The following is a 112,799-nucleotide window of genomic DNA, read 5'->3' on the forward strand; positions in this document are numbered from 1 at the left end:
TACATTGTCGGGTCTAGGTTTAACAGGACGACGAAGCAGGTCTATGTTTTGTACCTATATTGTCGGGTCTAGGTTTTGTGCCTACATTGTCGGGTCTAGGTTTNTATGTTGGTTACATTATATGCAGCTTGAGAAGTGGTTACCGTTGTGGGAAGGGAAAGCGGAAGAGCGTCAAAGATGTTTTTGCTGTGGGGGCGTGTTTGTTACGATAGTTCTCCTGTGTCTTGTTGTTAAAACCATGTGTTTGCATCTCATACATATTAATGCAGCATGTATTGTACTTATTTCCGTATAATAACATAAAAATACCTCACGGTTGGTATTGTTGAGAATACATCTCTAACAAATATAACCAGAATTCATTAAAAGGAATGGTCCCGGAACTGCCATGATCTGGCCCCCAGTGACAGTTATATGTACCATTTAAGAATAATGTCCCGGAGAACACATGAAACATTCACCGCTTCTGATTAATGATCACGATTGCCGGAAGTGACGTGTCAAGGTGTACCCGGATGTTGAAGCAGTAGCAGAAAAGTGACTACAACTACACGTATATAAATGTGGTGTAACCTGATAACATACCTCGCTCTATCCTAGCCATTTCTCAAGTTAGTAATGACGTTTGATTACAGAGAAAGAAAAAACATCTGATGACGAGCTACTATGTAGGAAATAAGACGTACTTTAGTCGAAACTTCCTGTAGGTCTATGAGATAGTTAGATGTTTGCTCCAGTTTTGTCTTAAAGTATTAGTAGATTCTACATGAGCACTACTACCTACTACTTATGACGAAACTGCTTAATATGGTAATAATTGGCAAACACAGCTGTTCAGTATGTGTACCAGGAACACAAATGCATGACAGGAAAGCAGTTCACGTCGTTTATTACCAACACACGTCTTAGATATTACAAATTGATATGCGTTCCCTGGCAAAGAATGATCACGCCAAAGTCCCACTAAGTAATGTTAAACTTTCACAAGTTACGTTTTTGTTGGTCCTCTGAATTCCTTAAACCCGCATTTTATTGCCTGTTGATCTGATATGTTTAAATGGCACGTAATGATCAGAACTCTTTATATTTACATTTTCTGTAATGAACATTGCGATTCCAAACAATTACTGAACTTGTACATGTAACATTTCTACGGTGTCATAGAAACGTTATGTATTATTTTATATTGATCAGTTAAGGCGTATGTCACTTCATCATAAAACGGCATTTATTACGATATCATGTTGAATTGTTTTTCCCTAATAGCTGGACTTTCTTATAGCCTTGTGTAACAACAGTACTGTACACGTACGTTTTGTATTTTGGCTGAAGTTTGTATCTTCTGACTTGTATCAGAATAACAGTGCACCGGTTTTTTCTATCATAACTAATATCCCGGCATGGGAGTAGCCCCATGCATAATTTCTGGTTGCTTTCCGCTTTACTTATTGTTTGGAGCAGTAGGCCGCGATCAAAAAAAACCTTTTTAAATATTTCATGAATCAAATATCTGGCCTACTTTTTAATGGAACAATACACCTATCCTTTACGTCAAGATGGGTATTTAAGTGGTAAAAACATCTAAAATTACCAATTAAGCCCCGCTAACGTGCACGTGCCTATGTCGAAAACGCCTTTGCCTAAGGTAAGTACATGTAGTTCTCTATACTCTGCCACCGCAATCCTTGCCAGGTACATGTACACTGTAACAATAGCAGTTAGTCTGTCTTAGACGTTATACATCCAAACCCGTTCATCGGTTTTTGACCAGACTCAGTGATCGGGAATCTATTGCGCCATATATACTCCCGACTGTTTATTATTGGTTTTCGATTTGTACATAACCGCAATTATGTATGGGTATAGATCTGATAGAATCTGTGTACCACAGGGTACAAATCGCCTACCTCGGGGTAATGTCTACGTAATTACGATACGGCTCACACCTGGATACGTCATCTGCCACACCTGTAATTGACCAAATATATTAAAAGTATTTTTTCTAGGTTAGTATTGTTATCAATAACCATTGAAAACCCATTACACCTGGAATGTGTAAACGTTTTCTCTGTTAAAGCTCTTATATCAAGACTCAAGCACTTATATTTTTTTAGAAATAACTTAAAGATCATAATTGAATCATAAGTTCGATCACTTCAAACAATTTTTTTTAAAAGGTTAAACTCAGACCGATCCTATATGTATTAAGGTGTGTGTGTGTACGTTACCTTTTTGCCCTGTTTACATTCTGACAGATCGCCTGCACATGTGCCACGTTTCAATAAAACAAAACTTTAAGTATGTTTTATTCTCCGATACGATTATCGCTGTTAACTCCGCCTATAGAAGGTGATGCCTTATGAATACATGTAATTTTGTCCATTCCATCTGACTCTTGCTGACTCTTTATCAAGAGACTCAGATAATAACATATATGTATAGATGCATGCTTTTATACACGCTGAAGTCAAAACACGTTTTTCTCAAAGATGCAAGTAAGAACGTTCCCGCCGATGCATTAGTAATGAACTAGCGAAAAACGCCGTATACACTTTACCAAAGTTTCATCTCCAAGTGAAAAAAAAGGAATTAAAGCCGGTAGGAATATAATTGTAACTGTCGATAACAATTATCAGTGTCACTTCGTCATCACAGAAATGTCACGGCATTCATTTTTCTATGAGTGCAGATCCGCATTGTTTATCAAACGAAAGCGCCTACCGAAGAGACCCAAGATTCTTACTGTCTACAAAAGAGGGTGCATGTCCGCTCTTTACGCAGTCTAGACCAAAAAGGACGAGATGCATGCTGTATACCAGAGATTCCAGACTCAAAGTGTTTACGAATCGTATACTAAAGATAGTCCTGATCTATTCAGAAAAGGAGAAACCTGGAAAAGCATTATTTTATACATTTTACGAAAAATTGATATACGGAATATTCTTTAATACTTCTACAAAAATATCCATTGGCAAAACTGATATGAAAGACAAATAGACCAACACTCCAATTCATCACTAGTGATCTCCGCAATATTCTTGTGTGTTTCCTGCTGCCTTACCTTAATCACCAAATCACGGTGTCTACTTATGATGAGGCAACTCGAGAGCCACTTTAAAGTGCCATCACACTAAAATGTCATAACGGGAACAGGGTAGCAGTCACTCTATCTGGTAGCAGTAGGTGTCCATGGAGACATCGCTGAACAGGTACAGCAGATACACGATGTAGGAGAGATAAGGAAATGAGAGGTCCAAATCGTTAAGATGAAGACACCGATCAGCTAAGCAGAGGATACAGAAGAAAACTATCCAAATCCGCATGGACCAAATATGTGTCACCTCGTGCGAGTATGCGGTGGGATGCAGCTGGTCTAATCTCTCCAAGAACCTGCATGGTAGAGACGGCGTCTAACGTCAATGTCCCATTCAGCAAAGAATGAAACGATGATAAAGGGTTTGATCGTAAGAGTACACGGCAAGAAAGTTACTTTTTACTGGTAATACGGAGGAGATCGTCATTGAAACCTTGCCATTTGGTGTATGTCTACAATTGTGAAAAAACTTCAGGAAATCGTTTCGCTGTGATATATTTAATTAAGTTTACTATACATATAAAATAAGTCAATGCTGTTCAAAATAACTGAAAGTCACGCTTAAGTTTTACACTATTGCGTTTAGCTGGTGCTTGGGAAGCTTATTCAATCTCTGTGCATATATGAGGTGTATATGTGTATTAAATTAAATTTAAAATCACATGTTCCATTTGGAAAGTTTTATCTTAAGACAAAAATCTTGAATTTCACACTTTGTCGGATTGGTTCGATAATAACACTTTGAAATGGTCATTAGCGTTTACTTCTGTCTTACCTCCACAGTGTATGGAACGATAAAGCATCATCTCGGATATTTTAAGTTGACATTCTCTTTCATATGCCAAGATAATTTAAATTCCTTCACTTCGCTCTATTTCAATTTTCACATATTTAGTGACTAAATGCCAATACTATCCACCTGAACATGTCTTTATTATCAGCTGTTCATGATATCACGCTCAGTGGCCTGCGACGAGGATAGTGGAAATATATCTAGCCTCTCTATGTTTTCTCATAGCGTCTGAAGGACGACATTTAAGGCCATGTACCGTGACTTTTAGGATGGGTTATCAGGAATTTGACCGGGTTTCAAATACAAAGAGAGAGCACCATAGTGTACCAGAACCATCGTTCGAACTGAAAATCGATAAGACTGGGACAAAATATGAACAAATGTATTATTAAAACAGAGACACTTGCAAGAATACAATGATAATAAGAGACAAATACTTCCGTAACGAAAAGCGTCATCTGCTTCATCGACTAAACTTGTTGGCGTGGAATCCATGTAAAGGTTCGTCATCATAACGAGACCTGGGGTAGTGAAACAAATGACTGCTGTAGCCAAAACCTGTAAGTCATATGCATTCTCCATTTGCCCTGTTATTCCAAATATAGTTTTTTCTCTGACAAATTAAGACATTCTTTTGAGCTTAAGTACACTATGTGTAATCAGTAGACACAATGGTCATAAAGTGCATCTAAAGTTTATGTTACAGTTTAAATACTGATTTTGTTAGTTGTTAGCTCGAAACAAAACTGTTTTTGCGTGATGTTTTCCCCCTCATAACTTGACATTACATATACACACAGCACAAGATAGTTTAACAAGACGACGAACCAGATCTATGTTTTGTATCTAGATTGTCAGGTTTATGTTTTGTATCTAGATTGTCAGGTTTATGTTTTGTGCCTAGATTGTCGGGTCTATGTTTTGTGCCTATAGATAGTCGGGTCTATGTTTTGTGCCTAGATTGTCGGGACTATGTTTTGTGCCTTGATTGTCGGGTCTATATTTTGTGCCTAGATTGTCGGGTCTAGGTTTAACAGGACGACGAAGCAGATCTATGTTTTGTACCTAGATTGTCGGGTCTATGTTTTGTACCTAGATTGTCGGGTCTATTTTTTGTACCTAGATTGTCGGGTCTAGGTTTAACAGGACGACGAAGCTGGTCTATGTTTTATTCCTATATTGTCGGGTCTAGGTTTAACAGGACGGCGGAGCAGATCTATGTTTTGTGCCTAGATTGTCGGGTCTTGGTTTTGTACCTAGATTGTCGGATCTAGGTTTAATAGAACGACGAAGCAGATCTATGTTTTGTGCTTAAACTGTCGGGTCTAGGTTTAACAGGACGACGAAACAGATCTATGTTTTGTACCTAGATTTTCGGGTCTAAGTTCAACAGGACGACGAAACAGATCTATGTTTTGTGCCTAGATTGTCGGGTCTAGGTTTAACAGGACGACGAAACAAATCTATGTCTTTTACCTAGATTTTCGGGTCTAGGTTTTGTACCTACATTGTCGGGTCTAGGTTTAACAGGACGACGAAGCAGGTCTATATTTTATTCCTACATTGTCGGGTCTAGGTTTTGTGCCTACATTGTCGGGTCTAGGTTTTGTACCTACATTGTCGGGTCTAGGTTTAACAGGACGTCGACACAGATCTATGTTTTGTACCTAGATTGTCGGGTCTAGGTTTTGTACATAGATTGTCAGGTCTAGGTTAAACAGGAAGACGAAGCAGATCTATGTTTTGTGCCTAGATTGTCGGTTCTAGGTTTTGTACCTAGATTGTCGGGTCTAGGTTTTGTGCCTAGATTGTCGGGTCTAGGTTTTGTACCTAGATTGTCGGGTCTAGGTTTAACAGGACGACGACACAGATCTTTGTTTTATTCCTAGATTGTCGGGTCTAGGTTTAATAGGACGGCGGAGCAGACCTATGTTTTGTACCTAGATTGTCGGGTCTAGGTTTTGTACCTACATTGTCGGGTCTCAGTTTAACAGAAAGACGAAACAGATCTATGCTTTGTACTTAGATTTTCGGGTCAAGGTTTAACAGGACGGCGGAGCAGACCTATGTTTTGTACCTAGATTGTCGGGTCTAGGTATTATACCTAGATTGTCGGGTCTAGGTTTTGTACCTAAATTGTCGGGTCTAGGTTTAACAGGGCGACGAAGCAGATCTATGTTTTATTTCTAGCTTGTCGGGTCTAGGTTAAACAGGACGACGAAGCAGACCTATGTTTTGTACCTAGATTGTCGGGTCTAGGTTTTGTACCTACATTGTCGGGTCTCGGTTTAACAGTACGACGAAACAGATCTAGGTTTTGTACCTAGATTGTCGGGTCTAGGTTTTGTACCTACATTGTCGGGTCTCGGTTTAACAGGACGACGAAACAGATCTATGTTCTAACTCTCGTCAGTTAATTTTCAAAAGTTACAGAAAGACACTCGCTTTTGAGTGTCTTTCTGTAACTTTTGAAAATTAACTAACTCGAGTGAAATAAATACCATATTCAACAACCACTCGTTCTGTACCTCTATATAGCGATTATTGAACCTATGATTGCCATCAACCCTCGTTAGAGTGACTACCGATTTAAAGTTTGTTATCAGAACACTGTAATGAACGATACTGATCTGAAGTATGCCATCCATCCACCGTTTCAGCAACTTCTGATCCGAGGCCTCGGCGGTTTCAATTATTAAGAAAGTGTGAGTGATATTTCACTTTTAAAGATAAAGACCCCATTTTCAGTCCCCACCGTACGCGTTCATCCCTCCCACTCCCTCCACCTTCCCTCCTTCGAATAACACATAGCGCGGACTAGCTTGATTTCGGATTTCTTCACTTACATTCTTATTGACTTTCTATGTTTGTATAAACAAAGTCAATAGTCCAGCCAATTCTTTGCTGACCGCTGGTCAGGTTGACTAGGAACGTAATCCTTCTTCGGAAGTTCGAGTGTCCGTTTGAATGACCCCTGTATGACATGGTCAGCCTAATCCGTGCTCCGTACCATGGTAATCTGGCCGATTAGCTTTCTTTGTACCTCCTTCAACAGTGGACAGACTTAATGCGATCCAGCATTGTAAATCAAAGTTTACATATGTTTGTACGTACTAAACCATTTCCCTTTCTATCTTACACCCCGAGGTCAACAAGGAAAGCGATATCAAATGTAATCATAAAGGGACTTTATGTTTTATCTAGATTTGTCAGAGAGAATGATAACATGGAAAACGATGTATCAAACAATGCATGTTGCGCGTGCATCACTTAGAGTGTCAGCTGTTTCTCCATCACCAAAGAGGTGTGACGTATGTGCATCTGATAAAACGTGGAAATTTTACACGTGCTGGATATATCATATCAATCATTTGCACGCTTTGGCGCCGTATCGTCACTTGACCGTCGAACTATTTGGGAGAATGGCCTTATCGGTCCCTGTCAGTAAGGCCGGTGGGAGAACAGCCTCGCGCACGCCTGTAGATAAATGTTGGTCCTCTATCGGAAAATTGTTTCATTGTTAATCGATATTAAATCTGCTGTAGATTTATGGTTAATCTGTGCTCCTCTATGCCCCCAACACATGTTTATACTGAGGATACTTATATTGCTTTCTTCAGTAAAATTACCCCCAGTGCTGACCGGTTGACCTTAACAAGTCCCAAATGGCCTTCCGGGGTGAGAAGGGGACGTGTTAGAACATTTAATTAACTCGTATATGGTTTTAATCTTAACAGGCAAATGAATTGCAAAAGCGATATGCTACTTCGTTTAAAAGTTAATTTAAAACAGATTACAACCGATTTCTGTACGGAACATATGTAGAGCGCGCCAACAGTCAACTCTGTCAGTGTATGAATAGACAGTAACGGAAACTGATATAATTGACTTACAAGTCCAAATAAACTGATCGATTTAATTTAATGATAGATACTGTTCATGGCATCAGATGACGAACTAGTTACATAAAAAACTATCAACCGGAACCGGAAGTCCTTTATACAATGTATCACAACAAACATCATGAACAATAGGCTACGTCAGTGATGTTTGTTTGGGGTTTTATGCTACAGCTCAGGAAGATGTGTCCACAAATGAGAGAGCCAAACTTCAAAGTGTCATCTCACTGACATGTCATCACACGCTTACATGACATTTCATCCGGTCACTGAAATATCTTAACTGTTACATGACACTCAAACAGGTCACTGACATGTCATAACACTGTCACGTGACACTCAAACAGGTCATTGACATGTCATAATTGTTACATGACACTCCACTTGGTCACTGACATGTCATAACACTGTCACGTGACACTCAAACAGGTCATTGACATGTCATAACATTGCTACATGACACTCCACTCGGTCACTGACATGTCATAACACTGTCACATGACACTCAAACAGGTCACTGACATGTCGTAACATTGTTCAATGACACTCCACTCGGTCACTGACATGTCATAACTCTGTCACATGACACTCAAACCGGTCATTGACATGTCATAACTCTGTCACATGACACTCAAACCGGTCACTAACATGTTATAACTCTGTCACATGACACTCAAACCGGTCATTGACATGTAATAATTGTTACATGACATTCCACTTGGTCACTGACATGTCATAACTCTGTCACATGACACTCAAACCGGTCATTGACATGTCATAACTCTGTCACATGACACTCAAACCGGTCATTGACATGTCATAACTCTGTCACATGACATTCAAACCGGTCATTGACATGTCATAACACTGTCACTTGACACGCAAACCGGTCACTAACATGTCATAACACTTACATGACACTCCACCAGGTCACATTGTATTGATAACGAGCTAACCTTGCCTAATCGCCACTCATTTAAACGTTGATTGTCAAACAGATATCAGTTAGTAAAATGTATAAATGTTAAGGACTATGGTTTGTCTCGATTTGGGGAAAGAACACATAACCGTTCTCACTTTGACGAGTTCAACTCTTATTTAGACCAATCGAGAGTTTTTTTTTCAAATAAGGCTTTAGAAAATCAAAATGCAATAAGAAAGTTGAGAATTAAGAAAAAAAAAGTGTTTTAATGGCTTCAGCAGATATATTTCGATTGTATTTGTTTACTCTAGTAGAGGTCACAAAAGTATCTCCATTTCTGCAGGGGATCCCATATTAGTCGGCTCAAACTAATCATGTAGTGGGTTGCAACAGGTATAATATATTATTAATTCCGGATCTGCAGGGGTGACAAGAGTAATGCAAAGATGTTGTATAGACCACTAGAAATACAGTAGCAGGACAAATATTATATTTGTAATTTACACAGCAAACATGTCAGTTATTGCCACGCCGAGGTACTAACATGACGACAGTAGACTTAAATGTGGTATAATTTGAACACTGTTCGTACGTTTGTACAGCTGGATATCAATCAGAGAGCTGGATTGTTTATAAAAGCTTTTGCAATCTTTCCCAAATAAAATCTTAAGGCAGGCTAGCCAAACTAAAATTGACAAAACATGCGTACGCGTACATTGTACGTGTATTTAATTAAGGACGTTTCAAGATATCACATTTATATTTTGAAATTTTATCAGATAACAAAGATATCATATTTCCTTGACACACATTATACGACATCTTTGATCTTGATATGAGTTTACATTTGTGCTAAATTTGTGTATTTTATGTTCATTTCAAGGACCGATAATGTAAACCAAATTGAAAGAAAACTGGGTCCCGAATTAGATTTCTTGAAAAAAAAAATGTGGTTGCATGTACATTATGTACCTAACTACACTGTCTGGTAACAATAACAATCTGCTACGTATATTATCCGGACTTGACCAGTAATTCCTCGGGAGGTCGTTTACCCCGCCACCTAGGGTCAATCCGGATTCATTTGCCAATATGTCTATATAATTTATTGGTTTATGGTGTTAGTCTCATTTGTTGAAATTGACAAAAGATACGATTTATTTGTAGGAAAGATAAATATAATCTAACAATTTTATTTTCCCATTTCACTAATTGTGTGTATTTTGAAGAATGACAAAAGAGACATATTTACTGATGTGAAAGTAAAGTAAAATAAATTGTTTACATATTGATTTTTATTACAGAAAGTACGTCTTAAGGAGACGGATTAAATATTACAATCAAAGAGAGTCTAGCCGCCCCAGCTTTAAACTGCTGACAGGGAAAGCCGCGCCCCACAGGGAACATAAATACACACCTTCCATTAAATACCAAAGCATTATCATTTTGTCAACACTCAAAACGGTGATCAATCATTTCTATTTTCATTATTCATTAACTAACTTGTATGTATATTATTGTAACAGGCAAACGTGGACTTTGTAACGTATTGGGTGTATCTTCCTTTAGAAAGGAGAAAATGTACAGAAACGAAATACGACAAATACCTGAGAAACAAATGGTACATGTACTGGTTCTGTGTCTATACATTGGTCGGAATCACTACTGTATTAACCTGTACTGGTTCTGTGTCTATACATTGGCCGGAATCACTAGTGTATTAACATGTACTGGTTCTGTGTCTATACATTGGCCAGAATCACTACTGTATTAACATGTACTGGTTCTGTGTCTATACATTGGCCGGAATCACTACTGTATTAACATGTACGTAGTCTGTTGTGTGTTCTCGCTATTCTATACCGAGTTCTAATTGGCCAGTTATGTAAAGTAACTAGTGTGTAAAGGTGTACTATATATATAGTAAGTATGTTTTGTGTACTATCATATGTTCTTACCTGCTGGTCAATAGTTTGTACAGTGAAAGGCACGTGAATTCGTTCCTTGTTTTAGTGTTACAGTTCGTTCTGTAAAAATGCTTTATCTATCGGTTATATTGTTCTGTCTTTTTATATCCTCGGACTAACCGCAGAAATTATTTTAGGTTGTATGATTACTTGACCATAAATGATATAGATTCGCCACAGTAGAATGGTTTTGGTCAGATTCTTGTTCAATTCAAATTTTGTACACATGGTCTTAATTTACCCTTTTTAGTATCGTAGCAAGCATATGACTTCCAGTATACTGTTGTTCGTGTGCTTAACTCGGTTAGTACAGAGGCTGGGAGAATCGCCCAGCAATACTCATGTGAGGTGTTATTGAAATCCGACCGGTAGTTTCCGAGATTAGCGACAGACAAAAAGTGTGGAGACAATATTAGTTATCTTTGGGTTCGGCTCAGGGTCTATACAAACCAAACGAGGTTCATGAGCCCGTAGACCCCTCCTAACCCAGAGATAACGAATTTGTCACTCTGACAATCTTTTATAGCTGTTTTTCTGCCAATTTTGAAGTCATTTTGTGAGTTTGACTTAAACAGGTTGGACACAACCGCGCATATATGGATTATGTTGAAAGAATTACACCAATTTTTGCTCCATGTGTTAAAAGAACTTCGTGTGGGTTTTTTCACTTTAACATCTCAGTAATAAAATTGTTACTCAAATGGGTAGCTGTTACCCAAATGCAGGATTATTACCCATATGCGCCGTTGTAGCCAACCTGTTAAACTTGACAGCTACACTCAAAATAGCCCCTACCGGACACCTTTTGGCTTTTCGGCAACATTTCGGACAATAGTCACAATACACAACTATCTTTGTAATAAGCACCCTAGCGGTCCCTCATTGCCTTTTTGTTGAAGTTGCTGTCGTTTTAGATTGCTTGTGGGGTATTTCATCCTGTCTATGATTGGCAAACATTTTGTTTGAGTTATCTCCCCCTCGCACGTGCTTTTATAGACCCCAGCAGAGCGGGGTCTATAGAAATATAGACCCTGCCAAGAAATCCAATCAGAAAGAGTGTTACAAATTAGAAGGGTGACAGATACTAATGATAATAATAAAGCCTACTAGATTTTTAATTGCGAGCAATAGGAGACGTCCACCCTGACACCTTCATCCTCACTACAGGTGTTCCCTAATACACAGGTGAAGGTTAATTGGTATCCAAGCAGTAGTTTTTTTAGAAACGTGTCGGATAAAGTTTGGCGGACGGGAATGAAAATACTTCGTAATAGGACTTCGCAATTTTGAGGACGTAAACTCCCTTAAAACAAATAATATCAGTATCTATACCCGAAGCAACAAAGAGATTTGTAACCGAATTTCGAGAGAACGAGGTAGAATTTCTGATCAGTTAGGCTGTTTTGTCCTCTGTCTGATTATTGTATGTAGACATTGAGTGGTAATATATTCATTAGATATAAAGTAGGTCAGGTGTTGTAGAGTTCATTAAATTGATTTCACTCCAATACACCCCGGTCCTTGTCAAGTGGTGAGTAAATAGTCGACATGGCTAATACAATATTGATGACCTGTTTTCCTGACGCCGAGCACTTTGTTGACAGGAGCCTGACGAACCTTGACACCTAGAATATAGATTCTGTTTCACGACCTGTTTTACTCAAATAGTTATTTATTACATTTGTACTATTGAGATATCAGCTTGATATCTTCAACACTGTCATAGACATCAAAAGTGATTCTTTCACAGTGTGCGAAAATCTCTTTTGGTATTGACCAATCAGAATGGCACTTCTATTCACTTCATTGAAAGCTGCAGATTTTCTGTCCACAATGATGAGTACAACAAGGGATGACCTTGTATAGGTGACCCATCTCTTTTGTATGGTGCTGATTGGTTGTTAGAAATACTATAAGTTATTTGAAAGTAAATGTTTTTGATACTTTGTGGTTTGACAGAACTTACCGATATTTTCACGAGTCGTAAAATATATATGCTATTCAATCGGAAACCAATAAATACCCTCTACTTATAACCTATCACCACAATAAACATGGAACTGGACGGTATATTGTACAAGATGTAAAACTAATAGAAGTGTATCCTTTATTGTACTCGCCAATTTATAATGTATAATGGCTTAGGTCGTCCTGTAACGGGGACAGTTGTGATCTGGAGAAACACGGGAAGTTAGGTCAATAGAGTAAAACTACAAGATTTCTGTTCTTCACTTTTGTATCCTACAGCATGGGGTTACTGGTCGCATCATTACCTACCTTGAAAGGAAGGTGACGACATTATTGTGAGATCGTTACGTCTTTCCTTCCCTCAGTAGAAACATATTGGCCTGTTATCAGAGTTTGTAGTTTATTTTGAGATCGTAACCTCTTTACTTTCTTCAGTATAAACATATTGGCCTGTTATCAGAGTTTGTAGTTTATTTTGCGATCGTTACCTCTTTCCTTTCTTCAGTAGAAACATATTGGCCTGTTATCATAGTTTGTAGTTTATTTTGCGATCGTTACCTCTTTCCTTTCTACAGTATAAACATATTGACTTGTTATCAGAGTTTGTAGTTTATTTTGGGATCGTTGCCTCTTTCCTTTCTTCAGTAGAAACATATTGGCCTGTTATCAGAGTTTGTAGTTTATTTTGAGATCGTTACCTCTGTCCTTTCTTCAGTAGAAAACATATCGGCCTGTTATCAGAGTTTGTAGTTTATTTTGGGATCGCTACCTGTTTCCTTTCCACAGTAGAAACATATTGGCCTGTTATCAGAGTTTGTAGTTTAGTTTTAGATCGTTACCTCTGTCCTTTCTTCAGTAGAAACATATTGGCCTGTTATCAGAGTTTGAAGTTTATTTTCAGATCGTTACCTCTTTCCTTTCCACAGTAGAAAACATATTGGCCTGTTATCAGAGTTTGTAGTTTATTTTGGCATCGTTACCTCTTTTCTTTCCTCAGTAGAAACATATTGGCCTGTTATCAGAGTTTGTAGTTTAGTTTGAGATCGTTACCTCTTTCCTTTCTACAGTAGAAACATATTGGCCTGTTATCAGAGTTTGTAGTTTATTTTGGGATCGTTACCTCTTTTCTTTCCTCATTAGAAACATATTAGCCTGTTATCAGAGTTTGTTGTTTATTTTGCGATCGTTACCTCTTTCCTTTCTACAGTAGAAGCATATTGGCCTGTTATCAGCGTTTGTAGTTTAGTTTGTGCTCGTTACCTCTGTCCTTTCCTCAGTAGAATCATATTGGCCTGTTATCAGAGATTGTAGTTTATTTTGAAATCGTTACCTCTTTCATTTCTACAGTAGAAACATATCGGCCTGTTATCAGAGCTTGTAGTTTAGTTTGAGATCGTTACCTCTGTCCTTTCTTCAGTAGAAAACATATTGGCCTTTTATCAGAGTTTGTAGTTTATTTTGCGATCGTTACCTCTTTCCTTTCCTCAGTAGAAACATATTGGCCTGTTATCAGAGTTTGTGGTTTATTTTTGGATCGTTGCCTCTTTCTTTTCTTCAGTAGAAACATATTAGCCTTTTATCAGAGTTTGTAGTTTATTTTGAGATCATTGCCTCTTTTTTTTCCTCATTAGAAACATATTAGCCTGTTATCACAGTTTGTAGTTTATTTTGAGATCATTACCTCTTTCTTTTCCTCAGTAGAAACATATTAGCCTGTTATCAGAGTTTGTAGTTTATTTCGTTGGCTGACGGGCTACTCTAGCCTGCGATCAGAGGTTGTAGTTTATTTCGTTGGCTGACGGGCTACTTTAGCCTGTTATCAGAGTTTGTAGTTTATTTTGAGATCATTACCTCTTTCTTTTCCTCAGTAGAAACATATTAGACTGTTATCAGAGTTTGTAGTTTATTTTGAGATCATTGCCTCTTTTTTTTTCCTCAGTAGAAACATATTAGCCTGTTATCTCAGTTTGTAGTTTATTTTGAGATCATTACCTCTTTCTTTTCCTCAGTAGAAACATATTAGCCGGTTATCAGAGTTTGTAGTTTATTTCGTTGGCTGACGGGCTGCTCTATTCTGCTATCAGAGTTTGTAGTTTATTTCGTTGGCTGACCGGCTACTCTAGCCTGCTATCACAGTTTGTAGTTTATTTCGTTGGCTGACGGGCTACTCTAGCCTGCTATCAGAGTTTGTAGTTTATTTCGCTGGCTGACGAGCTACTCTAGCCTGTTGTAATTGCCGTGACTTTCTGGATAGATATGTTGAGCAATACTTAACTGTCTTATTTGAGAGGTTTATATCTACGTCGATGCAAAAGGTACGATTGTCATCACAGGCGGATTTCCACTAAGAATTTAGTGTCTACCATGGTCAACGCCTTACTCACTTTCTATTGTTGGAGACTGACGTTCTAGGATTTGACGGGAGACATTATCACAAGTGTAAAATATGATGAAAGAGACTCTTCCGGACAGTCCACATTGTTTATTAAAAATCTATGTGAGAAATGATCGTGTCAACATTTCGACAATGAAGATGATTATGTTGTACCTTACAAGATTGCCATAAATATAGTGTTATGGTAAGAGTTCATTTTGGTAAGATTGTTTTTATTAACTCCAGTTATTTAGCTAGTACTTTATATGTAAAGAGAAAGGGAAGACAAATGTATATTTGGCTGACTTTAACGTCAAAGATAAGCCTCACAAAAATGGTAATCATTGATTCTGTAGTAACATCAAAGTGGAATGTCATGTGGCACACTAAGCAGTATTAAATCTCTGAGAAGTCACCTGACGCAATGTAAAGTGTCATGTCGCGTAAAAGTCACGTGACAGACAGTATAGTGTTATCCCACTGAAATGTCACCTCACCGACTGCGTTATGTTTTAACGGCGATTGTTTCTTATTTTCGTTATAAATTTTCACCTCAACCACTTTCAAAAATTATCTTACGACGGTTTGATGGAGACAATCTCTGGTCCGTTAAGGTGTTTTCACGCTAAAAGTCACAAATTATGTGCATGACATGTTCTCTTGCATGTTTCTTGCATGACATGTTTTCTAGTTACACAAATTACACACACACACACAAACACCATTGAAAACACGGCATTATCGGTCACACATCACACATTGTCGAACACTGTATTACAACCTTCCTCCGGTACGCTTTGGTTAATCTTAAACCTCTCCCTAATGCGGTACAGCAACTTTGGTATTCTCCTAAGCTTTAGCCTTTGTTTTGGGTTGATGCTTTGTGTTTTTGATTGGCCTCTTCTTGTTAGTGATACTCGTCTTTGTTTCGAGATGATGTTGTTTTTTATTGGTTTCCTATTGTTGATGAAGACGACCTTTATTTTGAATTGATGTCCTATTTTGTTTGATTAATTCTTTGTTCTCCTCGTTTTTAACTTGAGTATTAAAGTTTAATCTGTGACTATAGTGTAAGGTGTATTTTGAACGATGCTACGTTTGACAATATGATAATTGAGCCTGATATAAACGTGATGTCTCCCACACATTTATCTTTATGTTGTGGTCGTTTCCTTTTTTCTACGGTCCTCTCTCCTTGACAAAATTTGAAAACTTTAATGTATGATTGCAACTTAAATTTTATTACTAGAATGTCAATTTTCATTTTAGAAATTCAATAAGATTTTTTAAGGAGTGTCTAGCTGCAAATTTATACGTGGGTTGGTTCAGACTTGTAACAAAACCGTGTATTTATTTACATTTTACATACAGCAAGAAATGAATGGGTAAAATATATTACAACGAACTAGTTCTCAGGGGTCTCTGGGGGTGTTTACCCACTCAATCCAAGTCCTCAAACCAACCCACCCAGTCAGTGTACCGACCTATCTCTCGTCTGTACGGAAACTCTAATCTTCATAAACTGCGAAAAAAGACTTGTGAAGTAATCGTTAAAATAACGTGCTTTTCTTAGTTCTAAGTATACGGCGTTCGATAAGACTAAATTAAAATCTATGTGGGAAAGGTATATTTAAGTAAGAGTTTGATATCGCGTGGAAAAGCTAACAAGTCTGTCCGGGCCAACAAGGTCACTTGTTTTCTCGTGCACAATGGCCCGATTACACTGTATATATAGGTAGTGTCATCTGAGCTTCACCAGGATATGTTCATTCAACTTTTTTTTTTATATAAATCTGGGAGCCTATAGATCGTAGCGGCATTGTCAGGGCCTTTTTACTGATAGTGAATGGAGGAGTAAGCCGCTGCTCCCGAGTGTACCGCTATAGATGTAGTGTATTGAAGGTGTTAGCCATTCATAAATACAGTACAGGTAGAATGTAAATACCCAAGCTACATACACCTTGTTTCCCGTCTCTAATCTTTACTTCAACAAATCCCCTTTTCTCATATACGCCAGGTATAATGTTCTATTTCGTAAGTATTGTCCCTGGAACTCGTATTAACCGCACATGAAAGTTTAATGTGAATGGACATCGGATACCAAAAGGACAGTTATAATAAACATTTTCCTTTTTTTGATTAAGGAGATACCCGACCGTGTGTGTGTACATAATAAGAATAGGTGTATGTGAAATATAAAACAGTAAATCTTGCGAAGGAAATCCGTGATTATAACAGTTGTGAAATCATTCAAGCGTGCACTAGACTATGATTGACAACAAGCTCCTTTCATAACACGGACTCGCGTTGATGGTTTTACTGTGAAAAAGGGGCAGTCGTATTCGTTACGGTGCGGAGCGGAAGGCGGTACGTACAGCACGGGGTTGATCGCTGTATGTAGCGTACTTACTATGTAACCCAGTATAGTATAGCTATCCGCGGGACGAGCACGCAGTATATATATATACGCTGTACAGTTAATACTTGATGGTGGAACATCTGGTGTGAGACAGTTTTTTTTTTACCCTACTAGCTAACATCAGCATTATAGAAAGGATGTGTCATTGTTCTCTGTTTTAGTCTTCTGGCTTCCGCTTATTACTGGTGATTGGAAGAGGAGTATTTACATCTGTCACCCTACACGTGCTTTATAATGCCTGATACAGAGGCTTAGCTTTAGATAACACTGATGCAGAAAGTGTAATATATATATATAGTGTGGAAAAGGTTAAGAAGCCAAAAAACACTTTAATATAACGTTAACTGTTTAATGAGAAATTACATTATTGGTGTGAAGTAGAATATTAAATATGATTAACATGCCGACTTTGGAAAAATGTGTTGCAATTTGCATGTTGGCGTCCGTGTTGTGCGTTCTTTTCGTGGATGGATATAACACGTATCCCCGGAGGTCTGGACTAGCCAGTATTTGGGGGACTTGCCCCACCCAATGTCGCTGTATGGCACTCAACAGCCGCGGGACCCGGGGAGTTATTGAAGACTGGAGTTCGGCACGTCTCGATGGACGCACTCTCGGGGACGAGCCCAACCCTTTGGGCCGGAGCATGGTGTGCCAGGGGTTAAGGCGGCTCCCTAAACCTATTCCCCACGGTAAGGATTTAGTTTCATTATCAGCAATCTAATTGTTTGGACACAGTATCGCACTTTGACACTGGGCTTATGATTAAAGTCAAAGTGACATATTAAAATATATGTTGTAATTAAATGGAGGCGAGCCTTCAGAAATTACCAATTGATTTGTTGAGCCATTAATTAAAACAGATATTACATTTTACACAAACGCGAGAAAATACTGAGGCACATCTGCTAGACCTGCACGAATTATCCGAAATACAGATCCCGCGATTGTGGACGTGGATTAATTACAGTCGATGGACGCTTTGTCGCAATATGCCAATAAGTCACTTGCGGAATTGGCATACAGCAGATTGTCGTCAGTTCTATGTTAATTAAAAGATTTACCGCGTAATCAAATAGTTTTCCCTATGGTATTGAGACTGATGTCGCTATCGAAGGCCGCTTCTACGGATTAAACCTTTCAATCATATCTGTTCCCGTTACATGAATGATCCTTGGAACGTCGTAGGCTACATAAGTAAATATTGGACTATGTGAATGAAAAGTTGAAACAGAGGTGTGTTACAGAATTGACGAGTGAATACCCTAGTAGAGATAGCCCGTGAGGGTTATCGGTGTAGATTTGTTAAGTTTAAATTTAGACCGTCGGCGATTCCTCCATCACTACAGCGTTCGGACACTTATATATCATAGAACAAGGCCCAGTTATGTAACGTCACTTCACATAAGAGCATTTAACTTTTAATGAATTTCGATAAATTTAATTACTACTCCGAGTTGTTTGTTCACTGTTGGCTCTGGTTGACGGTAGAGTTTAATATCGCACGCCCGTATATGGCGACGGAGGATTCCACTTGTTTGCTGGCTGTCAAGTCATCGTACGGTTTTCTTCTTAGTGTGTTAGTCTGAAGATAATTCACATCAGTGACATCATACTGATCTTTGTGATAATTAGCGCGGGCCCCTTATAACTGTCATTACGCAAATCCTTTCATACATTATAGTTAATAGTAGTCAAGTACATGTAAGTCTACGACAGCGTGTAATACCGAGGTCACTAGAAGTAACGTTTGAACCAGGTGCTTAGAAATATTACTTGGCCCGCTGCAAATAGTTATACAAAGTTAATGACAGAATTCGCGTTAGTTTGGTTGTCACAGATAAATGTATAAAATCGAGACTCCAGACACCTGACAGTTATTACAAATGAAAAAACCTTGACATAGAAAAAACCCTTGACAGAATATCTGAAGGCTGTTTCCCCAACTCTTACACGCCGCACTGACGAACAGATACAAATGTCAAGGTAGAAACCTCCCGAGCTTTGTAGAGTCACACGAGTTGTGCTGATGAAACAAAACCGAGCGCGTTATTTTTTGTATCTAATTCATTTACAGTTACATAGATATTGCAGGAAATCGTGTACGTGTCCCCTTAGGTGTCACTGTGTCCAATTACACGTCAACCCAACACTTTGACTTTTCTATTGGCCCTAAAAACAATACAAGTTAAACGATTTGAACTCGGTTTGTAAATTTATATATTTTACATTTCAAGAAAAGTAAAACTACATGTTTTTGATTTCTGTTAAGAAATATATTAACGTAACACAAGAAAAGAAAACTATATAATTTCTGTTAGTAAATGTAGTACAGAAAACCAGTTCAGCTGTTTGTGATCTCGGTTTGTAATAAATTTACAAACAAGTTTAACGGTTTGATGCTGGTATTTACGATGTAGTAAGAACAGCTTGTTCTACCCATTCTAGTCTATCGGCGGGACAACCTACTTAATGGCCTGACTTTGTCAAATGTTGCGTGATGCTCCGTACATTACAATAAGAAGAAAGCTCTAAACATTTTATTGGATGTTGGACGCGGACTTGCCATGGAAATGAGAGTACCTTTACGCGAGAATTCGGAACGCTGTGTATGTTAGGTACGCTCAACTTTCTATGTCAATTACTGCGTCGTAAAAGGAGGTACGAACGTATAGTGTTTAGTTTATGGGGTTTGTCCGACAACCGTGATGGTCCAATGTACGTGCCCTATGGGCTCTGGAATCTCACTTTTAATGTTACAGTATAAGTCGTAAATCGGGTTTTGATATAATTCAAGGCTTTCTGATGCTTCAGAGTTTTATTTGTTCAGATGGTAGATCGAGTATCTTAGCGTTTGAGTGTTAACACTTCATGTCCACTAACGAGCTGTGGTATTACTCAGCGTCCTCCAGTTTGTGAATTTAGATTTCTGAGAAATAATGTTTGAGGCAAACAGTCGTTTAAGTAAAAACAAAACAAAAAAAGAGGGGGGCGGTTATACGCATGGTTGCAACCAATATTATTTATAGATGTCTTGACTGCATAATTGCTGTAATTTGCCCGAGGACCCGGATGTTACTGCCGACTAGGTTTACGTTTCCTATAAGGATGAGTAACAAAAAGGACTCGGGGTACGACCAAGCTAAATTAGATTCGGATATTCCCGTTTGACTTTGTGTCCTTGGTTTTTCTGGGGATGGTACATCTCTACTCGTTCGATATGTCTCTACATTTTCTGTCCCCAGTCAGCGGCGAGCAGCTATTGTACCGGCTCCTCGCGTCTAGTGCCAGATTGTCATGTCAGATCTTATCGCTCTCAGCGCGATTATCTCCACTTACAGCAGTCGGTCTACAACTCGTCATAATGGTCAGGGTAAATTAAGCTTCCTTATCATCGGCCATGTTTATGTAAATTAAAGGTGTCCGGCCGACTGGTGGTCAGCAGATCTTCTGTGACTATAAACGCCCAATACCAACAACGAGATAGACATTAATGCTGTGTGACCGACGTCAGCGTTCAGTAAACATTGCTCTCCAAGTCCTTCAGCATATCTGGTGGTTTGAAAATATTTCCCCGAGAGCTTCAAGCTCTCAGACACCCCACCCCAATGCTTCTCAGGGACGCAAGCCTTACAGAAAGCGCAGGGTTACATCCTGATAAACTCTAATCCAACGTGTACAAAAAACCAAAATCAAACTGATATCAGTTTCTGCTTAATTATAAAAACTTCGCCTCGCTCTATATATGTTGTATTTATCATTAATGTACAGCGCTGAGGTGTATAGGTTGTAAAACGTTACAAATGTCCTAGAAATTATTTTAATCTAAAACATTTAAACAAATCTCTGGGATCACTGTTGCTAACCAATACTAAGTGTCCAGACGGTAGCTTAGGTACGGACTGATGAGACCTGGTGATGCAGTATTGTTTAAGTTTCCGGAGTAACGAGATATGTTCGTATAAGGTTCCCGATATAGCGTCTAAAATCCGAATTAACGAGAATGACTCAATTTATGTTTAGTATTAATAGGGCGGCGAGATGAAGAAATATCGATGTTCATTATTCGAAGTCGAGCTGGTGACAGAAATGCAATGGGGTTACGTCATTAATCAATTTAGATCACTCAGACGACAACTAATCATTTGATATATATGTATTAATCATCACATATCAAAAAGTAAAAACACAAACAAACAAGCGAACATTTACCGACACGATGTATACGCAGTTCGAATGCGATTAGGTATAAGTGTATGCACGCGGAGATGTGAAATTCAAATCACGACGTGGGAGAGAAAGTCATCTCGACTTTCATTTTCTGGTGTTTGTTGTTTACACCTCCCGCCAAGACCTCACTAACTCTACGGTACAAAAGTCTCCCAGTGTTTCGTGCCCCGAGGGTAAACCACATGTACTTCACGTACAATGTACCCCACGGTCTCCCTGCTCTCTCCCAGTGCTCCGTGCCCCGAGGGTCGGGTTGACGGTAAGATGTGCTGACAAATAATGTCTCAATCACGTTTGGAGACACTAAACACAATTATAGTATTAGAGAGCAACAACCAGTACAGGTATAACACGGTATTGTGTGGCGGAAACTGCGGGGGTCGGGGTACTAATGTATGGACTCCCCATTACGTGATTAACAGGTAACACAAAATGTCCCATCGTATTGTAAAGTAGCGGGATAAGTTTATTATACTGATGGAAAACCAGGCCCGAGTATCCTTTGACCCTATCATCAGGCCGATATATTTCGACAAATCACCTATATATACATGTGTATACTCTTACACTGTAGTTCTATTACTGATCCGTTGATTGAGTCAGGGGATATTTTGTTGGTAAGACCTGCAATACAATATAAGGTATTAGTGATACTCTAAATAAGCTAAATAATTGTATTACTTTTTTTCCTAATCAGCTGTCGTATTAATACACAAACACCCGATATATGTATCACATGTTTCACCACAATGACGTGCTGTTAGACATAAATCTTCATTGAATCGCATTCTAAAAACGTTATACACCTACCTGTACATGATCTAAGTTTAACAGCGTGATGGCTAGAGGAGACCGACGGAAGGTAAAGCACCCTCCCTCTACTCGCCCAGCACGAGGTCACACAGGGTCAAACACTCGCTACCGTTCAAAGGGATGAAGTAGGGATTTAGGGTTACTATTGGGTCAAGTATGTCCTTCAAACGCCTAATCTTGTATATGGGTTGACAGAGATTGTCTGATGTATGTGCGGCGCAGCGGTCTAAAGGCTACACATTGTTCGGATTATACTTTTTCAGATTTTAGATGATGGTTGTGATGTGGCAGGGGTCGTAACCTCACAAAACGTCACTGTTTTTTAACAGTATTTTATTCAATAATTAATCATAACTTTGATATACAGACACAATCTCAGAAGGATGGAAACAATGCTATAGCTTTCATGAATTCTCTCACTTCACCGTTAAGATTTAAGAAAGTTGCGGAGGAGATGGGGCTGGGTCTGACCGCACAAAACATCATTGTAAACTTAGTTTGTGGTGTGAGGTACAGACAGGGGTCATAACCGCAAAAAACACAGGTGCTGATGAGGTGCAGTAACCACACATTTACATAGTGTTGTGTGTCATGAATGTGACAGGAAAATCGTGCATACACTTATCACAACGCTTTACTACAGGGACAAGCTGTACAGTATCAAACACTTATCACAACTTACTACAGGGTCAAGTTGTACAGTATCAGATTGTGTATTATATCGGTGTCACATCACGTCAACAATGATTGAATTAGTTATTGATTACCTATCAGGTATTCAATCACTAATGTATAGTGTGTATAGTCCCATGAAATGGAGATACGTTCAAATGTAGACTAAAGCAGGTTGATGCTTATACTGCACTACACCTGTCGTAGAATTAATTAACAGGTAATGATATATACATGTAATACACTGTTTATTGTAAATATACCTCGGGTTCCTGTGACGTCACCGAGGAGCTTCAAAGTTCATGAGTATATTGAATGTAATAATTAAAGTAACATTAATCAAATGACAATTAGCCGACAATTAATGTCAGTACTAGATTATATATCTATAATACATGTACCATCAGTAAGACTAGTTGTATCGCCCATTGCCCCTTCATTCGAGTTCCGGAACGTCTTTCAAGTGGAACCGCACACACTTAAGAGTTTTTTTCTTCTTGGTGAAATTGATATTCATGTGGCAAACGTTTAGGGAGATAATTCAGGTGTAACTGGTACGCATTTAGCGTCACTTTAGTCTGATATCTCCCCACCCCAGTGACAGATATAGCGTGTACGTAAATATGTAAACTGGAATCCTAATTAAATTATTCAATCAAAGACCAATTCACGATTAACAAGTATGAAGCGGAAACGCCTGGTAGCGACTAATAAACAATCCGAGTGAAAAGTGGTAAACAGACTAAAGTGAATCCGAAACACTTTAACCCGAGTGATACCGGTGTTTATCTGGCGGGGAGAGGTGGGAAGTCTTGTACTACTGAGATAAAATAAATCTAATTAAAGTAAAACATTATGCAATCAATCAAAATGGTTGAGGTTATCTTTTTTAGGGATTTTACTGATGAATGAAACAAAAAACTTAAATGATTGGTTAAGGGTATGATCCGGAAACGAGGTTACACAGACGACTCCCTCACTTACACACTGCAGTAAATCTGGATACAAGGGTAGATAACCGGCTGCCACACTTACACACTGCAGTAAATCCGGATATCAGGGTAGATACACGTGGACGCTGTGACGTGACTATAGTAGTCAATCAGATACACGTGAACGCTCTGACGTGACTATAGTAGTCAATCAGATACACATGAACGCTGTGACGTGACTATAGTAGTCAATCAGATACACGTGGACGCTGTGACGTGACTATAGTAGTCAATCAGATACACGTGAACGTTGTGACGTGACTTTAGTAGTTAATCAGATACACGTGGACGCTGTGACGTGACTATAGTAGTCAATCAGATACACGTGAACGTGGCCCTTGGTTGGATGCACCATCCATGGACACTGTCCTCAACTGTCTTTCTGTAACATCAGCTGTTCGTAGTTAGGACGTAAAGCCGAAAGCATTTCGAAGTTAATCAATGGCATTGCTTCATTATTTCAATACTCCCAATTTTTGGGTGTAGCGTCGTAGAGGTGTTAATGAAACGCGGAACGGAAAACTGAACTGTTTTGCCAATGCAAACAAAAATCATGTCTTTACATTTTTGCAGGCGTAATAGAATCACATTCCACTCCGATAAATCCTGTTTTTTTCCGTATTTACATTTGTAAATAAAATACAGGCAAGTATGAAACTAACTATAGCATACCTTTTTACGGTCCATTCTGAAGGAAAGTATTAGTGGGTGCTAATTAAAATCTATTTTCATTGATTACCTTAAATTTTTAAGGGAATTATGCTTATTCATAATACAAAATGTATTGTCCCATATTCCGGTCCGTATTGTATGTCGTTCCGTTTTCCGTCCTGCGTTTCAGTAAAACACCTGTTTCATAAACAGAAAACTTACGCACGCGGAATTCTGTACCTCGCCTTTGCATCTCCTATACATAATTCAATACGGGAAATCTTATTTCGTGTCGTGTTCTGTTATCCGAGAATCTGAGGCTGACCCCGAAAATGTTAAGTTGAGGGGTTAAGGGAGTTAAAGTAGTGCTTCTAAGGGTGAAAAGAAGGTGAGGAGTAGGGACCATATAATCGCATATAATTCTCTGTATTGATATCCTTAACAAGACTGCTGTCATCTAATTACTCCAAACGGAGTTGTATCTCGTATCAACGTCACGCAAACGTCTGACAACATGTACCTATAACGCGTTATTGAAGTGTAATGTGACTTTGACGTTCGTGAGTTTTGTGACGGATATGATTAGCAAATGTAATATAACTTTTCTCAGGTGTGAATGTATTGAAAAGAGAATATCTTACTTTCATAATCTTTTGGCTTCAGTCTGGTGTACGAGATATTTTTCTCTAACGTTCGCCCTAGAGCTTACAAACTTACACATGTTTTAGTACAAATACACAAAAGTGTGTTCTTGTACATGTAACATGATATTAAAACGTTTTTGCGATCGTAAAATACAAATAATAATTGCACGAAAACAGGACTATTTATTTAAATTTTCCCATAGGATAGCATTTCCGAATTTAAGAATATTTTCTTTAATTTTCTACTTTGATAAAGACATAATTGGAGTTAAGAGGTAAATAGAGAAACTGTGCTCAGATATACACAAATAAATTCACACGAAGATCATACAAATAACATTCACTGTCACACGAAAACATATAAAAAAAAATCACCAAATTTCTGAAAATATTCTGGCTTATTGTTTTCTTCTTTTGTTTTTATCTTTTTATTTTGAGTACAACTGTATTGTTCTCTTGCCATTTATTCATGATTGACACATTTCATTTGATAAAGATCTATGTTCACCTAAACACTTGTAACTCTATACAACCCTAAACACCGGGGTCAGTTTCTGTAGGTACCGAATCATTGCAAATCGGCTGGTACCGCTTCACACAATAACAATATATATTTAATAATTATTTTATTTCAATCTGATAAATGACATTAGTTTTCTATTGAATGGCGTCAAGGTGCTGGGTTGGGGATTGGCCGCGCTGGAGTTTAACAAATCATTGTTTATGCTTTGTTTTGTTGATCAGATAAAATGTTTGGTGTCGTAAATTAGTCAGAATTATGTCATCGTGATAAGTGGGGGTCCTTCGTTAACCTGTACAGACACTGGTAACTTCCTCTGAAAGATGGATATTTGTAGAGATATTCCGAACTGCAGTGGGGACCAGGTTACTTCCCCTGAAAAGATGTACATGTATAGAGATATTCCGAACTGTTGTGAGGACCAGAGATTCAGAACCCCTTCTTTCCTCATCCTATCTGATCTGGCTTCTTTTCTAAAGTGGCAATATCAGATAAAAATCGATTTCTATTGACAGTCGTGAGAAGTCGGTCAGCATTGTAACCGGCCATTCAAAACCCATATGTAAATATTGTTAGTCGAATGTTATGGTTCAATATTTGATTAAGTTAAATAAGAAAAACATCATTATTTCGATATAAAAGGCTGTTCCGATAACAAAGCCGTTGTCTAAATCCATTTCAATGTTTGCTTCATGCAGAAAGAAATACAGTTGACATTTCAGTCAAATCTTACCGAACGCCAAGGGGTTTTGTCAGTCACACAACGCACATGTGAACCAGATATATACGGTCTCAGCTACCCTGCACATTTATTTTATTGTAGCTTTAATATGCCGCCCTGTACAGTTATTTACTTGTGGCTTTAATCTGCCGCCCTGTACATTTACTTGTGGCTCTAATCTGCCGCCCTGTACATTTTTTTACTTGTAGCTTTAATATGCCGCCATGTACATTCACTTGTGGCTTTAATATGCCGCCCTGTAATTAACTTTTGGCTTTAATCTGCCAACCTGTACATTTGCTTGTGGCTTTAATCTGCCGCCCTGTACATTTACTTGTGGCTTTAATCTGTCGACCTGTACATTTACTTGTAGCTCTTATCTGCCGCCCTGTACATCTACATGTGGCTTTAATCGGCCGCCCTGTACATTTACTTGTGGCTCTAGTCTGCCGCCCTGTACATTTTTTTACTTGCAGCTTTAATATGCCGCCATGTACATTCCCTTGTGGCTTTAATATGCCGCCCTGTAATTAGCTTTTGGCTTTAATCTGCCAACCTGTACATTTGCTTGTGGTTTTAATCTGCCGCCCTGTACATTTACCAGTGGCTTTAATCTGTCGACCTGTACATTTACTTGTAGCTCTTATCTGCCGCCCTGTACATCTACATGTGGCTTTAATCGGCCGCCCTGTACAATTACTTGTGGCTTTAATCTGTCGACCTATACCTGTGGCTTTAATCTGCCGCCCGGTACTTTTGCTTTTGGCTTTAATCTGCCGCCCTGTACATTTCCCTGTGGCTTTAATCTGTCGACCTGTACATTTAGTTGTGGCTTTAATCTGTCGACCTGTACTTGTGGCTTTAATCTGCCGACCTGTAGATGTGGCTTTAATCTGCCGCCCTGTAGATTTACTTGTGGCTTTAATCTGTCGCCCTGTACATTTACTTGTGGCTTTCATCTCCCGCCCTGTACATTTACTTGTTGCTCTAATCTGCCGCCCTGTACATTTACCAGTGGCTTTAATCTGTCGACCTGTACCTGTGGCTGTAATCTGCCGCCCTGTACATTTACTTGTTGCTCTAATCTGCCGCCCTGTACATTTACCTGTGGCTTTAATCTGCCGCCCGGTATTGTTGTTTGAATAATCTGCCACATACGTGTGGTTTATACTCGCTATTCTTTGCTTGTGGCCTCAGTCTGACACTTTGTGCTTGTTGCTCTTATCCGTCACCTTGGACGTGTGTTTTGACCTGTCGCCCTCGAATCAATATTGTATTGTATACATAACTACAGTACTATTTAAGAAAAAGGTTTTGGAATTTTGTTGCAATATTGTAAATGAGAATTATGTTGAATTATCAAATATATATCTTGTTTTATTTTCATTCATGCATGTAACAAATTGGACGACCCCCTTTACAGTCAAAGTTCGCTTACATACAATTTCTTCCTGCCAGGTCTACCCGAGAACGTTCGACATACATTACCTATAAAGGGGTAATCGTGAACGGAAGTCGGTATACAATCTATCAATCAATAATTGTCCTCGACTGAAAACCTTCAGACATTTGTTTGTAGAGGGACACTGATCTATCAATGAACGGCTCCGAAAACCTATGTATGTTTGTACACCGGCATGGCCGACTTACCCCGGTATTGCCAATACAGCACTTCTTCATGACTGGATCCCAGTTTGTAGATTAGAGTATAACCCTGTAAGTGTAAGGTAAGATTTAAATGTCTCTTTCATGAAAAGGATTTGAAGGCAAATATACTGGCCCTTATATAATAAATTTCGGCCAAGGCCGTTGATATTTGATACAAGTACCAATGTTCACTGACATCTCCATTCACATTCAATAACATGTCTATATAATTTTATAGGCGTAGGTTGGCCTCGTTCCCCGATCTAAAAATCCCCGCTTCCGTTAGGTTACCTCAGTAGGTCTACTACATACATGTACAGTTGTAGTTGGTGCACATCTGTCGTGTACAGAAACATTGTTGCAAAATGTTTACTGCTTTGACCAACCACTGACAACCTGTCCTCGGGTAACCAATTATAAGGTAATTGTAACTGTTTGACTCAGTCACGTTAATATTTCAATTTTATTCCGCAAATTAAAATATCATGTAATTTGTTTACTTTCAATACGTAAAACACCTTTTTACGTAAAAAGTCACGTCAGTGAGTTCACCTGTGATGCGTTGATCGGTTGTTACAAATAGAAAAGACTTCCGGTTAAGTGTACCAGTCCGTCAATAAATGTCGATTCCGACAAATCACCTTAGGTTTTGTTTCGTTTTTTTTTTTGAGAAAACATAAACGTAGACAGCTTTTAGTAGGCAAGAGTGGAAACAGTTTTTTTTGGTTGGATATATGAGCCGCGAGTGCATTTTACGTTAGCCCTCGGCCGTTATCTCGGCGCGCTAGGATATTGTGTGGCCTGGACGTGCGTGCATTTCTTATATAGAAACTGAATCTGGCGCGATATCAGTTGTAGAGATATGAGTATCAATCAGACACTTCATAAAGATAGAGCATTGGAGTAAAGTAGCAACGTCTTACCGCCAGTGGACCAGGCAGTGGGGTATAGAAACAACGTCTTACCGCCAGTGGACCAGGCAGTTAGGGTATAGTAGCAACGTCTTACCGCCAGTGGACCAGGCACAGGGGTATAGTAGCAACGTCTTACAGCCAGTGGACCAGGCAGTGGGGTAAAGTAGCAACGTCTTACAGCCAGTGTACCAGGCAGTGGGGTTAAGTAGCAACGTCTTACAGCCAGTGTACCAGGCAGTGGGGTAAAGTAGCAACGTCTTACAGCCAGTGGACCAGGCAGTGGGGTAAAGTAGCAACGTCTTACAGCCAGTGGACCAGGCAGGGGGGGAAAGTAGCAACGTCTTACCGCCAGTGGACCAGGCAGTGGGGTATAGTAACAACGTCTTACAGCCAGTGTACCAGGCAGTGGGGTAAAGTAGCAACGTCTTACAGCCAGTGTACCAGGCAGTGGGGAAAAGGAGCAACGTCTTACAGCCAGTGTACCAGGCAGTGGGGGATAGTAGCAACGTCTTACAGCCAGTGTACCAGGCAGTGGAGTATAGTAGCAACGTCTTACATCCAGTGTACCAGGCAGTGGAGTATAGTAGCAACGTCTTACCGCCAGTGGACCAGGCACAGGGGTATAGTAGCAACGTCTTACAGCCAGTGGACAAGGCAGTGGGGTATATTAGCAACGTCTTACCGCCAGTGGACCAGGCAGTGGGGTATAGTAACAACGTCTTACAGCCAGTGTACCAGGCAGTGGGGTATAGCAGCAACGTCTTACAGCCAGTGAACCAGGCAGTGGGGTATATTAGCAACGTCTTACCGCCAGTGGACCAGGCAGTGGGGTATAGAAGCAACGTCTTACCGCCAGTGGACCAGGCAGTGGGGTATAGAAGCAACGTCTTACCGCCAGTGGACCAGGCAGTGGGGTATAGAAGCAACGTCTTACCGCCAGTGGACCAGGCAGTGGGGTATAGAAGCAACGTCTTACCGCCAGTGGACCAGGCAGTGGGGTATAGTAACAACGTCTTACAGCCAGTGTACCAGGCAGTGGGGAAAAGGAGCAACGTCTTACAGCCAGTGTACCAGGCAGTGGGGGATAGCAGCAACGTCTTACCGCCAGTGGACCAGGCAGTGGGGTATAGAAGCAACGTCTTACCGCCAGTGGACCAGGCAGTGGGGTATAGTAACAACGTCTTACAGCCAGTGTACCAGGCAGTGGGGAAAAGGAGCAACGTCTTACAGCCAGTGTACCAGGCAGTGGGGGATAGCAGCAACGTCTTACCGCCAGTGGACCAGGCAGTGGGGTATAGAAGCAACGTCTTACCGCCAGTGGACCAGGCAGTGGAGTATAGTAACAACGTCTTACAGCCAGTGTACCAGGCAGTGGGGTATAGCAGCAACGTCTTACAGCCAGTGAACCAGGCAGTGGGGTATAGGAGCAACGTCTTACAGCCAGTGGACCAGGCAGTGGAGTATAGTAGCAACGTCTTACCGCCAGTGTATCAGGCAGTGGGGTATAGTAGCAACGTCTTACCGCCAGTGGACCAGTAAAATGGATAACAATAACTAGGAATGTAAAAGACGCGATCGACTTATAGCTGTCACTGGTTTGGAAAGAGAGGGTGGTGAGCTAATGATAACGGATACTGTGTTACGACAAACTGTGGTGGTCAGCGATTTGTAACTGATGCTGGATTAGATACAGATTTTTTTTTTTTATACCGAATTTGTATAAACGAGCGTGTTTGTTGGATAACAATATTTATGTTGGGGGTTGGGGTAGGAATGAAGACCCTTACTAAGCGTTAAGTCACAACACGTAAATGTATGGCGATGCAGTATCTGCATCATCTTCAGAATACGTATCTGAAGAGGTTGCACTTTTGATGTAATGTGATGTGAGATAACAACTCCAGATAAGTAGACCTTCACAGCGCTGTAGAGATTTTTTTGCGCCAACATGAATGAGATGTTTAGGGTTGAGCGTAGCCTATAATCTAATGCCTCTCCCAGTCTGCCTTGTTGGTTCTACCTCGACTGGAGGTTGGAAAAACTTGCGGGGTGTCCCAGGATTGTGCCATTTAATGCCTATCATACTTTACCTACATGCTACTGCTGACTATGTTCTGATGTTAGTGTCATATGGTGACTTGTATTTATTGGGGGGCTGCAGCTCAATGCTAAAAATAGTACCGGGTAGAGTAAAAACACGCAAACGAGATTTTGTATTAAATTTTAGATTAAAAGCTTAAAATAGTTTAGGAATGAAGTTATAGTGCTCACAATTTTAGTTGATCGAAAGATAAAATTGTCTATATCGTATGAAAAAGTAAATCAACGACAAAAACACCCAATACGCGTACAAACACAGGTACGTGATCGATGATAGTTAAATACAAAAACTGGGATCAAGTAGGATACATCTTTTTTTCAATGACATAAAAATTATAAACATCTGCGTGACATCTACACGCCCTACTAAACAGATAACACTGGAACTGATTCAGACTTGGACAGAAACTAACTTGCATGGTTAGATTATATTACCAGAAAAAATATATCTCTGGATCCATTATATATCATTATGAACGACATAATCATGAATATTTGAATATATTGGATTGCCTCCTCGACGACTGTGAGCCAACTTGTATAGTGAACATCCTGTCTGTGTAGGTGGTTAAAACAACGTGGCTATGCTAATGAGGGACCCCCCGGACACCCTCTCCTGCATTGGTGCAAGGCTGAAGAGATATCGTGATCATTTAAAACAATTTGCATTACAAACATTGCTCGTGTTCATCCACAAATAGTAAATAGGTTGGGAGGAAAGATAGGGTTGTTCGTAAAACCTTGGTGGGTGACTAGTTAAAGGTAAAACAAAATAAGCATTACCGTTAAAGCACAAGTTTTACCACCAGGTGCAAACTTTCTAAATCTAACGGGACAGTTTTAAGTGTAGACAGTAGAACAGTCTGACCTCTCCAATAAGCCACACAGCTCTGTTGTATTAGCTAGCGAGCATCTAACAGGGACGACCTTATACTACCGTGTCTCCTGTCAGAACTGGTTCTTCATTGATTTCAGGGGTAGAATATGTACGATTTATCATGTAGTCATAATTTGAGATTACGTGACCAACTTCTATATTTGTGACCCAGATCACTAAACGTGTGCACTACTATGAATGATATGGTTAATCGGTCTTAAGTGCTGATATTTGGGTTTGAATTAATATGTTAAATATTGGATTAAGAAAATGTTCGATTAGGGATATAAAGTAAATATCATAAGTCTGACAGGTCCCATAAAGTGCACACTACATGTCCCTATCGACGTCTGTACTCTTAGTCATAAGAGGATTGTCAGAGTTTAGAATGGCTACACTATAGGGCAAATATTAACCTTCTTAAGACAAGTGTTTTACTGCCAAAATCCACCGGCTATACGAAGCATAGTAAGTTATACGGGCTTTTTTACTATTTGTCTTTGCCCGTTATTTGTTCCATTATTTCTGAAAACAACTCGTCTGTTCGATTTTCAAATAATGTCTTCGTCCATTTGAAACATTTGAAATACAAAGGCCATTAGCTTGAATTCCAGTCACGCTAACGGCGTTAATAATCCTATAGCAATGAAGTGGAGCTGGTGAGGTGACACTGAAATTGTCCCTCGGACTCCAGCCAAACCTACAGAGAACAGCGACACTAGCATGCCAAAACCAGGGTTTGATATGACCAATTTTAGACATGTTGGATACGCCCTTTGCGTGAAATAGTAAGAGCTTATTGGATGTGGTTGTCACTACTAGCCCCATCAGACACGAATGAACTTTCCAAACAGCTAGTATCAGAAATCCTAATGATACCGACTCATCACTGTTGTAACCTAAAACTGGTTATGAACATATTTGTAGGACGTTTCCGCGGTTTGGTGGCCTTTCCCTACGGATATGGGAGAAATGCCAAATGTTTACAAATGTATCTTCACTATTACACTCATATCGTAAACTGCACGTGTTGGTAGTTTAATAAGAAACATGATAGCCTCGTTGTTTAATGGAATACTGGTTTAATTCATTCCTTATGCTTCAGGTTATCTGTTCACCTTCAGAATTGTTCTGATGTCAGTCTAATAACATTGTCTGACGTCAAATTGGTCATACGTCAATCAAATGATGCCACTTTCTGACGTCAACCCAAGAATGACATACATGTAGGTATGACATCACAATAAAAATCATTGTTCTTGTGTCAATTTTATTTTATGTCAATTTAAGATCGACATTCCTCTAACCTCAGGCTGATTAATGTCAATTAAATGATACCAATCTTAAAATGACATTGTTTGGACGTCATTGTAAGAGTGTATTCTGACGTTACAATAAGAAAGGTATTGTTCTAACTTCAATCTGGTTTTACGTTAAACTAAGATTGACATTGTTCTAACTTTAGCTTGGCCTGACCTCAGTATATGGCTGATATTGTTCTGACGTCAGTTTAGAATGATATTATTCTGCCGTCAAGCTTGATCGAATTATCACCCATAAACCTCCCATAAACTAAAATAGATTTTTCTATTTGATCGCTTCATATGTTGTTCTCCGTGATTACATATCGTAGCTGTATGTATGATTAGTTTCACCGCCGTAATTTAAGTCCCCACATTTAAGTAGTCCTACACTGACTACTGGCGGATTACGATAGTCCTACACTGACTACTGGCGGATTACGATAGCCCTACACTGGCTACTGGCGGATTACGATAGCCCTACACTGGCTACTGGCGGATTACGATAGCCCTACACCGACTACTGGCGGATTACGATAGCCCTACACTGGCTACTGGCGGATTACGATAGCCCTACACTGACTACTGGCGGATTACGATGTACCTCCAGTGATGCCCGTCACCTCCCTCAGAATCATCTTCTAAGATGCACCCACTGTGTCGGATAGATTGCGGTTTTATACACGTAATAAATGTCACAAACTGAGATGCCCCGAACAGTTGATTATTCTACTAGTCAGTCTGCACATGCTCGTGCCCTGATACGTAATGTCGGGCGTTATCATCACGTGACACGAGCTATACGTCATAATGCACACACATCGGTTTAAGTGCTCAAACATTTGTGTGCAATGTTGGGAATTTAAGAATAAAAAAATCATATGAAAGTAGAATGTGCAAAACGTATGTTTCTCTTTCAAGTGTAATTAAGATAGTAAAATGAATTCCACTTTAAAAGCATCTACGTTGGTTGTACGTGTGGGTCCGCCTCATTTATCTAGGGTAATTTGGAACCGAAATCAAGGCTGTTAACTTCCCGTATGCATGCACTGTTGTGAGAATTAGACTTCTCTTGGAAATTATTTTCCCCCCGCAAACAGGTGCGCGAGATTTACATAACTTATATTGTGATATTGATGTGCTGGAATTAATGTCAGAATATTGGATACTTATACCATATTAATATCGTTCTGAAAAGAAATTATAATTCATGATTAACCAGCTTCGTAGATGAAACAATTGCTACACAGACAGACACTAGGTCATGTCGGTTTGAGATTATTGCTCTCAAATGTAACTACAGTAATATTTCAGCATCGTTCCTACTGAGGACGGCAGGCTTCCATCACGCTTAGCGTGTTGAATACTACATGTATTTTTACTTATACTGTATTATTTGCAGTTCGATTTATGCTATTGTTTGACTGATATCTGCAATAAAATTAATTGAATGTTGGTGGAGTATTTTACATGTTGCAGACGACTCAGTATTCAAAGGCTTGCTCCAAATATCACCATTTCCGTGATAGATATCGACTGTTGATGACAATATTAAAACACACGGGTCCGAGAGATGCACATTGATTAAGACTGTGGCTAAGTGTTACATGTCTGCATGGTTGCCATCACGATATCGGCTAAGTGTTACATGTCTGCATGGTTGCCATCACGATATCGGCTAAGTGTTACATGTCTGCATGGTTGCCATCACGATATCGGCTAAGTGTTACATGTCTGCATGGTTGCCATCACGATATCGGCTAAGTGTTACATGTCTGCATGGTTGCCATCACGATATCGGCTAAGTGTTACATGTCTGCATGGTTGCCATCACGATATCGGCTAAGTGTTACATGTCTGCATGGTTGCCATCACGATATCGGCTAAGTGTTACATGTCTGCATGGTTGCCATCACGATATCGGCTAAGTGTTACATGTCTGCATGGTTGCCATCACGATATCGGCTAAGTGTTACATGTCTGCATGGTTGCCATCACGATATCGGCTAAGTGTTACATGTCTGCATGGTTGCCATCACGATATCGGCTAAGTGTTACATGTCTGCATGGTTGCCATCACAATCTCGTTGAGAAAGTTCTAAAATCAGAATCATCGATGAGAAAGCTAACAACACAACAAAGGCACCTTAAAAGGACCCAATACGTTTCGTATGTATAAGCTGTTAAGTAGATTAGTTCATACATTAAATAGGCAACGAATGAAATGCATGTAGCTGATTAGTCCAGGGGCGGAATAATCGATCGGCTACACACAATAAAATCAGGTGTGTGATCTTCGGTACACTCTGTAATCAGGTTTCTGTTTGAAATCGTGGAATGCTGTTTTTGCAGGGAAGTCGTTCATTATTTAGATATAACAGGAGAGATACTAAACCTGCTTCTCTTTGACGTGACGAAACTAGCAGGTTATACATTGATTAGATAAATATACAAAATTTCCATGGGAAATCTGACAGCGATACTGATATGATGTCGATTAATTACATGCTTTCAGACACTCTATCGTGTTTAAGATCAGAAGTGAAACCTTCTTTAAAGTTTTATGTGTGTTTTAAAAGAAATCAAAGTTTACCTTTCTGGATATCATCACATTTATTTGATAATGTGGGCGTTGCGGGCACTTAAAGGAATGTTAAATGTGTCTTGTGTTCGTCAATGAATTACATCTATTTGTGAAGCCATTAATTTGATCATCTAAACATTCTTTGGTATAAACTATTTTAGAATCATCGAGCCAATATATCAAACCTATGAACTGACGTTTGTTTTGTGGAGATGATGTATCAACAATGAGACAATGAGTAAGACAAGAGCTATTTTACGTTACTTATCTCAATAAAGATCCCATTAGAATCCAACAGAGCTGGCAACGTTGTGTTGACATTGTTAGTTTCGAACTTTTAATAGATATGTGAATCGGTTCTACAGGTAAATGTTTATGAATGATGAATTTCTCAGATGCAAATGTAACAATTACTTTACAAACCTAACATTGTATTACGAAATGTTCAACATAGAAATATCTGTAAATCTTTACAATTATATGTAAAAGTGGGGTGGTTTTGCAGTCTCTGTATTAAATATACGACATAATGCACACGATTTCGTCAACATATTGGTATGTGCACGTGCTTTACCGTCTAATACTTGTCTGACCTGCGTGTTTTTTGCTTACACCTACCCCAGCATGCTATCCGTGCATTGTATGCACCATCAATCTCACAGTTAGCCCACGTGTCGGTGATCAACACATTTCTAGTTTAATAACTAATAACGTCTAATCAATTCATAACAGCTGATTTGTGTGTTTTCCCATGCTGTCAACATATAATAATAAGTAATATATTATAGTGTATTATAGAGAAATGGCGTCAACAAACGATCTATCTTTCATTTATTACGAGTAATTTCCTGGTCTGTGATGTATCGGCAGCGCCGTCACTGGGACAACAACCCATGGGCATATATATCTGTATATGCAGATTCTGGTCCCTGGGAGTGAGGCCATCCGAGGCCGGACATTGTGCCCCGGGATACCGTGTCGGCGTCCATAGGAGAGAGACAAGGCCTGTGTCTCAAGTTCCGTGTTGAGGATTTCCGTCAAAGGTTCCAGAGCCCAAGGTTTAATAAAAACTGAACAGATGCAGTATACACTAGCAATGATACCTTGGCTCTCACTCATCAACTGATTGTCGTGTGATTGCGTTAGTCTTTTGATCTGTTTGATTGGAATCAGTGGGTTAAGACGGCATTAATCCTTCTCGTAAGAGTTTATCTATTAACCTACGCGAATTGTCAGGGGGACTTTCTCCACATATACCCGTTCTACAAGGTTTATGGCTGTTTTCTAACACACTATCAATTTAAAGTACACGATTTTCAATTTACAATTATATACGTAAGTGCGTTCCTTGAATGCGTCACAATCGCTTATCTGATTGACGTGATAGCGTATGTTCTATATTTCTCCGATACTGATCTTTACATTAATTTGAAAAAAAGAAATTAGCATATGTTAACAATTTACGGCCAATTGCTTGTAACAGTTTATTTTCATTTGACACACATCAGACCGAGAAGAGTATACGTATGTTCCAGTACACTGACGGTCTGTCTTCAGTTTACTGTAGCCTGCCGCCGGTCTTATAGTGTTATACCGCATTCTGCCTTCCTTTACCATGGCAAACTTCATATTGCCCTCACCTCTTTAATTATGTTTTTCAATGCCAAAATGATGCTCTCTTTATTGATTGTTTTCGTTACCCCCGGGTCGTTGTACTTTACACTTATACATGCTGTCTCGGCTACATAAGTACGTACACATATCTGTGCGTACAACCGAAACTATGTCGTCTAATTAGGAGAGGTTTTGCATCATCGTCATGCGAGCAATGACTAATGTACCAGACATGCTTTCTCACCTACCGACAAGTGTTAATTAACCGGTGTTTGATATGTGCGAGAAAACAGCATCACAGTCGTCGACTACGGTACAAACCTCTGTAACACAGCATCGGCTACTACGGTACAAACCTCTGTATCTCAAACCTCTGTATCACAACATCGTCGACTACGGTACTTATCAAACCTCAGTAACACGACATCGTCGACTACGGTACTTACCAAACCTCAGTAACACAACATCGTCGACTACGGTACTTACCAAACCTCAGTAACACGACATCGTCGACTACGGTACTTACAGGTATCGGAACTTAGTAACACAACATCGTCGACTACGGTACTTACCAAACCTCAGTAACACGACATCGTCGACTAAGGTACTTACCAAAACCTCAGTAACACAACATCGTCGACTACGGTACTTATCAAACCTCAGTAACATAACATCGTCGACTACGGTACTTATCAAACCGCAGTAACACAACCAACGACCCGTCGTTTGTCGTGTCTAGAATGATGGGTTATAACAACCCGTGTCAAACAAAAGCTACAACATAACGTGGCAGAAACAACAACCCCTGTCTAGAACGAGGTAAAACAACCTGTATCTTGAATAAGCTACAACACTTTAAGTAAGCTACATGTAACGAACAACAACACGCGTCAAGGAAAAGCTACGAAATACGTGGTAAGAAACAACCCCTGTCTAGAACGAGGTACAACAACCTGTATCTAGAATAAGCTACAAAAATAAATCAGCAGTAATCAAAGCAGCAACAATCCGTCCTGTAAACTAATTATATCTATGGATTGGTTTTGATAGCTTCGTTTTTAAAAGAGACAAAAAGTAAATACCTCTGCAAATCTGCCCTTTAAACAAAAATAAATGTAATGGAACATGCAAAACATTACAGCATAATTAAACGCAATATATATAGCCAGTATATTATTATAATACCAGTTCATATCATTATACCGAGATGGAAGAATACGAGCGAGTTTGGCTGCCATTCTTGTTCAATTAGGATCCTTTACGACAAGCATTTCATCGATACGTCTGTATATTGTGTGTTTTAACATCAAAACTGTGCCAGTTAACGCGGTCCTTGGTTCCTCAAGGCCGACAATTAAAACATAAGTGCTCGTTGTGTGTGTCATTTGTTCGTTTCAACAACAGCTATCGTTCATCGTGTGAGCGTGTTTATGTAATCAGTAAAGTCTACGAGTACACCTCTTTTTCATCCTATTCCAATGGTAGTGTAACGGCCGAGTAATGTTGGAAGGAAACGCTAGGACTTTGGTAAACCTCAAACATTAAGCGTATGTCAAAAGCATTAACACCGTGCCTCGATGATAGATGGAAATCCAATGTTAACAGACACAACTCCGAATGGAGGCCAAGGAGGCAACACTTGTAAGCTGAATAGTGATTTAAGATGTCCCCAACACTGTTCTCTACTTTACAAAAAACACTTTATTCTGTAAGACATCTTATTTGATATTCTGCAGTAAATTGCTTGGGTCGTTGCTCTTAGAGTCTGAGAGCTGTAATTGTGCTTGAAAACAAAATTCTACATGTAAGATGTTTCGTGCACTAAACATGATAATCGTGTGTGCACAGTGGGTTCTCGCGGGATAAAAGGATAATTTTAAACCATTTTGGAGAATAAAGAAGCACTTAAGAATAAAATGCTGCATTATTTCCATGATTTAAAAGGCCTCGTACAAAACCGGCTTCGGTTTGATTAAACTTGCAATGCAAAGGCTGATGGAATAGGATCAGATTGGTTCGTGAAAAACCATATGTTTAAAGCAGTCAGATTGCACAGTATCTTTACAATACAACCAAAATTCAAAATCAATTAAAAGAAGAAAAAAAATACAGGAACTGGGAGTAAAAAGGGAACATGGAAACCCTGGAAGAATGGAAGAATAGTTTAATTCTTTTTATGTGCCACCAGCATGATTATCGTGTAAAATCAAACAATGTCGGCAACCAACAGTTTAATAAGAAAATTAATTCGTGAGCCTCTGTATTGTACAACTGTGCATGCAATGCCCGAAACGTCCGTGCTACATATCAGTGTATAACTTTGTGTTTGGCGCGCGAAAATTCCGTTCTAGTTTAGAGTTAAGAAATTTGTTTTTCGTGCGCGAAATTCCGTACTATTTCAGAACTGTTTATTGCAATTTGTAGAATTTGTATTTAATAAGCAAAATCTCGTGCTATTTCAGAACTTCATATTTTGTACGCGAAAAATACTAAATGCATTAATTAGCATCCGATCAGGCGGATAAAAATGAACGGGGACTAGACTTAAAACTTATACATTGTATATAGTGTTTTTATATATAAACGTATTTCTCATTGTTGTCCAATTATAGATGCTGTAGTTGCATGATTGAAATTAATTAACATTTGTGTTATTGAAATCAATCAGTTGCATGACTAATGGCAGTGACACAAAAGGCTCACAGCATTATATAGCATTTAATTAACTGTTTTAACGATAATCCCGTTTATGTTTGTGTAATAAACAATCGTACCGAGTACGTAACGCTGTTGGGCAGTTCCTGTGGCGCCAACTCAATGCACATGCGTGCGGTTTGACCATACAAACTAGTTTGAGTTACGTCTGTACTAGATCGCCCACGATGTGTCATTTTGAACAATGATGTTTCACGTCATGCAAAGTTACTCTGAGGACATGTTGGCACCTTTTTCATCTGAGAACAATAACTAGTGTAAACAACACAGTATGTTTTGTTTATCAATTATTCTGTTACTTTTTGCCAACGATCACAAGTTTTAATACTCCAAAAATGCAACATTAATTTGACCCGAAGACATTTATAGCATCTAATGTCCGTCATACTGTAGAAAACCCGCTGGAACTGTTGACCAAAGCTGCGATGTTATCGGCATCTGAGTTTGTAGAGATCTAGACTTTACCATCTCTTGTAATGGAAGTTTTTTGACAAACGCGAACTTATAACCGACATTAATATTGAGCTGTAGACATCAGGGTAAGGTTGTAACAAGAACATGTCTGAATTTCGAGTGACATCTGTTACTCTGATGACTTTCTATGTAAACCATAACCTAATCCGATAAATATACAGCAAATTTACAATCTATTCAAAGCTACGGTTCAGCTCCCAATCATAATATGCCCGGTGTTACTGGGAAGGAGTAAGGACGGTCGCATCTATGATACTGAACGAATGATTCACCCCTGATACACCCCTTTGTATACCCCTGATACACCCCTTTGTATACCCCTGGTACACCCCTGATACACCCCTTTGTATACCCCTGATACACCCCTGATTCACCCCTGATACACCCCTTTGTATACACCTGATACACCCCTGATACACCCCTTTGTATACCCAGTGATTCTCGACGTTTACTTACCCTAATTGGCCGAAGCGTTTTATTGCAGCGGCAGTAAAACTACGATAGTAATTTAATATTGGTCTGTAATTAGCATTTTATATCTATTCTAAATCCACTTAATTAAGGTACAGGTGTATAGGTTTACCTGTATGGTCTATAACTCGGGTCAAATGAGTACTTGAATGAATAACAAATAAACAGACACCATTTTGTGGGTTTCATAAACACTGTATCGTCTCTCGCGCGGTGTTTGACAAAGCTACTGTCGTTTCAGACGAACCATGTGACAGATGACAGATGTAGGTCTATTGTTTCTTACGTGTATAATAAAGTGTTCCTTTAGAATGGTAATCGCATCATTTCCATCCTAATGAATTCATTCATCGATATCGCGTGCTTTGTTTATCGACTTCCCTCATGCTTTCTGCCAAGCTGGGTTTTAAAGGTTTGTGCTGTAGAGTGCGTCAATTGTTTCGCAAAGACAAATTAAGTTTTGCACGATTTCTTAACAAATGAAATAAATGCTGAAACTAATCACACAAATACAAGTTAGTATGTCGATAAGGTCAACGAAATGTTTTGCATTCAAATTCTCGTTATAGAATACTGTTAATTCTTTGGTCCATTCCAGCCATGTGTTCTCCCAAAATTCCCAATCGAAATGATTATGTGGTGGTCACTAAATTGAAATCGAAGTTTGCGTTTCTGTTATATTTCAAATTACCTTCTGTCCTTGATAAGACATATTCGTTGTTTTGTTTGTGCATGATATCCTACGTAAATATAAGGGGCCAGTGACAAGATTCGTACTGAACTCCTTAACAAACTATACAACGGATATCACTTCCATGCCAAATGATGTTAGACAAACTAATGGCTGGTTATTGCTATCTTCTAGTGGACATGCTGTATGGTAAATTCGCCGTGTATTTGAGATGCTTCGTGTGATACATAGAGAGGTAGCCCACTCCATGTCATATTACTACAGGCGATAATGATCGCCAGTAAACCTCAAGTTCTCTAATGTCTCAGGTTTCCTTTTAATACGCCCCTGTATTGCCCCTTAAAACATCTCCTAAGGAAGTTTTTTTTTTCTCCGTCGACAGCTTAAAACACTGCATTGCACATCAAGATACCACTCTTGCCATCACTAAGGAATTGACGTGTAGTATTCACTCAAATTAGGACATTTTAATGGGCATGTACACAATAAGTTAACGAAGGCTTAGATGTTTTAGCAGTAAATTGACCGGAATCGAGATCTGTCCTGTAGCTCAAATTTCACTGTTTTATTTAGCAAAGTGGGATGTTCATCAAAACGCATCAACAGGCCATTGTTTTCCTTTGTTCATTCTCCAAAACTTTAAATATCTGTCCCGTGTCCGCTCCCCGCCCCTGGCTGGTTGGGTAACATACGCCAGGATCATTAGGAGCGGATACATTCCGCATGAAAGGATGCATTTAATCCAAGCCCTGATGTAGATATCGTCTTTGCCAAATTGTGTTCCAGTATTTGTTTTACATTATTTTGTTACAAGATTGTATTTACTGTATGGTTTGTTTAATTAGCTTGCATCAGGTGAGGTGTTGTTTGCCAAGACGAATTTTGGTGGTATTGGAATCGGGGAGTGCCACCCAAACGTCCTGAAAGAAGCCGGTTCATAGAAAACTCGTTGTCATGTGTACGTACAATGTACAGGCATTTATATTTATGTCGCATGTGTGAAAAGAGTATTCATTTGAAAAGGAGGTTGGTTATTTATTGCCCGATTTAACATTAAGGATATCTCTAATACTATTTTGAATATATATGTTGCTCGAGTCGATTTAGTAAGCTCCACTTGTGAAATCATAGGCAGTTGCTGCGTCCTCAAATCGGCGATATGGAGCGTCCTTGCCCTTTATGAAAGTGTCGCATCTCGCCCTCAACTTAGAATCATGAACAGTGCTGGCTCAGATTTACCTAGTGTTATTCATTCCTTAAACTTGAAGTTGAAATGAAGTTTTCTACTTTAATGGCATATCCTCTGCATTGTCAGAGATAAAGTTATATTTTCCCTTTGTCTATATTAAAATCAGACAGCATTGATAATGCCGAACTATTGAATCGCCTTCGTGCTTCCCGCAACCTTCGGATCATGCCGACACATAGAAAACGGTAATTGCACAAATAAAATGGCGTCAGGGCTTAAACCCGAGACATCATTTCCTGACCCGGTTGTCTGCGTGTGAAATGGGGTTAATTGCCTCACACAGAGCGATAAATGACACTGGCCGGCTATATTGATTCTATCGGTCTACCTGACAATAGGTCGGGTACTTGTTTCTCCTACTCGCTCGACCAACCTACAAAATGTCTCAATGTCTATTTCTGATGACCAATTGAACAGAGACATATTACGTACTACTTTTGTCAGTGATGTTGTCTCTGGACATGACGTAAGTACACAGGGATACAGGGTAACATACCTGTCCGCTACAGAGAATGACGAGTGTGTCGGATCGGGTATATGCTATCAGCTTAACGCCAACACTTCACGTTATCGTCCAGGTTTTTTTCTTATTATACTATTAAAACGGCGACAGATGATGATGTAGTTAACAAAAAAGATTTTCTATGTTAGAAATTAAGAAACAAAGTCTTGAAAAAATGTGATAATCTGACAAGTCTTTTTTTGAAACGAGGCCGTTTATGAGATAGAAATCTCAGCAGGTTCTCGACAATAATTGGATTTAATTCACTTTTATATGTACAATATATAACCAATAGAATAGAATAGAAGAAAAAGTTCCGGATGGTTGTTTGTACCGGGTTCGTACTGGCAATTAGTATATGACAGACTGCTTATTATCAGTGAGAAGAGAAGATCAATTTGCCATCTATAGATTGTCACTGTGACGGAACAAGCTCACGCCGAGGAGAATCGTATGTGTCCCCTTTCAAGTACAATACACAACCGTCAATCCCTCCCTTACGTTGAAAGGACTATTCACAGACCCTTGGGGAATTAATCAGTCTATGCGTCTGCTGTGGGCAAAAGCTTTTGCTCTTTTATGACAAAGGTGACCTTTTGACATGCATCTTGATTGAAGTTTTGACAGCCTGATATATACAATCAACTACTTTATAGAGTGTTTTTGAACTCTAATCCAATTACATGTTTTATACACTAATCTACCCAGGACTTACAGTGCACGCTCCGACCAGGGCACAACTCGTTTGATGGTATTAAGCATTTTTGACATCTCTTGACAATGGAAATAGTCCTATTTATAAATTAGATTTGTTTTAATTCCTTTTTAATACACGTTATAATAACAATCTCCCAGGGAAGTCGACACAACACATGTATGACGTTGAGAATTAAAATTCTTTAATTAGAGAAATGAACGTGATTATTTACCCGTGGAAACAAGACCAGGGGGCATTTTCTCCGTGACATTGCCTATATACGGTACAACTGACCACCCACGTGAGGACCAAACGTTCAACCAACGGGTATAGTTTGACACTAATTAAGTCAATGCAATGCACTGTACAAATATACCTGTCCTGTATACCTGTAATAGAAGCAGTCTGGGGTGGTATGTCAGTTTCATGACATAGTCAGTCCTTCTTTCTTTTGTAATGTTATATATGTTGTATGTTCATAAAGGTTGACGAAAACAATATTTGTAAAGACATTTTATCGGTAAAAAGGGTTTATAAAAATAGCACCCCTTCATCCTCAACTCAAAGAAACATAACATGACGTTGATTAAATTTTGTATGTGTGCGACCAGGTGATTCCAACATGAATTTATCTGATCTGACGGAACTGTTAAATTACGCTTTTGAACCAACAAGACCTTACTTCAAGTAAGTAATACTAAAACGCACTCCATTTCACAGAAACCTTGCGGAAAACGCAATAGCATATATTTTATAAAAAATACTAATAATTCTACTACAGCCAAAACCGTTACTGTATCTACCTGTAATCTTAATCTTATATATAGTTATCAAATCCACAGAAAATTATTAAACAAATAAAACTTCTACAGTTATTACAACCAAAGACAAGTATTTAACTAATAAACCTTTACAAGTTACATGTACCACCGCAAATATAGGTTTTAAATAAACATATCTTATATAGTAACCAAAGCCGATGACGTTTTTTTTTTTTTATTAAAAACAAATCCTATATAGTTAAATGTACTACAGCCGCATACAGTTATTCAACAAATAAGTCTTATATAGTTACTAAAGCCAATATCATTTATCTTAACTAAATAAATCTTATATAGTTACTTCAGCCGATGACAATAGTTTAATAAATCAATCTAATATAGTTACTTCTGCCGATGACGTTTTTTTTATTAAAAACAAATCCTATATAGTTAAATGTACTACAGCCACATACAGTTATTCAACAAATAAGTCTTATATAGTTAATTTAGCCGATGACAATAGTTTAATAAATAAATCTTATATACAAATGGAGTTACTTCAGCCGATGACAATAGTTAAATAAATATATCTTATACAGTTACAACAGCCAAAGACAATAATTTAATAAATAAAACTTGAAAAGTTACCACAGCCAAAGACAGTTTTTAACAAACAAACCTTTTAGAGTTGCCACAACCAATTATAATTAGTAACAAATATACCTTATTCATACAGACATTAGCATTTGTTCAGCAAATAAACAGTGTAGAGTTACTACTTATTTAACAAATAAACAGTGTAGAGTTACTACTTATTTAACAATAAACAGTGTAGAGTTACTACTTATTTAACAATAAACTATTTACATGTATGAAAACCGCCAGTTTCTTTATTGTGTTTTACAGTACTTTCGACATATGTAACAGATCTGTGTCTGGTCTACTGTATCATATTGACAGCGCGTCCCTACTCTAGATAATACATGCATAGCTGCTTATGACATTGATGTAGAAACGTTATATGTATGTGACCTACAGCCCAGGTCGTTATCACCTCTGATGAGTGGCTGTGTGATACATAGGGCGTGACTTCCCTAGCACGTCCACAATTCTTACACACCATCTAGTTAGTAATTTATAAAGTCAAAATCCTTACAAACTCACACCATCTAGCTAGTAATTTATAAAGTCAAAATCCTTACAAACCCACATCATCTAGTTAGTAATTTATAAAGTCAAAATCCTTACAAACCCACATCATCTAGTTAGTAATTTATAAAGTCAAAATACTTACTAACCCACACCATCTAGTTAGTAATGTATACAGTCAAAATCCTTACTAACCCACACCATATAGATGGTACATGTAATATATAAAATTAAAATCCTTATTAATCCACACCATATAGCTAGAGAAACATATATAATCAAAATTCTTGCTAACCCTCAACATATAGTTGGTAATATGTATAGTCAAAATCCTTACTAATCCCCACTATATAGCTAGAGTAACATATATAATCAAAAATCCTTGCTAACCCTCACCATATAGTTGGTAATATGTATAGTCAAAATCCTTACTAATCCCCACTATATAGCTAGAGTAACATATATAATCAAAATCCTTGCTAACCCTCACCTTATAGTTGGTAATATGTATTGTCAAAATCCTTACTAGCCCACACCATATAGCTAGAGTAACATGTATAATCAAAATCCTTGCTAACCCTCACCTTATAGTTGGTAATATGTATTGTCAAAATCCTTACTAGCCCACACCATATAGCTAGAGTAACATATATAATCAAAAATCCTTGCTAACCCTCACCATATAGTTGGTAATATATGTATATAGTCAAAATCCTTACTAATCCACACCATATAGCTAGAGTCATATATATAATCAAAATCCTTACTAATCCACACCATATAGCTAGAGTCATATATATAATCAAAATCCTTACTAATCCACACCATATAGCTAGAGTCATATATATAATCAAAATCCTTACTAATCCACACCATATAGCTAGAGTAACATATATAATCAAAATTCTTGCTAACCCTCAACATATAGTTGGTAATATGTATAGTCAAAATCCTTTCTTACCCACACCATATAGCTAGAGTAACATATATAATCAAAATCCTTATTAATCCACACCATATAGCTAGAGTAACATATATAATCAAAATCCTTGCTAACCCTCACCTTATAGTTGGTAATATGTATTGTCAAAATCCTTACTAGCCCACACCATATAGCTAGAGTAACATGTATAATCAAAATCCTTGCTAACCCTCACCATATAGTTGGTAATATATGTATATAGTCAACCTCCTAACTAGCCCACACCAAATAGCTAGAGTAACATATATAATCAAAAATCCTTGCTAACCCTCACCATATAGTTGGTAATATGTATAGTCAAAATCCTTACTAATCCACACTATATAGCTAGAGTAACATGTATAATCAAAATCCTTGCTAACCCTCACCATATAGTTGGTAATATATGTATATAGTCAAAATCCTAACTAGCCCACACCATATAGCTTGAGTAACATATATAATCAAAATCCTTGCTAACCCTCACCATATAGTTGGTAATATGTGTATATAGTCAAAATCCTTACTAATCCACACCATATAGCTAGAGTAACATATATAATCAAAATCCTTGCTAACCCTCACCATATAGTTGGTAATACATGTTTATAGTCAAAATCCTTACTAATCCACACCATATAGCTAGAGTCATATATATAATCAAAATCCTTACTAATTCACACCATATAAGCTAGAGTCATTTATCAAGTCAAAATCGTTACTAACCCTCACCATGTTATCAAAGTTATATATAAATTCAAGAATCTTACTAACTACTACACACTGTAATAAGAGTAATAAATAAAGGCGAAAGCAAGGGTAATACATAATTTCAAATTTTTACTAACCCACACTACATAATTAAATACATGCAGTTTTTGATATTGTTCTTAATTGGAGAGATTGGAAATTTACTTTTTTTATGTAAATATGTGATATTTACAGTAGAAAGGGAAATAAGAAATGTCTTCTAATTCCTGTGACCTTGACACAACACACTTTTCGAAATTTGACCTACACACAATCGCTGCATGGTAGACTGACTGTAAAAATTGAGTGTAATTTTGGCACGCCTGGGATAACCCGTATTAAGTACGGTTTTGTTACAGTTCCGTTTGAAGGCTCGTTCAAATTGTCTCGATTAAATTCAGAAAAGCACTTCGGCACCAGAAATCGTTTTCATAGATAAATTGATTGAATTTTGAGCGTGAGAACCACTATTGTCTTTTTACAGTACAGTAGGTACGTCGCCGTAAAACTCCTACCCACAATAAACATCATGAATATTCATATGAAAAGTGGAAATTAACTCCTGAATATTCAAATCTTGCGAAATAAAGGATACATTTTATAGTTGTAAACTGCGTAGATATGAAGTAATGACTCGACACGACGTTGCGTTTATACGAAAATTATGCAGTTCATTGACACGTGAATAGCTTCGGTCAGACATAGGTACACGAAATAAATGCGTTATACTGACGAAATATCTACTCGACGACCTTTTTAACTTATCTAGCAAGAAGTGCTTGTGAGCTAATAGTATGATGCAGCGTCCGATGTCCGTCCGTCCGTCCGTCAATTTTGTTGTGAACAACCTTTAATTAAAACCGAAAGTCCAAGGTTCTTGATATTTGTCCAGTAGGTACCAGATTTCAACATATACATTACCTTGACCTACCCCCAAGATCGCATTGTTCTTTATACATTCAGACCGATACAGTACCATCTGTAGTGAGGGAAGAGTTACATATTGCGTCTGTGTATGTCCATATTTGCCTTCTTCCAGATCGAAAAGGAAAAAAAGCGTTTCGCCATTTCCCCTTGACAACTATATACTCCTCTCAAAATTGCCCTAATTACCGGAGGTTGTGATTATATTGGCGCGGAAGGATGCATTGAAGTGGACATGTGATCCCTCTCGTAGACACTTTAGTCCCCTTAACCACAAAGATAGTTGTCATTGTTCATATAAATAAACGCTTGTCATTTTTTGTTTCGTTGGAATATGTGTCAAACAGTGACACGGCCCTGGTCGACCCACAGTACAGCTGCATCCGTTGGGTTTGGCGTACTTTTGCACGTGCATCTACATGCTGTTTTCACGTACTGTTTTAATTAATAATTTGTCACATAGAAAACGAGATGCAGCACAAATATCAAATGTACTTTTGTGGAGAAGATAAACCTATTTACACACTTGCATTTACATTGTATCTAATAAGAACACATCCCCATTAAACTACTGCATACATATACATCAGAATCAAATTGGTATTAAACATGTATTGCGTATAACAAGTTATGTCGGGAATTAGGTTGTGCAGTCTTTTGAAGCAGTGTATTTTGTAACCAGATATATCTGTTCGATCAGACGTTACGGAAGCGAAACAAATTGAAATGTTTCATAAAGAAATAAACATAGTCTATGTAGGGCAACATAGTCTACCCTTTGTATAGATAATCGTATTCGATGTCGTAAAACTTATATACCAATATTTATAATACATTGTTAAATTAACTAGTAAACATATTATATATGTCACTAAAAGAAAAGACTAATAAATCACGTATTTTCTTTTTTCTAAATGATTTGCACGTATAACGGTTGTTTCTGTGAATTTAACAAAACGCATCCTATTAAATATTCTCATTTTTGGGAGGAAAACGACAAAATTGTCAACATTTAGATAGGAAGTGACGAGGGAATGACGTATTTTGTCAAAATAAAAGAGAACAAGTGTAAAAAGAGATTGTTTCTGTAAGCCTGAAATACAAATTGTTATAATAGACTTATTGTCGATAACCCATTGAGCCGAAAGTGTTTCTTCCATAGGCTCGGTAGAAATTGTACTATGTTAGACAAGTGTTTATTTTAGATAACAATAGCGTCATTTGTGATTAGAAAGGACTGTTGAAATAGCGGAAGTTTAGCTATAAAAGAAAGCACCATGGAATGTTCCCATGGAAGCACCTTGCAATGTTCTTTTGACAAGGAATGGTATTCTTTAGCTGTATTTTCTAAGCTTACTGTGAAAACAAATGTCTGCCTTGTTACTTTCGGTTTATTCTTTTAAGTACCAAACACACTGTCTTTATATTCAATTCAATTCAAAAATGTTATTGCTCATTTATAGTTACATAGTAACTTGAAGGCAATTAACAAAACAACAAATATACAAAGAAACTGCAATAGTGCACAATTCATTGTACAATCATTCTCTCAATAGAACTGTTTTCATGATCTACATAACAAAAATATAATTTGGACAATTGTATAAAATCATGTTAACAAAATTCAGAGGTTCCGAGTGAAAAACATGGCATTGTTTAAGGAAAAGAAAATTCCCATAAAAGTATCGTTGGGACTGCCGACACTCTGTAGAGAATACGTACCCAGTGGCATTTTAACATTTTCTTATCAATGTCAAACATCTATTGACCTTTGACTAGATACACAGGATAATATCATATATCCCGTCATTTTATATAATACATCAAAAGGAACATAGATAAGTGCATACATGTAGTTGTGACGTTGGTCATGAGTAACCGTACCATGAAGGTTATAGGTTGTCGAACTCTTCCTCCCCTTTGTTCTCAGGAAACTGCTACTTCTTAACGGGCGCAAAGCTCTTCCGTGACAGCGGCAGATCGCATCAAAGTAAGTTTATCAAATAAGTTCTGTTCCCTACAAACATGTATGATGTCCGTTCAGTAGTCAATGTTTGTGGGCTACTAAAACTTAGAAAATGCGAGACTTGTGTTATTCGTCAAAGTATATTGGCGAGTCGTTTGTTCAGTCTGTGTATGGTATATATTTCATGTTGCAATGTTTGTAGTTTATGTTATAATGACGATACTTGTACCTTGAGAACAGAAATGTAATTTGGTTTCGGTTAGGATGCTCGGCTTTGACCTATATTTTGTTGATTGCCCTGTATCAGTAGTCCGCGAGACCTCAATATTATACCCGCGCGTAACGTGTATATTGTTTTATAATGGTTGTGTAATGCATCTAAATCTGCTAACTTACGGCTGTATTCTGACGGTTTTTACGCTGACATACTGCCAACACTTCAATTAAGATAATTAATCCAATGTGCGAAATTGATAGTAAATTGGAAACATTTTATGATCAACACGATATTTGAAACAGTTTTACTTGTTATTTCTCATATTTTACGAGCTTTTACTAGACGACTTATTATTGTAATGGCTTCCTTGAGGCATCGATTTGGAGATTTTGTGTCGACCTTGGCTTAGTTGTGAGAAGTAACAAGTGCGCTGGGTGATTGTTGTCGGAAGCCAAAGGTTGTGTAAGTGGAGAAATCTGCACTGAGGTTACTTACGCTAGTTTGTATACATCATCGTTATGTTTATGTATCTGTATGATAAACCTATCACAGATATTAAATACAGTTTCATAAGATGACCTAGATAAAGAAAGCACGGTACGATATAGTCGGTCAAAGATTTTCCTCAGGAGTGTCATGATCAAGAAAAAAAAACGACCATCAGATTTCAGATGTTTGGCAATCAGTAAAACAATGTGCCCGTTTGTTAATGACAATGTACAAACATATACACCATTACACTTGTCGTTAATAAAGAGAGTTTGAGTTGTGTCCCTTGTTCGCGTGTGTCCAAGTGTCAGTATGACTGTCTGATGTATGTATGACATCAGACAGTGGCTTCATGATCCTAGTTGGTTTCTACAAACTCCTGTCTTCTTAACTTAACTTCTAAAATTATCATTCCATGCAATTAAAATATTGATTTTACCACTTTTATTCACAATAGTTATATATTCAGTCGCAAATTTGTACACATTTGAAACACAATACGCTGATGAAATCGTTGCTGTAAAGTGAACCATGCTTGGTTAACAGTGCACCTCCGTCTGTCTGTAAAGTTGGCTTTGTCCTCAATATCTAAGTTTCTTTTGTGACAGGAATAGCGCGCGCGGAGCACGTGCACTGTACCCAGACATACATGTTGACTTGATTCAATTAGCACATACAGTATAATAGATGTAATCCACAGTCATTGTACATGCACATAATGTTATTAAGCGGTGAAGCTCGTAATATGTTCGGTAACATGAGAATGTCACTCACAGAAACGCGCATGCCACTGGTTGTTACAAAAACATTTTTGTGTGACACGGAAAAGGAACGGAACGATGCCTAATTTTTATGATAGCTCAAATACAGTTCATAGTTCACTATACTGAATTGTATTATGTAAATGTACCAAAATGTCGGCTATATACATGCTTTCCTATGAACCATACGGTGTTATTCGGATATAACTTCCTAAAATTGATTTATTTAAAACACGTGCGCTCTTCACAAGTTCTGACACAGATGATAAATATTCCATTGAAAATGCGTGAAATGACAGTGTAATTCCATTATTGTTCGTGTAGTCTTATGCAAAACAAGATTACCAAGGGCATTTACACCTTCTGATAAATGTATGTGCAATGAAGTGCCCTGTACATATTGATGCACGTGCATTACTTAAGATTAATTATTCTATATGCGGGGTCGCTATGATTTGTTGGTTGTACTTTAAGGACACTCTAAGTGGCTATGATTGAATTGCATTAGGTTGCAGCAGCTGCCTGATGTGGAGGATGAGTGAGGGATGTGTTGGAGATGTGAGTGTGTGAAGGATTGGTGAATATGTGTGGAAAACTTGTGTGAGGGGATGTGTGCGTGCGTGTGTGTGTTTCGGGGATACACAGCTTGTTTGTAACGTATGACACAGTTTCATGTTACTAGATCATCTTTTGCAAGCCTTCTATGATCTGAAATATAAATTGGAGTCGGGTTTTATCAGACTCATATGAAATCGAAACTCATCCAAGGACTTGTTTTATAATGTTGTCATGAAATTGCTCAAATATGACAAAAAATATCACAATTTTCAAACATCGAAAAATCTATGACAATGAAAAATGTCATTGACGTTTTTGTTTCTCCCCCAAATTACAACATTCTTTTTTTCGTATCTCCTATAGTCACAGTCACGATTGTTTATGTTTGTATCTGCTCAAATCACAATGTTTGTATCTCGACCAATCACAACCCGCGAGTTTTATTACAATGATATGACAGTTACACGACACACATTACCTACTTGAACCTTTTATTGGACGGGGAAACTCACTGCATTAACTTCATAGGGATATGATAAAACAGAATCACAAGAAATACCAAAAGGAAAGGAAAAACAAAGCAAAAAAGTAAGGAAACATTGGCACCGGAAATAGACATTTAGGCTAGCGACAACTGTTACGATTGAATTTGTTATCTTGAGGCTGTGGACCAAATAAATAATTTGCATACGTGACTCCGTTGCAATTGTTATGGTGATAATGTTGAATCTGTTTCTCTGTCAAATTTCCCTATCCTACACCTCTGTGCATGAAGGAGTCGTTTATTATTATACCATCTTTTTTTGTGACGTATTTTTTTCCAACGAAAGATACCAATTTATTATTTAAGGTTAAAATCAATGTAATGGTGTAGGTTTTTAAAAGTATGCTTTACATGAAAATGAGTTCTCATGTCCTTCTTAACATTTGTCTCAACTCGGGGTTTTCCGGATAAAAAAGAAATAGTGAGAAACATATGGTAGCGAACTTCTTTCTTAACACACTTACCACTGATAATATAGAAAAAGTCTGCATCTTTTACCAAAAAGTACCAAAATATTGTGGCACCCGGCGACCACCTACGGTCCTAGAGAGGCCCGATTGGGTTTTTACCGGGCGCCTTATCGATGGTGCGTGATTGAAGTGTACATATTGCAGGTGTTTCACTATTAGCTCTTTTATTTGTTATCGTATAAAATATCGATATAATATTACACAGACTTATGTAACCCCTGGTAATGGGCGGCCGTTTAGTCTCATGTATAAACCATTGACTTCTATAAAACTGGGAGTTCTCTTGATAAAAACAGATTTTACAAGATGAGTTTTCATTAAATTGGATGAAAGAAAGGCCTGGTAATAGAAATGAACAAGATTGATACAAATGATATAACTGGACATTTTATGCCTGTCGTTTTCGAAGGCAAGTTTTACCTAAATAAATTGCAAAATCTATATACCAACAGCGCAAGCTATGTAAGTGAGCTTTGGCAACATCAAGCTAGACACGAAACAAACCGGAAACCTGGACGGTAGTATCCTAAACCTTTCAACGTCTTATCAAGATAACACTAATATTAGCTTTCCACAGACATTAAAACGGTATTCATCACACTAGCTTCTGAACACCGGGTCGCTGTACACTTCGCTATCTATGTCAACACAAATTATGAAAAGTCATTCATTTGTAAATAAAACCTTATTTTTTAATTTAATTTTTATTTTATGTAATTTAATAGCAATCAAATGGCACACAGCTGATAGATACTTCTGTTGGCGTTTTACAGAGTATCGCTTACACGTGTTTGCGTGTTTAGCACTCGACACATTGGACTCGGATCTCCATTAAAATGTACTGCGACACTATATAAAACATGCTGTAATTATTTTATGCTGTTCAGCATGAAAGAGCAGCTGTCAACCACTTCTTCTATATGACGATGTTAAAACACAATCAACACCTCCTTACCAGTACAGTACATGTTCTGTTGCGGTGCATCTCACAGTCTGGTATAGAATCTCGATATTTACTAGTAACCAAGGCACAAACCAGAAGCTACAGACATGCTTTTCTGTTTTCTCCTGTGTAAAAGCTGATTCAGTTTTTAAAACCAGTTGACGAGTACTTTATTTTGCAATCATCATTTACAATTCTCGACGTTTGGATTGGCTACGTGATAGTACTGCTGATGTCCACTTTTGGTACCTGTATAATGGCATAGAAACAATTTGCTGTTAAAACCTACGAAAAGTCCCTCAATCATCAAACTTACTCTAAACGTGTAACAACTAAATAATATTCAGTGTAACCTGAGCTTGGGTCTTAATTTGTTACGTGTAATTTGTCCGTATGGTTCTTATCTATCCACTTGTTTGAGGAGGGATTCGTTTGTATCTCTGAAGTGTTCATAACATTCTGGTAATCGAGGCACGATCTTAACAAATGATATACATTGAAAAAAACATAACTCTGAAGTATTAAATATATTCACCACACAATATTAAACAAAGCAAACTTTTACTGTAGTTTTAGTACCTAGTGTATATTTGTCCCTAACTCCAAATTGATGTGATGTACAATATCTGCAAGAAAAACATACTTGAATATAGGGCAAAACTATCGACCAAAATCATATTTCACAAACTTACGACTCGCTGATCTGTTGATAAATTCAAATTGAACTCACCACTTCCTAACAAAAGATATGTACAACAATAAATGATGCATCCGATCTTCTTTCTTCAATAAGCTTTGGGTCGATTTACCCTTCGGGAAGCTTTCATTTCTGGTCAAGTTGCAGTATGTGGTACAAGCGTTCTGATACAAATGCAACAGGTATGTACCATAAGTTTGCTGTACGGCAAGGATACGGATTGCGGCTGTCATCACTGCCAAGTTGTCTTCACGTAATCTCCTCAGACTATCACAGACTATCACAGATAATCTTAGTCGACCACTTACACACAGCCACGTCAAACGCGCGATAAAAATCACTCCGCGTAAAAACTAGTTCTGCAAGTGATAGGCGTATTAAGATACAGGAAAGGAGGACAAATGTGACGCGGACATCCTTAAAATAGTCAAGAACAAGAATATGTACTTATATTATACAAAGATGTCAGTTTGGGAAACATAGGCTTAATGTCAGCTTCTTAGTTTCATGTGATATATTGTACGCGGAGGGAATTACGCTCCCCTAGAATTTAATTTAAATTAACTCTGGGAGAACGCCTGTTACATACATTGGACCACCTCTAGAGTTAAAGATGTACTATGCAATGGTATTTGATACTGGAGGATGTTGACAGGTATTAATCAGAGATAACTGTAACTCTATGATATTGACTGGATACGTGTCGTGTCGCGATGCTGATAGACAGGGCTGTCTGGGTATAGCAGTATATACATGTTTATTTATTCCATGATTTTTATAGAAATAGGAATATCATATTGCAAGAATCACATTTTAATATTTTTCTAATTTGGAATAAATGACGAATCTGGTCGCAGTTGTAGGTACGAACGAATTAAACAAAGAAAAGTAATCCTAACCTTCTGCTACTGTGGCAAACATCGATCATATAACTTCCTACGGAAAGTTGTTGGGAACCATTGGTCCTTTACCCTTCTACTGAAAGTAGCACAAACATCAGTCCTCTATCCTTCTAGTTAAGGTTAGGACAAACATCGGTCCTCTATCCTTCTAGTTAAGATTAGGACAAACATCAGTCCTCTATCCTTCTAGTTAAGGTTAGGACAAACATCGGTCCTCTATCCTACTAGTTAAGGTTAGGACAAACATCGATCCTCTATCCTTCTAGTTAAAGTTAGGACAAGCATCGGTCCTTTATCCTTCTAGGGAAGGTTAGGGCAAACATAGGTCCTCTGTCCTTCTAGTTAAGGTTAGGACAAGCATCGGTCCTCTATCCTTCTAGTGAAGGTTAGGACAAACATCGGTCCTCTATCCTTCTAGTTAAGGTTAGGACAAGCATCGGTCCTCTATCCTTCTAGTTAAGGTTAGGATGATCATCGATCCTCTCTCCTCCTAGTGAAGGTTAGGATAAACATAGGTCCTCTCTCCTCCTAGTGAAGGTTAGGATAAACATAGGTCCTCTCTCCTCCTAGTGGCGGTTAGGATGATCATCGATCCTCTCTCCTCCTAGTGAAGGTTAGGATAAACATAGGTCGTCTCTCCTCCTAGTGAAGGTTAGGATAAACATAGGTCCTCTCTCCTCCTTCTAAAGGTTAGGATAAGCATCAGTCGTCTATCCACCTAGTGAAGGTTAGGATAAGCATCAGCCCTCTCTCCTCCTAGTGAAGGTTATGGTAAACATCGATCCTCTCTCCTCCTAGTGAAGGTTAGGATAAGCATCAGTCGTCTCTCCACCTAGTGAAGGTTAGGATAAGCATCAGTCCTCTCTCCTCCTAGTGAAGGTTATGGTAAACATCGATCCTCTCTCCTCCTAGTGAAGGTTAGGATGATCATCGATCCTCTCTCCTCCTAGTGAAGGTTAGGGAAAACATAGGTCCTCTCTCCTCCTAGTGAAGGGTAGGGAAAACATCATTCTTTTATATTTTACTGAAGTTTAGCAGGAGACATCAGTCTTATAACCTCTTCTGAAGTTTAGCAGGAGACATCAGTCTTATAACCTCTTCTGAAGTTTAGCAGGAGACATCAGTATTATAACCTCTACTGCAGTTTAGCAGGAGACATCAGTCTTCTTACCTTTATAATTGAAACTGACATATATATTCATCGTGTGGTACACTGTCGACATTTATTCTTTGTTAACATTTTGAAGTTATAGAGGATGACATGTCCGCGTGCCTATAAAGGCCCACTACATATCTGGAACATGTGGTGACGTTGTCCAGGAAATCCTCAGTATCGGCCTTGGTCCCGTCACGCATGGTAATCCGAGAGGAGATGAACACATAGAGGACAGCTGATTTACGATCCTTTCATCGACCGAGAGGAGACGATACATCAAATGTCGGAGTCCTATTCCCAATCTCTGCCACAATAAACCTAGCCTTCTTAAACCTTATCGTTTAAATATAGTGGCAGGCGTATATAACTAGACAAGGTACATCATCTCATAAAACCGGGATTATGATCGCCAAAGTTTACACTTTAAGTTGCTAACTAAATACTTGAAAGTGGCACGGATCACCCTTTAATGAACATTATGTAAACCTTTACAGGAAAAAATACTATAAAATCTCATTAGATACTCCTATAGGATTTCCGTAATGTAATTTGTTTACCCCACGAGACATCACGCACACCGCGTTCTGGTTTCCTGTTTAGTCCGAACAGACATTTTATAGCTTCAACAACTAGTTCTGGGCCCTGGAATCCTGACAGAGTTGCCAACATTTTTTGTCCAGGTACTACACATCTGTTGTACTCTCAGGAAACAGCAAATACTGTACAATCTACTTTTCATCGTCCAGGATTATACCTTATATTTTGTAGATTTCTTCTGATTTCGTATGATTTATCTTTACTGCCGATTGCCTTTATTTACGAGGCAATGTTTCCACAATCTTCACATAATTTGTCTATGTATTCGTTTTATTCATAGCCAAGAGTTATTATATCTACATGACCCTATGAGAAAAAATCTGCGGTGACTTTATTGGCCATCCAAGGTTTAAAGATATAACGTTTCCTTCGAGCAAAATTTCAATTGATCTTATTTCAAAGAATAACTCCTCCCATTTAATTTGAATGAAATTTAGTTATAATCTTCCCATCTGTTTATTGACCAAACGATGTAGATGTTTAGCTCGTCTCTAGGGTATGTGGAAATGTTTACGAACATCAAGTTATACATCTCATTCAGTAACAATGGTCCGGGTAATGGACTTGATCTGCCAAAGTTGTTGTTTTATGAGGAATGCAATATATAGTATGCTGTAATGTTTTGTATATGAGCCTGCTTTCTGAATTAACAGTTGATAAGTTAGATAAAAGTCTTTCAGTATCCCTTGGGAAGGCTTTCAGTTTGCGAAACCCTGAGGTCATATCGTAGGCCGGGCTGGGGAAGGTTGAAGTTTCAGAAACAAATGGCCAAAACGTCTACCAAAGTTAACGAAGTATACTTTTAACGTAAGAGTCAAGCTATTCGGGGATATCTCTAATATGCACATAGTGATTCTATTGAGTTGTTTATCTAATTTTGGACCAGTGACATGCAATATGTACGCACGTGTTTATATTAGCATGTTCCTCCCCCCGACGTGCATGTTTACATAGTGTTCTTTATCTAAGCAATACTAACCACTGACCCCACTGTCTGTACCGTTATCTCGATCTCCTTTATTCCGAAGCATTTATTTTCACTGATACAATTATCTTAACCAAAACAAACTTAATTCAACAAAATCCTATCACGTCGTCCAATGGGAGGGCAGCATGTACAGACCAGTTGGCGTAGTTATTAAATATAGGGTCACTGGGTGGAGAACCGTACAGCACCGCTTTAACGTGTATCCTTCCCTGGCAAAACATAACAAACAGGAGATACGGAATATTATAAAGTACAAGCTTCGTACAAATTACCGTCTTTAGACGTAACTGATACAGCTATGGCCTTTTGCATTTTGCACGTGAAAAACATGCCGATATATTTTCTATAGAAATAGATCGCCTAGCTCGTAAATTTGGCGTAACAAAGACGCTTATCACACAAATTAGCGATGGTTTTATCTTTTCTACATTCGTTACGGAGTCTTTGATCACGATTTGTGGACAAAGAGATGCCAACGTGATTATCATTGGTATGTACGTATATAATGCTCTATGCTCAGTATACATTAGACAGGCCTACAGCCGTTACTTATCGAGTTCGTGTGCCTGGTACAAAATGTAGCACCTGATGTATAGGATTGATACCGTAGCCAAAACGCTAACAAGCGTATGAAGTATACTCTTATATTAAATGTCGAAATTGTGGCTGGGAAACTGTTTCCATGAGAACGGTTTCAACTCGGTATTGTTAATAACGACAGTGTTTAGTAAACAGTGAACAACAAAGGTGTCGTGTGTTCTTTGTCTCACCAGCTGTACCAACTAATAACAATGAGGTACCGGGTACCCTGAGCCTCACCATCCTGTATGAATGGAACAAGCGCCCGGTACTCATTAGCCTATATGAACGGAACAACCTTACAAATAGCGAAAAATATTATAATATAATATGCAGAACCTGTAAACGTAATTGGATGTGTTCAACACTGAGAGAGTTGGTTTAAAAAAGCTCGAGGGCCAAACTTTGTTTCAAACTAATTGGGCTGGTGTAAGTAGATGTAGATGATAAACGGTTTAACTTGGTACAATGCAACATGAAGATGTAAGATTACTTCCGCATGGTTTTAGCATATGTGTGCAATAAAAACGTCATAAGGGAACATCGAGAGTAAAATCCAATAACAACAGTCCACCCTGTAACCATACCCACCTGTCTTCTCTTGCCACTGTTCTCAGGGATTAGTACACATGCATGTGCATTGCACTGTAACACGTGTAATGCACGTTCATCGATTGCATAAAGTACGTCTGATTCTGTCAGAAGGGTGTCTGGGAACAGCCATGAACCTCTCGTACAGTGCTTAAATAACCAATTATAACTGAAGTGTTTTCCCTTTACAACTCCACGAAGTATACCAGAACATCCCAAGGTCATGTTGACTCCTGTTGGCTGGACGTGTCTATCGACACTAACTAAACATGGGAATGTTTGTCTTATGAAAGTGAGAATATACAATTAAATACCAGTAAAACTGCAAGTAGGTTAACACTTATTTAAAACCGATCATCAAAGGGAATGAGATACGGATGATCAAATGTTAATTAGGAATAACGAAGACAATCTTATAATAAAACTGAACTTTTATTAAGGAATTCAATTAGAAATTCAAGGGAAATTTTATCATGAATACACATGTAGCATAGGGAATTTTGTTTGGAATGTTAAAAGGAATATTGTTAGAAATAGCAAACATGATTATTTTGATTGCGTACAAAATGTGGAGATTGTCACATTTAGTCGAACATTGCGTGTACACTCCCGAAAATCGAGAAACCAGGTGAGCGGCAATGGTAGCTACACTGTAATAGTGTTGCAGGTTTTCATACCCAGTTTAACAAACTCCATGCAAACTCCCTACACAATCGCATAGGCAAGTGTAAAATTCTCTATGCTGAGGAACTGGGTTTGTAATCAAAGCGAATTACTCATACTTACTAACATAATCTTAATAAAACATCCGTCGCTGTAGACTATAGCTCTTTAGACAGATATCAGGAGTTTATAGACAGGTAAAGAACCTATGATGACCCAGATATCTGGAGTTGAGACAGATATCAGGAGTTTATAGACAGATATAGTACCTATGATGACCCAGATATCTGGAGTTGAGACAGATATCAGGAGTTTATAGACAGGTAAAGTACCCGTGATGAGAGAGATATCAGGAGTTTATAGACCGGTAAAGTACCTATGATGACCCAGATATCTGGAGTTGAGACAGATATCAGGAGTTTATAGACAGGTAAAGTACCTATGACGACCCAGATATCTGGAGTTGAGGTAAAGTACCTATGATGAGACAGATATTAGGAGTTTATTGACAGGTAAAGTACCTATGATGAGAGAGATATCAGAAGTTTATAAACAGGAAAAGTACCTATGGTGACCCAGATATCTGGAGTTTATAGACAGGTAACGTACATATGATGAGACAGATATCTGGAAGTTATAGACAGGTTAATTACCTATGATGAGACAGATACCAGGAGTTTATAGGCAGGTTAAGTACCTTTGATGAGACAGATATCAGGAGTTTATAGACAGGTAAAGTACATATGATAGGCCAGATATCACGAATTTAAGACAGGTAGAGTACCGATAATGAGCCAGATTTCAGGAGTTTATAGACAGGTTAAGTACTTGTAATGAGCCAGATATCGTAACATCTCAGCATATTTCCAAATCTTGGCAAACAAACAGATAGTTCCCCCTTCAACTACGAACTGGCCCTAGCGTTCAGCCACTCCCCCTGAACTGGGTGGGACGAGTTGGCAGCGATTGTAAGCAGTCTTTATGGACCGGAAGCTTTACGCTAATTACCCGACAATAGATGGCCACCTGGACTTTGTTAAATCCATTTGAATGTAAATACAATATATAATTTGTACACGTGTAGATTGTGAGTAGGTTGATATATTTCGATGATTTAAACGAATTACAATTTACTGTAGTAAAACATATCCGTAGTTTATTCATCCGATGTTCCTTGTCTTGTGTTTTGAGAATGATTGTTTAAGGCTATCGAAATCGTTTTCAAGTAAATCAATTTGGAAATGAATGAAGGAGAAATATTTGACAGCTAGACTACAGAGTTGATATTAAACAAAAATAGAAAAATAGAGAAGGTATGTGGTCACCTGCCGGGCACATGGGTTTCCTCCGGGTACTCCGGTTTCCTCCCACATTAAGACTCCCGAGCGCTAACATCCGGGCCAACATTAGTGATTAATATAAATTTAAAAACTTGTTTCATAACTGTTGTAAAATAAATAAAGTTGGTTTTTTATATATAAAACATGGGCGATGTGACAGCAGGACCTGATAACCTCATGTTCTCAAGATATTGTGTTAACATACATTCATAAGCACGCGAACTTATGGGATGATCAATATTTCCGAACTTTGACATGATCAATGATATGTAAGTTTCACGCATTGTGTGCTACTCGTAATCAGAAATTCTACATAACATGGATGGGGCGAAGTAGGGGGAAGGTGCAATAAAGGGGGAGTTGAAGTAGACAGGAGGGATGACAAGAGGGTGTCATAGATTTGAGTGTATGGTAGAAATGAGGGTGTAGAAGAGGGAAGGATGAAGAGGAGCGGAGGGTGTAGAGGAAGGGGATGGTGTAGAGGAAGGGGAGAGTGTAGAGGAATGTGTGGGTGTAGAGGAAGGGGAGGGTGTAGAGGANTAGAGGAACGGGAGGGTGTAGAGGACCGGTGTGAAAAGGAAGGGGAGGGGTAGAGGAATGGGAGATTGTAGAGGGGAGGGTTAAGAGGAAGGAAAGGATGTAGAGGAGGGGTTGGTTTAGAGGACGGGGAGGATGTAGAGGAGTGCAGGGTGCAGAGGAAGGGGAGGATGTTGAGAAGGGGGGTTAGAGGAAGGGGGTTGAGAGAAGGGGAGGGATTAGAGGAAGGGGAGGATGTAGAGAAGGGGGGTTAGAGGAAGGGGGTTGTAGAGATGGGGAGGGTGTAGAGGAAGGAGAGGATGTTGAGGAAGGGGAGATTGTAGAGGGGAGGGTTTAGAGGAAGGGGAGGATGTAGAGGAGGGGTGGGTTTAGAGGAGGTGGATGATGTAGAGGAGGGGTGGGTTTAGAGGAAAGGGAGGATGTAGAGGAGGGGTGGGTGTAGAGGAAGGGGACGGTGAAGAGAATGGGGTAGAGCAAGGGGTTATGGAAGAGGGGAGGATGAAGAGGAAGGGGTGGATGTAGAGAAATGGGAGGCTGTAGAGGAGGGGAGGCTGTATTGGAAGGGGAGAGTGTAGAGGAAGGGGAGGATGAAAGGAAGGGGAGGCTGTAGAGGATGGGAGAGTGTAGAGGAAGGAGAGGAGGTAGAGGAGGGAAGTGTGTAAATATTAGGACAAGGAATATAGCAGTTCTGATGTTAGGGAATACAATATATGAGTCATGCGTGTTTGTTTTCACTCCATGTATTGTTGTGTAATATTTCGTTACGACACTTGTATATTCACACATACCTCCCTATGATAATGCTTTTTAGATATACTTTACTCACTCATGCTCGTCATTTGTACCGACACATTACTTTAGGTTTTTATTATTCCTTGTCCTGTAAGCTTTTTCTTGTTGAATCTGTTTACAATATTTAATACCGTTTACCTGCAACAACAACAAAAACAACGACAACAACATAATCAACAAATAAAAAACAAAAGCTGTGGCTTTCACGCTATCTCTTTGTTTTTTTAGCATTAAGTTTGATTCGGACAACAGATTTGTTCATCAAAGACTGTTCGGAGATAGATAGCAATAACGGTACCTATCAAAAGCTGTCAGACATTTTTGATATGTGGGCTAAGTATATCAATGTACCAATGTGTGAAGGATCCTTTTAGTACGATATGGGAATATACAACAAAACAGGTTGGATCAAGGGAAATGACTAATGATTTCTAAAAGGACTTACAATTTTGAGAACCAAGTATATACTATAAATAAAAGAAGAATGAGTAGTAGGGTGATTTATGAATCACCTTACACTTGACCAACCCTAATCTATTATGACAATGCGCATTGTTTTATAAGCTTAATCTGACTAATAGACGTATATATATATATATATTATATTCTGAAACTACTCAGGTTCATCAAAATTTTGATTGCAAAAGAAAACAAATGTGCACATTCTTTGTTAAAGATTTCTCGAAATAAAGTTAGAAGCGACCCCGATAGTTCTGGAATGTTATTCGCACGAGCAGGTGTTAACATCTAATCATATCATATTATACTCAATCATTTCGCCTCCTCTCAGAATTAGATGAAAACATTTTGCTGAGCACAGAATTACGACATTCACGCCGGTTTTAATCACGCGTTCTTATATCCAATGGTGCACGTTACTATAGCATGGCGATGTTCATTTCAAAGCAGATAGATAGCTTCGTTCTGATGTCCATTTCAAAGAGCGTGCCAACTGTTCCTTACCATCACAGGAGATAAACGTGGGTAGAAAGCGTTCACGTTCCTAAATATATGACTAAGCTCGTCACGGTTGCCATGAAGTTATACACATTTATACTTAAAATAAACCATCGTTTATGATATTTTTCACTATCCAATTTTCGTATTTTCGACTTATTACTTTCACTTAAGAGCAATTGTGAGATCAGAGCGAAGCTTGTAGCCGACGCCATTTAAAGGTATAACAAAGGGAAGTGGGCAAGATTAGCTCGTTAAGTGGTCTGTTCCCTGTAAGTTAACTTGTGTATATCGGGGTCACGATAACCCAGATTTTCTTATAATTCACTTTGAAAACATATTTCCCGTTTACTATAGTCCAATCGAATTAAAAAGCGCGACTGCTTTCACTAACAGTAACAGTGGTTTCTAATGACTAACGAATATATTCCCGTTATATTTTCAATGTTTTAGAGGATGGGTTTTCAGAGCAGAGAGTATCTCAGAATTTCCGATGCATACACTAATCATACCTCGTTAAGTGTTTAATGGATGATCTCTATGGTGTCACCTGTCTAACGACGAGCTTCATGTACCTCATTAACGCATAACAAACGACAATAGGAGTATAACCAACATATCTTTACAATAACTGTTGCTGATGAATTGGTCCTCGTGACATACCGGTCATGCCTAGCTGTTATACAGAATTACAAACTACCCTTTTTACTATGTGTACAACTAATGATTGATATGAGTGTTTCTGTAATCTGTAATGACTACATCGAGACAGATGTGATTAAGTTTTTGTTCACTATGATATCCACGGTGAATGCGCATTATGTAGTGTTTTAAACAAATAGGATAGTGTTATAGTTAAATTATTCAAATTCCAACATGAATTTTATCGTTGACACGAGTTATATAAAGTGCTTGGCGCTTTAAGCTACAGTAACACTACATTAGTGTATGACCTAAGCGAAACCTTGGAACGCAATTATCATTTATTTAAATGACAGTTTAGTTACATTTTTCGAAATTATCCAAATCTATATCAATTACTGTCTGCCTTACAGAATGCATCATTACTTCCGATGAAATAGGCTTGTTGTGAAGTTTATTGGAAAGGCCATTCTCAACTAGTTTATATTTTCCCTAACATGGCTATTTACTGTGTATTGACTAAGATTGTAACCCTGTTGTTGTTCGAAATTTTGACAAAATCAGACGTTTCTAATCTACATAACTGTTCTTTGAATATGTCGTCAGGTTTGTAGGAAATTGCTCCAAAACACTAAATAGTCGTGAAATATACTATGAAAATCACATCGCTGTTGGTAACCATCTGTCCAGATCGCTGTGTATCACATGGTCCTTGAATTATTCTATGCTACATTGTTTCGTTCGTTCCCACCATACCGCGACGACAACAGTCGCCTCTTACACCCCACACTGCATTGCGATGCCAGAAGGGTTGAGAGTTTGGCATAACATCCATTCCGTAAATTTACCTAGATGTGTTTATTCACAAACTTTTATATTACGCTTCATATATTACGTCGGTTTAACATTGACTTTTGTCACTCTCATAAGTTAGGAAGTAGTAATATTTAACATGTCATAGAAAACCTACAACCTCGCGTACTTCAGTAGCAAAGATGGATACGTCTGTTCATACAAGCGTACCAGACAACGCTGCTTTGATCTGTTCTGTCTGTATAAAGATGTAAGGAGAGTGCCGTGTCTGACGTAACACTCATCAGAGCCGGCTAACCTGATATGACGGTACAATACTTAACGAAAACTCCAGTCTTGAACGGATTTATAGCTGTGCATACCGTCAGAAATGCGCTCAGTCTATCAAAGAGATAAACAACTCTACTAACTGCCCTTGACAGCAGGCGAACATGCAACTCCAGTAAAAACGCGTTTAAAAAAGAAGTGGGAGTTTGCGAACTCGGACGACCTTATAAAACTTATCCAAGGGATGTTTTGTTATGTTTTCAGAACATTTGTTTCTTTTCTAAGGAACTAAAAGTAGAGCTAACATGACATTTCGTGCGTCTGATGGTGAACGCTATGATTTCCGCTGATAAACGTTACGTAGACTGCAGCATTAAAACTATCCTACACCTACGGGATGGCCCAGTGTCGTATACAGGGGCTCGAGGCTCTGTTAACACACACATCTAACGATGTTTGACATGTAAGAGTGTAGTGTTGGAGTTCTCATTAGTGCCCTATTAAAGCTTTATCAATTGTTCAAATATGGTAAATGGGGTAAATTGAAAACCTTTTGGTTTTCATCTTTCTGAATATAGATGTTATTCTATTTTAGTTGTGCACACATATTTAAAACACTTTAATTAACGACAACAAAATGTGTTCGACCAGTAAAAATAATGAAAATTCCTAAGATGGATCCAATACATTTACTTTCTATTTTCCAGATGTGACCAAAATGACAATATATGGTGACAGTAGCAGTCAAGTTGCACGTCCAGCTGTTCCGGCCGGCGACGGTGTCCAGAATGACCGTATCCCACTCATTTCCGACACACAGATTCGGTACATAACCAGAGACTCCTTCCGCGGAAACGCGCGCATGCAGGATATGGCGCTCAGTGGCAACAACATCGGGATATTGTACCCTAACATATTCTCGTCGTTAAGGACGCTGAGTGTGCTGTCCCTGCCTAACAACAACATCCGGCACCTTTCTGCCGCTGCCTTCAGCGGAATGACGTACCTGTCGGAGCTTAGCATGTCTGATAACATGATCAGGTACCTCCCACAAGCTATATTCCGTCCGCTTGGTAACCTCAAAAAACTCCGTCTAAATGGCAACAAACTTAGGCGTCTACCACGTGATATTTTTAGTCCTCTAACGAACGTCGCCGTTTTGGATTTATCTAGGAACAACTTCACTGACTTTTACGATGAAGTGTTTGATGCCAACACAGCCCTTGAAGAACTCCTTCTGAATGGTAACAGGATCTGGACTGTGCGCGCGCGCTGGTTTGAAAAGCTCGTGGTGTTAAGAAGTCTTTCATTGAGAGGAAACGCTATCACAGGGATAGAGTCCCACTCGTTTGTTAACCTTTTCAACCTCGAGGAACTCTTGTTGTCTGCAAATCACATCACTGAAATTCAAGATAGTGCTTTCAGAAACCTGAGAGACCTAAGAATTCTCGATTTAGCAACCAATGACATCGAACATATCAGAAAAGAAGGCCTTATTGACCTAGAGTCTCTCGAGGAGCTATATTTATCATCCAATAATATAGTCGAAATAGACAACGGAACCTTTACTTTCCTGAGGAGATTAACAAGACTTGATATATCACGAAATCGTATCACGGAAATCAGCACTGGTGTCCTCCGGTCTCTCATGCTTCTACAGTATTTGGACATGTCACATAACAAAATAATGGAACTCCCTCCAAGAGTTCTGTACGGACTTTCAGAACTCAAAGAAATCTCTTTCGACAACAACTTCATCAAAACCATCGGTATGGACGCCTTCAAGACCACCCCTTCTTCATCACAGTCTAAACTTACGGCTCTTAGCTTACAAAACAATGCCATTAAGGAAATCTCCGCAGAAGCATTGAGGTCGATTCCACAACTAAAATCATTACATCTAGGTCACAACAAAATCAAGCGTATTCACAGCATGGGTCTGTCCAACTTCTGGAACCTACGTACTTTGGACCTGTGTAATAATAAGATAAAGAATCTCAACAATGGCGTTTTCAAAAACCTTCAAAAAGTGACGGATTTGAATTTGTCTCAAAACAAACTGAGACGGGTGTCTGATTCCATGCTTTCTGGTATGAGTGAACTAGAAGAACTCGACCTGTCATTGAACAGCATAACGTCGATTTCTCCTCTCGCCTTCCGTTACATGCAAAATTTGATAGAACTCAACTTGAAGGACAATCGTTTAATGGGCTTCAATTTCTCCTACATAACTAACTTAGCGAAGCTATCGATCGTTGATATGAGCAGTAACCACCTGTTCTGGATAGACACGTCGGGAAACATCCAGCTCCGACTCCGAGACCTCATCCTCACCGATAACAAGATCAACACCGTCACACAGGACGTCACCAAGATCCTAGCGTCGTCCTCCATCTTGGGTCTTACCGGAAATCCGCTACTGTGTGACTGTAACATGAAGTGGATGGTAGACCCAGTCGTCACCAGAAAAATCAGATTGGACATGGAGAACGATCTCATCTGTAAACTTCCCAATCGTCTCCACGGACTCAGGGTAAGGCTGCCTTATCAATTTGATAAATTTAAACCTTGACTTGCGTATAGGTAAATCTGATCGCGTCATTGATTCATTTATTTGTTAAGGGAAAATGTGGATAAGGCTGTAAATAAAGGACCATTGATAATCTGTGGTACGCAACGTTGTGTAAAAAGTTAACATTAATTGTTTGGTGTCATCTAAGGGGTATTAACGATGGTCTTATGAGTTTAGAAGATAATAACGGACTTTATTAATCCATACATTTACAGTTAATGGTGTTTGGTAGAATCTCTACCATACAGCTGCCTTTCTGAAAAGGTTGAACGGTATTCCTATTCGTTTTTTTTTATTAGGCACTTAACCTGATTATTTCAGTAGAACATTACGTTACATGTACGCAAATTGTAATGAAACCAAATTTTACTTTCCAGATTCGGGAACTCGACCCCGATGACCTAACGTGTGACGTCCAAGATATCCAGGGTGACCACGGTTCTCTCATGTGTGACGACAGTCACTTTCGGATGAGGTCACTCTTTAACAACAGGTTTGTACATCATGCTGCCCCCTCCTAGCCCGACACACCACCATCCATAAAGATCAACATTTAAGCATTTGTGAAATTCGCGTACGATTTATCCCAGTTCTGGTTATTCAGTAAGTCATAGTCACCATCAAAATGAGGGGCAAGTCGCTAAATTTGGAGTAACACTTAATAGGGGTAACACTTATCTTTTAACTGAAAAATCAATAATTATTGTGGCTACCCTGCCTGGCACCTATACAGGAAATTTGGAGCGTAATAGATAAAGTTAATTTTAAAAAGTTATTTTGAATAACATTGCATTATAAGTGTATGATGGTTTATCCTACCGCCGGCCGGTGTACTTCGGTATCGGTCCTATCATGCTGGGTCGTTTGTATGAGTAATCATCATACTTTACACTAATTGTAACAAGTTCATTACTCCGGTTATCGCTGATATTTACGTATGAAAATTATTTACGAAATGACAAATGTAGATTTTTTAATATGTGAAGCCCTTGTCGTGAGAACTGTGCCACTGACAACGTCCACTGTCCGTTTGTATTGAGCGTAGTTAGCTTGGAAGGTAGTTTAGTTGTTATCACACGTGAGTTACAATATCATGTAATTGATTCATACGGGGGTCTCGACCGTTCTGTCGAAAGGTCGTACGAACTTAGTCGTTAGCGCGTCCGACGTCTGAGAAGCGGATAACTGCCTTAATATTGCTCTCGTGCTGTATTTATTTGTGCAGTAGGTTCTGTAAATGTATTACCCTCTGTTTGCTGGATCTAAATGGTAGCCTTGTATACAGATATGTATCAACTCTGTGTTGAATTGACCCGTAGATGCAGAAGGGTAACTCTAATCACATAATGTGACCATTAAGGAAATAATTTGTCCAATCTAAATTACGTATGTGTATCAGAAATATACCCGTGCTTGTATCACGTTGACACTCTGACAGTTTAAACACGATCAGATCAGCAACAGCTAGGAAATGCAACCACCAAAACAACTAATCAAGTGATTTTTTTTAGTGTAGTCTGGCTACTTTAATAGGTAATGGTAGTTTACGAATCAAATACTTGTTGTAGCCAAACGTTGTAAATGAATCGGAATGCAGTAAGAGTGTTTATTTTGTTTTTTGACTGCAGCGACATAAAAACCTGCTTCCTCATTTCGTATGACAGGCATTCCTTTATAGTAGCAGATGCATGTAATACACGCACTGCGGCACTGGGATAGAGCAAACCTATGTCCGTATTAAATTGATTTCGATTATATATACACATGTAGGTGTTTTTTTCTAAAATAGGGCAATCAATGTTAAGTCCATTCATATAAGTTATATAGTCTTATCCTGTAAAACTTATTAAACTAATCATACATTATAATAAGCTATACATATTGATATGTAATTTCAATGAAAGCATTATGATCTGTATATCATGAGTTGAATTATTTTTTTCTGAAATAAAATGGTTGTGCAAGTAACATGTTCATACAACAAACAAGTTTTCATGTCTGATATACATTGTTTTAATCTCGTTGTAGGTTGGGAGAGAAAACTATTTTGAAACGTCACGTGACACTGATGGATAATTTACGAAACAACGTGCTTGGAAACGGTGTTCTCCTTAACGAAAACTGGGCTCTGGTTTCCGGGGACGTTGTGACAGACGACGCTCAGATTTCTACCATGACTGGGGTCAAGGTGAGAGTAGGCCGTAGCAAATCAATGCGCACTGTAGCAAGTGCAATACGTCATCCTCTGACGTCATGGCGACAATACAACGTGGCCCTATTACGGTTGGACAACACACGGAAGTCTAAAGTCAGTAAGGAGTCACCATGTCTCATGACTGAGAAACAATTTAACATGATCACGCAAATATATCCTAAAATCACGTTATCGACGAGAATTGGCACAGGAAGAAGCAAACTAAAGCCCCGTCACGGAAAAATACAATCTATCTGTAAATATCCAAGTTATTTGTGCGTGAAAGTTAAGGGATCGAAGAAAAGGGCGAGTGAGTACATGTTGCTGTCAGGATCACCTTTATTTCTTGGATATTCTGGAGATCTGAACCTTGCAGGACTTGGATTTGGAACTTGGGACTATGTTTCGAAAGCATCTGAATCTCTGTTCATACCGGTCTGGACAATTTCTGACTGGATCAGTGACGTCATACACGAGTTCGACTCTGTGTGTTCCAAGGACATAAGCATTGGGAGGCCGAAACAATGTTTAGGGTCTTTGCAGCTTCCTAGCTCTGCTGCCCTCCTTGCAAAAATACGGCAACCAGAAAACCATTAGCATATAACCTTTTCTCTATAATGCAATCATCTCCATTCGTCTTCTAAGCAACATTTCACGTTCATCTTACCTTTATCTCTCCCGAACCTTATAGAGAGGATTACTGACACGAAGCAGGTGGTTAGTGGTTAGAGTTGTTTAGATAGAAAGCACTGCCCTTTCAAAAAATAAATATCCAGTTTTGTTTATACAATGAATATGCAAAGCCTGGTTACCTGGAAGGCATGTGTTACGTAGGGTTGTCCTCAATTTGAATTTACACGATTGAAATATGCTGTTGCCTTGCAATTGCTGGCCGCTCTTTTTAGGTAATTTTATCACAAGCATCCCTACATATAAGATAAGCATTTTTGCCAAGTCTTTGCTACAGTCGACAGATGCAGAGAAACAAGCTGACTACGGTGTGTAAATCTAGAAACAAATATGAAAACAATCCAAGTTTAGCAAACAGTTTTAGAAAAAAAACACATTTCATTTTCTAATGAAGGATTCTGATAATCATTCAGGTTTATTACTTGCGACACAAACTATTTTTCATATACTTTGTCATTTTCATTTTTCATCGATATTATCATAGCATCAGTTTGTTTACAATAGGAGGGTATGTCTCATAAAATAGTGCTATGAATAGCGTGAACCTCAATGCATTATGTGTGTTTCATTCTCGCTGTTACAGACATTTTTAATGCATTTTGTGTATATTAGTTCCCTCATTCACGTAAATCTCGAATGAATTGTGTATATTTGCTCTTACTTTCTGTCTTTTCCATATGAAACATAATGTTTGTGGTTACGCAGGGTACATGAACTCATATTACTTATCAAACGTGTGTTTTCCCGGTAAAGCAGTGGGATCGAGGCGACACATTTGACTTCAGTAAGACAGAACAAATCTCTTGCTGATTATATTTGAAGGTAATGGAGGTAATAATGTAAAATAAACAGTTCCACATGTGTTTGATAGTGATGTAAACAAGCAATTTCAAACATTTGGATAACTAAAAACAAAAACAGTTTCACACATGTTAATGTAAATTAAGAACAACTGGTGAGGAAACGGTGATGTCCAGAGTTATGTTTGCACCTATCACAGTTTACTTCCACATTCACGTTGTTGACTGATGTTTTGTTTCCGTCTTCAGTTTTATACGGACACATGACCTGTACCATTTTATGTCAACATGGTCACCACGTATTTACGTTCACGGTGTTTTGGATAGCGTATTTGTATATTGTATTTTATTGTGATGTTTGTTTATGAGGCCAGCACATTTTGTAGGTCACAACTGCAACTTCTTTTGCAAACTTTCTTTTCGTGCTACTTGCTACTCCAAAGTTCACGTAGTTTTTTTAATGTGAGCAAATCTTATGTGTTCTATTTATAGATATATATTTCATGATTCATGTTTCTTTTATATTTATATGCAGGGCTACAGTACATCGAACGAAGTGTTTTTCACGGTGTAATTATTGTATACATTTCATTATGTGTACGAAACAAATCCCGTATATCCCTTTAAATACTAGTTCCTCTCAAAAGAATTACCATATGTGTAAAATCTCTGGGTTTTTTTTTAAACAAACGCTTCCTTGTGATAGAAATTGTACCGTGTAAAAATGTTTCTGGTGTATCTAGATCCTTTTCTGACCCTTGTGTGATTTTAGAAGTGAGGATCCTGTACTCTGTGTGATACCACCTTTGTGACTCATTGAGTTGATCACGAACATTGGACAGCCTGATGCCCTTATATTTGTAACCTGGCCAGTGTACATTGCTTAGTATTGATACATAGACTGTATATATGACAAATGTGAATCAAAACGCCTGTTAACTTATCTGTTGCTCTCATTACTTGTTACTCGACTCTGTTAATTTATAATATCATGTTAAAGCGATGTAAATATGTCATCCTAGATGTACCACTGAGTGATACACGTGTCCGCCTATCGGGTTATCTGCTGACTGTGTCTTCTTAACTTGCGTTCAAACAGCAATAGGTTTTTTACTCTGTTGTTCTTTTTTAAACATGTTTGTTGTAAATTATTTTGACTTTTTTAGTAAAAAAAAAATCATAAATAAGTCATTGTGTTTGTTGTAATATTGATAACTGACAAGTTAGTTTTACTCCTTTTCATTTGCTTATGTCAAACTGCCTATACCATAGTTATCATATGAGTTTCCGGAACGTGTTTGTAGCTGAAAAAGAGCAAAAAAAAACAACTTATGGAGGATGATTTACACCTCGTATGGAATAAGGAAGTAAAGAAAATGTCTGAGAGAAATTTGAAGTTATAACTATATAACAGAGTACGATTGAGTACGGTAATTTATTTAAATAGGAACAATACAGGAAGCACAATAGGCCAAGACGTTTAATGGAAAACCTATCTGAAAATGATACATCTATCAATTTACTTTTAATCATTCTGTAAATAATACATCTACCAATTTCGTTTTGATCATTCTGAAAATGATACATCTATCAATTTAGTTTTAATCATTCTGAAAATGTTACATCTATCAATTTAGTTTTAATCATTCTGAAAATGATACATCTATCAATTTAGTTTTAAGCATTCTTAAGTTTGCGACTAATTATTTGAAACGGTAAAAGTGTATATCTTTTGCAAACATAACTAATTAACGTAGCTTGAACATAATTAGACTCTTACAAGGTAGACCAACAGGACGAGTTCTAGCTATTTATCAAACTAAATTGGATACAACGTGCAAACTGTAGGCCCCTCAATTTTTCATGAACTTGCACTTGGCCTTCTTATATAACACAGAACTTAATTCTTAACACCCTAGTCTCTCAATGGGTCGATACATATATATTTAAGCGTTTTGTTGGAGATGATTTTACTTTTTGCTACAGTTCGCTTTACAAATGTACTTTACCTGTTAACGTGGTTAAATCTTTCAACGTGTGGTTATTCTGTCGTAAAATATAATCACTTTTGATGTGATTGCTCTTTACAATTGATGCCTTTTAACTCCATTCCGCAACAATTTAGAAACTCCACGAATAAGTTTTATTTTCAGATATTGGTGTTTAAAAGATCAAAAGAATGCAATAAGGGTTAGATACACATGTAGATGGAACATAACTCTTAAGTTCGACGATTACGTTGGCGCTGTGTAAGAACATTTAGGTCCTAAGTAAAACAAACGTCACACACCGCTAGATAATGTCTTGTTGTTGAACATTTATACAATTCGTGTTGTAAAATACCCTTTGATAAATGTTTTTGAAGACATTCCTCCAGTTTCTTGATGGCGTTCAAACATATTTGCTGTTTTTAACATAACTCGTGCATGTTTAATTGTCTGTGAATATTAAAGGTCTGCTAAAGTTTAGTTTTGTTCAGGTTTGTATTGGGTACGGTCAATTAACTGCGCTCGTATCTCCTTCTATGTTAATGGCTTCATTATCGACAGCAATTTTCGTAGGATCTGTTAAATGTTGTGATGACGCTAATCAATTATAACCGTCATATCAAAGTGAAATCACACATGTCGAAATTACTTATCCTGCTTACATTTCATTTTATTTTTCGGAAAATTGTAATAATATAAATTCATTTGAAAGGTATGAATACGTTCCAGTAGAGAAAGCCGGTTTTGTTTTTTTTTTATCTTCAAGTGATTTATGTCGTTAATTGGCTTGGGATTGTGTAAGCGACCAAAAGTTTTCGTTTTGGTTAATTTAATAATGCTCATTAAAACATGGTCCCAATTGCTTTCCAATTTGAAAATTATTGATCAAAACAGTTTCTAAAAAATAGATTTTCTCACGTTTATAATACTTCAAAGATCAAATCTATTCCGGCGTTAAGGTACAAAGATCCAATACTATCTCCGTTTGAAGTGAATCCATGACGACATATTTTCCATTTTTACAGATTTAAAAGGGAGGTCGATATTTGATTGGTATACTGATATATATATAATAAAAAATATTGTATGAGACGATGAACTGCAAGCCTCTCCAACCAGTGATTGTTCTGGTGACCACAGAATTGCGAGAATAGCATCAGCTGTGAGTGTAACACCATATTGCTAGTCGATACTTACATCTTTACTTCTACATTAATTGGAGCAGTGACGGGGTTTGTTGTAATTCGACTTACATCTTTACTTCTACATTCATCGGAGCAGTAAAGGGGTTTGATGTTATTCGCGTTACATCTTTACTCTTATTTTAATTGGAGCAGTGAATGGGTTCGATGTTATTCGACTTACATCCTTACTTCTACATGAATTGGAGCAGTGAAGGGGTTCGATGTAATTTTGAGAGCTTTACTCTTACATTAATTGGAGCAGTGATGGGGTTCGATATAATTTGATTTATATCTTTACTTCTACATTCGTCGGAGCAGTAAAGGGGTTCGATGTTATTCGACTTACATCTTCACTTTTACATGAATTGGAGCAGTGAAGGGTTCGATGTAATTCGACTTACGTCTTTACTTCTCCATTAATTGGAGCAGTGACGGGGTTCGATGTTATTCTACTTACAACTTTACTTCTACATTAATTGGAGCAGTGACGAGTTTCGATGTAATCCGACTTACCTCTATATTAATCGGAGAAGGGGTTTGATTTATTTCGACGTACATCTTTACTTCTATATTAATCGGAGAAGTAAAGGGGTTTGATTTAATTCGACGTACATCTTTTACTTCGACATTAATTGGAGCAGTGAAGGGGTTCGATGTAATTCGACTTAAATGTGTACTTCAACATTAATTGGAAAAGTGAATTGGTTTGATGTTACTCGAAAACATCTTTACTCCTACATGAATTGAACAGTGAAGGGGTTCGATGTTATTCGACTTATATCTTTACTTCTACATTGATTGGAGCGGTGGTGGGGTTTGATTTATTTCGACGTACATCCTTACTTCTACATTAATTGGAGCGGTGGTGGGGTTTGATTTATTTCGACGTACATCTTTACTTTGACATTATTTGGAGCAGTGAAGGGGTTCGATGAACTTTAACTTACAACTGTACTTCCCCATTAATTGTAGTTGTGAAGGGGTTCGATGTAATTCAACTTAAATGTGTACTTCTACATTAATTGGAAAAGTGAATGGGTTTGATGTTATTCGAATAACATCTTTACTCCTACATCAATTTGAACAGTGAAGAGGTTCGATGTAATTCGACGTACATGTGTTGTTGTTTTTTTTACCAAAAATGTCACATAAGCGTTCAAGCTGGTATGTGAATCATACGTTAGAACTTTGCTTCCGTGACAGGGACCAGTAGTCTCATCAGAGATCAAACCCAGTACTAACGTGGAATGGCCTAATTGATTCTAATGGCAAACACAAACATATTTCAGCTTGAATGGACTCTCTACACGTGTCTCCTCTATCGTCTTATATAACTGTATTGTATACAAAACAATTAAAGACGTCAGTTTGGGATATTTTCATGGCTGTTTGCCGTTTATAGACCTCGTTTGACAAACCTCTTTAGAAGCAGTATGTACCGAAAGCATTATTAAGCTCAGTAATGCGACAAGGAGGCCGATATTGGCGTCAACGGTTAAGATAATGCTTTATATTCGCATGGTAAGCTCTAATGTACACAGCGAAATATTGTATAACTTTTGATTGGAATCTAAAGTCAACTAAAGCCAAACATTGGATAATATTTGAGTAAGTGATAAATAGCTAAATGTAATCGGTCACGATATCTCTTTGCCATATTATATTGGCGCTGTAACGAGGTTACTGGGTCGAAGTGGTTTCATATTAAATACTAATGTATTGGTATTTTCATGGGTTTACGAACAGTTATCGAGAAATATCTCCACCTTTAATCACTTGCAGCATACCTCGGGTTCAGTTACATCGTAGGTGAGGCGAACGGGGGCCGGATCTACAGGGATGCCCAGGCATCATTTCATTCGAGTGTTCAGTTCCTTAATTTCCTCTATACATTAACGCCAGCTTTCCCACCTTTTGATCATGTTAAGACAATGTATAAGTAAAATTAATAAGGTTTCGATATATACCCATTATTAAAATTTCAAATTTAAGACATTTAGTTATAAGAAAAAGTCATATATTGTGACTGAATTCTCCCGTTGAAGCCCCAGCACACACAAGTATAACATTCAATGCCTTGAGTATATTGAATCTGTGAGAGATAACATTTCCTTGGTTGTTTACTAGTCATTCAACTGGCAATATTTACAGGTGCTAGTAGTATACCACCTGTTCAGCTCCGACGCTGATGTAGGGGCTGTAATCGGTGTTACACGTCAACTGTTAAACGGACAACGGCTCTGAACGAGATTCAGGGCAGAGGTAAACTCTACATCAAAAATAAAAATAAATACGTCATACGTTGGTCTCATATTGTTTACAATTTAATGTACAATGTATTCCATTTTATGATGTTTTCGCTGAGAGCGTCAAAACTGGTTCATTATTACTGTGGTAAAGGGACGTTTTATCGCAAGTTACCTGTCCGATGAGTAGTTTCACCTTCACCTTCTCAATTTACGGCACAACACGTGAATCGGGTCGAAATTATCAGGCTGAGACCTACAATTTTGTGATGAACTAGTAAAAATGTGTAATCGACAGTTTCACGATTCCGAACATATTCTACGGATATTAACAATCATCCAATTGTAATATCATAATTATATTTTTATTGATTTTGCTAAGTTTTTAAAGTTTTTAAAACAAAATGGGGTCTGGTTATGTATACAGGTTGCCGATGATTGATATGCAAAGCTATATCAATGTTGTGTTATATTAATTAACCTAATCGATTTTCTAGCGACAGGCTTGTGCTACCGTTCAAGATATTTTTTAGATATATTTGATAGCCGTTTAAAACGGCAGTGCCTGCACTGATAGGTTATACCATGCATCTAAGTGTCAAACTGCATGTGGTCGAATATCCTGAACATGTCGTAAGGGCAGAGACTGTGTACTGAAGGTGAAGGTCCATACCGTAGATCAGAGTGTATCCTGAACATGTCGTTAAGGCAGAGACTGTGTACTGAAGGTGAAGGTCCATATCGTAGATCAGAGTGTATCCTGAACATGTCGTTAGGGCAGAGACTGTGTACTGAAGGGGAAAGTCAATACCGTAGATCAGAGTGTATCCTGATCATGTCGTTAGGGCAAAGACGGTGTACTGAAGGTGAAGGTCCATACCGTAGATCAGAGTGTATCCTGATCATGTCGTTAGGGCAGAGACTGTGTACTGAAGGTGAAGGTCCATACCGTAGAGCAGAGTGTATCCTGAACATGTCGTTAAGGCAGAGACTGTGTACTGAAGGGGAAGTCCATACCGTAGATCAGAGTTTATCCTGAACTCGTTAGGGCAGAGACTGTGTACTGAAGGGGAAGGTCCATACCGTAGATCAGAGTGTATCCTGAACATGTCGTTAAGGCAGAGACGGTGTACTGAAGGTGAAGTCCATGCCGTAGATCAGAGTGTATCCTGAATATGTCGTTAAGGTAGAGACTGTGTACTGAAGGTGAAGTCCATACCGTAGATCAGAGTGTATCCTGAATATGTCGTTAAGGTAGAGACTGTGTACTGAAGGGGAAGTCCATACCGTAGATCAGAGGGTATCCTGAACATGTCGTTAGGGCAGAGACTGTGTACTGAAGGGGGAAGTCCATTCCGTAGATCAGAGTGTATCCTGAACATGTCGTTATGGCAGAGACTGTGTACTGAAGGGGAAAGTCCATTCCGTAGATCAGAGTGTATCCTGAACATGTCGTTAAGGCAGAGACTGTATACTGAAGGGGAAGTCCATACCGGAGATCAGAGTTTATCCTGAACTCGTTAGGGCAGAGACTGTGTACTGAAGAGGAAGTCCATACCGTAGATCAGGGTGTATCCTGAACATGTCGTTAGGGCAGAACTGTGTACTAAAGGGGAAGTCCATACCGTTGATCAGAGTGTATCCTGAACATGTCGTTAGGGCAGAGACTGTGTACTGAAGGGGAAGGTCCATACCGTAGATCAGAGTGTATCCTGAACATGTCGTTACGGCAGAGACTGTGCACTGAAGGGGAAAGTCCATACCGTAGATCAGAGTGTATCCTGAACATGTCGTTAGGGCAGAGACTGTGTACTGAAGGGGAAGGTCCATTCCGTAGATCAGAGTGTATCCTGAACATGTCGTTACGGCAGAGACTGTGCACTGAAGGGGAAATTCCATACCGTAGATCAGAGTGTATCCTGAACATGTCGTAAGGGCAGAGACTGTGTACTGAAGGTGAAGTCCATACCGTAGATCAGAGTGTATCCTGAATATGTCGTTAAGGCAGAGACTGTGTACTGAAGGGAAAAGTCCATACCGTAGATCAGAGTGTATCCTGAACATGTCGTAAGGGCAGAGACTGTGTACTGAAGGTGAAGGTCCATACCGTAGATCAGGGTGTATCCTAAACATGTCGTTAGGGCAGAGACTGTGTACTGAAGGGGAAAGTCCATACCGTAGATCAGAGTGTAAATATCAAATCTTTGATTTCACTAACATCAAAATTACGAAGCAATTATGAAAATTTATGCAAATTGCAATGTTGCAACTTCGAATTTACACCTTATGTCTTTAAGACAACGTTACAATGCATTGAAGTGAAGTGTATTATCTATTAAGACCTAACAGTTTGTGTTATTTTTTTATGTGTTAAACAAACGATTTTTCTTCATTGCATAGCACGTTATATGCGTTAGCTCTACACCTTTTACGTTTGATGTTTTTCTCCCTAAAAGGTCTAGTGCTAACGTATTATTATTTTTTGATAAAAAACATGTTGTTTCCTTGTGTTGTATAAGACCGTGCATATGATATTTAAGCATTGTTCAAATTTTTTATTTGTATACTGAGATACGAATGCAGATTAACGTGATGTATTTCTGACCTTGTTTCACGTTATGCGTTTATCACGCGCACCTACACAGCATAATATATCCAATGAGAAAAACGTCTGTAGAAGGTGGGTTCTTGACCTTTTCTACAGTTGCATCTATCAGATAGAGCTAACGCTTTGCATTAAGGGACTAGGGTAGCCAAACCATTCCAACGATTGATAGATTAGTATAATCCGTCAATCAAAACTCAGTTTTCGTCTGGATGCTCCAGTTACTCTACTGGGCAGTTTCTGTAAATGTCGGCGGAACCGATAGCATCGGGTAAGTCAAGCCAAGGATGTATGGGGAAATCATTCTGATGAATTTGATATAGAGAATCTGATATAGATGTACATCGGATTTATTATAAATTTCCGATGCCATATGTCTGCAAGCAGCATTATAACTCCAGGTAGTGTTAACCCTGTTACATTCAAAATCAGATGATGCGGAAGTCCTGCTGTCGTGTGATTTCATTGTAAAGTCAGATTAGTGTGAAAGGAAAGACATTGCTATAGTGTAGGCGTTTCGACTTGACTTCAACACTATTTGCCATCAGGTGAATGATCGTCTGTGCTTTGAAACTAACAACATTACTTGATTTAATACTGATGTTAAGGGCTGCACGTTTATACACTTACCTGTTTTATCTTATCTTTTATATATTTTTCCAGAGACATGATTTATTTTTGTTTAACTTACATTTCAATGTTGTTACTTTCTTGTCTCAATCTTTTAACGGATTCGCTCTCATTCAATTCATGGGATAACCAGTACACTCAATGCAACTGTTAATCTATTTAGATATCATTAATCATTCTATCAGAAAGGAATCTATATAAGGTCATCTGAGAGACCATCAAGCTTACTGTTAAATCCTCGGGTAATTCAGATATATTTTCTAGCTATATAACTATCATTTAATGTGAATATATTCAGCATACAAAGGATGAGTGTCTACAAGGTCCTTTTTAGGTCCAGGCATATTCGGATTTTCACCTCCTTATTTTGTTCAAAGATGTCCTATTGTATCACATGTGGATAAACTAAGGTAAAATAATGACCGAAAGTGGGTTTCTGGGGGTACCAAAAGGGGTATGGTAAATCACAAATATAGTTTGCTGTTAGGAGACTTAATATTACCAGCAACTCAAAATTCATATGTTAAATCAATAATTTTACAGTAGCTGTGGTGGCAAATGCCATTTTTGATTTGTAAGTTAACTTTGATAAAAAAAAATTAAAAAAAATCAAGACCTGGAACTCACTTCAGCCACAGGTGTTGAGCAAAATATTATATGATATATATAATATACAATAATAACAATTGATATCTTATACGTGTAAAGGGGTCATGCACCTTTTAATTCACTTAAAATTTAGATATATTTGAAAACGTTTGAGATGTGTCCAGAAGCTATAACTCAGTATAAAACAAAAGGAAAGTATATAGTTAATATGCAATGTATGTAAGTTTACTAAAATGAGTGAAAGAGTCAAAAGATTAATTAGAAAGGAAATTATTGAGAAAACAAATTACTTTTCAATTGAAAATGACCGAAAAGACCCCCTGACTTAATCCTTCGATTTATATAAACAATCTTTAAGTGACGATTGAATTTCTGTCATTTTCATTCTGTTACATACGCTTGTCTAATTTATGCCTGTTTTCCAAAACAGAAATGGTATTATTTTGGTTGTTAAGCTCATTTTGAAAACAGCGAACTATATTTGTGATTTACCATACCCCTTTTGGTACCCCTAGAAACCCACTTTTGGTCAACGTTTTACCTTAGTTTTTCCGCATGTCATACAATAGGACATCTTTGAACAAAATAAGGAGGTGAAAATCCGAATATACCGGGGCCCAAAAAAGGGTCTTGTAGACACTCATTCTTTTACCCAAATTTATACACACTCTAGCATATTTTTGTCATTAATAAAACAAACAGGACTTATTCTGCCTTATAAATAGCGTTTTACACGTATAGTTCATAGCACACTCACACAAAGATCTCATTTAACAAACTGTAACATCATTATGACATATAAATACCATTTATTACATTTATTTGTGTGATGTTTATCAAGTATGGACTTTTGTTGAGGTGAATATATGTTTATATGAACCTTAGAGAGCAATATTAACCGAGGAGAAGTCAAGGTTAATATCATATCAATTTCCGAAAATATCCAACATACATGTAGTCTTCAGGCGTCCAGGGACTACATCATAGCGATTTAAAAGAGCATAGACGATTGCATACCAAGAGTGTAAAAACACTTTATCTTAGTATCGTTTTTGAACAATTTCCGCCCCTATTTCCGGTATCCAATGCAGATAATCATCAGTCAATTTAAGGTAAAAGAAACATACCAATGATAGGAAGGCGGAAATTAAAGCAAATTAAGGTTTGTTCCTAATTACATGATTTGTTTCCACATGAATATTTTAAAAGGGACCATTACTGACGTGCATGAAACAATAGCATTGCAATCTCCTTTGATAATACATAGATGATTTTGTTTTCTTCTCCGCCTTTCAAAACACATTAATGGCAAGTGTATTGTCTAACACCGATTTTGGAAGCGTGTGGGTACCTCGACCTCGGCAGACAAATGGTGGTATTTCAATTTTTGTACTGAGTTTGATATCTGGCATTTTGATATGGCGAGTCACTTGACGTAGGTTTATATATGAATCCACACACGCTTATTTCTTAAGTATTCATTTTTGATAATTCATAATGTTCAACACCTGATTTTGATATGTATAAAGAATTTCAAGAAGATGTTGGTATATGTACTTATCACACAGGATTAAATTGCGACGTTTTCCATTATATTTAAAATTAATTTATTCATTTTATCATTAATAATTCTAATTGGCATCATATCAAACGTAGCGAATCATGATGTTTCAGTAAAGAACGTTTATGACTATTAAGAAAAAAGTAAAAGTACAACATCAATAAACAAGGTCAAAATCAGATCTCAATGATGATACAAAAAGTACATCATCGTCAATACACAAGATCAAAAACAGATCTAAAAATCAATACAAAAAGTACATCATTGTCAATACACAAGATCAAAAACAGATCTCAAAATCAATACAAAAAGTACTTCATCGTCAATACACGAGGAGAAAATCAGATCTCAATGACACGAGGACAAAATCAGATCTCAATGACACGAGGACAAATTCAGATCTCAAAATCAATACAAAAAGTACAACATAGTCAATACATGAGGACACAATCAGATCTCAATGTTGATACAAAAAGTGCTGCTTCGCTAACACTCAATGAAAATCATTTTTTTTAGATAAAAGGTTATTAATACCAACAAAACCTAGAGGCAAAGGCATGTGGTCCGGCGGTGAAAGCTTTTCTGTCAACACATGTGGTGACACTTAGTGTCATACAGTTTGTAAGAGTCATAGTGTATGGTAATTAGGTGACAACTACGGTCATACAGTTTGTAAGAGTCGTGTTGTATGGTAATTAGGTGACAATTACGGTCATACAGTTTGTAAGAGTCGTGTTGTATGGCAATGAGGTAATAATTACGGTCATACCGTTTATAAGAGTCGTGTTGTATGGCAATGAGGTAATAATTACGGTCATACGGTTTATAAGAGTCGTGTTGTATGGCAATGAGGTAATAATTACGGTCTTACAGTTTGTAAGAGTCGTGTTGTATGGCAATGAGGTAATAATTATGTCATGNATACAGTTTGTAAGAGTCGTGTTGTATTGTAATGAGGTAATAATTAATGTCATACAGTTTGTAAGGGTCGTGTTGTATGGCAATGAGGTAATAATTACGGTCATACAGTTTGTAAGAGTCGTGCTGTATGGTAATGAGGTAATAATTACGGTCATACAGTTTGTAAGGGTCGTGTTGTATGGCAATGAGGTCATAATTACGGTCATACAGTTTGTAAGAGTCGTGTTGTATGGTAATGAGCTAATAATTACGGTCATACAGTTTGTAAGAGTCGTGTTGTATGGCAATTAGGTGACAATTACGGTCATACAGTTTGTAAGAATCATGGGGTATGGTAATTAGGTGACAATTGCGGTCAGACAGTTTTTAAAAGTCATGGGGTATGGTTATGAGGTAAAAATTACGGTCATATATTTTATAAATAACCTGTTGCTTGGTATTGAGGGGACATATAAACGTTATACAGTAGGTCATATAGTAGTGTTTGTTTATAGGATGACTCGTGTTCGTACTTTATAAATATACTAATGAATGAGAGAAGACTGTTTCTTTACTCTAGAAACTATTGTTTCTCGGGGTCAATTCGTCTTCACGCTTATTCTATCAGATTGCCCGAGATCCCATGGAATCAAATTTTATGACTTTTTAATGACTGCAAAGATACAGTGCCGTCTATCTAACCCTTCATATGATTCATAAACAAAAATCTAACAACTTCTTAATAACAGCTACCGTATCAAAGGGATCACGCGTTACAGTCGCTAACGCAGATTTGTTGAGGTTAATAGGTTCGAATAAATATGACAGGTGCGCGATCACGTTAGTTATTAGATGTCATCATAAAACAGATGAATAGGCATTGATTATAATGTTATGATGGATAGTAAAGTTATCCTCACATTATACACGTCTATACATCAAAATCTTACAAACATGACAAAAAAGGATTCTTAAAAAATATAGCCATAGCTATTGCGTTGTTTTCCAAATTCACAATTTTTTGATAGTAAATATGATTCTTAGGCAGGAAAAAGAGGTTGAAAAATGAATAGCTTTGTGGTTATCTTGATGAATGAGCTTGTTTTGTATTGAGCACGTACTTGAAATCCTGCTTAGATGAGTTAAACTTTGTATTAACGGTATTCTACATTAATGGGCTAATCATGGAATCTTCACTGACTTTTAGTTTTTTGTATAAACACACCAAGGCGAGGCCTTGATCGAGCGTTGGCGTACATGTCCCGCGTACTTTATAGTGAAAACGGGGGTGTGAGTGATTTGTGTTCATACATGCGGTCACCTAGCATCTTCTGGTGGGCTTTGTTTTCTGATGGGGTTAGTGTTTCCAGATACTGCAGTTCTTTATACTGGTGTTTCCAGATACTGCAGTCTTTATGCTGGTGTTTCCGGATTCTTCAGTTCTTTATTCTGGTGCNTCCAGATTCTACAGTTCTTTATGCTGGTGTATCCAGATACTGCAGTTCTTTATGCTGGTGTTTCCAGATCCTGAAATTCTTTTTGCTGGTGTTTCCAGATTCTTCAGTTCTTTTTGCTGGTGTTTCCAGATTCTTCAGTTCTTTATGCTGGTGTTTCCAGATTATTCAGTTCCTTATGCTGGTGTTTCCAGATTCTTCAGTTCTTTATGCTGGTGTTTCCAGATGCTTCATTTCTTTATACTGATGTTTCCAGATACTGCAGTGCTTTATGCTGGTGTTTCCAGATTCCACAGTTCTTTATGCTTGTGTTTCCAGATTCTTCAGTTCTTTATATGCTGATTTCCCAGTTGATTCAGTTCCTTATGCTGGTGTTTCCAGATTCTGCAGTTCTTTATGCTGGTGTTTCCAGATGCTTCAGTTCTTTATGCTGGTGGTTTCAGATACTGGAGTTCTATATGCTGGTGTTTCCAGATTCTTTAGTTCTTTATGCTGGCGCTTCCAGATACTGCAATTCTTTATGCTGATGTTTCCAGGTACTGCAGTTCTTTATGCTGGTGTTTCCAGATTCTTTAGTTATTTATGCTGGTGTTTCCAGTTACTGCAGTTATTTATGCTGGGGTTTCCAGTAACTGCAGTTCTTTATGCTGGTGTTTCCAGTAACTGCATTTCTTTATGCTGATGTTTCCAGATATTGCAGTTCTTTATGCAGATGTTTCCAGATACTTAAATTCTTTATGCTGGTGTTTCCAGATTCTTTAGTTCTTTATGCTGGCGCTTCCAGATACTGCAATTCTTTATGCTGATGTTTCCAGGTACTGCAGTTCTTTATGCTGGGGTTTCCAGATTCTTTAGTTCTTTATGCTGGCGCTTCCAGATACTGCAATTCTTTATGCTGATGTTTCCAGGTACTGCAGTTCTTTATGCTGGGGTTTCCAGATTCTTTAGTTCTTTATGCTGGCGCTTCCAGATACTGCAATTCTTTATGCTGATGTTTCCAGATACTGCAGTTCTTTATGCTTATGTTTCCAGATTCTACAGTTCTTTATGCTGGTGTATCCAGATACTGCAGTTCTTTATGCTGGTGTTTCCAGATACTGAAATTCTTTATGCTGGTGTTTCCAGATTCTTTAGTTCTTTATGCTGGTGTTTCCAGATTCTTTAGTTCTTAATGCTGGTGTTTCCAGATTCTTCAGTTCTTTCTGCTAATTATTCCAGTTACTGCAGTTCTTTATGCTGATGTATCCATATTCTGCAGTTCTTTATGCTGTTTTTTTCCAGATTCTACAGTTCTTTATGCTGGTGTTTCCAGATTCTGCAGTTCTTTATGTTGTTATTTCCAGATTCTGCAGTTCTTTATGTTGTTGTTTCCAGATTCTGCAGTTCTTTATGCTGATGTTTTCAGATTCTACAGTTCTTTATGCTGGTGTTTCCAGATACTGCAGTTTTTTGTGCTGATGTTTCCAGATTCTGCAGTTCTTTATGCAATAAAACAACTAATCGGCATGCTTAACGAATTGTCAAGCTGATAATACTTACAATGTCCTTAAACAATGCCAAACATTCCATTGTCATTCTGTGACCTCTTCGCCATACGAAGAGGCAGTGGGAACTTTCTGGAAAAGACAGATGCTAGTAACTAGGTACCATCGGTGTGTAAATAAATAATACCTCACTTACAATTTTCCAGTATTGATGTTCGATTTGCAATACGAAAGATAAATGTAGCCAAAATTGAGGACGTCAAGTTATCTTAGTTTAGATAAGTTTCTTTTTTTTCGGAACACAATCTTGTTTCATTTCATCGATTTGATAAACAAATAATGACCTATGCATCTTAGCATTGTAAGAAGTTTTTATTTCTTTTGTTTTCTACATGTTTAATGATATTCTTCTCATTCATGTCCTTAACACTACCTGTATCACCGTCTTCCTGTATCACCGTCTACCGGTATCACCGACTACCTGGATCACCGTCTACCTGTATCACCGACTACCTGTATCACCGTCTACCTGTATCACCGACTACCTGTATCACTGTCTACCTGTATCACTTGTATCACCGTCTACCTGTATCACCGACTACCTGTATCACCGTCTACCTGTTTCACCGTCTACATGTTTCACCGTCTACCTGTATCACCGTCTACATTTGTATCACCGTCTACCTGTATCACTGTCTACCTGTTTCACCGTCTACATGTATCACCGTCTACACCTGTATCACCGACTTCCTGTATCACCGTCTACCTGTATCACCGTCTACTTGTATCACCGTCTACCTGTTTCACCGTCTACCTCAATCACCGTCTACCCCAATCACCGTCTACCTTCATCACCGTCTACCTGTTTCACCGTCTACCTCTATCACCGTCTACACCTGTATCACCATCTACCTGTATCACCGTCTTATGTTTTCCACATGTATAATGATATTCTTCTCATGCATGTCCTTAACACTACCCGATCACCGTCTACCTGTATCACCGACTACCTGTATATCCGTCTACCTGTATCACCGTCTACCTGTATCACCGTCTACCTGTTTCACCGTCTACCTGTATCACTGTCTACACCTGTATCACCGTCTACCTGTATCAATTGTATCATCGTCTACCTGTATCACCGACTACCTGTATCACCGTCTACCTGTATCACTTATATCACCATCTACCTGTATCACCGCCTACCTGTATCACCGTCTACCTGTATCACTTGTATCACCGTCTACCTGTATCACTGTATCACCGTCTACCTGTATCACCGTCTTCCTGTTTCACCGTCTACCTGTATCACTGTCTACCTGTATCACATGTATCGCCATCTACCTGTATCACTTGTATCACCGTCTACCTGTATCACTGTATCACCGTCTACCTGTATCACCGACAACCTGTATCACCGTCTACCTGTTTCACCGTCTCCCTGTATCACTGTCTACACCTGTATCACCGTCTACCTGTATCACTAATATCACCATCTACCTGTATCACCGACTACCTGTATCAACGTCTACCTGTTTCACCGTCTACCTGTATCACCGTCTTATGTTTTCCACATGTATAATGATATTCTTCTCATTCATGTCCTTAACACTCCCTGTATCATCGTCTACCTGTATCACCGACTACCTGTATCCCCGTCTACCTGTTTCACCGTCTACCTGTATCACCGTCAATACCTGTATCACCGTCTACCTGTATCACATGTATCACCGTCTACCTGTATCACTTGTATCACCGTCTACCTGTATCACTGTATCACCGTCTACCTGTATCACCGTCTACCTGTATCACCGCCTACCCGTATATCCGTCTACCTGTATCACCGTCTACCTGTATCACTGTATCACCGTCTACCTGTATCACCGTCTATCTGTATCACCGTCTACCTGTATCACCGTCTACCTGTGTCACTTATATCACCATCTACCTGTATCACCGACTACCTGTACCACCGTCTACCTGTATCACCGTCTACCTGTATCCCCGTCTACCTGTTTCACCGTCTACCTGTATCGCCGTCTTATGTTTTCCACATGTATAATGATATTGTTCTCATGCATGTCCTTAACACTACCCGATCGCCGTCTACCTGTATCACCGACTACCTGTATATCCGTCTGCCTGTATCACCGTCTACCTGTATCCCCGTCTACCTGTTTCACCGTCTACCTGTATCACCGTCTTATGTTTTCCACATGTATAATGATATTCTTCTCATTCATGTCCTTAACACTCCCTGTATCATCGTCTACCTGTATCACCGAATACCTGTATCACCGTCTACCTGGATCACCGTCTACCTGTATCACCGTCTACCTGTGTCACTTATATCACCATCTACCTGTATCATCGACTACCTGTATCACCGTCTACCTGTTTCCCCGTCTACCTGTATCACTGTCTACACCTGTATCACCGTCTACCTGTGTCACTTATATCACCATCTACCTGTATCACCGACTACCTGTATCACCGTCTACCTGTTTCACCGTCTACCTGTATCACCGTCTACCTGTATCACATGTATCACCGTCTACCTGTATCACTTGTATCACCGTCTACCTGTATCACCGACTACCTGTATCACCGTCTACCTGTTTCACCGTCTACCTGTATCACCGTCTACACCTGTATCACCGTCTACTTGTATCACCTGTATCACCGTCTACCTGTATCACTTGTATCACCGTCTACCTGTATCACCGACTACCTGTATCACCGTCTACCTGTATCACCGTCTACCTGTATCACCGTCTACCTGTTTCACCGTCTACCTGTATCACCGTCTACACCTGTATCACCGTCTACTTGTATCACCTGTATCACCGTCTACCTGTATCACTTGTATCACCGTCTACCTGTATCACCGACTACCTGTATCACCGTCTACCTGTATCACCGTCTACCTGTATCACTTGTATCACCGTCTACCTGTATCACCGACTACCTGTATCACCGTCTACCTGTATCACCGTCTACCTGTATCACTTGTATCACCGTATACCTGTATCACCGACTACCTGTATCACCGTCTACCTGTATCACCGTCTACCTGTATCACTTGTATCACCGTCTACCTGTATCACCGACTACCTGTATCACCGTCTACCTGTATCACCGTCTACCTGTATCACTTGTATCACCGTATACCTGTATCACCGACTACCTGTATCACCGTCTACCTGTATCACCGTCTACCTGTATCACTTGTATCACCGTCTACCTGTATCACCGACTACCTGTATCACCGTCTACCTGTATCACCGTCTACCTGTATCACTTGTATCACCGTATACCTGTATCACCGACTACCTGTATCACCGTCTACCTGTATCACCGTCTACCTGTATCACTTGTATCACCGTCTACCTGTATCACCGACTACCTGTATCACCGTCTACCTGTATCACCGTCTACCTGTATCACTTGTATCACCGTATACCTGTATCACCGACTACCTGTTTCACCGTCTACCTGTATCACCGTCTATCTGTATCACCGTCTACCTGTTTCACCGTCTACCTGTATCACCGTCTACACCTGTATCACCGTCTACTTGTATCACATGTATCACCGTCTACCTGTATCACTTGTATCACCGTCTACCTGTATCACTGTATCACCGTCTACCTGTATCACTTGTATCACCGTATACCTGTATCACCGACTACCTGTATCACCGTCTACCTGTATCACCGACTACCTGTATCACCGTCTACCTGTATCACCGTCTACCTGTATCACTTGTATCACCGTCTACCTGTATCACCGACTACCTGTATCACCGTCTACCTGTATCACCGTCTACCTGTATCACTTGTATCACCGTCTACCTGTATCACCGACTACCTGTATCACCGTCTACCTGTATCACCGTCTACCTGTATCACTTGTATCACCGTCTACCTGTATCACCGACTACCTGTATCACCGTCTACCTGTATCACCGTCTACCTGTATCACTTGTATCACCGTCTACCTGTATCACCGACTACCTGTATCACCGTCTACCTGTATCACCGTCTACCTGTATCACTTGTATCACCGTCTACCTGTATCACCGACTACCTGTATCACCGTCTACCTGTATCACCGTCTACCTGTATCACTTGTATCACCGTATACCTGTATCACCGACTACCTGTATCACCGTCTACCTGTATCACCGACTACCTGTATCACCGTCTACCTGTATCACCGTCTACCTGTATCACTTGTATCACCGTATACCTGTATCACCGACTACCTGTATCACCGTCTACCTGTATCACCGACTACCTGTATCACCGTCTACCTGTATCACCGTCTACCTGTATCACTTGTATCACCGTATACCTGTATCACCGACTACCTGTATCACCGTCTACCTGTATCACCGACTACCTGTATCACCGTCTACCTGTATCACCGTCTACCTGTATCACTTGTATCACCGTATACCTGTATCACCGACTACCTGTTTCACCGTCTACCTGTATCACCGACTACCTGTATCACCGACTACCTGTATCACCGTCAACCTGTATCACCGTATACAGATTCAATGGATATTTAATATAGATATACGTTAAATACCTAGTAAAAGCACAAGCTTAACAGAAAATATATGGATTGTGTTACATTTTATACACAAGTAGCTACAGACCGATTTATAGCTACATGCAATTCTTCATTAGCGTTTCTTTCCTGCGGTTTTTATTATATTTGGTTAAATTTACCATGATGATCCAGATAGTTTAAGAACAGGCAGTACAAGATTCCATATAGCGCACACCACAATACACGTACAAGACTGTCGTATACTCTACAAGGAAGGGTTTTATAAAATTAGTATTGAAATCATCAGGTTTTTTTAATTACTTCGTTAATATGTAGAACCATTGTACAATAAAAGTATGTGAAAAGATTATACTGCATAAATGTCATTGCAGATTATTGTTCATCTGCTCCATTTATTAATCTGTAATGATTCTTTAAAGAAACATTGTGCATCTAACAGTCAGTGACTTTGTTTCTATGAACGACACAGTTACTGTAGTATATGTTCTATCAATGTTTTTATGAACGACACAGTTACTGTAGTATAAGTTCTATCAATGTTTTTATGAACGACACAGTTACTGTAGTATATGATCTATCAATGTGTCTATGAACAACACAGGTACTGTAGTATATGTTCTATCAATGTTTTTATGAACGACACAGTTACTGTAGTATATGTTCTATCAATGTGTCTATGAACGACACAGTTACTGTAATATATGTTCTATCAATGTGTCTTAGAACGACACAGTTACTGTAGTATATGTTCTATCAATGTTTTTATGAACGACACAGGTACTGTAGTATATGTTCTATCAATGTTTCTATGAACATCACAGGTACTGTAGTATATGTTCTATCAATGTTTCTATGAATGACACCGTTACTGTAGTATATGTTCTATCAATGTTTCTATGAATGACACCGTTACTGTAGTATATGTTCTATCAATGTTTCTATGAATGACACCGTTACTGTAGTATATGTTCTATCAATGTTTCTATAAACGACACAGTTACTGTAGTATATGTTCTTTCAATGTTTCTATGAACAACACAGTTACTGTAGTATATGTTCTATCAATGTTTCTATGAACATCACAGGTACTGTAGTATATGTTCTATCAATGTTTCTATGAATGACACCGTTACTGTAGTATATGTTCTATCAATGTTTCTATGAACATCACAGGTACTGTAGTATATGTTCTATCAATGGTTCTATGAACAACACAGTTACTGTAGAACCCGTTCTATCAATGTTTCTATGACTATCAATGTTTCTATGAACGACACAGTTACTGTAGTATTTGTTATATCAATGTTTTTATGAACGACACAGTTACTGTAGTATATGATCTATCAATGTGTCTATGAACAACACAGGTACTGTAGTATATGTCCTATCAATGTTTTTATGAACGACACAGTTACTGTAGTATATTTTCTATCAATGTGTCTATGAACGACACAGTTACTGTAATATATGTTCTATCAATGTGTCTATGAACGACACAGTTACTGTAATATATGTTCTATCAATGTGTCTAAGAACGACACAGTTACTGTAGTATATGTTCTATCAATGTTTCTATGAACGACACAGTTACTGTAGTATTTGTTATATCAATGTTTTTATGAACGACACAGTTACTGTAGTATATGATCTATCAATGTGTCTATGAACAACACAGGTACTGTAGTATATGTTCTATCAATGGTTCTATGAACGACACAGGTACTGTAGTATATGTTTTATCAATGTTTTTATGAACGACACAGGTACTGCAGTATATGTTCTATCAATGTTTCTATGAACTACACAGGTACTGTAGTATATGTTCTATCAATGTTTCTATGAACATCACAGGTACTGTAGTATATGTTCTATCAATGTTTCTACAGTTGTGGGACCGCACAACGCTCCAAAAATAGCGTGCGCACACCGTCCATACATCGTTCACACACCGTCCGCACATCGTCCACACATGGTGCGCACAACTGTGCGATTTAGCAATCGTTCGCCCCGCTGTGCGCTTCTCTCCGCACAATTGTGCGATTTGGTATCATTTGTAGATCAAAATTACGGAATGACAAAAATACGGAAGGCTTGTATGCGATAATGTACACTGTGTATATTTCTGTAATTTCTCATCACAATAATCAAGATTATACAATTTCACAATGCGTCTTACACAGTATTACAGCGACCGTTAGGCTGTCAAGAATGGGTTTGGCTCCAAGGTAACAGAACAGGTAAATAACAATTTGATGAGTGTCCGGAGTTTTTCCTGACCAGTGCCTGACACACAGAGCTGATATGCGATACCGTTTGACCGTAATGAATATTATTTGTTATTTGCATTCGTTTGCCTATAGCTCCCCTTCACCTGGATTTTCACACCCCGGCCTTACCCGTCGAGTTACGTAAGTGCCCCAGGCGGTGAGAAAACGACGGTCCAGGTACATGTACAAAGTGGTTATGTTTACCTGTATACGGGAGTGTGTTGTAATTGTACATGTGTCGATTAAGGTTGTTTAAAAACACAGAAAACACAATTTTTAAATATAAGAATATATAGACAGAAAGATAAGTTTATAGATGTTGCTAAAATATAGAAACATACGTAAACATCAAGTTTACATGTTTAAACATGAAACCGTATAAATTATTAAGGCATTCCTCAATTTACACCAACCACGATTGCTATCGCACAACGTCCGTCCATCGTGCGCACATATGTGCGCAAGCAATGATCGTCCAGCTTTTTATCGTTCGCCCATCGTGCACAAACCGTTCACACACCGTGCACACTTCTATGAACGACACATTTACTGTAGTATATGTTTTATCAATGCTTCTATGAACGACACAGTTCCTGTAGTATATGTTCTATCAATGTTTCTATGAACGACACAGTTACTGTAGTAAATGTTCTATCAATGTGTTAACAAAACCGTAATTCGAAATCAGAATCAATAAAACCAGGTGTTCCGCAAGGGTAAGCGTCTTATTCTTTATCGACGATAAGCTCAATGTAAATCTCGATTGAATCTTTGGAATGACACGTCCTCACATCCATAACTCAGGCAGTGACAACAAAACCACAAGGCAGACTGTCTTGTTTGTGTCGAACTGTGTTATACATGTACATTACGTCTGAGTTACAACTGTAGTTACAATAAGTATGGTAACAAATTTGTCAGAATAATCTAAACTAGCACGTCTTGTTTACGTGTGTCTGACATTTACTTCGACATTATACAAGCAAGGAGCCGCAACAGCAAAGCGATGCGAGAACAAAAAATGTTAACATTAATAGAAGTGAAAAAAGCAATGACAGTACGTTTTAAAAGTGCAGACATATGTAAATAAAGATTGATTGACCGTTTATGTTAACGGAGATTACAGGCGCAAATGCACATAAACTATCATGACATCGCTTTGTATCAAAGAAGAAATATCCCTATTCGAGACAATTAAAATAAACATATCCAATTGTTGCGCTGTTTACCGTATTGGATGCGAACATCAATTAAACGCAGTATGATGCCTACACAACTTTATACACTGTACTTTAATTTGAGGACCACGTTTCGATACTTACACATAGCCCTGAAAGGATGAGTACTGACTATGGCTGCAGTTAAGAAAAAGAGTATTAAGCTCTGTTTATATTTATTGATATATCCTAAAACAGTCGAACAAAAGCCTTGCTTGTTCAGCACACGTCAATGTTACAAGCCCTCCAGATTTTATCTGAACATTTTGTGGGGTTTAATTCACAGATGGCAATGATAAGATTTTCTCCGTTTACACAGCTATAAAGCATTGGTGTATTGAGTTTGAAGTCGTATTGGATAGAGGGATAGTGGGTTTAGAAGAATTACCCTCTGAACTGTGTCCTTCTTAAATATCACTAGCCACTTCTGAAAAGACACTACATCTAAAATGAATGACAAGTTATCTACTGATCGTTATCGCGAGGAAACAGGCGAGAGTTTCTGAATACTTGAAAATTAAAATATTTCTTTTGAGTAAAATGGTGACGATCCGGCACAATGCGGAGAAATATTTCCCATTTATTTAATCAAATTTCCGAAGCTTTATTAAAGCTAAAAATTCGAAATGTATTACACCTTTTAACCCTTTAAAACACTAGGGTAATGCTTTTCGACTTGAAAGAATTGTTCAATAATAAAAATGATGTCTAAAAAAATATAAAAATAAAAATATTCAAAACTTGTTTGCATTTTCTATTATTTCTTATCTTTATTGAAGTGTAAGTTTGGGATTTTTAACTTCAGTAACGATTTGACAACGCTATTGTACACTTGTTACTCGATTGAACGTCTGATAAAACAATTCTTGATAACAAATGGAGATTTTCTTTGTATGTATTTAATGTAAATACGGAGTTACGAGGTTCGTGATTAAACAGTCCTTTCTTTCTTAGTTTATTTGACGGTAAAGGGGTATAGGATAGCTCTCTGACTAACGACATCATTCATCATATTAACGGGACCACGTTTTAAGGCCACAGATTTGACGTAAGAGTAATGAAATCAACACTGTACTATACAATACGTCATCTTGAAATGAAGTTTAATGATCACCAGTAATATATTTCTATTTATTTCTGACGTGTCTACATAGCTACCGAATAATACATGTTTTCATTGAGTATACATTAATTAACGTCGAGAAGTATGACTCACTGGACAGATGTGAGGAATCCGTCATGCTGCTACGCGCATATATTTATAATCTTATAAAAAAATGAAAGTCTAGCAGTTATATTTATATGAGAGGAAGTAAACGTATACACACTAAGATTTGATATATGTTTATAAGACGTTAACGTCCCATGATTACGTGCTTAATAGTCCTACAGGTGGGCTATATGCCTAGAGCTTATCCGACAAGTATGCGTAATTATACTCACACAGGTATGCGTAATTACCGTAAACAATTACAAGTGTCACATGCCGATGTAGTTCGTTCCACAGATACATACAGAATAGCACCTTTCTCAGATGATTCACTGGTGGGGGTCAAATTTGATCAGTTCGGAAAAAAAATAGATGCCTTTGATTTTCTTTGAAATGCTATTAACTTTACTTTTGGTTGACATATGCGCGAATACTTCATGTTACAAGACTCCCAATAGGAAGTAAGTGACGCAGTACACTGTAGCGGAAGGGTGGCTCCATAGCAGCATTGGTCGGATAGCACTCTAGTCATTTGACATAGAATTTTAGTAACCTTTAAAACAGACACAGGTGGTCAGACATAATCTCCTTGTTATGGATGATATCTAGTCGTTATCATAGTTAAATAATAATAAGTATTGTTGTGGTTGCGTTTCTATGTCATTTATTCCATTAACAGATTAACGTAACGACACAGGCGATTCAATTAGTTTATTCTGTAAGCCTTACGACTTATGAAATACAACAAAACACAATATTAATACATATTACAAGGTTAAACAGAGTAATGCTATACAGGAGAGTGATAATTGTATGTAATCGATAGCACCTTCAAAATACGGGAATCGCTCAATAACGCTAGAACTGCATCATACAGCTGTTTCGTCCTTTTTTGACCTATCGATGATGCTAGTGGTTAAAAACTGCATGTGTACTGTTGAAATAAAGGGGCAGGTACATAAAACCCATTAATTTATGAATTAAACAATTATAGAAGTATTGTTAAACTTGGAATTAAATAAACTGCAGAGTGTGTTTACAGCAAACGTCGGGCCACCAGCAGAGTCTACCACATTGTATCTAACGTCGGGCCACCAGCAGAGTCTAACACATTGTATCTAACGTCGGGCCACCAGCAGAGTTTACCACATTGTATCTAACGTCGGGCCACCAGCATAGTCTACCACATTGTATCTAACGTCGGGCCACCAGCAGAGTCTACCCCATTGTATCAAACGTCGGGCCACCAGCAGAGTCTCCCACATTGTATCTAACGTCAGGCCACCAGCAGAGTCTACCACATTGTATATAACGTCGGGCCACCAGCAGAGTCTACCACATTGTATCTCACGTCGGGCCACCAGCAGAGTCTACCACATTGTAGCTAACGTCGGGCCACCAGCAGAGTCTACCCCATTGTATCTAACGTCGGGCCACCAGCAGAGTCGACCACATTGTAGCTAACGTCGGGCCACCAGCAGAGTCTACCCCATTGTATCTAACGTCGGGCCACCAGCAGAGTCTACCTCATTGTATCAAACGTCGGGCCACCAGCAGAGTCTTCCCTATTGTATCTAACGTCGGGCCACCAGCAGAGTCTAACACATTGTATCTAACGTCGGGCCACCAGCAGAGCCTACCACATTGTATCTAACGTCAGGCCACCAGCAGAGTCTACCACATTGTATCTAACATCGGGCCCCACCAGCAGAGTCTACCACATTGTATCAAACGTCGGGCCACCAGCCGAGTCTACCACATTGTATCTAACGTCGGGCCACTAGCAGAGTCTACCACATTGTATATAACGTGGGGCCACCAGCAGAGTCTACCACATTGTATCAAACGTCGGTCCACCAGCAGAGTCTACCACATTGTATCTAACGGCGGGCCACCAGCAGAGTCTACCGTATTATATCAAACGTCGGGCCTCCAGCAGAGTCTACCACATTGTATCTAACGTCGGACCACCAGCAGAGTCTACCACATTGTATCTAACGTCGGGACACCAGCAGAGTCTACCACATTGTATCTAACGTCAGGCCACCAGCAGAGTCTACCCCATTGTATCTAACGTCGGGCCACCAGCAGAGTCTAACACATTGTATCTAACGTCGGGCCACCAGCAGAGTCTAACACATTGTATCTAACGTCGGGCCACCAGCAGAGTCTAACACATTGTATCTAACGTCGGGCCACCAGCAGAGTTTACCACATTGTATCTAACGTCGGGCCACCAGCAGAGTTTACCACATTGTATCTAACGTCGGGCCACCAGCATAGTCTACCACATTGTATCTAACGTCGGGCCACCAGCATAGTCTACCACATTGTATCTAACGTCGGGCCACCAGCAGAGTCTACCGTATTATATCAAACGTCGGGCCACCAGCAGAGTCTACCACATTGTATCTAACGGCGGGCCACCAGCAGAGTCTCCCACATTGTATCAAACGTCAGGCGACAAGCAGAGACTACCACATTGTATATAACGTGGGGCCACCGGCAGAGTCTACCACATTGTCTCTAACGTCGGGCCACCAGCCGAGTCTACCACATTGTATCAAACATCGGGCCACCAGCAGAGTCTCCCACATTGTATCAAACGTCAGGCGACAAGCAGAGACTACCACATTGTATCAAACGTCAGGCAACCAGCAGAGTCTCCCAACTTGTATCTAACGTCGGGCCCCACCAGCAGAGTCTACCGCATTGTATCAAACGTCGGGCAACTAGCAGAGACTACCACATTGTATATAACGTCGTGCCACCAGCAGAGTCTACCGCATTATATCAAACGTCGGGCCTCCAGCAGAGTCTACCGTATTATATCAATCGTCGGGCCACCAGCAGAGTTTACCCCATTGTATCTAACGTCGGGCCACCCGCAGAGTCTACCACATTGTTTCTAACGTCGGACCACCAGCAGAGTCTCCCACATTGTATCAAACGTCAGGCAACCAGCAGAGTCTCCCAACTTGTATCTAACGTCGGGCCACTAGCAGAGACTACCACATTGTATATAACGTCGTGCCACCAGCAGAGTCTACCATATTGTATCTAACGTCGGGCCCCCAGCAGAGTCTACCGTATTATATCAATCGTCGGGCCACCAGCAGAGCCTACCACATTGTATCAAACGACGGGCCCCCAGCAGAGTCTACCGTATTATATCAAACGTCGGGCCACTAGCAGAGACTACCACATTGTATCAAACATCGGGCCACCAGCAGAGTCCACCACATTGTATCTAACGCCGGGCCACCAGCAGAGTCTACAACATTGTATCTAACGTCGGGCCTCCAGCAGAGTCTACCGTATTATATCAATCGTCGGGCCACCAGCAGAGTTTACCGTATTATATCAAACGTCGGGCCTCCAGCAGAGTCTACCGTATTATATCAATCGTCGGGCCACCAGCAGAGCCGACCGTATTATATCAAACGTCGGGCCTCCAGCAGAGTCTACCGTATTATATCAAAGGTCGGGCCACCAGCAGAGTTTACCCCATTGTATCTAACGTCGGGCCACCCGCAGAGTCTACCACATTGTAGCTAACGTCGGGCCACCAGCCGAGTCTACCACATTGTATCAAAGGTCAGGCCACCAGCAGAGTCTACCATATTGTATCTAACGTCGGGCCACCCGCAGAGTCTACCACATTGTCTCTAACGTCGGGCCACCAGCAGAGTCTACCACATTGTATCTTGAAAGATGAACGTAGCACACAGCCAGGTGATTGCACCTTTAAAAACGGTAATAGATGCAGTTACCAGAAAATAACTATACTGCTTAGTACAACTGTTTCGTCTTTCTACAAATCAATGTTAATTACATGTGATCTACAGTTTCGTACCAGAGTTTAATGAAGGAGCTATGACAGGTTGCGATGCACTTGTTGTGTTTTGTATTATTTCTTTGCACATCCTTTTTACAACCCTTCGGTTAAGATACTACTTGCGTACTTGCTTTTTTTAAAATCACGAATGTATTTACTTGAGTCGTTGTCCATTTTATTATATGTTAGGCGTTAATAAGATGCGGAAAAGGTTTTAAATCGAAACAACATGGTCTATGCTGTGATTATTTTTGACAAGAATCGTATTGAAGAGTAACATCATATTCTATATGTTATGCCTAGTATTTTAAAGCACACACGGTTCAGTGGACTCCAGCACATTTTTTGTAGAGATGACTCACAGTTCTACAATTTAATACATATTTGTTTGTGACGATATTGAACAGGCTAAACTATGATAATATTGTTAGTCGTCAATAGCTCACAGATCCGTTAAGAGGGTTAAGGCCAACTGTAATATATCAGCTATATCTAAGGATTAGGCTGACCAGTCGAACTTAGGCACGGTAATACAGAGAGGCATTCCATGTGATGATATAGGCCCTATATACATAATTCAGTTCAATTAAAGGCTTAAGCAAATTTGCTTTGGTCAATATAAACCTTTTATCTGCCGCAATTTTGGTATTTTCTTTGAAAGAGCTGCCTATGGCCGAATACTTGACAATGTCCAGTGTCAACAGCTACGGCCACACCGTTGACCTTATGGGTGGTGCTTGTGATGGTCAAGTGGTGTGTAAAGAGACATGGTATTTCCTTTACTTAGTTTACTTATCTATTTCTAATTAAAATGTAAGCTACCGTAGATGAAAAGATGTACCAAGTGATTAAGGTTGTTAACAGAAGATCCTGTTACCTGATAAACACTGTCCGTCTAGCCGATATATAATGGGGACAACTTACGTAATATACTTTCTACGAGTTACAGTAATTGCGAAGGTCAATTCGATAGAAATAAAGGCCCGTAGAGATCAAAGTCTGGCCAGGGTCCCTGGTAAACTCCAGTTATATACTAAGTCTGCTGTTTTCTTTGAGCGCCTGACACAAGTCCCTCATATACCGTCGTATGAGGACCTGGCGACTGTCATCTATAACGGTATGATCCACTTCGTATGAGGTCCTGGCGACTGTCATCTATAACGGTATGATCCACTTCGTATGAGGCCCTGGCGAATGTCGTCTCTATAACGGTATGATCCACTTCGTATGAGGCCCTGCCGACTGTCGTCTCTATAACGGTATGATCCACTTCGTATGAGGACCTGGCAACTGTCATCTATAACGGTATGATCCACTTCGTATGAGGACCTGGCGACTGTCGTCTCTGTAACGGTATGATCCACTTCGTATTAGGCCCTGCCGACTGTCGTCTCTATAACAGTATGATCCACTTCGTATGAGGCCCTGCCGACTGTTATCGTTAACGGTATGATCCACTTCGTATGAGGCCCTGCCGACTGTCGTCTCTATAGAGTAGGATCCACTTCGTATGAGGACCTGGCGACTGTCGTCTCTATAAGGGTAGGATCCACTTGGTATGAGGACCTGGCGACTGTTATCGTTAACGGTATGATCCACTTCGTATTAGGCCCTGCCGACTGTCGTCTCTATAAGGGTAGGATCCACTTGGTATGAGGACCTGGCGACTGTTATCGGTAACGGTATGATCCACTTCGTATTAGGCCCTGCCTATTGTCGTCTCTATAAGGGTAGGATCCACTTCGTATGAGGCCCTGCCGACTGTCGTCTCTATAAGGGTAGGATCCACTTCGTATGAGGACCTGGCGACTGTCGTCTCTATAAGGGTAGGATCCACTTCGTATGAGGCCCTGCCGACTGTCGTCTCTATAAGGGTAGGATCCACTTGGTATGAGGCCCTGGCGACTGTTATCGTTAACGGTATGATCCACTTCGTATGAGGCCCTGACGACTGTTATCGTTAACGGTATGATCCACCTCGTATTAGGCCCTGCCGACTGTTATCGTTAACGGTATGATCCACTTCGTATGAGGACCTGCCGACAGTCGTCTCTATAAGGGTAGGATCAACTGGCACGGCCTGGTATAATGTAATATTCTTTACGATAAACTTGACGATTTCGATTTCCTATTGATAACTTTTGTCTTTATTAATAGTAGCATTCCTACATCCCCCACCTACGATGTTAGGATGTCGCATTTGACTACGTGTCATGCTACCCGTGCCTTTAAACAAGTTTTATGATCGACATAAGGATATCATTGGGATATATTCTATTTCCTTGTGCTCTGTGAAGGTCAAAGGTTATGCTCCTTAGTATGCCTTGTGGGTTTGTTCCCACTACCCTAGTTATCACTTTAAGGCCGTGACATTTGATAGATTTTACCTTTGATTTACTTAAGGATTGAATCATGTTTGTTAATGTTTATGGTGTATAAACTTCAATAGGTCTTGAGACAAGTTTTATGAAATGCTTTGCAGTTCATTATGACGTCATCACTCACTGTGACGTCGTCCTGGTAAGACGAATAACTTGTTTGCATTGATTACAACAAACAAAACAAATTTAAGATGTAAATAGGTTTTCTTAAATTCAATTGCAAACTTCTGACAAAACAAAACCCCACAAATTGAAATCAATCTGTTAAAAGAACTACTTCCCGCGCTCCGGGGAATAACAGAGTAATCGGTTTGATAATATGTCAACTGAAAAGTTCATTGAAAAAAATAACCTTTAAAATGTTAAGCATGTGTATTCAGTTCAGTAGAAATGTAAACATATATTATGATAAAGCAGAATCCACTTACGCTTAAAAAACACCTTAATTGTATGGTGACGTTTTATTGAACTGTGAACACAGGCTTATTACGTGTAGTTATACAAAGTGATGTTTTACGTTATACTCCGACGGGATACTCTTGAATGGTGACGTTTTACGTTATACTCCGACGGGATACTCTTAAATGGTGACGTTTTATGTTTAGTGATATATGTATATATATTTACGAATTATATAAACCCTGCATTATACTTACCTTCCAAATTAACAAATTATTAACAGAACACGTCGAAATCTATCATTATAATTAATTAAAAATTGTAATTTATAGATTCATGCATGTAACTAATTATACACAAAAAATGTTTTAATTCAATTCCACCAATTCATTAAGCTTTACATCTGCTATGCGACATACGTGTACATAATTAACCAAACAGAGTAAAGATATCTTATCGGGAGGTTATTGAGTTTGTCAAAAAGAAAAGAATTACAAAGAAGATGCTTTGTTCCTTTTCAAGCCTGTGGTCAAAGTTGCATTTTGCACATGATCTCTTGTGATGCTATGCACTATTGGGACGGGCGTCTGTGTGAATTCACACGCTTTGATCAAACCGATTCCATTAATCTCGAGTTAGTGGTAAATAGACGCGGTTTATTGAGTATGCAAATAATGAATGGTTAATTACAAAACACATATATTATCATTTACTTGCCATTTTATTTATGAGCTGTCAGATGCTGTAGTTTGCTCGTCTTTGATTCCCGAGTACTGTAAGGGTCCTTTGTACCTGTACGTTATTACATAATGGGTTTGAGTCACAGTCTAGATTCTCTGTCGATTGTGGTACGTATATTGTCCGTGAGTCAATTATTTCACATATATCTCAAATCTAGGTAAGGACACAAGGTGCCCAGCTATGGGATGGCGTTAATATCATGATTAACGGTCTTCTCTAATTTTTGTTCAGCGATAAATAGAAGCGTTAATCTAAGTCCCATGTTAAAGACGGTTCACCAAAGAGATTTTCAACATCAGACAGTGGGCTCCGCCCCTCAACTTCTTCAAATTTTGCTTTTCATAATTCAATTCTAGATCAGTGTGTTCAAAACATAAAAGATTTACTATCATGGATTGGAAATAACTGTCATGAAATAATTTTACCCAATGAAATTCTATCAGCCTATATCTGATTGTCAGATCTACTTTCCACATTTCTTTTGCACAAATATGGTCATCTGGCAGACAGGAGAATACAGCACAACTATTCGGAACACCTCGCCAGAGTACAGTACCTTTCATAGGTCAAGGTGTTCCGAGCGGCAGCACAACATGACGCCAAGCTTCGTATTCTGAAGTCTTTGAAACTAGGAGAGTTGCAATAAATGTCATTTCATTTCATATACAGAGATGCAATCAATAGGCTTCACATCCTGATGTACATGTACCACCCTGCCGCGAGACCGTGATGTCTGTCAGACATGGCGCTGACAATCGCCATTCTTTGTCTGATCATTAAAACTAAGCCGAACAAGTTTATATGCATCTTTTGCATGACTACAACCATTCCATCTATCCTCTACAATGTATTGTTAGTCATAAACGACAACAGAAAACCGTCAATCAGACGAATTTGTATGTCTCATTGTCAATGTGTCCCCAGCTACAAACCAATATCAAAGATACAAAGAAACGGTAATCCCGCCACATCAGTACAAGTTGCGATCCGAGCGTATCTCGGATAGATCATTCATGGCGCTACACGGATAAACGGGCGATATTTTCGCCATGAAAAGTTGTGGCGATTTGTGATATGGACACTGCGGGGAATTGTACGTCTATTAGTTGATATACGGTGTTTTATTAACATCATTCTCATTCGGTCAATGGCGGTACATATCCGCGAACGAGATACGAGTTATGGTGTAATTGGGTTCAACACTGGTCCTGAAATCGAGGTCATACGGGGCAAATCACCGCTGAACAACCATAAGAATTTTGATTGCTACTGGTAAAGCAATACTTGTGTTGTAAAAATCATGACCTCTATCGGACATTCGCTATCTTTCATTTTTTTGTGTTTCATATTATCACAGGATGATCCACGTTATCACACGGAAATATGTCTGTTTTAAACATTCCCCAACTTTGGGGGTCGTGATATTTTTATTTTTGCTTCCGGAAAACAGTTCGCGGTGTGAATGCCTATACACTTCCGGTATAAAAGGTTTTATACGTGTAATCAGGTTTTTGTTTGCATTTAACTTATTTTCACACCAATTACACGATAAACATATACAATGTAAATGATACTTAACACATATGCGTCCGCCCGTCCTTACCCAGGCGTACTTGTGAGGATTTTTCAACTTCTGGCCATCCCCCTGTCTAGACGTCAACAATTGGAGTACTTGGTAAAAGAGTGATTCAGACGCACTAACGAGTTAAGGGGCTTATTTTCTTCTTCTTTCTTTTCTTATTCTTCCTCCGCCGAATGGTTTCTGGTAGATTTCTCAGAGACAAAATTCATTAGATTTGTTATATGCGTGTGTAGTAAGGCTTAACGCATTTTGTTCCCCTATACATAGTGCGCTAGATTGTAATTTCGACTAAGGGGGCAGTTTGGGGGACCTATTTAACAGTCCCCGCTACAATAAAACTTGTCTTTTCTGAATAATTCATCATGTACATGTACAATGTATGTGCCAATCATCGCAATATGATCTGTTGATGCTTAAACCTGTATCCGTCATTATGCATTATGTCATCTTTACCAAATTACCAAAGTTCGCGTTGGTTGTAAAAGAAAAGTAAAACTAACTAACGTGTTCTGAGTGTAAAATATTCTGTATGGTCAGACCAGAATTGAATACTGGACTTCAGATTGATATACCATCGCTGTTACAGACTGATCTACCTTGACAACGGAAGTATAAGAGCCTAATCGTGTTAAAGTTATAAGGAAACGGAAGTATATAGGAAAAACGGCAGTGCAGTGGGACAGGTATCCTTAAGGATTAAAGTAAAAGTTACTGTATATAGGAAAAACGGCAGTGCAGTGAGACAGGTAGCCTTAAGGAGTTAAGGGGAAGTTACTGTATATAGGAAAAACGGCAGTGCAGTGGGACAGATATCCTTAAGGAGTTAAGGGGAAGTTACTGTATATAGGAAAAACGGTAGTGCAGTGAGACAGGTATCCTTAAGGAGTTAAGGGGAGGTTACTGTATATAGGAAAAACGGCAGTGCAGTGGGACAGGTATCCTTAAGTAGTTAAGGGGAGGTTACCGTATATAGGAAAAACGGCAGTGCAGTGGGACAGATATCCTTAAGGAGTTAAGGGGAAGTTACTGTCTATAGGAAAAACGGTAGTGCAGTGAGACAGGTAGCCTTAAGGAGTTAAGGGGAAGTTACTGTATATAGGAAAGACGGTAGTGCAGTGAGACAGGTATCCTTAAGGAGGTAAGGGGAGGTTACTGTATATAGGAAAAACGGCAGTGCAGTGGGACAGGAGTTACCATTTCTGCAAATATCAAATATATTCAGAATCACTATTTAATTCCTTGTTATGACAGGTTTATACTTTCCCTTGTTATGACAGGTTTATACTTTCCCTTGTTATCACAGGTTTATACTTTCCCTTGTTGTGACAGGTTACTTTCCCTTGTTATGACAGGTTACTTTCCCTTGTTATCACAGGTTTATACTTTCCCTTCCAAACCGGCATTAACTTTTAAATTATCTCTATCAAATGTTGCAAGTTATCTATATTTGGTAAGTGAAGACAGCTGACAGAAGAATTTTCGTCAGAGATCAGGATCATTCAACAACAGGTGTTAAAGGGCCTGCTTACATGTAGACCGGCATTTTATACATAATGTAGTTGTGTGGTTCGCGGTTCACGAACTGTACGATATAGTACTAGATATGTACGCCATCCGAGAAAAAGTCCATCGAGTATCACAAATACAGAGTCTCGTTATCAATCATCTTTTTTTTCTCCATTATATTAATGCTTCTTCCTGTTATTTACTGTAATTGTATATTGGGGTATAGCGACTTTTACTGCGCATGCTGATCCTGTCTCAGAGTAACAGAGAGCGAAATGTGTCGACGCTACAATAGACCCGAACGACACACGTGAACCGTGCAACTGATCCTTCCATAAATACACATGTCACCAGTTACAATTGTCACTTTGTTGACATTTCTGAGGTCAGCGCGATATGGCCCCTGTGTGTTTTCACAGGGGCCCGGGGAGAAGTCAGTATATCTTTAGCGTTACGTGTATTATAATTTTACCATGTATATTTTATATACATGAATATCTTTATGTATTACGTCAGTGACCCAATTTCTACAAAAAAGTATTGTAACAATATGAATTCTTTGTGTTTGAGCGATCGGATGACGCAGTGGACGGTCGCAGTTCGACTACCCGATCAGAAGTGGAGAGATATAGGGTCAACTGCCTGACCACGTGGTTATTCTCTGTGTACTCTGGTTTCTTCCGACATTAAGACCCACTGCGCGGTAATATCTTGGCCAAATTGTAAAATCATTAAAATGTATAGATATGAATGAACCACTGAACTCAATAATGAAACAGTTAACAGTCAAAGTTAGTAGTCTTCTAGTTGCTAGGTCTGATCAGATATATAGGGGAGAGGATGACTGATCAGATATATAGGGGAGAGNGACTGATCAGATATATAGGGGAGAGGATGACTGATCAGATATATAGGGGAGAGGATGACTGATCAGATATATAGGGGAGAGGATGACTGATCAGATATATAGGGGAGAGGATGACTGATCAGATATATAGGGGAGAGGATGACTGATCCACTGAAGTATATGGTCGGTACTGTTGCTTATCAAATCAAGAAACTTTTAAATGAGTCAATATTTCAACAAAAAAAAGTTTTGATTTGCATGTCCCTTGTAAAGATTATTTTTTTTCAATTTAGCTGTTAGATAAAAAAAAAGTGAAAGGTAATTTTAAACTTTACAATGATTGTTTGGTTGTGTATCACACATCCGGCCCCTGTCGTCTGCTGACAGTTATAAATGACTGGATTTGTAGAAGATTACTGGCGGGGAAGTCATAGATATCGTAGTTGCAGAGTTATGCGAAAAGCGCATGAAGTGCATGTGCACTTTTTTGTTGTATTTGTTCGGTAAAAAAATGTGTAAAATCGTTTCAATAAAGGCCGTTGCCACGTTGATGTAATGACGTCATTTTATCAGTGTCGTTGGTTGTCATGTAAGTTTTATGACGTCATTATATCAGTATTTTTTTCATGTATGTATTTTGACATCATTTTATCAATGTTGTTGTCATGTTGGTGATATGTGATAATGTGTCCGGCATATTAATGTTTCCGGAATAAAAGTGATTAAACCCAATAAGTGATATATGTAATGGTCCTTTCGTTCCCTCACTACTCCTTGAAATTGTTACAGCCTTACATGAATCACACGTGTCGGCTTACACAACTTTTCCAGAACTACAATATCTTGGCATCTTAACAGCAGTTTAATTGGTTCAAGAAAATATATTTTACACTTTTTAACATCAGATAACATCTCAATTAATTAACGGGAAGGGAAGAAAAGTTACCACGCCCCACTCATTTTGCCCAGAACGCTGATGTATCGTATTATACTGATGGTAACTTCCTTAGTTTCCTCGACAAAGATTGACGTCATTGCTCATGCAATTTGCAAAAGAAGTGAAATTGGTGTTGAAAACGTCTGTTATATTATGTAAACCAATTATACATGTTTTGTGATACATCGAAAAATAGCACTTTTAATTTGCATAAAAGACTGTCATGTGGCCTATTTCATTTTAAACTTAACAACCTAACTACAGTGTACCTTACGAAATCAACCAACGCAACCGTCTAACTACCCAACCTCTTTGGTAAATGTCTGTGAAATGTTAACAATTTACAGCAGCTTATAGTAGCCCTGTATATTTTATTTCACGGTGGGTTTTTTTTTATTGAATATTGCATCTCATACAAATTCAAAAGGAATTGGACAACGCCTATACAATACAATGTATATTATAATATATTTATTGTGAAATAATTTAAAAGTTTTTTTCTACATCTAGCCCTGACTGTATATCACTATGTTTAATTAGTAACTACAAAATTCTTCATGACACTTTATTGATTCACATTCTGATATAACCGTTAAGGAGAATATTTAATGTACAATGTATGCATACCTAACCCAATGTCCAATGATATATATACATTTTTGTGACATGTATGTAATTAGCAATTGTTCTAATTTTGCTATTGTATTATTTTGTCATTATTGATATGAAATGATACTCTTTATTTGGAGGAAATAAAGATAATAATAATAATAATACCCCCCCACCACCACCACCACCAAAAAAACCCACCCCAAAACAATTATCTAACGAAATCCCCGAACGATCTTAATAAAACAACCAATTACCTAACAAAATCCCCAAACGATCCCAAAAAACCCCAAACAACCAATTACCAAACGAAATCCCCAAACGAGCCCAAGGAACACACAAATTTCATGACGAAATCCCAAAATGATAACCCCTCATCCAATAGTAGTACGGTAACAAATTGCGTGAAGAATCTAAGAATGGTTGTATCGCTTGGACTGTATGGCGTATGGTCGTATATGGGGTATGGTCGTATTGCGTATGATTGTATGGCGCGTATGATTGTAAACTGAAGTCACAAAAACTATGTTTTGTGTAAGTGTGAGACTTTCACACTTGTAAAAGTACGTCATACATTACAGATAGGTTGTGAACTGGTAGATGTAAACACGGTATAGACAGGTGTGATATGTGTACGTAGAAATGGTAGATGTTAACAGTGTACAGACATGTGTGATTTGTGTACGTAGAAATAGTATATGTTAACACTGTATAGACATGTGTGATATGTGTACGTAGAAATAGTAGAGATTATCAGTGTACAGACATGTGTGATATGTGTACATAGAAATGGTAGTTGTTAACCGTGTACAGACATGTGAGACTTTCACACTTGTAAAAGTACGTCATACATTACAGATAGGTTGTGAACTGGTAGATGTAAACACGGTATAGACAGGTGTGATATGTGTACGTAGAAATGGTAGATGCTAACAGTGTACACACATGTGTGATATGTGTAGGTAGAAATGGTAGATGTTAACAGTGTACAAACATGTGTGATATGTGTACGTAGAAATGGTAGAGGTTAACAGTGTACAGACATGTGTGATATGTTCATGTAAAAATGGTAGATGTTAACAGTGTACAGACATGTGTGATTTGTGTACGTACAAATAGTAGATGTTAACACTGTATAGACATGTGTGATATGTGTACGTAGAAATAGTAGAGATTATCAGTGTACAGACATGTGTGATATGTGTACGCAGAAATGGTAGATGTTAACAGTGTACAGACATGTGGGATATGTTCATGTAGAAATGGTAGATGTTGACAGTGTACAGACATTTGTGATATGTGAACGTAGAAATGGTAGATTTTAACAGTGTACAGACATGTGTGATATGTTCATGTAAAAATGGTAGATGTTAACAGTGTACAGACATGTGGGATATGTTCATGTAGAAATGGTAGATGTTGACAGTGTACAGACATTTGTGATATGTGAACGTAGAAATGGTAGATGTTACATGTAGAAATGGTAGATGTTAACAGTGTACAAACATGTGTGATATGTGTACGTAGAAATGGTAGAGGTTAACAGTGTACAGACATGTGTAATATGTGTACGTAGAAATAGTAGATGTTAACACTGTATAGACATGTGTTATATGTGTACGTAGAAATGGTAGATGTTAACAGTGTACAAACATGTGTGATATGTGTACGTAGAAATGGTAGAGGTTAACAGTGTACAGACATGTGTGATATGTGTACGCAGAAATGGTAGATGTTAACAGTGTACAGACATGTGTGATTTGTGTACGTACAAATAGTAGATGTTAACACTGTATAGACATGTGTTATATGTGTACGTAGAAATGGTAGATGTTAATACTATACAGACATGTGTGATATGTGTACGTAGAAATAGTAGAGATTATCAGTGTACAGACATGTGTGATATGTGTACGCAGAAATGGTAGATGTTAACAGTGTACAGACATGTGTGAGTTGTGTACGTAGAAATAGTAGATGTTAACACTGTATAGACATGTGTGATATGTGTACGTAGAAATAGTAGAGATTATCAGTGTACAGACATGTGTGATATGTGTACATAGAAATGGTAGATGTTAACAGTGTACAGACATGTGTGATATGTTCATGTAGAAATGGTAGATGTTAACAGTGTACAGACATTTGTGATATGTGAACGTAGAAATGGTAGATGTTAACAGTGTACAGACATGTGTGATATGTGTACATAGAAATGGTAGATGTTAACCGTGTACAGGCATGTGTGATATGTGTACATAGAAATGGTAGATGTTAACCGTGTACAGACCTGTGTGATATGTGTACATAGAAATGGTAGATGTTAACCGTGTACAGACCTGTGTGATATGTGTACATAGAAATGGTAGATGTTAACCGTGTACAGACATGTGTGATATGTGAACGTAGAAATGGTAGATGTTAACAGTGTACAAACATGTGTGATATGTGTACGTAGAAATGGTAGATGTTACAGTGTACAGACATGTGTGATATGTATACATAGAAATGGTAGATGTTACACTGTACAGACATGGGTGATATGTATACATAGAAATAGTACATGCTACACTGTACAGACATGTGTGATATGTGTTCGTAGAAATGGTAGATGTTAACACTGTATAGACATGTGTGATATGTGTATGTAGAAATGGTAGATGTTAACAGTGTACAGACATGTGTGAAATGTTCATGTAGAAATGGTAGATGTTAACAGTGTACAGACATGTGTGATATGTGTACGTAGTAATGGTAGATGTTAACACTGTACAGACATGTGTGATATGTGTACATAGAAATGGTAGTTGTTAACCGTGTACAGACATGTGTGATATGTGAACGTAGAAATGATAGATGTTAACAGTGTACAGACATGTGTGATATGTGTACATAGAAATGGTAGTTGTTAACCGTGTACAGACATGTGTGATATGTGAACGTAGAAATGATAGATGTTAACAGTGTACAGACATGTGTGATATGTGTACATAGAAATGGTAGATGTTAACCGTGTACAGGCATGTGTGATATGTGTACATAGAAATGGTAGATGTTAACCGTGTACAGACCTGTGTGATATGTGTACATAGAAATGGTAGATGTTAACCGTGTACAGGCATGTGTGATATGTGTACATAGAAATGGTAGTTGTTAACCGTGTACAGACATGTGTGATATGTGAACGTAAAAGTGGTAGATGTTACACTGTACAGACATGGGTGATATGTATACATAG

The 112,799-nt window shown here is 38.5% G+C and overlaps 1 protein-coding gene across 2 annotated transcripts; it reads left to right on the forward strand.

Moving 5' to 3' along the window:
• Positions 1-17,220: 17,220 nt before the first annotated feature.
• Positions 17,221-74,353, forward strand: LOC110449269 (insulin-like growth factor-binding protein complex acid labile subunit). Of its 2 annotated transcripts, none has more exons than XM_021496027.1 (4): positions 17,221-18,128; positions 67,237-69,062; positions 69,479-69,594; positions 71,130-74,353. In XM_021496027.1, exons 1-4 carry the CDS (start codon positions 17,828-17,830, stop codon positions 71,890-71,892), a joined length of 3,006 nt encoding a protein of 1,001 aa, XP_021351702.1. In that variant the 5' UTR covers positions 17,221-17,827; the 3' UTR covers positions 71,893-74,353. The 2 variants fall into 2 exon arrangements, with proteins under 2 accessions (XP_021351702.1, XP_021351711.1); XM_021496036.1 differs by lacking the exon at positions 17,221-18,128 and adding an exon at positions 51,015-51,050.
• Positions 74,354-112,799: the final 38,446 nt, after the last annotated feature.

The sequence above is a fragment of the Mizuhopecten yessoensis genome, unplaced genomic scaffold (genome assembly GCF_002113885.1).
Source record: "Mizuhopecten yessoensis strain PY_sf001 unplaced genomic scaffold, ASM211388v2 scaffold437, whole genome shotgun sequence".
Taxonomy (NCBI): Eukaryota; Metazoa; Mollusca; class Bivalvia; order Pectinida; family Pectinidae; genus Mizuhopecten; species Mizuhopecten yessoensis.

Bases quoted from the DNA above. Each gene is read 5' to 3' on its own strand.
- LOC110449269 (XM_021496027.1), top strand. From the start codon at position 17,828: ATGATTAACATGCCGACTTTGGAAAAATGTGTTGCAATTTGCATGTTG. The intron at 18,129-67,236 runs GTAAGGATTTAG...TCTATTTTCCAG, and splicing joins CCCTAAACCTATTCCCCACG to ATGTGACCAAAATGACAATA. The intron at 69,063-69,478 runs GTAAGGCTGCCT...TTTACTTTCCAG, and splicing joins ATCGTCTCCACGGACTCAGG to ATTCGGGAACTCGACCCCGA.